Genomic DNA, 108,767 nt, shown 5'->3' on the forward strand with positions numbered 1-108,767 from the left:
ACTCGGGCGCAGCCGGCAACACCCACGCACACCCGGGCACACTCTTGCACACCCGGGCACACTCTTGCACATACGGGCAAACTCTTTCACATCCGGGCGCACTCTTGCACGCCCGGGCACACTCGTGCACACCCGGGCACACTCACCTGCACTCGGTCACACTCGCACTCACTCCCTCTCCCACTCACTCACCCCGCCCCTCTGCAGTCCCGCCTTCCCCCGCACGAGGGCGCCCTTCACTCGCTGCCGCCCCGCCCTCGGCCCCGCCCTTCGGCCCCGCCCTCGGCCCCGCCCGGCCCCGCCCCGCCCGCCCGGCGGGCCCGGCGCGGGCGCTGCGTGCGGGCGGTGCGGGCGGTGCGCCCCGCTCCGCTCCCGCTCCGCTCCCGCTCTCGGCTCCGCTCCCGCTCCGCTCCGCCGGGGCCGCCGAGGCCGCGCCGCGCCCGGGACATGCGGCCGCCCCCGCCGGCGAGGAGGCGATGAGGCTCCGCAGCGGCACAGCGCTCACGCTGCTGCTCGGCTGCCTGTGCGCGCTGCTCTCGCTCTCCTGGTACGGCGCCTTCGGCGGGCACAAAGGTAAGGGGGGCTCGGCCGCCTCCGCGGGGACCCGGCCGCCGCCCCGCCGCCGGGGATGGGGCGTGGGGACTCCGCGAGTCGGCCCCGGCTGGACCCGGGGGTGCGTTGGGATCCAGCCCCGGTGAGCATCCTGCGGGAGCTGGGGGATCCCTGAGGGCAGGATCCTGCTGGAGCCCCGCGGGTGCGGACTCGGCGGGATCCTGTGCGCCCCTGGCCCCGCGGTACCCCCTGGTCCCCACGGGACCGTCACCTGTGGAACCCCGCGAGCGACTGCCCGTGCCCAGCTGGGCGGGAGGTGCCCCAGCCGGGGGTCTCTGCTCGTCCAGGGGTGCCCACGGACGGTCAGGGGGCTCTGGGGTGATGGGCGGGCTGTTGTCCAAGCCAAGCGCTTGGCTTGGCTTTGGTGATGTGCTTCTTTGCACCGCGTGTTTATGGCCAAAACCTTCATGGGCAATGGGAGGCAGGTGAGTTAAATCTGCGTGGTAGTGCCAGCAACTGCAGGGAGCTCTCAAATGCTGGGGATTCTTTGGGCAAACTGGTAAGGGGAGATTTGGGCATCTCTGCATGCGTCTCTTGTGGCTCGATGCTGAGTCTGGCAACTTCAGTGGATGTGGGACAGGTGTGACAGCTGTGGCTTCAGCACACGAGTATTGGTGCTGGCTTTGCACTGAGGAGGCAGCTGCAGAGCAGAGGTGCAGGGCCCTGTCCCGCCAAGGCTGCGGGGGAATCCTGTGCAGGTGTTACAGAGATGCTTGCTGCTGGTTTTTCCTGACAACACAATAGTTGCTTTTCTCCACCCAGTCTCTCACTCAAACAGTGCACTGGACTTAGTCTAGCCTGGAGGACAATTCTGACAGTCGCTTCTGAACTGTGTCTCTGTACTGTGCTTGAGTGTGTAACCTCCTACACCTGTGGTAGTTGCTCAGCTCTTCCAGTTCCTGCACTTTTAGAGGTCATTAAAGGTGTGTGGTCTGACCAGGCTGGCCTTGTCTCTCTCCTCCCATTGCTATGGAAGCATCTCTGCCTGCCACAGGTGAGAAGCAGCTTCTGCTGAGCAGAAGCTGGTGGATTTGCAGTCCTGTGGGACACCATGCACCATCACAAGGTGCAGTTTGCACATAGTTCAAGGCTGGCATCAGGGCTGGGGCAGCTCTTGGGGAAGGTTTTTTGGTTCTGGTGGGCAGGATGACATGAACCCACCCAGCCCCTTCCCTGGCAGCAGGCTCGAAGTGCCTGGGATTTTGTCCTGGCAACTGCAGGTGTCTGACAGGTGGCTGCTTGGCTTCCTCTGCCTCATTCATCACTGAAGGCTTTCCTATTGTGCTGCTAAGGTGATTTAAATCCCACCAGAGCTGCCTCCTGCAGAGGTTTGTGTGGTGGGCGTTTGCAATGCCGGGGTGCTGCTTCTGTACCAGTAGATTGCTTCGCTTCTGCTGGTGATATTTTTATCACCACTGGCCAAAACGTTTATTTATCACTGGCCAAAATGTTTGCATAGTCAGGTGTTGCTCTTGTGTGCTGCTTTCAGACAAGTGTACTAGACCACAGTAGTTGTGCAGGGGCAGAGGAATGCTCTGAGAACTGCCCTGTGGTTGCAGCTTCCTCTCATAAATAAAGCAAAAGCGGCGTGCAGTGCTGTGTGGGCTCCGAGCAGCCCCTCCTGCTTCCAGAAGCAGGGTGGCCAACCCCACCAGGCATTCTGTGCTGTCTGGGCTGTGTTGTGCTTTGACACACTTTTATTTTTTAACAAGCAGCTTTTCCCTGTGGCTCATGCAAGTGGCAGAGCAGCCCCCCGGGTACCCCTGTCCCTCTCTGGGATGTGCGTGTTCCTCTGGCAGCAACAGATTGTCAGCTGTGGTGGCCACAGCAGGTCAGGCCAGCACGGGGGGCTGTGTCAGCACAGCAGGTTTCCAGCTATTGTGGACATTTACCTATCAGGCCCTTCTTCAGTACAGAGCTGGAGAAGACCTTGAGAGGTCATTGAGTCCATCTCCTGCCCTCCGCAGCATCGCTGATAACCAACCCCTTCCTGACAGATGTTTGTCGTGTTTGTTCTTAAAAGCCTTCACTGACAGGGACTCCTAAGCTTCCCAGACAATCTGTTTGACATTTAGCAGCCCTCATATTAGGTTTTTCTTATGATTTGTACAGAAATGTCTTTTTCTTCAGTTTAGTTTCACGATTGCTCTTCTTTTTTTCCATCTGTTGGGAACAGGCAGAAAAGTTCCTTCTATCCTTCTTTGCAGCAGGCCAGTAGATATTTGGAAGTTGCTACCATTTCCCTTACTAATACAGATTAAACCACACTGGTTCCTTTGATCACTCTTTTTTAGGTCATTCTTGCTCTGCAGTTGCTCTTGTTATTCTCTTCTGGACCATCATCCTTGGTGAGGGGTGATGCTTAACCTGGGATAAAGGGCTGAAGTTGCTGCTGTGTTTTTGCTCAGAAGAGTCAGTGTTACTTCATATGTTTTACAAACAATGATCCTGTTTATACATCCCACAGTGTGTGCTTTTCACTTTTGCCATAGGTGACTCATGTTTATTTTTTCATCCTATCAACCCTTCAACTATTCCTCTCCAGATGTTGTCCTGCTTTTCATTCCTTATCTTGTGTTTGCCTGGCTAATTATTCTTACCAAATTGCATTACCTCACGCTTGTCCTTCTTGAACTGAGTCTTTTTTTTTTTTTCCAGACTGAACTTCTAAATTATCAGGATTGTTTTGAATTCTGATCTTGTCCTCCTCCATTCCAGCAGTCCCTCTCGTCTTGGTGTAGCCTTCCAGGGCAGTTAGCCTGTTTTCTCTGCCATCAGCCAAGTTGTGGATGCGGACACCAATTGGTGTTGGATCTGGGATGAGTTCCACTGGAAAATGCTTCAGTAGAGCCCCCCCAGTCAGTGCTCAAAGAGCAGTGCCCCGTTCACAGCTGGTCTTCCCAGCAGTGGTGGTCCCACCTTTGGGCAGCTCAGGCCAGTCCCTGCATCCCTGGCTGTGTTATGGGCATGTCCCATCAGACATTTCAGAGGTCTCTGAAATCTTTGTTTCTTCTCCCCTTCCTGCAAGTCCTGACACCCTGTCACAGGAAGAAATATGACAGATTTGATGTGATTTGTTCTTGATGAACAAAGGTTATCTCTTGCTGAAGTTCTCCTTGTCTTCTAAGCATTTCAAGTGAAGTTAAGCTGATTATTCTATAAATTCCTGCCTCCTTATTCCCATACCTGTATTTTTCAAAGATAGGCTTTGTGTTTGCCAGTTCTGTGACATCAGTCATGCCCTGTGAGTGACTGGAGACAATTCCCAGTGCTCCTGAATTGCTGATGTCGTTGAGTTCTGGGGAAGTCTGGCAAGGTGTCCGCGTTGCCTCTAGTGGGGAATAATATGATATTAAAATGTAAGGCATTGCAGAGTCTGCTTGTCTTCCCACTCTGTGTTGGGAGGACAAAACAATTAATTGAAAGAAAAAAAGCCAGAACAAACCATCTCTAGAGCTGCTTTTCCGAGACCAGCTCAGGGCTTGTTTACCTGCTAATGGTGTTGTGCTCTGCTGTGGTTATTAGTAAAGTTTTGACCTCATGGTCTGCAAAAACAGACGCTGCCTCTTTCCAATTATAAATGGGGTTTGAAATAGTCTGCTGGAGTGGGAAGAGAAGGGCAGCCTCAAATAGCACAGCCCCTCACCCAGGCAGCAGGTGTCCAGCATCACGCCCTGCTCGGAGGTGGGCCACGTGCTGTGCGTCATGGTGGTGGGTGTCTTGGCCAAAGTCTAATATTCTCTCTTTGCTGATTTTAGATTTCAGCATGGTTTCACTTCCCAAAACCTGCCATGCAGAAAGCTCTTTTGTAACCTGGTGTCAGATGTTGGACGTGTAGGGCTTAACTGTGGAGGATCAGGCTTCAGGAAGGTGCAGGCAGGTGCTGGTGCCCAAGGTGGGGACTCCAGGGACTCCGGACTGACTGAGGGATTAGTAAAACCAGCAAGGTCTCATGACTTTAGGTGAGTCACAAGTACTAATGGGATGAAGGCAAACAATTTAACCTACCAATTAAATTGATGTGGTTTTTTTTCATTTCCAGTGGTGAAAACTGTTCAGTTCTCATCCATAATGTTTGTTCTTATCCTGACTGACTGACCAGCCAAGGAGACTCCCATTGGAAAGGCTCTGTGTAGAGACTGGCATGATACCTCCTCAGTACGGCTGTGTTGTAGCTCAGGGCAGGCTCTGTACCCATGCTGCCTGTGCAGGTTTCCCCTGGCAAGTTTTTTCTCTGTCAACTTTTAATGATTTCTTGTTACTCACTGCCAGCCAGCTCCTGGCATCCATTGTAAACCCTCAAGTGCAGCCAACTCAGTACCTGTAGGTTTGCCTGCAAAGTGAGGTTGTTGTTTGCATGGTGGCTTCACACCCCTGAGATCAGTTGTGACTGTGGTATTTTGGATGCTCACCTTGTGGGAGCTGTTTTTCCTGTGGATGTTGTGGAAGTGCTTCAGAACACATGCAGAGCTCCTTGAAGGACTCACCACACACATCCTGGCTGGGTGTCTTGGTGCAGGTCTGAGCTCCCTTGGTCTGTGGGTGTGGTGAGGAGCAGGATGCTGGGTTTGGTGGCTGTGGGGCCCTGGCTGCAGCGTGGATGTTGCTCTGGAGCAGCAGGGAGGGCTCAGGCAGCAGCTCTGTAAGGAAATATCCCTCGTGCAGTGCCGTGCACGGCGGGATGCTCTGCTCACTGGGGATGTCCTTTGTGGGAAGCAAACTTTGTCCCAGAGGGATGTTCCTCTGAGGATGTTTACAAAGTCTTCTTCTATAGTGCATAAAAGCCATGAACACTAATCCTCTCTGGAAGCAGCAGAGTCAAAGCTCGATATTGTTAAATATGAGCCGTGTCCTGCGGCATGCGGGGTTCCCGCTGCTTTTTCATTTCTGTTGCCTGCACCAGCTTGACTTCAGGTTTTTGTAGTTTCTTTGAGGTCTTGGGCACTGCCTGCAGCGAAATGGATACGAGTGAAAGCCCTGGTTTGAGCTGGGATCACTTCACAGCAGTCCTTGCAAACGTTTCCCAGCAGGAGAGACGCCAGCAGGAGACCCTGCAAGTGCTTTTGAGGGCTGAGGAGGTGCAGGCAGGGACATGGCTAGGGAGCCATGGAGCTTGGAAATCTGTCATTGAAATGCATGGTGAATAAAAAGGTGTGCAGGAGCATTTCTGAGAGACTTAACACGGCCTGGGTGGTGCTCAGCAGACATTGTGTGAAATTGGTGGCTGGAATGCAGCAGCATTTGTAAAATTACCTCACCTGTGACTTGAACAAATTCATCCCAAAAGTGAGAGGCACTGTGCAATCTGTTGAAATGCATTTATTAAAAGAAGTTGTTCATTGTCTGGAGTCACCTGTATATCTGTTTTGATTTTTTGCAGTTTTTTAAAGGCCTTTAAACAGGGCTCTTTGCCTGTATTGTGTGTGCAGTTGCTGTGTCCCATTGCTGCTCCCACACCTAGAGCTGTGGGTGTGTGATGCAGTTGAAGTTACAAAGGCTCTCTCCTAACCTGTGCTCTCCAGCATAGACTTGGATTCATGTCCTTGCTGTGCTGTGTCCCTCCCAGTCTTGGAACAATCGACTGCCTGGTTTCATGCCTCAGTTGCCATCTGCTCTCTGGGGACAGTGGCATCTCTTGTCACAGGGCTTTGGAGGACACTGCCACGCTTCTGTGACAGCAGGGTCTGTGTCAGTGCACAGGAGAGGAGTCGTCAGAGGAGGTTAACACACACCCCCCAATTACATCAAGTACTTCTCTTGGTTTACTTCTTTAGCAGAACAAAACTCATTTGCGATTCCCTTTGATTCATCTAAAACAAATCATTGATTTGTACTTATATCCTGAATGTTCATTGATTATTCACTTAGTGTTTAATGTAAAACACATCTGAAGCTGGCTAGTTTAAGTGAAGCTGCCACTCATCTCCAGAAAGCCTTGAAGACACTAAGTGCTGGAGAAATTGCTTTAGCAAGGCTGCTGCAGGTAGGCTTGGATTATCCATGGTTCCCCCTGTTCACAAAACTCAAACCAGTCACCAAAGGACCAATTTTTCTGTTTGTGGTATAAAGAAACACAAACAAATATCCCTACTGGAGTGCCTGGCTCATCCACAGCCACAAGGACTTTGAAGGAAGCCCTTGAGGCTGAGCCACCTTCCTCAAAATACTTGGAGATGATGCTTAATGTTCTAGGTGAAGATTTTCCATGTCATTATTGTGCCAATTCTAATGTTCAAGTTTTCTTTTTCGTGAGAGAGAGATCAAGAGGTTGGGAGATTGGGTGGCTGAAGAGGGCTGCTGTGGTGGCAGAACTCACTGGGCAAATTAAAGGATTGTGGAAAGTATTAAAATAATCAAAGGGCTTCAGCGGAGGCGGGCAGGTTAGCATTGTTAGGAGGAGAGGCTTTTCAGGGAGGGCTGATCAAGTGTCTGCTTAGCAGCTTCCTGATACAGGCAGAGGATTGTTGTCTTTGATGGAGGGGAAAAAAAAATTTCTGCCTTTTCCATTTGAATTGCAGCATAGGGGGCTTTTTATTCAGCAGTGCCCTTCTTGGGTTTATTTTCGAGCTTATGTCAGGCTTCCCTTTCAAAGCGGGAAAGTCTGGGAGTGGCAGATTCCTGTATTAAATAATCTCTTTCTGCATTATTTGTGTCACTGGCCAATTCTCCTTCTGTTTTTGTCCCGGTGTCAAGTCACATTTGAGTCTCCAGGATCAGTGCATTAGCATGGATGCATCTCTGATGCACAGAGACAGCTCTGTAACTCTGTCTTCTCTCCTGCCTGCCCCAGCCTTGCCAGTGTTTAAATATTCTATCCCTCCTGTGTTACATACAGGATAAATGCTTACCTAAAGGTTAATCTGTATTTTGAAGTGACTAGACATGCACACAAAATTGTCTTTGATGCAAGATATTTTAATTTCTGCTTATATTAAAGTGGACAGCAGTAGTGTTAAAATGTAAATCATTAGGCTTTAAAGAAGCTCCTGGGCAAAAATTAATCTCCACCTGACTTTTATGTTCATGATGAGTTTTGTTGCTTTGCAGTGTCCATTTACTTGTGGCTATAATTGTCACTTGGTGGTTTAGGAGTTGTTGGTAGTGGGATGGATGCTGAACTGTGGGAAGAGCAAGGTGTTGGCTTATGTTAGTGCTGCTCTCTGGTCCATACCTGTTCATCAGTGACTTTTTAGACCATCCTGACCACATTTTCAAGTCTGCCTTAAAGCACTTAGGTTTTTCTTCTCTCCCTGCAATGGCAAGAGCTTTCTGGGAGGTTCAACATGGAGACCTTTTTTTGTCACTCACTGCTTGTACTTATGTGGCAGCACATCCTCTGTGCATTGTCAGCGTTCTGAGGAGTGTCATGGCTTAGGGAGGAGGCCCGTGGTACCAAAAGGCTGTGTAGCCTTTAGAAGCTCTTCTAAATAATCAAAGAAACACTTCCAGTTCTGAGAAATTAGCTCCTTGAAGATCTCTGTATATATATTTGGAAATTGAAAACATGTAGTGGTTTAGTCAAAGTGTAGTAGTGAGGCCAGCCCTGCCAGTACCAAGAACTTCATACAGAACCTGGAGAAGATTTCTGAGGGAGAACTAAATTTCTTTATTCCTCCCCAAAAGACAGGAGAGCAGAGCTGCTGCACAGTGTCTCCAAGGTGCGTCCCCACGTGAAAAACAACAGCAGTGTTTGTCTGTGTCCTTTGCTGGGTGAATGGATGAATCTGGTGGTGGCTGAGCTCTCTCAGACTCAACCACAGATAAGTACCTGTCAAATGAATTATTCAGTTAATGCTGGCAGAAGTGTTGGGGTGGTCTCCCCTCCCTTTGCTCTGTGCCCAGACTGTGATCTTTTATTTCTATTTGATCTTGCCTTTCATGTTTTAACTATTCCTTTTTCATGCCATCTCTCATTGCACTCTCTGGAGCCGGCTTTGATATCATTTCTCTTTGTCTTCTATTTCCCTCAGTTTCCTCCCTTTCTTCTTCCTTTGATATTGTAGAAAATGACCAGGATGGAGATCTTCCCATGTCTTCCCTCTCTTAATCCTGAGCAGTTCAAGTTCCCCACTTTTTGAAGAACTTTACCAGGTACTTACCTGATAGCGTGGCTTCGTTAACACCAAGCAATGATTTTGGGTAGAAGCTGGTTTAGACTGCCTGGGAAGAAGATGGTGCTGGTCCTTGTACTGAGTTTCAGGGGCTGTTCTGAGTCCTTCTAGATCCCTGGAGTGGTGGTGAGGCCAGGCACAGCCCCCAGGACAAGCCATCCTGACCCCAGAGTGAGGATGTGCCATGGGGATGTTTCCACAGGTGTCACACGTGGGGTGGCTGGTGCTGATGGGCAGCAGGAGCTCATCCTGCACTTCACATACAGAGTTTCAGCTAAATTGAAGGAAAAGTAAAAATTGTGTTTAAAAGGAGATTAATTTGCTAACTTTGAGGAGCGAGAAGTATTTAGGAAAAAAACTGGAAATGCAAATTCTGGCTGAGCACAAGATTTGTCATTTGATGGCTGAAATTCTCCACTTTGTTGTGCCAGTGAATCCACATTAAACATGTATTTTCCCTGAGCTAAAGAGCTGACCTGGGTGGGGGAGGTAAGTACTCAGAGTGGTGGATGAGCATAATTAGGACATGGATTGTGGGTTGGCTCAGTATAGATCAGTTTGTGTTTCGTTAATGTCTGGTTCCACCCTGTCTGTCTGTTTTATTGGATTAATTTATTAGTTTCTGAAAGTGTCTCTCCAGTGAGCTAAAATATCTATTTACTGTAAGTATTTGGTTACTATGAAAAAGTGTATTTGGCATGTGTTTGGCAAATATTAAGTACTTTCTTCTGTTTCTTTTGCAATTTAATCTTCTATTTATCTTGGGTATTGATTTCTGAAGGCCTTGGTAATTATTTGCTGATCTTGAAAACAATGATTTTAGAGGCTCGAATTACTTGTGTAATATTAATCATTACCTTGGTGTGTTTGCTTTAAAGGATGGGGTCCCTTTGACAGCTCCAGGGTGGACATTTACTGTCTGAAACGATGCTGCCATCTTAAAATAACAAAATCATTACTGGTGTTTTGTTCCCAAAACTAAACAGATACTTGCAGAGATGCAAACCTGGCAGTTGCAGTCAGCTCATTAATTCGCTGCTCCTCTTGATGAAAGGAGTGGCCAGATTCTAAAGTCAAATAAAAATATGGTTTATTCAGTTTCCAAATTAATTTTGTGGTGTGTTGGTCCCAGCTCTGGTGCAGGGCTGGTGGGACAAGGGGCAGCCCCACTCTGGTGTAGTGGAGCTCTGCTGGGGGGGAGAGAGGCCACACTCCAAAGGGTCTCACACTTGCAAGTGAATGTGGTGCCATACAGAGGCACATCTTGCTTTGGGGGAAGGTGAGAAATTGAAAAGTCTCTGCTGGGAGCTGAGTAATTGGCACCTGCTATTATTGTGTCCCTCCTCCCCCTTTTAATAACTTGTTTATAGAGATACCTCTCCTACAGATCTCATTACACAGCCATAAAGCACGATTCTTTAAAAAATACATGCATTCCTATTCATATCAGGTCTGAATACCTACCCCATTCACGTTCCTTAAGGAAAGGGGTGGTTTTTGTGGTATCCAGGCATCTTTCCTCACTGCTGCTCAGAGTCACAGCTGCCCATGAGGAGACGAGCTGCGTCCTTGCCATACCTGGATGGAGATGTAATTCTTCCATTAATACAAAACCTGGCAGGCAGTTAGAGTGGCTGGGAGGGGAATTTTGTCTTCTTGTTATTTTAGGCCTTGGAGCAAGGGGCTGTGTTGGCTGTTTGAGTGACGTTGGCCTGATCTCCAGCAGAGCTTGCACAGTGACACAGATTGCTGGAGAGCACGAGAGGCGACGTTTGGCATGCGCCCCTGGGATCTCCAGTGCACTGAATCCCTCTTCCTGCTCATGCATCAAGTGATATGTTTAATTGGTTTTAACAGTTTCATCCTTGTTCTTTTATTAGTGGATCGTGGTGCAAAAGGAAGCTGGGAGCGTTTTTGGATCCTGTCCTGGGTAATTTGATGAGTAAGTCTTGCTGAGCTTCATCTCTCTGCAGGTGCAGTGATGCATCTCCTGCAGGGGATGCAACGGGAAGAACGTCTCCCACTCCTCCTCCCAAACACATATGTGGGGAAAGAAGAGGAGGAGAGGGCAAAATCATGTCCATGGCAATTATTTTCTGATTCTTTTCATCACCCTATAGAACAAGAATGATAAGGGGAGCCTCAGAAAAGAGGCCATTCCAGCAAGCCCTGGCAGGGATGTAATCTCTTTTCTTCATACTGAGGTATAAAGATAATTCCAATCGGGTTTGAAACAGCGGATGGCAAATAATTCTTGAGCAATCCGCTTATGGTGTTCCAGGATGCGAATGAAAACCACTAATGGGATAAAGAAGGATCTAGATAATTATCTCCACTGCATTAAATCCCATCCTTTCAGGAGAATACTCTTGTGTGGACACCGATTTCATGTGTATCAAATGCTAAAGCTGACTAGACATTTTCAGAAGCTGGTTGATTCCAACACAGCCTTCCTCTCTTGGTGATCATCTATCTTTTATCTACCTGGTTGGTCATAATAAATCTGATTTCTGGTCTCTGCTGCCCTGTTTCCTTTTTTCCCCCTCCCTGCAGCAGGTTAAAGCTCCATTCTCTCCAGGGCAGATTTGAAACCCCCTTCATCTTTTTCTCCTTTCATTTGGTCTGCTGTTTTGAGAGACTTCCTGGGGGATTTTTCCCTGTTTTACAGATGGTAATGCTGTTGCTTTAAGTCCGACAGAAGAGCTGCATGTAACATTTAGGTGTGTGAGATATATTTTAAATTGATCCATTTCCCCCCCCCTCAAGAACTCTGCCTTGCAGTGTAGGGGATGGCACTGTGCTGCAAAACAAATCCAGTTGTACAGTCAGCTAATGACGCTCTTTTGGTGGGCTCTTTGTGTTTGAATCTAATGGACACCCCATGCATGGAATGGAGGATGGCAGAAAGAGAAAGGAACAGTTTTGTAGTGACTGAGACCATGGCATTAAATGGGGTTGGCTCAGTTAACAGCGTTCAAAGCTTTGTGTTACAGAAACTGTTCTCTGAGACCCCATGGTCAGAGGAAAGGGTGACACAAACGTACCTCTAATAATGCAGGTGACAGAAAAGCACCTCTAGGAAGTGGCTGATTCTTCATTATCCCCCAGCAGCTTAGGCAACTGCATTTTCCAGCTGTCAGAGAGCCATTTCTCTCCAGCCTCACTTCAAGTGCTCCCCAATGAACTGAGGCATGTCTGAGCTGGCTGCAGCCTCTCTTGGTGAGCCAGGCTGTGTCCCACAATGGGAGCAATCTGGAGGCTCTCAGCTGAAGACGGCTGCCCACGAGCTGTCCTCCAGCTGGAAGAGGAGGATTGGCAGTTGGCACCATTCCTTTGCACTCCAGAGGACAGATGCTGTTCGTGGCTCTTTTGTCAGGGAAAGAGTCCCATCATTCATTTGGAGAGTGCCCAAATGCAGCTTCTCAGTAGCAGACCCTCTGAAACCACAAGGTTCCCATCTTTACTAGCTGGCATGGCAGCCTTGTTAAGGCTCAGTTGTCTTTTAAAGTACAGAAGGGCTTCCTGTTCTTAGTGAGAAGCCAGAGAAGAAATTCTGTCCTGTCCAAGGTGGTCTTGGGTTTCCAATCTCCTTCATGTGGCAGAGAGAGGTTACAGGGCCAGTTTTGTGCTGAAATCCAAGGGGTTTGTGTGTCTCTTTTTGCTGTGAACTGTAAGTTGCTCTTGATACCAGAATTGCTGTTCAAACCACTGTGAGCTGTCACTTGCCTGTCCCAACTGGAGGATATCCTTAGAGTCTCATGAAGCTTAGCCCTTCCATACCAGGCTTGAATTTGGGACAGGTAGGCTGCACAAGGGTGTGATGTGCAGCTGGGCACACACTTGCCAAGCAGGTGTGTAGAGAAAAGGATATGTAGGATCCTTGCAGCCTCTGGAAGGCTCTTTAGGAAATAAGTCATGTTTAAAAATTGTGGTCATTTTTTGTTTTGGTGGCATGCTTCTTGAACAGCAGCTCCTAAATTTAAATGCTCACACAGAAGAGTCAGTATCAAGGTTTCTTCATCTTCTGATCAGAGTTGTGTGCCCTGTGGCTTTAGGAAGAGGGCTGAACTTAACCGTGATGCCTGGTGCAGGCTTTTGTCTAAAAATACTGACATTCTGCAAGAGGAGTCTGGCAAGGTCCAATAGCTGATGCCTTAAAATCAATTGATTGCTGTTTAAAATAAGATATCCATCCTACACTCCCGTGACTTGCACAGAGATCTTGATGAGCATTTTTACCTGGGTCGTGCTATCACTGCACACCCTTCAGATGAACCACTCATTAAGAAATCTCATTACTTGCTCCGTTAAAGGTGTCTGGTTAGCTGAGTTGCTAATTGAAGTGTCCTTTCTTCAACCCAGTGTTGTGATGGAGCTGTTCCTGGGGCTGTTATGCCAAGTGTTACCTCCACAAAGCATTATAAATGATCTCCTGCCATCTCCTGCTTGGGTGAGCACTACCCAGAGAGAGACTGTGGGTTTTTCCGGATGTCTGCACAGCTCTCAAGTGACTTGCACGATGCACACACACAGAAAGGCAGATATTTCATGTCTCTTTGGAAATCTGTCAAGACAGTGGCAGATCACTTAGCCTGGGTTGTGCTGTCTGTTCATAACTTCTAAAATGCAGGTCAAGGAATATTGCTGTAATAGTTAAAGGTCAGGTAAAATTACAGCCTTTAGCCCTTTGTAGCAGCTGTGGTCATCAAAGGAGGTGTTTTCCTCCTGGGAGTGAAACCTTCAGCACTTTTCTGTTGTTCCAGAGTGCTGGTTAGTTGTTCTGCAAGCCTGCAAGCCAAAGGTGGCCATTTCTGCAGGTACCCCTGATGGTGCTCAGAGGCCCCAGCTGAGACCAGGATCCTCTCTAGTGTGCCCTGGATGTCCTGGCTGCTCTGGGAACCCTCTCAGAGAGCTTCACCATGAAAGGCTTGTCCAGAAGGAGTGGGTCCCTGTGGGTGAGGTGCTTGTCAGTGGCAGAATTTGAAATCCACATTGACTCATCAGCATTGTTTGGTTACCAAGGTCACTGCTGTGATGGGATGTACATGGGGATCATTTGCATCAGACTTCAGGATTTCATGGAGAGGAGGAAAGGGAAGATGACAAGAGAGCTTGTAGGTGGGTAGAATTCAGATCACTGCCAGCCAGTGCAGAAAAGGTCAAGAAATTCTTTTAGTCTGCTGGTGTGTGGTGCAGCGCACCAGCAAGGAGGTGTGGGTTTGGTACATGCACTCGTGTTTGGTTTGGCTTCAGGAGAAGTCCTTATCTCTCCTCCTGCTGCCTGCTCCTTTGGAGCTGCCCTCCTTCCTTCTGCTCTGCCTACATTTCTTGCTGTGATTTCAATTATTTATACCATTTCTCTTCCCCTTAAACTGCTCCACTGGCTGTGCACTATGGAAGCAGCTGTCGCTCCCCAAGCCTGTTCTGCTGATGTGTGAAGAGCTGATCCCTGAGCACACAACTCGTTAAGAGCATTTCAGGGCTCTTCAGTGTGGGCAACTATGTGGATGTAAAATTGCAATTGGATCTCACCTTACAGAAGGTTTTAAGTGCTGCTGGTGAAGTAATGATCTACTTCTTGATGTCGAATAGCAGGAAGGAGCTGCTCAGGGTAACAAGGGGAGAGGAGGAAGAGTTTGCAGAGGACTATGTCCCCTTCTGATGGAAATGAAGCAGCTTAAAACTAGAGGTTATTCTTCTCTTGCTTCCACCACCAGTGTGCATTCAGCAGAACCTCATTAAAATAATTTAATTTCTTTTTGACACAGGCTGATGTCACAGAGGTGACAGGGAGGCACAACCTCACCTGGCTGGTCTGGATCCAGAGCTGAGGCTGAGAGAGCAAATTCAGCCATTCAATTTAGTCCTCCCTGATTTTTACCTCTGCAGCATTAAGCTTGGAGAATGAGCAGAAAATGTTTAAATCCCTTTCTTCATTGCTGCCATGTTCAAACTGAATTAAATCTTATCCAAAGGCAGCCTGTGCTGTAGGAAACATCTGCCATGGTCCAAATTATGTTTTGAGGTCAGAATTAAAATGTATGTAACTGTTGAGCAGTGAGTAATGAATACTCAAATCCTGCTCTTTGCCAACAGTTGTTTTGCAAGATGTGATTTGTACACATGCTTTGTACCTGTGCAGGTACTTGAATGTGTTATTAGAATAGGAACCAGCACAATGTGTCACAGAAAAGAATGGTTATAAGGTGAAGTGACTTGCTAGAAATTTAAATAATTTTTTATTTCAAACTTGCATTTATTTATTTGACTTCTACAAATGTAGCTTCTGGAGTGTAATTGATGTAAGGATGCAATTGTATTCACAGCACATGTGTGTCAGGGACAATATTTATGTGCAATGTCTGCTCCGTGAAATATCTGTTCTCTCCTCTTGGCTCCTGCATCCGATACGTAGACATGAGCTCTCAGGGAAAGTACAAACAATTTTTAGAGCTGTTCTAGATATAGTCCTCAAGGAATATTTTGATTGTGTAACTGAAAGAGCTTTTGAAAAGATAGACCAAATCTCAACTAGAGAATGGCCAGAGAGAGGTTGATGCCTCACTGTATTTGATTGGCTTTCAGTCTGCTGATGAAGAAAAACTAAAGCTTCCACTTCTAAGCACATCTGAGGACTGAGACTCTTGGGGTGTGTTTGAGTGCATGGCTTTCTTTGGGTAGACACCATTCAAGTTTGAAAAACCACTCAAGTTCCTTAAATTGTGTCCTGTCTTTCAGTGGGAATTGCAGAGATAATTTCAAAGTAAACTGAGGAGAGACTGACACAAATGAGTGAGGCAGAAGTTTGGGCAGGTGTGCTCAGTCATACTTGTGGTGCACAGTGCCCAGCGTTGGTACCACGTGTTTCAGAGGTTGCTTACGTGGTCCTGCCAGATTGCCAGTGGATGAATGGATGTCTCTGTTCAGAGTGAGGGCTCCTGGGGCCCCACAGCAGTAGGGTGAGGGTGGAGAGGTGAGAGTAGAAGTCACCTGACTCCTGGAAGGGAAGTGGATTGATGAAAAGCAAATCCCTCTACAAGGCTGGCTGGGTGTCATTCAGCCCATTCCACAGGCGGGCAGTCAGAGCACAGGAGAGGTTCCCAACCTGCTGGGTGCATAAATCCCTTTGGAACCTCCCTCTGAGCATCCTTCCTGCAGCCCTTCAAACACAAAAGCCATGTCTGCAGAAGGATGGGTTTGCATTTCTCTTGCTACTGGAGGAATGGCATTTATTGGGTTTTTCTGGGAGATCTACCCTTGTTCTGGGCTGTGAAGTCTGTGGGACTCAGGGCAGGAACCTCGAGGTGTGCCAGAAGGAGACACAGAGAGCATCCTCTCTGCAGCATCTCACCCTGCTCAGCCCTGTGTTCTCCAGCAAGGCTCCAGTGCCAGACAAAATGCACATCTGGGGAGGCAGCTGGTGCCAAAGCTGCTCGAGGAGAGCAGCATTAGTGTGCTCAGAGCTTGGGTGGATTGATGGTGCTGCCGTGGAAACCCAGGGCCAGGGGACAGGGGTGGAAGGTCACACCACAGGCTGCTGTCGGCGCAGAAGAATGAAGGAGATTTTTATGTTTTGTGGCGCCTCTTTTCCTACTTTGGAAAAAGCTTTTATTTTATGTGTCTGTGTAAATGCTTTATAACCCGAGTGCTGTGAGTACTTTGAGTAATTGCTTAAAAATTGATGGTGAATTTTGACCATGTATAGACAGTGCCTTCGAGTTCCGAGGATTCTTCTCTCAGATTGTGATGCATCTTTTTACTGCATTTAAATGAGTTATTTTATATAAATTCTGAGTGCTGGCAGGCTTACAACAACTGGGGTTTTTTTAAAGCTTGTTTTTTCTAAGGGACTAAAACAATGTCCTTCTTCCCAACAGCTTTCAAAATCTTAGTCTCACTTCAGCCCAGTTAGGCCATGGTAGGGAAACCCCAGAGGTGATCTAAAGTCCTCTGGGTATTTTGAAGGTAGCCAGGAGGGCAGAAGAGAATCTCTTGATGGTTCTGTCAGGCGTGGGTAAAGCTGTATAGAAAGTGTTACCCTCATAGCCCGAGGAACAAGCAGTTCTTTAATCAAAGCTTTTGGTTGAGTACAGGATGCCCAGATGTTGGGTTCTCCCAAGGGATGGGGTGTGTTGGGGTGGCTGTACCAGCAACATTCTCTGTGCCTGGTCAGCAGCTCAGCCCATCCCTCATTAAGTCCTGCCAATGCTGAAAATAAACAAGACCAAGTTTTTTGTGCTTTCTCACACTTCTAACAAGAGTTAGAAGTAATCACAGAAAGAAAATATTTGGGAGGGGGGGAAGGGGAGCAGCTTTAATGGGCCTGTCTATTTCAGTATTCCTACCTATGGCCAGAGCCTCATTCTCTAATTTTTGTTGCTCTGGCTGCTTTGTTTTTCCTTCATTGCAATCAAGATAATGCAGTACCATAGTGCACTAAGAATTCCAGCTATTCAATTACCTTTCAGAAGTTGACTTAATTGGCTCTTTAAGTGATAGCTCTCTATTGTGTGCAATCAGCACCACTCAAGGAGGGAGCAGGAAGAGAAGGACTTTTTTTCTAATCAATAAACAGAGGTCTTTGAAATAATGCTGCTTGCAATTTGTATCACTGGTTAAATTACAATGAAGATGATCATCTGCACCTTCCTGGAGGAGCCTGGCTCTAGCAGAGTAATAAAGCTTTGCTATCCACAAACATGGTTATTTTACCCTGTGTTTTAAAGTTAATCCAGTATTCTCCCCTTGAACTTTTATTTCCCCCCCCCAAGTATGAAAGAAAACCAAAACCAAGCTGCTTCAGAGCCTGGCACAGATGGTTTAGGAAAGTCTAATATGGAATGACTAATCATTTGGTTTGCACCTCATAAAGTATGCAAATGAATGTGATACCTGATGATAAATAATTCAAAGTTGAGATGCAAGGCAAGGGGAGATTATAGAAGGAATAAGATATATGTAAACCGACCTTAAGAAAAATAAGCAATCTCAAAAGCTTAATCTCATCTTCCAAGCTGGCCCGTAGAAACAGCTGCCTCTTGGTGCAGGTTTTCTTCCAATTCCTGAATCCAGGGGATTTTAGGCCAGCAGAATTTCCAGTTTGTAGTCAGAGTTTGGCCAAAACTACAAATCTAAGGAGCTGCTCCCCTTGCACAGCTCTGTTGCACTTCAGGTCATCACTGATCCTGGTTTAGGCAGCAGGAAAGCTTTGCCAAGCAGACCAGATTTCTTTTAAATATATGGTTTCTGGTTTATTTTTTGTAGTTATTGGGTTAAAAGTGTCTGCTTCATAGTTTCATTACAGCTGAAATTACTAGTCATAATTAACTATTTAGTCATAATTTAAAATATTTTGAATCCAGAAAGGTCTTCATGAGATTGCAAGAGGCACAAGACTGGAAGTAACACTCAGACCCCTGCTGCCACCACTGCCCAGGGTAATTCCAGCTCCCATTCCCTAATCCACCCTTCCCATGGGGTAGGTGAGAATTGCAGATGCAGACCTGTATGGAACCACAGATTTTAATGATAAAGCACCCAGCACACTCCTGGGTGGGGTGCAGGCCTCTCTGCCCTCCCTTTTCAACACCTCCTATAGGGAATTTCATTTGCTTTGTGGGATGTCCTTTGCAGGGATTGGCTTGCTCAGACCAAGCTGGGATTTGATTAAAGATGCTTCTTCCTCAGCTCCCTGCCCCATCCTGGTAAGAGATGGATAATCACCCTTCAGTGCAATGATCCTGCAGCAGGAGGGAAGGTGCTGCTGATCCAGAGTTACAATCCCGCACCAGAGAGCAGCTTTAAGATCATTTCACGTGCCAGCTTTGTAGGAGTTTTCACTAAACTGTGGAGGTAGCTTGATTTTGCCCTTTGATCAGCCAGAAACAGCGATGCTACAGTGCCCTGCTCCAGCTCCGCTCTTGGCAGCATTCCTGAAATTGCCAGCAGCCCTGTCCTGGCCGGTGCCAGGCGCCCTCGTGCCCGGCCGCCCCGACAAGGCCGCGCTTGTTCCCAGGCTCGGTGCGGCCCTGCCTCGCTGGGGCAGTGGGGCTGGGGGGTCACTTTGTGATGACAGTCATTACACAGCCCTGCAGTTCCACCCTGCAAGTGTTTCACTGGTGATCCCAAGGGTTGGTCCCATCCTGACTTTGTGCCCTGGTGCAGGAGAGTGTGTGGCCTCTGTTACCAGATGGAGTAACTTGATTTGCTCGTAATTCTGTCTGTGTTGAGTCAAGCAATATAGGCCAAGGAGGGAAAGGAAGCAAATTTTTTGTTGCAAATTTACTCTGTGGCTCCTTCAGCTTCTGGGAGGGGCTGTTATGATAAAGTCTGATATATTTTCACATCTGCCTACGAAAAATGTAGGATTTATCTTTCAAATGAAATTTGCTCTGCTGCGCTGCCAGCAGGGTTTTTTTGAGTAGCTATTTTTGTGGAATATAACCCGAGAATTTGTATTGGCTTAACACTTAAAATGTAGCCAAGGGAAGATGGAATATTCATCTTTATTGTATTTGTTTCTCCTGTAATGAGACGTTACTGTCTGTCGTAAAGGAAGTGGTTCTCCAGCCCAGGGAGCATGCCCAGTGATTTTCTGTTTGCTCCATTAGCTCGTGTGCAGACCTCCCGATTTTTTATGTGCATGTGCTTTTCTACTTGTTTAATCCTGCCAACTGCTCTTCTGGTTGGAAATCCATTTCTATAATGCTGGGTATTACACAAATTTGTTGAAGCTCTTAATGCAGATAACAGGGAAGGGGGGTGAGCCTGCTTTGCCCGGTCAGCCTGAGTCAACTTTCTCCTTCCCATCAGTCACGCAGTGCCTGCTTTTGCTGCAGCTCACTGAGGGCACAAAATGCACGCAGCAAAGAAAAATAAAGTTTAAGGAACAGCTAGAGTGCTGTAAATGTCGCTTGGATTTTGATTTACGAAGTCCAAGCACAGCACAAATTGGATGGCTCGCTGTGCCCTGTGGAAATCTCTTTGTCTGCCTTTTTTTGAAATATTTCCATAACTAGTAATCATGGCATTGTAGCAGAGAGCCCTTCTATAAAGAGCTTTTTGGTCACTGCTGCTGTTTACTGTGACTCTGTACTGCGTGTTAATTGCAGCTCCTCATTCACGGGAATGTTCATCAGGAATTGCAGAGTGGATGCCAGCAGTGATGCTCTGGATTTTGGGGTTCTTGTGTGCATGATGCTTTGGGGGACCAGAGCTGGAGCAGTGAGAGGCATCCTCCCTCTGTGTGTGATTTGCAGTGTTTGTGGAGCTGTTTGCAGCAGGACTGAGCACATCCCTGCCTGTTGTACTGTTCTGGTTGTTGTAATCTGTTGAATTCATCCATGGCACTTTGCCTGGTGGAGAGTGGTGGGAATGTTGTCAGCAGTGGCAGAGAAGGATGCCAGGCTGCTTTTTTGTTTTATTATTTGTAGTAAAGCCATACAAAGTCCGTCCAGAGCCTCATGACAATGGTTTGAGTGGCTGTCAAGCATGCATGTACTTTTTGTTTCAGCAATGGAGCAGGCAACCTTCTCAAAGTTTAATGTGAGTTTATATCCTGGTATTAACTTCTGACTTAACTACCCAGTTCTATTAAAAATAAAAGGAGTAAAGTCATTCTGGCACACTTTGGTAGCTACAGCATTTGGAAACTCTTCAGCTTCTCTCTCTTCTCTTTCCTGATTTCTTCCCAAGAATAGTCTCAACACTTTCATTTTTAGGACTTTGCCCTAATAATTACATCTGCAAAGATCCGCTGGGATGGGTTATCCCACAAGCAGGATTATGCCCTTAAATGGAAAATAAGCCACCACAACAGCCAGAGTTTGGGAAAAAAATACTATTGTGGGAAAACAAGGTTGCTAAATGTGTTATTCCATGTTGTGTAGCTGCACAGTCAGGAAATGCTTGTTTGTGCAGAGAGGAAATGCTCATGTCTTCTAAATGCTTCTTGCATTCCTTTTTAATTGTTGTTATAGTAGGAAAACACGGCTCTAATAAAATACCAATTTACTATCCCCTCTGTAAAGGGACAGGAGGTGTGAGAAATTGGAGGGAGTCAGGGAGGCCAGTCTTGCTTTATGAACTCTTTATTTGCTGGCTTCTGCTCCTCCCTTTCCCCCCCAAGCCCAGGGGGGTGCAGCTCCTCTCCAGGCTGCCTGTCCAGCTCTGCAGCCCGGCTGCCTCTTGGCCAAAGATTTGGGCTAAATAATCCAATTAAGCTTTGCAGCTTATATAACTCTCTTGGCTTGAGGCAGCAGCCGGACTGACGGGAGAGAGGCACATCTGGAAATCGTGTTCTAAACACGCTGCCACGGCCCAGCCAGAATGCTTTGGACAAATTTGCTCATACGCACAAGATGTCCTTTGAGCAGCAAGATGAGTGTGCACGGGCTCCTTGCTGAAGAAGTTGAAGTAAATGCTCCTATCCATAAATTGTTTCCCTGGCTGGGAATCTTAAGTGGCTTTTTTCCTTCCTCTCCCTTCTCCTTTGGAAGATCATCCAGCTTTTCCTTTTCAGCTCCAGAGGATCAGCCCTGTAGTACACTGATCATAAATAACACATATGTTTTTTTTATTTCAAAGGTGGGAAGGACCTCCAGCATTATTTAGTCTGACTTCTTATCTGCTACTCATCATAGGAGTTGCTTTTTATTTCATCTGAAATACAGCTTGGTGTATAACTGGAACACAGCTCTGAAGACACAAGTATTTTTTCTGAGAATTCATTATAACCCTGGTAATTTATCCTAATGCTTAATGACAGTATTAAAACATGGGCATTTTATGTCAGCTTGAAGGTTGAGGAGAAAATAGAATTCAGCCATTCTGTATTTCAAGCAGCATGCCCAATACAAGCTAAGGAAAAAAAAAACCCAGTGCATGTTTTGGCACTCTTGGATGTCTCTTCTTTTGCTGGCATCCATTACTGTCAGTAGGGAAGTTATGGGCATTAACAGCAGGATGCATTTTCCTTCATGTGCAGTGATATGTGCTTATAGCTTCGTTTTATAGTCTGCTGTCTAACCTTAAAGAATTTATTTGTCAGGTGTGCAGGGCTGGCTTAGCACTCACATCCTGCCTGTTTCTGGGTGCTTGGATGGCTGCTTGTCCAACACCTTCCAAATCTGTGCTGTGCTGGGGAAGGATTTTAGAAACATCACCTCCCTGAAATCTAATATGAAACACACACACAGACACACACACACACATGGAGATCCTGGGCTTGTCCTCAGTAAAACATGCCCAGGAAATTGGCTGCAGTGTGTGCACTGGCCAGGCTGCCAACGAGCTGTGCCAGAGCTGCAGAGGTACTGGGGGTGGTTTGGCAGAGGATGTGTTTTGGTCCCAAGAGGGGACATTGCTGGGGCACAGCAGTGCTGAGGCAGCTCTCTGTGGCATCCTGACCCCACTGTGGCTTTTGAAGTGGTTTAGCCACTTCTGGGTGGTGCACAAGGATATGTACCTTGGCAAAACCCTCCAAGCCAGGGGGTGGTGCAGAGCACTGGGTGGCTCTGCTGGGGCTGCTCCACTCTGCAGCAATGTAGGGCTAATATGATATTTCTTCCAGTGTATGGATTTATAAGGCTGTCAGAATGCCCCTGCTCTCACCAGGCTTATAGGATTGTCTTTGTAATCATGAATACCTACATGCAAAGTTGTGATGATATCGTTTACACATTTTGGGGTTTTCCATGGTCATAAAACTAAATGATGAGTTCCCCAAAAGAGGCAGTGTGTTGAACCACTCCTCCCAGCCCATGCCAGCTCTGGAGCTCCCCCATCTCCACTGCTCCCTCAGCCATGGGTTTGCTGGCAATGATAACACAGCTGTGCTGCCACACTTCCACATTGCTGCTGTATCTGACTGCCCGCGCTTGATGTTTTATTCCTAAAGAAGAAAGAAATTGGATTAGATTTTTCTCAGCCGTGCACAGCGGTGATCCTGGGTAACAAAGCTGATCCGTGTGCAGGAAGCTTTGGGAAGCTGGGTGTGAGGATAGGTTATTAACTGGGGACTCACCCAGGGTGATTTGCTTGATGGATTTACCAGCAAGGCATTCCAGGAGGTGCTGAGCAGCCTCCATGGCCCTTGAGAGACCCTTTTGAGTGCATCAGGGGTACCTAAAGCACCTCAGTACAGAAATTACCTCCCTGGACACACTCCAATAAACCTCTTTGTAGAGAGGGAACAAGGCTGGGATGTTGCTCTCCATGGTGGTGCTGCAGGTACCACCAGGGCAGGTTCTGTGTGGGTTTTCACTGCTGTTTTCCCTGTGCCTGCTGAGCCTGGCTCCCCCTTGGTGAGATTTTCCTGAGTTTTGACCTCCTGGCACCCCTGGCACAGGCAGATTGCAGCGGGTCAGCCCCTGCAGTCCCTCCTGGTGTAGCTTGCTGTGATTTCTGCACTTTAACTCCTTCAGTACCAACTGTGGCTTTGCTCAGCTGTGCTTAGGGTGATTCTTGTGCAAAATCCCTCTCCCTCCTGTGCCTTTGCTGGGCAGCCACGGCCTCTCCAGCCCTCTGTGCCCTCTCTTGTCTTTCCCTCACACCTCCTTGGGCTGGCAGCCTGATCGATGTCATTTTTGACCTGCTGCTGGGAGGATGTGCGGCTGCACTGCTGCTTTCTGGGCTGCATGAAATACAACTGTTTCATCATGGAAAACTCTCCCTGTGGGCTCTCAGCGCTGTTTGCTGGGCTCAGCTTCTGGCAGCCCATCTTGTATTCTCTTGCAGCACCTAAACATGTCAAATTTCTGTAACAAAGTTTCCCTCGGCCAGGAAGGTCTGGAAAACTGATCCACAGCAGCCCATGGCAATTCGGTAACCTCATATGTGGCACCAGTGAGGGTAACGGTGTGTGAAATACTGAAAAGCCAAATCCATGATAGATAGACATGTTCAAAGGGAATGTGAGGTGTGAACAGCGTGCCTTTGCTCACAGGGAGTGTGAAGTATCTTCTGCCAGGACTCAGCAGCACTTTAAGAATAGTTGTGAAATTAAGCATAAATACCATGGTCCTGTGGTCCAGGCTCCTGGAATCACACCTATTTTTGGAGGTGGTGAGCAGCAGGCTGTAAGGCTCAGTCCACTGCCTTTAAGCCTTTAGATAAACCTGACATTGCAAGAAAGCAAAACCTCCAGGGATGTGGTTTCACAGACATTTAAACTGTTCTCTTTTCGGGCTGTTGTCCAAAAGGGCATCCTGGTTCCCCTGTGCTTCCTGTGTATCACTGGCTCGGTCAGCAGGATGATCTGACCCAAAATCAAGCCTGCAGCAAGGATGTTAAATTTTCCATCTGGATGAGGCCATGGGACTGTGGGGCTGACTGAGTTTTGGTGCCCTCTGAGGAGGTTCAGGGAGCTCCCTGTGCATTTTGGCACTCCTGGCTCACAGAAAGCCACTTGTGACACCTTGCCTGGAGCTTGGCACAAGGGAGACGGAGATGCCAGTAACATTTCAGAGCAGCAGCTTGTTGAGAAGCTTTCAGGCATCATTTAATAAGCAACCAAAGGTCTTAGCAGTAGGACACCCGTGTAGTCAGCATCCTCCTCCCCTCCAGCTGTTTATTTTCTACCCTTGAAATGTCCTGCAACCCCCACCTTGTGCTGTGCCATCACCAGCATCTGTGTTGCCTCTGAGCAGAGCTGATCTGCTGGAATAATGCTGCTGCTGCTGCTGCTGGCACGGGCTGGCAGGCAGCTCTGCAGCTGGGCTCTTGTGGGGTGTGGAACCAAGGCTGCCTGCTTCTGGGTTAGTCCCTGCACTTTGAAACAGTGAAAAGTTAATTTACTTCAGGCTACTATTGGGGGGATTCTGTCTTTGTACTTCCAGTGATGTTTGCTGCAAGGGGAAGAAATAAGGGTGGGTTTTATGCATTCTAAAACAGCTGGTCTGGCTTTGTGGGAGAGGGTGTCGACATTATTTGATAACCCTCTCTCATGTTTTCATGGCTGGTGAATGACAAAAGGGAGAAATGACTCTTCCCACCCTTTTAGTGATATGTTTTTCTTCCCAGGAACTATCCTAGCATATAAAATGAAACAAGAGCCCTCAGATAGCATCAATAGCTATAGCTGGCCTAAGTGTGCTATTTTATGGCAATGTCTTGTTTTTTCTCTGGAGAAAAGAAAATGTACCCCATTAAGTGCTCATGTTACAAGTCTGCACCCCAGGGGATAAATATTTCAAATATTAATGCTGAGTAATTTTTAAAAGGTTCTGCATGCATTTTATTTTGAGCATTCTGCAAATTATTTAAGACTACTAAAACAAAATGCAATTTAGATCAGCTCATCCTGTGATCAGTATGTGGTGATTTTAAAATCTGCTCTACCCAACAGCACAGTTGTGCAGCTGATCAGGCGTTGGTACAGTTGGGAAATTGGAATCTGGTGGTAGCTGTGGATCTGCAGGTAGACAAGATGTACAATTTACATAAACAGCGGAGTGAGGGGAGTGCTCTCAATATCCTTTCACTCCAATACAGTCACATGCATTGCAAATGAGTTACTCTTTTGGAAAAAGAGCTCAAACCTGACTTGCATTGAAGTTCTCAGCTATTAACATCAGCGGAGCCAGGGACTCCAGCCAGAACTTCTGTGATTTCCTTGATATCCCTCTTAGTACATCGCTCTAACTTTTCCATATGTGTTCTCTGATTTATAACACAGCAATACTTTATTTCACTGTTGTAAAATTTTTTCATACACTCAGCCCTGCCAAAAGCTTCATATGTTATTGATTAAACAAATTCCCACTGTTCCAGGATCTCGGCTGCTCTGAGTCTGGTGGTAACTTTAGTGGAATGATGAGTGCACTGGTCGATTGTACAGGAGGTGGGGAGATACAAGGCACCAGCACTTACTGCTGCTGATCAATAAACTCACCTTCAATTCGCAAAGTGGAGCTGCTTTTTCCACCGGTCAGTGCCACATCTCTCCTGAGATGGGCTGAGCTTGTCCATCAGCTGCAGAGTGCTGGTGGCTCAGGGTCATTTGTGGGGGAGATAATGATGATGTTTGATTTTAGTAATGTTGGGAGAAGGATTAACAAGAGCTTCATTTCGACTCCTTCACAGGCAATTACCAACAGCTGCTGCTAGAGAAGGGGTGTGATGATTAACACAGTGACCTTTGCAAGGATTGACTTCCCTTCTTGGAGGGATTCCTTTTGGATGGACTTGTGAGCCATTAGCACTAAGCACAGAGCAGGATCCGTGGGGGCTATGGGTTTTTGTGGAACAAGGTCTCTGTTTCACTATTAACTTAATTAGGTTCTAATAGAAAGGGTTTTCCTGTTGGACTGTGAGGCGTTTGCTCTGCTTCAGGGTTTTCTGCTTCTGTAAAGCTCCAGAGCTGGAGACATGGTCCTGCAGCTCCAGCCATCAGCTGTTCCTTTGGGGTTGTTTTGGTTCATGAGATTTTACTCACTGGCTTTGCTGCTTGTTGTGAGAATGAGGTGAAAGGGAGAGAAATGCAGTTCTGAGGGTTTGGTGAGGGCCAAGCAAATCCGATTTGTGCTTTTCCTGCATTGTGATGGTTCACAGCTCAGCATGACAAGTGACAAGTGGCATGGCCCATGGCATGGTAAGTGCCCAGAGCCGTGCCTGGGCCCCAGGGATGCACAGAGGAGGCTGCTGCAGGTTCCTGCATGTTCATGTTCAGAGCAGGAGAACAACACCCTCTCCTCTGCCAGGCTGTTCCTGCTGCCCTTTGGTGCATCCGAGAGCATTTTTCATGCCCGTGCCATGTAAGGAAAGTGCATCAGTCAAATGCATCTCCTTTTAATCCAAACACTGGTTTGCTTGGTAGGATTGACCACATGTACAAGCTCCCAGCTTTTCCCATTCCCCTTTTCCCCCCTTCCTTTCCACCCCTTGCCCAGGTTTGGCTGTGTAATGTCCTCACTTAAAAATCCTGTCGAGCTGCAATTATTTCGAGGTTTAATGACTCATGATTTCTATAATGTTTTATTTTGTTCACTTTCAGCATGTTTTTATTCCCCAGTCAAATAAAGGCTATTAAAAAACTCACCAAGTACAAAGCCTTCACTTTCCATTTGAGAGAAAAATGCTTCGAAAGCTGTATTGGTGCTGCACAGGTAAATAATTAGATTGCTAATGAATTAGCTTTGCTTTGAAGACAAAAGCTTCAGTGCTCCTAATTAGGTTGTGAGGAGAGACATAGAAATGCATGATCTTTCTCCCAAGGAAAAGGGGAGAAAAGGGGGTTTCCAACCCAGCTGAGACCAGGGACCACTGGTGGGACAGTGTTTTACCTGACCTTGGCCTCAGCACCTTCCAGCTCTTTGATATTGTTTAAATTCCTCAGTGAATTCAGAGAAATAATACACTTTGTCTGTGCAACACATTTCCTTTTCAGTTTCAAATTAATATTTGAATGGAATGGTTACTTAGTGCTGTGTTTTGAAACAGGGAGAGTGGAAGCCTGTGGTATATTTTCATTATATCACTCTATTATTTATACTTTCCATCATAAGCCCTATTACCATGCCTATCCTAAGATGAATTATGTCATGTATTTTTCTTTCCTCACAGAGCAGGATTTTTTCCCCAGGCCTTTGATCATTCTTATCACCCTCTCAAAAGCCCCTTTTAAGTCTGTATTAATACTCTTTTTCAGATGAGGTGAAAACTATTGTGGGATTAGGCAGCATCATTTTAATAATGTTATAATCTTCATACTATTATTCCCCATCCTGTTCACTAACCACACTAACATCTTGTTTGCCTCCCTCCCTATCCCCCCTTTTTTCCCTGGATTGCTGCAGATTGGGCTGCAGACACCAATGCTGTGGTTTCCTCCCTAGTTAATATTGCTAATTAAGAACCATGTGAAAAATACCTTGATTCTCCCCCAGTTAAAGTGCATGTATCAATTTTGGTGTCACATTTGGTTGACTTCTCCTGATGATTTGCTCCTTTTCTGGCTTTGATGAGCTTATCTCCATGTCCACTCTGTATTTGGCTACTTCACAGATTCATCTTCTTCCCCAGATCCTCACTAAATCTATTAGCTAGTGAATTTAATACAAATCCTTATGGCTTCCTCTGGATAGTTAACCTTTTGTTATGATGAAAATTCACTGTTTAATCCCATCTTTTTTCTCTTTAGATCAATGGCAGCATTTGCCCTCTTCCCCTTTTCTCCTTAGCTTTTTTGCAGCAAAATGAATTGCCATCTGATTTCTTCATCTCATAAATCCCTTGAATGGGTTGATAAAACCCCAGGACAAATCAGAAGGACTGGTTCCTTTGTCAGAAGCTGATGGTGGTTTATACCTGCGGGGAATTTCCTGTCCTGCCAGTGCTTTTGTTTGGCAGGTGAAGCCCAGGGGATTCAGGAGCCCTTTGTATCCTTCCCTGTGATTCACCCACAGAGCAGCGCTGCAGGAGGAGATCCCAAACCTGCTCTGCAGGTACCCAGGAGCAGTCTGACAGCTTCTGCTGCCTCCTCTGCCCTGATCCAAGGCATTTTAGGCAGAAGTGGTGGGCATTGCTGTTTACATTCCTAATTTCTGAGTTTCTACATCTGTGCTTTGGTGTCTGCATCCCCCCTGGGGAGCCTTTGGATTTGGGCACAAGCACCCCTGTGACTTGCTCTCCTCCTTGGAATGGGGAATTGGAATGCTCACCATCTGTGTTGTGTTTCAGCATCCCCATAATGGGAAATCTACTCCTCTCCATCTCTGAAAACTTACAACTTAGGGCTTTAGAAGCAAAACAAAAAGCTTATTTTTTGAAATATCTGTGTGCATGTTGTCTGAACTGACTCTCCAATGCAAACAGTAGCTCATACTTTGCAATAACAAGGCACAGGGGATATGAATTTTCCTCTCTCCTTCTGATGACGTATGTGCTGAGACAACATTAAACTCCAGCAAGATGTGCACCAGAAATATGATCAACACCTACTGCTGCAAAAAGAAATAGTGACTTAAAGGTGCCTGTGTTCCCTGGGGAGGGACCGTCGGTGGAGAGATGCATTGCATTTCTGTCTCATTACTCGGAGCTGCTGAAGGTTGAAATGCTGTTAAATATACCACAGGCTCTTATTAAATGGCCATATTAAAGAAAACAACACCAGACTGGAGCTGGGGAAAGCTCTTGCTTTATTTGAGGATCATTTTTTCAGACAGGCTGACTTTTAATAAGCCTCTTGCCCTGGCTGATGAGTTCTCTCAGCGTGAGTCTGATGCCGTGGGATGCTCAGACCCAGCAGCCAACCCAGGGGCAGCACAGGAGCCCTCCACTGACTGTGGTGGGTCTTTCCTGCTGCCATCACCCACCTGGGCAGCCAGTGCCTTTAGCTGGGTGTGGAGGGTGGGTACTGGTTTTTCTGAGATGCTCCAGAACAGCTCTGCATCCACTCAGGACAGTTCTTGAGCTCAGGCTCCAAGTTGGAGCATAGTGGTGGCACTGAGGGGTGCATTGGGGTGGTGGGGGCATCAAAATACATTATTCAGCCCCAGTTCAGGATACATGCTGTAGGTACTGACTGAACTGTAAGAAAGAGTAAATAAAGGGCAGAGGGTGAACACAAGGAACTAAACCTTAGCTGGTTTTTGACAGCTGTTTTGACCACCATTGCCCATTATGCTCCATCCCTGGCAGTGTCTGAGGCCAGGTTGGATGGGCCTTGGAGCAGCCTGGTCTAGTGGAAAGAGTCCCTGTCCATGGCAGGGGAGTGGGATGAGATGAGCTTTAAAGTTCCTTCCAACCCAAACCATTCCATGGCTCTGCTGACTGGGCCTCCCTGTAAGTGCCAGTGCCAGCAGCACCTAACCCAGCCCATTGCTCTGAGCTGGGAACCCCACATGCCACCCCTCTCCTTCCCTGGTCCCTGTCCTGCCTGGAGCTCTTCACACCTGTAGCTATTTTCCCAATAATCATCAGCTTTCTAGTGGTACTAAAGATTCTACTTTCCATGTTACTTTTTGGCTTGGTGGTAACCCCAAATTACAGCATAATGTAATTTTATAAACTTGAAAAAGCTTCTTTAAAAACTCTTTTTGCTTTAAATTTTTTTTTCTTTAAAAAATGATGTAAAAACTTTATAATTAAGAATCTTGGGATGTACCTATAATCAGCAGCTAGAAAATGTCTGCTTTGGCTGAGTATCCAGGTGGTTTGGGACACAGTGGAGAATTAAATGTCGCATAATGTTTACTGAATAGAGCATCCGTGTTTGCTGTGTGGTGATGGCACTGCTGAAACACACTTTCTGTGCAGATGAATCAGCCCCCAACAGGGTAATTGCAACTGCTGGAACCTTTTGGGAGCCCCCTCTGCCAGATACCACCCACTCCCCAAACTCTACCCTTGGCAGTGTTTGAATTGTTGCTCAGTGTGTCTTGGTGCTTAGCTCCTTAATGCAAATCAGGTTCTCAGTGGCTGCATACATCCCATTCTGCCAAAATATTTATGATTTTAAAAGATGATTCTGAAACTGGGAGCAGTGACCTGCTGGCTCACAGAAGGGAAGGTGATGTGTCTCAGCTTTCTCATCTCTCAGGAGCACTGTTCGTGTTTCTTTAGATCTGAAGGAAAAGACCTCAATCATCATCCTGCCTTTGGTGGGGGGGTGAGGAGGGGCTGATATTTGGGGATTTTGGATGCTAAACTATCCTTTCTTACTGCTGCTTAGGAGTCCTTTGCAGGGGATTTTGAGGGACAATTTGGGATTTGTTTATGGTGAGTCTCCAGAGCTGGTTTCTGCTTTTTAAAGCTAGATAAGCACAGGGCAATATTTTGCTTTTAATGATATAAATAGGTTATTGTGGAGTTGCTGCAATCTCTGTGTACCTGTGTGGAAAGTGCCTCACACCTGTGTGCTGCACCAGCCACCAGATTTCCATGTAAAGCAGGACTGCTCCTTTTGTGCCTCTCACAGGCAGAATTTAATTCACCGACACGGCACAGTAACTCCTTCTATCCATTTTAATGGTCCAGTGAAATTCTGTTAGCAAAAGACCTAATGAATGTTGCGATTCAATCAGGGCAATCTAGAGTGTAATGCGTGGAGCCGTGCCAGCATTATATAAATCATTAAACATCAAAACGTTAAAAAAAATAAAATAAAATTCCCTAATCATCAGCTAACTCCAGGAGCTGCTGGGAATGGCTGGGGTTGGAGGCAGCTGGGGCCAGCATGGGTGCCTGGCTGGGGTGGGACAGTGGCTCACCAGCCTGGTTCCTGTTCTTGCCTGTTGGCATTTTTGGGTACACAGATGCTCCAGCATGGAGAGGGTTGTTTGTGGGCTCTGCAGTCCCCCCAGGCCCTTGCAAGTCCTAGAGGGGGAAGCATTTATTTCTTAAAGGGGTGCTTTAAATAAAATGAGGGAAAACAGTCATTACAGAGACATTTTCTGTAGGCAGATGAATTTTCTGCTCCAGCTTCATTTACATTGTAAGGGAACTGCACTTCTTCTTGCTCTTTTGGCTTTGGGAGTTCGTGCAGCAGCGGTCAAAAGGTGCAGTTATGCTCTAGAAGCCAAGATTTTGTAGAGATAAACAGTTTAGAGGTTTGAGGGTTGTTTTTAGTTTTTAAACCAAGTCTCTTGAAAGTCTTCCTAATGAGAAGCAGGTCCAGCTAGCAAAGACTGTGTGTTTGCTTTTGAAAAGATTGAAATGGAGGGAAATCTCTGGCGTTAGCCGTGAGTCCACTCTGCTGGGAGAGGTTATCAGCAGAGAACAAAACCAAAAGTAATTGGAACTGAAATATGGACGTGCTTAAAATGCACTGCAGACTCTCTGGGAGGTTGGAGTGTGATTGGAAAGACGAATGCAAAATACAGAATTATAACATTCTTGACTCTGTGTGATAGTATGTATGTGTGTCTGTGTGTGTGTATATGGATGACTGTGTGAGATTTCAGGGTGGGGGTTTTATTGGCACTGGTCTGATTTTATTTCTGTCTTCTGGTTTAGGATCAGATTATTTTGCTTTCACAGAAACTGAAAATGGATGTGGATGCAGTTGTCCCAGCCCTCACCTCTCCTAGCAAACATAGTTTGCACTTTAGCATCACTTGAATAAGAATGAAGACACAGAATTCTCCAAAATGGAGAAATACTTTTTATTGAGAGGTTGCTGTCTTAGGTGGGTAAATCCTTTGGGGAGGCTGCAGGAGCTCAACTCTGTGGACACCCACAGGCTCCTGGGGAGCAGCCCATAAGCCCCTCCAGCCTGTGCCCATCCCTTGCATGGTGCTGCATCCCAGCTGCTGAGCAGTCACAGGATGTTCTGGCCTGGAAGGCACTCACTAAGATCATCAAGTGCAACTCCTGAAGGGCCTGTTCAAGCCATCCCTGCCTTTTGCTTCCCCAGTGGTTTGTGCTCAGCAAACCCAGCCCAGGTTCCTCATCTAAATCACAAAGCCTGGCAGCTGTGTCCGGGCACAGCCGTGCAGGAGAGGGGTGTGGGGAGACATTGGTCAGTGAGTGACGCTCAGCTGGACACTCCTGTGGCCACTGTCCCTCAGCCTGGGGCTGCTCCCCCGCCAGGATCCCCTCTGAGAGCTCTGCACTGGGCATGGCATGGACAGATGGTGGCTGGCACTCAGCTGTGCCCAGCACTGCCTCCCTGCCCTGCTGAGCACTGGCTTGTATGAGGATGCCTGATTCCCACTTGGAGCCTCACAGCCAGCCTGCTTCTAAAAACAGATTGTGAGAAACCATTGTGTGCAGATATGGGCCCTGGCAAGGTGAGAAATGAGTTCTTTGCTCATGTGTGCTGCAAGTTTGAGAGGGTTTTGGTCTCCCAGGACAGTCCTGCAGCCTGTCACCTAAGACTGACTTTCTTTCTTAAACCAGTATATTTTAAGCCCAAAGCAATGTGTTATCTCTCAAGAAAAAATAAGCTAAATATTTATTTTTTTTAGATATAGCTAGGAGTTTTTGTCCTGCAGTGCTTGAGTCTAGGGATATTTTAAGAGCTCTGTTATCTTGTGCTGGGAGGGAATACAATAAATATGTAGATAGGGAGTGCTGCTGGTTTGAAAGGTATGTAAAGGGTCTGTGCTGAACTGACACTAGCTGAAAAATTTGTTCAGCCTAATTAGCAGCAAATCACTTCTGTGTCCAACCTTGCTTGTGGAGATGGGAGCCAATCCCCCCCTCTTTATCCTCTGCTGCCCTTCGTGGGTTGTCAGAGCCCTCCCTGGCTCAGAGGTGAAGGTTTTTGTGAGGACACAGATCTGCAGCCACATGTCATTGCAGGCCAACAAGTGCAAAATTACTGGAAATTCATGGGAAACTGTACACCCATCTCAGGCTTTGTCTAGGATTGTTCAGGCTGTCATCAGAACCAGTCACGATCGATCAGCTTTTAAATTTAATGAAATTTTAATTAAAGAATGGAAAGCCTACGAAGACATCATATGACAAGAGAGCTGGAAGCAAATACAATTTAACTTCCAACCATTAACCAGAAAAGCAGCAAATGGTTGACTGCACATCACCATTGCAGTCTAAGGAAAGTACAGCTCTTGGCTTCGGCGGGCAGGTCATTAGTGACTGAATAATCAGTGACATTTCCCTTCTAAATCTGACACAAATGAAGTGCAGTGCTCTGGAAAAAGCCATTAAGTGCAAAGCCTCGCCTTTACTCTGCTCCAGGTATTGCAGAACAAGATCTAATGGCAGCCTTTAGCTGTGATTTGGCTTTGATAGCATCCACAGGATAGGAACCCCCAGGATGCCAAGAGCCAAATGCTTCCAGCCTTGCATGAGCCATCATGTTGTGCAAAAACAGAAAGTGAGACTTGTTCTTTGCTGGTGTTCCCAGATGCAGCCAGTAAAAGATACAATAGGAAAACCTATAATGTGGAATATTGGGAAGCTGAATGAAGCTGTATTCTTATGTCTGAGAGGCAGCAGCAGGTAAAGGTCTCACTGATCGTGGGAGGAGTTTTTAGAGCCTGACATCCTCCTGAGAATTCCTGTGGCAGCTCTCAAAGCTGGGTGTTAACTTGTTTTTCTGCATATTTGAAAATGTTTTTTCGAGGGGAGTGGAAAGCGAGCAGCACCGCACAGGAAAAAGGAAGGACTGGTCTTGTTTATGTCTCTGCCTTGAATTTCTCTGAATAACGTGTTGTCAGATGGACCAGTCATCAAATGGGTGTAACTTCCTCTGCTCCCTCCCCGTGTGCCATGGCTTTGAAAATAATGTCAAAAGGTTAATAGGAGCCAGACTGCCTTGGGGGGGTCCCTTGTGCTGAAGGAGTGAGTGTTTAAGAAGGTTTTTCTTGGGGGAAAGACTGAATAGGGGAAACTTTTTCTAGGCAAAAGCATTACCAGTACCTGGACTGGGAAGCACTGTTGTCTTGGAAACTCTGCACTGAAGCTGGATATGTCTGATTTTCAAAATTCCTTTTACTTTTTCTTCATGGAACCCGAAATAGAAGATTTTTTTATGCAGTCAATGTATCTTTTTCAATTGCTTTGATGTATATTTAGCCCTGTGTTGTGAAGTTCCAGTGCAGTATTTTTTGATCATTAACTCTCCTAGTCGTGTTTGGGTTAAGAGTCTACTATTCAGTGGATAAATCTGCTTTGGGTATAGTCTTGTGAGTTATAATCTTACTGAAAACAAATGAATAACCACAGATAAAAGTGTATTTTTAATGAGTAGTTTCATTAATAATGGGAAAAAATGTCCCGGGAAGGTTCATTAGTGGCTCACTGATTCCACTCCCAGCTGTTGTATAGTTAGTTCTGACTGAAAGCTCTTGATAGTTTTATTGCTCTGTTTACAGATCATGGGATAAGATGTTGTTTCAAAACAAAAAGCTCTGTTACCCTAGCAGAAGGGGTTTTTTATACATTTATGATGCATCCTAAAGGTGTGTGCCCAAACACTTGAATTCATATAAGCATCCAGGCAGTTGTTGCTATGTGATTTTCTTTATCCTGATGTGTTTTGGAGAGGTTAGAGTCCCGAAATCTCTTTTGGCTGTTAAAATTTGGGGTTCTCTTCCAAATCTGGAGGAGGTGCTGTCTGCACCCTTGTCTCACTGCAGGGCAGCATAACCCCTTACCAACATCTCTCTTTCCATCACTAGGGCTGGTTGTATTTGTGTGTCCAAAGAACGGAAAACAAGCTAGGGAAGGTTCAACCTGTAGAAAAAGATAGATTGGATATTAGGAAAAAATCCTTCAAGTGAAACCAGCCAATCATTCACACAAGGTGCCCAGGAAAGTGGTGGAATCACCATCCCTGAAGAGATGTAAAAGATGTGTAGATGTGGCACTTGGGAACGTGGTTTAGTGGTGGTCGTGGCATTGCTGGGTTAATGGTTGGACTCAATGATCTTAGAGGTTTTTTCCAGCCCAAACTGTTCTATGATTCTATTTCTACATGACCCAGAAACCCAAGCTGAAAGAGGAAAAATGGAAGTAGCTTTATTATTGAAGTTCTGAACTTAAACTCCCCTCCCTGTGACCCTGTTGCCAATGGGTGCATGCTGGATCACAGCTCCCTAAATCCATAATTTAAGGACTGAGGAGGCAAGGGAGGTATGAGTGAAATCCTTCTGAGCACAGAGGACTGAGCTTCTCCCTCTTCCCCATCCTCAGGTGACGTTGTGGACATCTACCAGCGAGAGTTCCTGGCGCTCAGGGACCGGCTGCACACGGCCGAGCAGGAGAGCCTGAAGCGCTCCAAGGAGCTCAACCTGGTCCTGGAGGAGATCAAGAGAGCCCTGTCGGAGAAGCAGGCCCTGAGGGACATAAACCGGACCTGGAGCAGCTTATCTGGTGAATAAACAGGCCTTGAGCATCTGGGGCTGTGTTGGAGCTGTTTCTGATGAGGAGGTAGAGAGGTGTGTGTGTGCGCAGGGCTGCGGACAGGACCTGCTCTTCTCTCCCCCAGCACGAGCAAATTGTGGAGTTCAAAGAGACTTGGGAGCTCTTAAACTCCTGTTTAATTAGAGGTGCATAAGCATCATTAAACACGGATTTGCCTCTGCCGAGGATATTTGCCAATTTGCTTGCTTACAAGCTTTTTTTTCTCCCTTGCAAGTCATACACTCTGTTTCCTATGGCTGTATTCAACCCATATGGAAAATGGGTATCCAAAGAGAGGGGGGAGGAAGGAGTTAGGCTGGCTGAGCACCCCTCACCAATTTATTTGTTCTTTTGTTTTTTTTTTAAGTTGCTCGGTTGAAGAAAATTGGATCTCAACAGAAAGATCTGATTTGACCTTCATTTTATCTTCATTCTCCCCTCTCCTTCCCAAATATTTTGGGACTTCTTTAAGGCCCTCCTGGCTTCTGCTGAACTTTAATTGGGTTTGTGGTAGCATGTTAAAGGTTGGCCTGATTTTTTATAACCCAGCAGTAGTCTCGGGTGGCCAGGCTGCTGTAAAAAGGCTTTTTGCCTTGCAGTCTCTTCCTACTACCATGCCTTGCAATTGATTCCCTTTTCCTTTTTAAGACGAAACCAAGTTAAAACTGTGGAATATCACCAACAAGAATGTGCTGCACCTTCCCACCATCTTCCATCATTTGCCACATTTGCTGTCAAAGGAGAACAGTCTGCAGCCAGCCGTGCATGTGGGACAGGGGCGCACTGGAGGTAAATGGGAATTAGTGCTGCTTCTGGTGCTCTTCCTCACCTTGGTGCCTGTCCCTCCCCTTTCCTCCGGGCCTGCCTGTGGCATAGAAACCAGCAGGACTGGAGGAAGGGCTGCATGCATCATGCAAGCTTCCTTGGTTATGGTGACATGTGGGGTGGGTGAGCCATGTCACGCCTGCAAGTCTACAGGGGAGTGCTGTCTGTGCTCTTGACTGGCCCTAAAATGTTCTTGATGCTTCTGCCAGGTGTTGTTTGCTGCTTTCCATATCCAGAGTGCTCTAGACTTTGCCTGGAAGGGCTTCAGATGAAAGCATAGTTTGTAGGGTGCTTCATGGAGACTGTAATCAAACTAAGGAGACAAATCCCATTGGTAGCAGGACTTTGGTTACTTCATGATTCCCCCTGCTCCCAAATCCCAACCCAACGCCAAACGCCTGAGTTGCACCTGCTAAACTGGAGTGCTTTTGGCCATGGGAGGGGTTTGGAGAGCAAGAGGTGGTCTTCAAGTTGCTGTTCACAAGTTGAAAAGGCCCCTGGGAGGGGGAGGGATTTGTGGTGTTTCCTTAGAGATCATTCTTTCAGGGACAAAAAGCAGAGCTTATCTGAGTGCCCGTGGCTGCCCTGCCAGCCCAGCACGATGGGTGCTGCTGGCACTGGGCTGAGGACAGGAGTGTGGGAGCCCTGCATAGCCCGGGAACCCACCAACCTGCTGCTCACTGCTGGTTTTTAATGGCAGAGCCTGGCACTGACCAGGTGACTGTCATGGGAGCAGAGCAAAGTGTCCACCACAGCCCCTTCTCTAAAATCTCTCCGTGGCCCTGGACAGTGTCCGTCGTGATGGGAATCCCCAGCGTGAAGCGGGAGGTGCATTCCTACCTCACCGACACCCTCAACTCCCTCATCTCAGAGCTCACTCAGCAGGAGAAGGAGGATTCTGTCATCGTTGTCCTCATTGCTGAGGTAAGACACAGCTTTGCCAGTTTGCCCCCTTTCCCTGCCCCCATCCCACTGTCTGTCAGGCTTTGTGCCAAACAGGGTGCTGCCCACCCGGACACCAGCTCTGCCACTTGCTGAGTAGATAAGCCTGGCCTTGGGCTGCCATCCAGTGGGATTGGCAGGTGTGTCTTGCCCAAAATGAGATGCTGGTTGGGCCAGAGAGGATCAGGATGTGAACAGGCAAACATGTCCTGTTAGCAGCTACAGGTGTGACACAGCTCACCTAAACCATGATGCCTCCTGCAGGGCAATTGAATGGATATCCACAAAATGAGCTGGAGCAGCCCCATGAGCAGGAGAGCTCTCAGACCTGCTCCTGCAGCAGCTCTGTTTCTTCACATACCTGTAACACATTAACACAGCACTAAACCCCTCTTGAAACCCAAGAGCTGGTAATTTGGGGTTGAGACTGATATGCCTCTTGGTATTGGTGCCTGGAGCCCGGAGTCAGTTGCTGAATCCAAGGGCTAAAAAGCCTTGATACATTAATCCACAAGAGCTGCTTTTATCTATGGGTTTAGGTGGTTATTTTTCTCCATGGCTTTCCTCTCAGGATTATTTTCTTGAGCCTGAAGTGCATTTGTCTTAATTTCCAGAAATCCAGTGAGAAAGATAAACCTCAGTAGCCTGTTACTGGGAGCGGAACAAAGATGAATGTCTGGGTTTGCTGCCTGTTTGCCCATAATTTGACATTTTGAGTAGCATTTGGCCTTCAGGGCTCTGGCTGGTATTTTATACAGAGAGAAGGTGTGCACAGATGGGTGCAGCCCAAGGGCCCAGGACAGAGTTTGGTCCTGGCTGTCATTTGTCTCCCTTGGAGCCAGGACAAGTTTGGTGACTGTGTTTGCAGTGGGTAAATTGAAGCCTGAGAGGTTTTGAGACCCAGACCAGCTCCTGTTTTGTACTACAGTAATGCTACTTTATTTGACTTAAAAACAAGGTGCCTGCTGTGATGGCAGCTCCTGATTTTCGATTCAGTTGTTGCAGATTCCTTTGGCCAAGTTTGGTCTTGGAGCTGCACAACATCCTTCTGTGGAAGTGTCTGCCACTGCTGTGCCTGCTCTGCCTCTTCCCAAAGTGTTTCTCCATGTACCTTCACTTGAAAGAGCTCCTTGGGATAAAGAGTGAATAGAGGAGAGGGTGGAACCTGAAGCAAATGCTGAGTAATTTGGAGACTCAGCACGAGTGCAGCAACTGAGTGTCCTTTCTGAGACAGGGACTTCTCATTCCCAAGTGTCACTGCTGGCCACTGCAGGTGTCACCCACAGTGGCTGGGCTGCCTGGGGAAGCAGGGGCTTCCTTGGCTGCCTGAGGGGAGCCCTGGGGTGAGATGGCTGGCTTGGCTGTCACCAACCCACTGCTTCAGACACTTGGAGTGGAGCTGCATGGTTCCTGCCAAGGCCAGGAGCATCTTTCCTGCTTTTGTTTTTCCTATTGCTGTTTTCTTGGCACGCTGAGGTAAGACATCAGTCCAGCACTAGGACTCCAAGCCCTGTGTAGGAAAGGGACCTTTTCCTCTCGAGAAAACCCTCCCTTGTCTGTGTGCCAGCACAGAAGTGCTGTGCTCAGCCTGTGACACACATCCCGGTGTCTCATTCTCACCTCGCCCGGCAGCAGCTGCTCCCGACTTCTGTAGTGCTGCCCTGGCAGATCCCCCCAGGACGTGCAGCCTCATGGTCCCTATTGCTGCTCAAACCAGTGCCACCACCAGCAAAAGGAACAGATTCTGCTCCTGGGTCCCTGCCCTTTGTTCAGGGGTTTTGTTTCCCTGTCATTGTGCAGATGGTTTCTGTCCAGTGCCTGTCCCTGTACCTCACCCGCAGACAGGAGCGAGCAGCTCTGGCCACCTTTGTCTCCCAAATGTTGTGGGTTGCCACACTGATTGTGGGAACAAACTGGGGCTTTAGGGAGAAAAGCGTCAAAATTAACCTGAAATGAAAAAGTTTTAAATAGACCCCTCTTTTTAACCAAAGGGTACAGAGGATTCTCTGCAAAGAATATTCTCTTGGATGCAAGCCAGCGTGTGTAGGGAAAAAATAAATAACCCAGAGGTTAAAACTTGTGCAAACACTTGGTGCTGGCAGGGACAGAAGTGCCAGGAGAGCACATGGGAAAGATGTGCAGGGTCTTGTGTCCTTTGGGATGGATTTTGGTGTGTGATGCCTTTGGTTAACACTGACCACAGAGGAGGGCTCCTGGGAGCCTGCCAGCGTGAGAGCAGTAAAGCTGGATAAAAGGAGACATGAAGGTGAATAAAGATGATGCAGATGTGCTGACAGTACCCTGGGATGTGTTGAAGAAGATTTCTGAGCCGTGGGGGACACAGGCTGAGGCTGAGGGGTCTAACACTGCTTTTCTTTTGTTTTCAGACGGATCCGCAGTACACAGCCGGAGTGGCAGAAAATATCAAAAACTTGTAAGCACTTCCAAGTATCTTCAGTGTACAGCCTGTGCCTGCAGCAAGGCCAGGGAACGGCTTCGTTAAGGAGAAACACACTTTTCTGCTTCCCTTTTGTATTTTTTTGTTGTTGCTTGGGGTTGTTTCCTCTTTTTAGACTTTGTGCTGTCTTTGCTAATGCTGCTTCCACTTTCTGCTTGTTCTGAAATGCATCCCGTATGTAGCTTCCAGGAGGCTGCTTTGTGCTCGAAGTATTTAACACACATGGTCATTTCGCTCTGTTTTGCTCCTTCTGCCCTGGGGCATTGTGAGGAGATGGATTGTTTAGATTTACAGCTATCCTGGCAGTTTTTCAGAGTCTGCTGCAGCCCTGTACTTGCTCTGTGCAGTCTGGGCAGTATAGTAAGCACACACGAATGCTCCTGCCTTATTTTGCTTTAAAATCCGTGATCCATCTTTCTTCCCACTCCAGCCTGTTTGTTTTCCCCTTGTTCCAGGCTCTAGTTACATTTGTCTCTGGTGCTGGCTGCTATTTATGTCCTGCAGCCTCAGTGGCTTTTGCAGCTTGGGCTGTGGCTGTTTGAGCAGAAGCTGGTGATGGATTATTAACAGTTATTAACAATTATTAACCGTGAGCCGCTCCAGGCGCTCACGGCCCCAGAGCTGGGAGGCAAAGGGAGAGAAGAGGTGGCGGGGAAGGGGCGGTGACTCCGGTCCGGCTCCTGCGGCCGCTCCTTGCCAAGGGATCGCAGCGGCCGCACGGAGGAGAAGGGAAAGGGCAGCGAGCGCATCCCGGCAGCGCCCCTCGTCCCCGAGCCAATGGTGGCAGCACGGGGGCTGGGACCTGCCCTGTGCTCCCGGGCACTGGCAGAGCAGCTGGAGCAGAGCCCTCCATCTTGCAGTGCGGGAGCTGGCAGGGCTCCCCTCCTGAGCCTGCGGGCAGCGGGACGCGCTCGCCGCGGGATAATGGGCTGATTGTCCGATGGCTCCTGATGAAATTACCGGGCGCTGCTGCGGAGAGTGCCTCTGCCTACAAGTCCTGAAACTTTAATTGGCTTAATGACTTGATTTCTCATCATCCCCCTCTCCAGTGCCTCCTGCCCCTCCCCGAGCCACTGAAATTATTTTTCTTCCTAATAGAATTGAGGTGGTGTGGGGCCAGGGCAGGCTGGGCTTCTCTCGCAGGAGGGAGGAAGCTGCTGCTGCTTTGCTGCAATGTTTTGTCAGCTCAGTGAGAAGCTGCTCTTTCACTGCTGCCTGGAGAAGGGACGATTTGAAAATGTTAGCTGAAAGACCTGCCGGTCCCAAGGAAGGAATAAGGAAGGGAAAAAGGAGTGAGAAGTTTTTGGCGGCGTCGCTGCTTTGTCTCCCTTTGCCCCATCTCCCGTCCTCCAGGCTCTGCACAAAGGAAATCAGCCTTGCACCAAATGTTCTCGAAAAGGCAGGGTAAAAATAACTGGTTTTCCTGCTTATCTCTCACAGTTAGAGCAGTCCCGGGGTATTGCTTGCAAGGCTGATGTAGGTGCCTGCTTCTCAGATGGGTGACATTATTTTCTGTTGGAGTTCAACTCTTTAAAGGTTTCTTAGCCACATTATAAGAAAAGTAGATGCTGATTTTATCAGCATAAGAAAGCTAGGTAGACTTCCTGCTGGCTCTCTGAACTACAGCACAGCAGTGTTTTAAGGAACTTAGCAGAAATGTATAGCACAACCTCGTCAAAATTAATTTTAATTACTGATGCATTTGGAAAATCTCTAAATGCCTGTAGTGCCAAGTCCTTTCTTTGCTGAACCAGTTTGGAGGTCATTTAATCCTGTAAAGAGTACATGGTGCTCAGGGCTGGTCTTTAAAGCTGACCTGTGTGTGTGTGTGCAGGAGGGAGGAGGATGCTGGTGGGGAGCATATGCACATGGGGCTATTAGAGACTGTGGGAGGTAGAAGACAACTTAAAAAGTCCATGCCAAGCCCCTGCTGATGTCTTCTGATGAGGCCTGAAAGTGCACTAGACACCAGGGAAGTTATACCTGTGTTTTTTGTTTGGTTCTGTGGCTCAGTGTTTACCCAGTGATTTGGTCTAAGAAATGTTGTGTCAGACATGGGGTATTTGTTTACTGCTGCTTCTCTCCCTCAGATTCCCGAAGGAAATACACTCAGGTCTCCTGGAGGTAATTTCCCCATCTCCACATTTCTATCCTGATTTCTCCCACCTGCGGGAATCCTTTGGAGACCCCAAGGAAAGAGTCAGGTAAGAATGAGTGACCTTACAAACAATCAAGCCCTGAATTAAGGAACTGTAGCAAGTTCCTCTCTGACTCCAGCAGGGAAAGCTCTTCTGCAGGGCCAGACAAGGACTTTAAACTTGAATTATCCAAGATCTGGAAGGACACAATTTGGTGACAGGGGGATGAACTGGCACCAGCTTTGCCAGGCTTGGCAAAAGCCTTGTGGTGTTTCCATCACGAAGTGAGGAGCTCATTTTAACCCAAATTATCTTCATTTCAGAAGTCCTTGAGATTTCCAGTGACTCTTAGCTGACCAGGGACCAAAGGGAGAGGCCATTCCCAGGGCTGTGCCACCTTCCCATCTCCAGCCCAGCCTGGGCAGGCTCCTGGAGCAGCCACCATCCCAGCAGAGACTGATGCTCCCATTGTCTTTGTCTTTGCAGGTGGAGGACAAAGCAGAACCTGGACTACTGCTTTTTAATGATGTATGCCCAGTCCAAAGGCATTTATTATGTGCAGGTGGGTTTGGTGCTGGTGCTGGAGGGAAGATGGATGTACCTGTGAGTTCACTGTACTGGCTTGTACCAGCTGAGAGAGAGCAAAGAGCATATCCAATTCTGTGATGCAGCAGAGTGGGAGAAGGTTTTAACCACATAGGTTCAAAAGCTGGGTTTTTAAAATACTTTTAGACTTGGAAATCTCCCTCTAAGGAAAGGCAGAAGTCCTTGTTTCTATTACCTGTTAGACTGAGTGAAAAGAAAGTGCTTGGAGCACCTTCCAGAATAAACTGTGTCTGTGCCAAAGCTTTCCTCTGGTCTATGGTGTGATTGCTCTGCATAGAGAGAGGTTCCTGGGACCTGGATGGGACATTGGCACTGTGCCCTTTTGTCTTGCAGCTGGAGGATGACATTGTGGCCAAACCAAACTATCTCAGCACGATGAAGAATTTTGCCTTGCAGCAGCCCTCTGAAGAGTGGATGATCCTGGAGTTCTCTCAGCTGGGGTTTATTGGTAACGTCCTCCCCCACTCACCCCAGTCCTATCAGGCACAAGGCACAAGAGCCTGCTTGCTCTTGCCAGCACTGCATTCTTGGCCCAAGAAATTGTCCCCACAAGATGGTAAAATACTTGGACTTGATCCCCTCCTATTTTTGCAGTGACCCTTGTGTTTGCACAGGGGAGAAAGATCCTCACAGCTGGTACTGCTGATGCTCACTTTAAGTAAAAATAAACCTGGTGAGTGGCCCAGCCAACAGCCAAACAGCTTAGATAGGGCCAGTAGCTTTTAGGCTGGATGGGATCTGGATTTGCCTAAGAGTGTGCAAAAGGAAGTTTGCATCAGCCCAGAACTATTTTGGGAACAGCAGTACATGGTTGCAGTAGCAGCTTGATCTGTTATTTTGGATACTGGTTTGATTGGCTTAAAACTTGTAGTTCTCAGGGCAGGAAATGGTCTGTCCTGCAGCTGGCTGCATTTTTCATCCTTGTTTCTCTTTACTGAATGGGAGAGTTTTAGACCTTTTGATACTGTTGTGACCTGTGAGACTCTAATGCTTTCTAATTCTGCAACAAATATTAAATCCGGAACTGTATTAGCAATGTCAGCAGTGCTGGTACATAAACAGGAGCCACGTGTTGTTTCCTTTACACAGATAGACACAGCTAACCCCCACAGCCCAGTCTCCCATTTTTTACTTTCCCAGCTCTGATTCTAGACCATTTCATACCATAGCTCCTCTCTCTCTCTTTGTGCTCTAGGAAAAATGTTCAAGTCTCTGGATCTGAGCTTAATTGTGGAGTTCATCCTGATGTTCTATAAGGACAAACCCATTGACTGGCTGCTGGATCACATCCTCTGGGTGAAAGTCTGCAACCCTGAGAAAGATGCAGTACGTAAACAGCCTCTGTTGAAGGGAAATGTTCTGTTGTGTGTGGGCAAATGTACACTTGGCTGTGCCTCCAGAGGATCTTTTCTGTGAGCTCTGGTGCTAACTGACTTTGCACCGAGCCCTGCCATCCCTGTGGAGCGTGCTGCAGGGTGTCCTTGTGGATTGTGAAACTGGAGACCTGGGAGTTCAGGCTTTTGTAGCTGCAGCTGCCAGGAAAGGCATCATTTCTGCATCTAAGCACTAATAGGGTATTCCTCCTGCAGCCCTCGAGGACAGGAGTCATTCCCCATCCTTCTGTGTTGTTTTGCATTCTGTGCTTCTCTCCCTGAAGCTGTTTCCCACTCGCTGACTGCAACCCCAGAGTGACCCTTTGACTCTGGATCCCTGGGCTGTACCTGCCTGGAGCACACAGGGAGACTGCCCAGAGAGCTCACCCCAGACAAACCCTCCTCGCACAGTCTGCCAGAATGAAGGCAGATCACACAAAGCTCTTGTCAGGGTTTCCAGGAGGGTGCAGAGAGGTGAAATGGGCTCTGCTTTTGTGGCTGCCATTCCTTTTGCAGAGCCAAAAGCCCCTGTGCCCTGTGGAGATTGTGTTTGAACTCCAGCAGCAAGGGGCTAAAGCGAGTGGGAAGGGCAGAGGAGGAGTGTCTGTGGCAGCAGATGTAAGATGAGCTCAGCACCAGATACTCTCCTGTCTTCTCTCTGAACATACTGTATTTACAAATGCTTGCTTGCCCTCCTCCCCAGTAGAGAACAAGCAGCAGAGTTGCTGTGCAGAGCTCAGTCAGTGGCTTAGAACAAACTTCATGGTGACAACCATGTTGTGGTGATAAATGCCAGAGCAAGTGGGAATTAGTATTGTATTTATGTGCTGGGGGGATGGACCATCCTCAGAGCTCTGCAGAACTGGGGCAAGGGTGTGGTTTAATTTGGCCTGATCCCTGGCACAGGACATGGCATTGGCTCCAGTGCCCCTTGTGCAGCAGGACCAGTCTCAGATGATGTCCCCTGAATCCTCCTGGCAGTTCAGGCCATGTGCTCGGCTGGGACAGAGTACTCCCCAGGACTGACTGACAGCCCCACAGTATGCACAGCTGTGGGTAAAGCTGGATGGGTGGGATGCTGGGATGGAGCTGGGAATGATGCTGCTCTCTGTGCCCCCACCTTCAAAATCCTCAGCTTGAGCACTGATTAAATGCAGATCCTGCTGCGCTGGATCATCTTCTCCTTAACTCATCTGTGCTCATCTTTTCCTACCTGATGGAACCAAGGTTTGCTCAGGGGAAATCGCAAACCTCTTAAACATGTTGCCTTTTTAAAAATTAACCTACTTTCCATGTGGATTTCTGGCTCCTTTCCCCCACTGTTTGCATGATTAACTCTGCACAGCGCCCTTTCAAACATGACTTTCTCTTGTAAATCCCACTGTGCAAAATCAAATTGGTAGCGGGGAGGATTTGTCTTTTTGATTGAAAGTTTGTTTGACCTGAGCTTTTGGTAAGTGCTTTGCCTGCTCTGGGCATATTCTGCTCTTTCTTTTTTAACTAATTTTAGATTTACCTGGGGTAGACCTGTGTGAAAGGATGACCTTCTTACCACCAACTGAGCTGTTCCTCCTCCTGGCTTGTCCGTGACAAGGCTGCTTTCAGGAAACGTTTCTTTAGGAGTGCAGGAAAAGGGGAGAAGGATAAATCAGGAGATGCTGTAGCTGCCTCCATTCCCCTTCCTCCTCCTCTCCCCATCCAGAGTGAGCTAGCCATGATGGAGTTGCATCCACAGTTGCTGGCAGTGAGTAGGTCTGTCCCATTAGCATGGCTAGTTTTAATTTTCTAATGTAACGTGAGCTGGATTAGGGGATTATCTCTTTTGCAGCTCGCAGGGGTCATGCCTGGAATTTCCCAGCTCCTGGCCCGTGGTGGGGCCTGGTGTGGCACCCAGTCTGTTCCAGGCAGCCACTGCCAGGTGGGAGGCTGCAAGAGCATATGGCATTAGGGATGTGCATGCATTTCTTTTCTTGGAAAAAGCCAAAGTTGGAGAACAAATACCCTCTCCATACAGCTTTTAACCTGTATTTTTGTCCTGCTCCCCCAAACTGAGAGAAATGAGCTATTTTAAAATGTGAGTTCTCATCTCCCCACGCTCTCAAGTGATTTTCCTTTTTGTCCTGTATTCCCTCTCCATCGTCTCTCTCCCTCTACTCCATGGTAAATCACTGCCAGGATCACAGTTGCATCTCCAAGTTTATTTATGTGGTGGATAGGCGTGAAACAGCCCAGCAGCTCTCACGATGGCACGTGCTGTACATCTGCTCACAACTCCTGCCAGCAAACTGGGAACTGCCCATCCAGAGAGAGCCCACACTTGGTACCTGTTCACTCTGAGTCATCCCAGGATTGTTGTACCTTCAGACATCAGGGATTCCAAGCTCTGAGCTGTAGGAAAAAGGCTTTCCCAATAAGCCAGGGGGCAAAGGAAACTCAGTTCTCTGGCTGTTCCTCCCTGACAGCACAGAGGGGATTTGCTGACGCTGTGCTTGGCAAGCAGAAATTTGGCATTTAAACCTGGACCCTGCCCAGCAGAGCCTGGGGGTTGAGGGGCTCAGAGTCACAGTCTGGTTTCTCCAGAGCGTGGTTAAAAGCCCTCTTGCCAGATTAGAGCCTAAATACCACAGAAGGGCATAGAGATGGAGGACTTGTCTGTCACTCCTTGTGCCCTTGTCCATGGCTCTGTGGGCCCCAGTGGCCTGCAGAGGTTGGAGCCTGGGGCACTGTCTCGTTTCAGAAACACTGCGACAGGCAGAAGGCAAACCTGAGGATCCGCTTCAAGCCCTCGCTCTTCCAGCACGTGGGAACCCACTCCTCCTTGGCTGGGAAGATACAGAAGCTGAAGGTGGGTACCAGCTCTCTGTCCAAGGTGGCCTGGCCTGCAGACGCCCAGGAACTGGCTGCTTTTGGGTGGGGACATCTGTGACAGCAGCTGGTGGCAGCTGGATTTCTGTGACGTGGTTGTGTTTTATTCTGAATTACAGTGAGCTCAGGCAGCTGCTGCTCCTCAGAATGGCAGTGACATGCACCAAGAGTCACTGCAAGATTATAAGCCTTGGTACCAGTCCTGGCCACCCACCCTGAGTGCCAGGCCATGGTCCAGGCAAGTGACTTCGAAGAATAGACTAAAAAACCTTAGAGAGATGGCTCCTGGGTTGGTCTGACTTCCTTCTCACTCCACTTCATATTCCTGGGATTTGGTGATAGGCAAATTAAAACTCACTGTATAAGAGCTGGAATTGGTGAGGTGTATTTAAACATGAACAAAATGCAGCTTCCCACAAGTACAAGTGCAGAATCCATGGACAGACATCCCTGGGCTGTGCTGTCTGTGTGATCCCCAGGGAAATGGATGGTATAATCCAGTTTGTATCACAGTGCAGTGCTGTCAGGCCATGTAATCCAGTCATTTTATGCTATTGTCAGCCTCCCAGCTGCTTTCTCCTCAAGTGTAGAGACTGTTTCCAGAGCTCCTGGGGCATGGACAGGCATTCAGGGACATTTGGACATTGAAAGGCTCCATGGTGTGCTGGATCAGAGCACAGAGCAGGAGTGTTTCTCTGAGCTGCCTCTCCTGAAGGAGTGTCTGGGTTCCAGTCACACATTCCCCTGCCTGGTGCCTTGCCAAAATTACTTCCATCTTTCATCCTTTCACAAAATTTTAATTTGCAGTGCCTTGTAGCTGGGGCCCTGGTACCTCACGGGCCAGAGCAGCTCCTGGCCCTTCTCTGCCCTTTTACTTTGTGCCCTTTCAAGGACAAGGACTTTGGAAAACATGCACTGCGGAAAGAGCATGTCAACCCTCCTGCTGAGGTGAGCACCAGCCTGAAAACCTACCAGCACTTCACCCTGGAGAAGGCTTACCTGCGGGAGGACTTCTTCTGGGCCTTCACTCCCACTGCCGGCGACTTCATCCGCTTCAGATTCTTCAAACCACTCCGAATTGAAAGGCCAGTGCTCGAGGGGTCAGCGGGCTGTGGGGGCAGCCCAGAGCATATGGAGACGCTTGGCTTTGGCTCTTCTGGCAATTTAAATCAAATTTCTTGCCTGTCTCCTGCTTGGCTGCCCAGGAGGAGGGAGCAGTGCTCTTCCAGGGGAGGATAATTTGACCCTTTCTCAGTGGGGCCACCTTTGCCAGAGCCCTTTGCTTTCCTGCACTGGTGAGCAGTCCATGGTTTAGCTGATCTGGCACAGAAGGTGTCCTGCCAAATCGTGCTGTGGGCTCTTTGGGAAGGTGCCTGTTAGGCTGAGCTGTTTGATGATTCAGGTGGGGTGAAAGCCATCGTGTGCCCCCTGGCTCAGTGTGCCTTTCTGTGGGTTTGGTCCCTGTCACAGGTTCTTCTTCCGCAGCGGGAACATCGAGCACCCAGAAGACAAACTCTTCAACACAACCGTGGAGGTGCTGCCGTTTGATGTAAGTGTTTGATTGAGATTTGAGGTGAGGGTGGAGTGGGAAGCAAAAGAGCTTTGAGAGGAGGGAACTGCTTAAAGCCATCAGGAAAATCTTTACGAGATTCAAGTGCCTCTTACAGGTGCTGGCAGGGAGCCAGAGGGTCATGCCTGGTGTGATGCCACCTCGGGAGCTGGGTGCTTTGCTGAGCACGGCTGTGTGAGCCATCCCTGCCTGGGGATGCTCCAGTGGGTGGGATGAAGCCAGAATGGTGCAGTGGAAAGAGCAGCGTGAGGACTGCAAATGTCCTCTTGTTTTGGGCATGTGTCTCAGGGTGCCAGGTGTGGGATGAGATGCCAGAGTTTGCTGGCAAGGGCAGCTCTGGGATTGCTGCTTTTCCTTGGGGCTTTTGGGTGACTCTTGCCTCTGGTCTTGCAAAAAATTCCTCTTCTTCTGCAGAGTCTACAGTCAGATAAGGAAGCCTTGCAGGAGGGAAGAGGCACAGCTGTCAAATACCGCAGGACAGCGGATGGCTACGTCCAGATAGGTACAGGGGGAGTGGGGTGGGAAAGTGCCTGCTGGCTTTGATAACACAGCCCATGTCCTCACCTGCATGTCAGTCAAGAACCTTAGAGCTGTTTGCTCAGCAGAGAGTAAATTCTGCTTGCCAGGAGCCGAGATTTATCATTGTCTCCTCTCCTCCACTGCCCTTGCTCTCAGGCCAGGTTGTCCCCTTCAGATTATTTTCAGTCCTGCATTTCTGCCAGTCCTGCTCAGAGCCAGGACCAAATGATGCTGATTATTTGTTTGATTACCTTGGGGTTAAAAACCTCCACCATGGGCAGTTTTGCCATCTCTGTACTCACACCACTTGCAGGTCAGACCTCGTCTCTTGCCACCTGAGCTTGTTTTAGTGCTTGCCCTGCCCTTGGACAAGAACAAGCAATTGCAGCCTCCTGAGAGCTGCCAGTGCGTGATAGCCCTGGTGTCCCTGCTAAGATTTCATGTTTTTTTTTAATAGACAAATAAGAGAAAAATTTCCTGACACATGCAGTGTTTTGCCATTTTCTCATTCCTCTGCATGCCGGCTGGTTTCTCCCAGTTGCATTTTCAAAAAAAAATAATCAAAACCAAAAAGCATGTCAGGCCTCTCTGTCCCCTTTTGCACAGCAATGATATGTTATTTGATATATATGATATTTGCAGATACTCCCAATACATTTTGTTTTGTTTACCTGATTTGTGTTCTCCAAAGTGTGGCATTTTGCACTGTATTCCATCCACACTGCTGGTTTTTAGCCCGTTTGGTGTTGGGTGCTGCAGGCAGGAGCTGCTGGGGCTGTTGGTGGTGCCCTGGGGGAGAGGGGAGGTGGAGGGGCAATGCCAGAGCACCATCCCTGTGGCAGCCACGTGCTCTCCCCACCAGGCTCGTTCTCCAAGGGCGTCGCAGAGGGTGAGGTGGACCCATCCTTTGGGCCCCTGGAGGCCATCAGGCTGTCCATCCAGACCGACTCCCCGGTGTGGATCATCCTGAGCGAGGTAAGCCGAGCTCCCCCAGCACCTCCCCAGCCCTGCTGCTCATCACTCTGATCCCATCCCGCTCTTCTTTCAGATTTTTATCAAAAAAGCAGAGTGAAACAGGCATGGGGCAGAACGGAACCCTCGTGGATCCCTGGTCCTGCTCCCTCCCTCCCGCTCCCTCCTCCCCGCGGCGCCTCGCCCGGACCAGGACAGTGCAGGGCCGGCAGAGCTGCTGCTGCTGTGCATCCCCAGCGGGGCCAGGACGGGCATTGACTCCTCCTGAGGAGGAGCAGAAAGCAGAACCCAACCCCCTGTGCAGAGGGGGGGCTTTGCTCCGCTCCCTCGGGGTGCTGCTGCTGCTCGGACACACGGACACGGGACAGTTTGGGGTCGGGATGAGCTTTAGCCAGCGTGGGGACAAAGAGCACCTTCAGCCCCAGACAGGGCTCAAACCTTTGGCTGTGTTTGGGGACAGAGCAGGTCACGCTGAGTCCTGCCAGCTGACCCCACTGGCACGCTGGGATGGAGGCGGCAGGGCCCGAGGTCTGCCTTGCCCTCTCCCAGGCAGCAGTCCTGGCCACGGCTGAGGATTAAGTGAGGGCAAAGACTGACCCTCCTTCAGCAGAGGAGGAACGAATCCAAAGGGGTTGGAGCTATGATTATGGCAGGGAAAACAAAAAAATAAAATATGCCACACTGTGCCTGCCAGCATTGAACACAGCCCCTTAACTCACAGTGAAGTCTCCAGTGTCTTCATGCCTTGAGATTGAGTGCAGAAACTGTCTTTTAAATAACTAATTCAGTTATTGATTGATGTGGGTTTTTTGGGGACGGAAAAAAAAAAAAAAAGCAGAGGTAGCCCAGTTCAAAAATAGTAGGGATTAGTGTAAATCCCAATGTCCTTTCAGCTATACACTGGAATGCATTATACTACTTTAATGTTCTGTATTTTTTATTATTGGATACATTTGATTTTTCAAGTACATCTCTCTATATAAATATATAAAACAACGTGCACTGTAATAAAAGCTAAATTTAAACCTTTGGTGCAGTAGTGAGAGTCACTTGCAGCAGGGCTGCTTTAGGCACCTGTGAACCCCAAGTTCACAGTGGAGGGTGGAATCTAGGGAGGGCAAAGTCCTTTTGCAGAGTTGGTGATAAGTGAAGCTGGGTTAAAGTAAAGGTCATTTAATCAATGCCAAACAGACTTTAGTACTAGGCTAGGGTCAGGCTTTTCTCCCAATATTTGGATGTGGTTTTAGGCAAGCTTACCCATCATTTAATCACAGCAGCTTTTCCTATGAAACCCAGTCCCCAACTCTGATGTTCTCACACCAGTGTCTGAGTGCCTTTGACAATCACAGGTGATTTCTAGTGAGAAAAAGAATTTATTTTTTATATCCATGGTGTGATTCTTCAACATAGATCATTACAGCAGTAAGGAGGAGAGACGACAGCATGTGGGTCAATCTGTGCTCCATGAGGCAGAGCCAAAGGCATTTTAGAGCAGACAGTGCTACAAAGCCCAGCAGTGAAGCTCCTCAGCAGGGGCAGGGGCTGGAAAGCATTTGCTTTCTAGAAGGGAAATTATCTCTGAAGAGCAGAGGAGTGCCAGCATCCATCTCCTTTCTGCAGGGAATGCAGAGCCAGGGAAATATTCTCCCTCAGATGGTGCCACATGACTGGTTCCCCTGTGCTGGGGGCAAACAGTGGGTTTGGGGGAGCTGTGGCCCCTCTCACCAGGCTCCATGGAGCTGGAGAGGCCACACCAGTGCTGCCATCCATGTGGAGGATCTGGGCCTCAGGAAGTGTGCCAGGAGCCCAGCCAGTGCCAGCCCCAGCAGCCCCCAGAGCAGCCAGGCACTGGCATACAGTGGTCCCAACCTGGGGGGGAGAAAACACCATCAGGCACTGCCAGCCTGGCCAGGACACTGTGGCAGGGCTGTCCCCACCCCTCCTTTGGGACAGTCAGAGGTGACACAGCCACAAGCACTTGGGGCAGGAGGGGAGGAGGCGGAGGAGGTGACAATCTGCCTGCAGTCCCAGGCACAGGGAGGGAGCCTGTTCCAGGGCCAGCTCCTGCCCCCAGGCTCCCTGGGCAGGTTTGGGGTTTGCTGTGGTCCTGTCAAGTCCTTACCGTCCCTGTGCAGCCCCGGCGTAGCCCTGGAAGTACCTGAGGCGGGTGTAGAGGTAGAGCAGCCCACACACTGCAGTCACACCTGGGACAGGGACAGGGGAGCTGAGCTCTGCTGGGCTCAGGATCCCTGACACTGCATTCCAGCACAGCCCCCAGCAGATGGGGCATGACCAGAAAACCGAACACAGAGTGGTTTGGCTATAAACCATTGTGGTGGGAGTTTAAATGAGTTTTCTTCCTTCCCTTTTTGTCAGGGATGAACTTCTCTGCCCCACAGAGTTGCCCTGGGGCTGGGGTTGGCAGTGCTCCCTTATGTGGTTTCTCCTCACAACTAAATGGTTGCAGCAACCAAATCCCCTGAGCTCACTTGGTAGGGATGGACAGTGGATGAGTAAATGTTTGGGTTATGGTTTCTTGTTGTGACATAGCTCTGCCTCAGCTGCTGGCACCCTGGCACCCTGGGACAGCCTGACCTTGTCCAGGAGAAGCAGCACAAGGGGACAGCCAGGCTCCAGCAGAGGAGCAAGGGCTGCCAGAGCTTCCTCCTCCAGGCAGGAGTGGGCTCAGCTGCTCCCAGCTGGAGCTGAGGCACTTCTTGGTCAATCCAGCTAAAAGGGAAATTTGCTTTCCATGAACAAAAGCCTCACAGGCACAGAGAGAATGCCTGAGTCACAATGGGATTTAAATTGGGGCTGAGGTTTTTTGATTTGTTCACATGGTTTGGGTTGGAGTTCCCCCCCACATCCCTCTTACCTTGATGGAAGAAGATTCCAGCAACCCAGAGGAGGGAAATGAAGATTGGGAAGTACTCTGAGCAGTTTGCCCTGGTGAGAACCAGAGATGAGAGTTAAAACTGCCTCCTTGAACAGCAGAGCCTGGCTAGCCAAGGCTGGAGAAGGGAATTGGAAACTCACATTGGAGCAAACTAAAAGAGCTGATGAGAACCATCCCTGTGCTGTGGGAAAGGAGCCTTTTCTGTGATCAAGCACACCCAATATCTGTATTATAGAGAAAAAAGCAGCCAAACACCACACAGCATTCACCTCTCCTGCATTCACATGGCCCTGGAACGACAAGCTATGGCTGAGATGGAGATTTGTCTCTGCTGGACCCTCAAAGAGAACCATCCCAGAGAGCTGCTGGGGAGAGCCTTGTCAGTATTTAAGGAGCTTTCTCTTCCCCTTGGGTGAACACAGCCCAAATTTGGGTCACACAAGTCACACACCAAGAAGGAGCCTTCTCTCAGATAAAATTCAGCAGGAGGTGATCAGATCTACAGCCAGGTTTTCCTTCTTTTTCCTTTAGTGACAAACATACAGATTTTCTGCAAGAGTAGGAGCTGTGCTATTAAAGACATTGGTTTTGCTTCTCCCACATTTTACCATTCCCTAGGCAATTTAATCTTAATGTTGGCCAAAAATATACAAACCTTTGGAGAATGGAGCCAGACTGGGAGCTGGAAAAAGTCTGAAGAACCTTGTTCTGTAAATGCAGTTTGAGCCTCAGTGAGGGGAGGCTGCCAGGTTTCAAGTGAGTAATGCATCAATACCACTTTTTCCCATATATATTTTTTTCAATATATCAAATTATTCATTTGTATACTCCTCCACAAGGAAAAGAGAAGATAAACCCACAAAGAAGCAACATTTCAAGTCCAAACTCCCCGAGGTCACCTTCCCTACCACAGCCTATGGCATGACTTGGTTAACACACATTTAATAGTTAAGTATTTAATTAAAAGCCACATCAGCAGCTCCCCAGCTCGCAGAGGCTGATGTCTCCAGGCAGGCTGGCCCTCCATGGTCCCACAGAAGGACTGGAGCTGGTGTTTTTGTCACTCCACAAATGTTTCCTGTGTGCTGGCAGGGAATGCAGCTGCTTTGTTCGGGATTTAGTGCCGGGCTGGAATTACCCTTCACACCAGCTCCAGCCAATTCCTTTCAATGGCTCACAAAACAGAATGACTGAGATGAAAGATGGAATCTGGTGCTTGCTGGAAGCTGAAGGGATCTGTGAACGTTTCCAGTTTAGCTCCAGCATTGCTCTCTCCATAGGAACAGAGCAAAAAGAAACAGCCCTCAGCAGGGGCCCACGAGTGCTGATTCTCACAGTACAATGGCTTCTGAAAGGGAAAAAATTAAAATGCCCTTGTAGCTGGTTCTGCCAGCAAGGCCCTTTGCTTCAATTCAACAGCAAAACATTACAAGAAAATATCAGGTTATTAATAAAGCTTTGGCTGCTCTCACCATTTGGAGCCAATGGTAATATTAAATTTAATGATTCTAATTGTGAATGCTCTGCACCTCCTCCATACGGCCACTAATTTGTAATTTGGCTGCCTCACAATGCCAGAAGGAGAATTATCATGGATGGACAGAAACACCCCAGCCAAAGTGCTCCAAATCAAAACGCAGACCTTTGCACACAAAGCACTGAAAAATAATAATAACAGTAGCAGTAAGCAGAAAGGTGATGGAGGGAAACCAGTCTCTTCCAACAGTGACAACTGACTCAAGTCTTATCTAGACAAAGTCACCACAAAAAGTCAAAATCTTACTGAGCTCTGAAGGTCCGCTCAAATTCAGGGTGCCCTGTGGTTTCAGGAGGGGAAACCTTGTACTTCCGACGGGCGTAGATCACCTGCATTGCAAAATAGGCTGAAAACAGAACACAGGAGTGGTAACAGAGCAGCAGTGTTTATTTAGCCAAGTGTTACCTGGCTTGGAATCAAGCAAGTGGTTAGAATGAAAGAGCTGATATGATCTAGGTCCCCAGTCCAGGGCTGCCACACATGACTTGTAATAAATGTGCCATTTATTTCACTCTCATGCTTTAAATTCAGGTTTGGTTATCCCAGCTGAGTGCCAGTGCTGGATGACACTTTGCATCATCTCACACCCAGCAGAGCCCTCAGTGCTGCTCCCTGGCAGATCAAACACACAATAAAACCTTACCACATCCACACTGAGTCACAGAATTACCTCTTAATCTTGCACTTCGTGTTTAGGGTACTTGTGCACCCTCAGCCAGCCTGATGGGAATGATGTGCAACACTTTCTGCTATTCCCAGTGGGTGCAAAGTACAGCCCATGTCACAGAGCAGCATCCACACTGTCCAGCACTGTGACAGTCAATTAGAGATGCTCTTAATTATGGCAATAAAAGGAAATGGGGAAGAGGGTGATTATTTCTTGCTCTTCACTCCTGCAGGACAGCCCCAAGGCTGTCAAGGAGCAGAGGTGCTGCCCACGCCTGCTATCAGCCTGTGCCACATTCGAGCCAAGGCACTGACTCAGTGTCTGCTACATCAGTCCTTTGTACATTTGTAAAGGACATGGAAAGTCACTTCAAAACAATGAAAACTTGCTAACATGAAGATTTGGAGTGTTTCACTATTTATTGAAAGCTCCTACTCCCACAGGAAATTGCTGATGCTCTGTTTTATTTGGGTGCAATACTACACTGCTGCCTTTGTTGAAAACTCCTATTTTCATATAGGAGAAAACTAAATTATAAAAACAATTACTTTGGTGGCTGTGGTGGTGTCACTGAGACACTTGAGTGAGCAAAGTCCTCACATAGCAACATTTCCAGAGCATCCCAGAGACACAAGGAGCCAGGGTGCAAGGCCTGCCTTGGGGACTGTCCTATTGTAACAAAGATAAAAGCAGAACAGCAGGACAGAGAAGGGGAAGTAGGGACAGATGTTCCAAGATTAAAGACAAGACATGTGCCTGCAGAAAAGCATTAGAACATATGTAGAAGGGAATTAGAAATGTAAATAATCTGATGCTATGTGACTTGTGTATCACAAGGTTTTACTAACAAAAATACAGTCATTCCTTTCAGAACACATATAAGAACAATTAAGCATGTTCTAGTACCTTGCACAGACACCCAACCCTAAACAAGAGGTGCTGACAGAACAAAGTGGGGGGAACATTCTTGTTTCACCCTCTGATTCATTTGTAGCAGGTTGATGATGGGTGAGGGTGTCACCCTTCTGCAGAGGTCCAGCAGGATACAGTGTTCCCTCTGTGAATCCAGAGGGGTGTAACACACAACTGGAATTCAGCAGCTGCTGGAGAGCCCTGGGTACAAAATGAAACCAGGACCCATCCTGTTACCTCCCCTCCTCCCTGCTGCTCTCAGGGTTTCATCCCAATCTCCTCTCCAGAAATGGACTGAGCTGAAGTTACAGCATCATGAGCAGACCTGGCTTGTGGCATTAGCCCAACTGCACTGGGCAACGCTCTTCATCCTGCTTTGTGTCATCTGCACCTTTCCCAAGGTAGGATTCCTGTGACTGATGGGTGAGGTAAGAGTCATTCCACATCAAACCTCTCCATCAGCTCTGCACTTAGCACCTTGCTTCTACACAGGGCCTAATATTCAGATAAGTCCTACACAGATCCTTGACACTTAGGGATGGGTGACATACAAAACAACCATCCAAGAGGAGCAGGAGCCTTTTGGAGAATGGCTGGCTGTTCCCCAAACCCGGTGTAAGGGTGAAGAACCAGTTCACAAAAGCACTTCCCAGAATGAGGTGTTGAAAAAACCCACACTGCATGAGCCTTCTCAGCACAGACTCCTAGAGAAAAAGAGTTCAATCTACCCTGAAGAACCTTTCAAAGCATTGTTTCTTGTGATTCATGTCTTGAGGTTAATCACCTGTGTGGATTCCCACCTGGCTTAGGGGCTCAGCTCTCCCTGAACTTTGCTCTTCAGTGGAAATATTCTTCATTCTCTATTTGATTATGTACACAAACTTGTCAAACCATATCACAGTTGCTATCTGCCACATTTGAGTGAACCTGGCAAACAAGCCCTCTGGGGCCTGACAGTGACATTGCATAAGTTTTCTTTCCTTTGAAGCTGTAAAATAAGGGACTGGAGGAAAAAACTGGAGTAGAAAAATTTTGCTCTGTGGTACAATGTTCACCACAAGGCTGGGGCACACATCTACAGAGTGCTAAACTCAGGGTTTCACTAAACTGAGAATGACTAAATTAAAAAGGGGAAAGTTACTTGAAAGAACCCAGAAACTGCAGGCTCCCAGAAAATTCAAAAGGAAACATAAAAATCAACCAACCCTGTACCAAGGTCAGCCATTAAATTACATCTCCTGCTCCAGGACGTGATGGAGGAGTGTCTGTAGGGATAGCCCATCTCTGCGCTTCAGTGCTCCCCTGCTCAGAGTGAATCCCAGACCGCTAATTCACCGACAGAAAGTCCTTTCAAAACATGCAGAGAAAGCCACTGCGCAGCTCTGAACCCGTGACACGCAGATTTCATAGGACTAGGTGGAAAGGAAACACACAGTATTTTGCAATTTGCTCCTTGGCTTCCCACACAGAGATCATAAACCAGGATACTTCAGGTGATCGAACAGATAGGAGGGTGCCAATGCCAGCTATTTATCTGCTGGCTTCTCACCTGGCTTGTATGCCATCAAAGTAAAATGCTTCATGCTGCAACCTTTAAAAAGTACTTGAAATTCTCATTAAACAAAAATATTAGAGACAAAACTGCTATCTAGGGATTTGCTACTGAGGGTTTCCTAAAGGAAAGGAGCTGAGCAGCATTTCTGTAACTCAATTTCAAGTTTTCTTCATGTATTGTCTTTCCACACTAAACACTCGCTCCACCTCCACTTAGTTTAATAACAAAAAAATACATAGTACAAAAGTTTCTTCTGTTTGTAGTTGTATGTCTGTAAATTGAGTGAAAATTACTGAAAATTCAGCGTCTTGAGCTCTATTTTTAAAGTGGAATCTTTTGTTTTAAATAATGTTTATATTAGGAGATTTATCACCTGACAGCTAAAAGCACATGATGCTGCTCAGGGATTCACATCCATTTGTAAGCAAAGGTGTGATAGCTGTATGGTGAATTAATACAGTAATAACAAACCCCACAAACCTTTCCTTATGGAACAGTGAAGATTTTAATAAAATGGGGGCTCTGTCCCCATCCAAGGCAGGGGAGAGACTATCCTGAAGCTCAAGCGGGAGAAACTTTGCCCGAACAACCCACAAATAAACAAAGCTTGTTAACAATGCTGCTTCTTCTAAATGGTCTAAACACAATGCATCTATTTAAATTAGAAGTCACTGAGTTCCTTTGAAGAGCTGTCTATTTCTGACCAGAACTTGCATTAGTTTCCAAATTACTCTGCTCTCAGTGCATCTTGTCATCTGCTCTGTGCATTACGAACATGGATATTGTCACAGAGAAACAGCCATGTGCACGAGGCTCTTTCCTACATCCACACCAGGTCTGTCTGTACACTGACCTCCTCACCAGCACATTTACTAACCTGCCTTTATTTTGGCTACCTCCAGCCACTGCAAGTTACAAATTACCTGCTAAAATTCAATCACAAACTAGTTTACTTTAATAACATCACGTTGAAATTGCTTTAAGTCTAAAAGTTTACTTGCTGGCTTTGAGGATCATTTTAGTCCCTGCTAAATAGTGACTACCCTCAGGCATGACACATGCCATTAACAGCCAAAAATTTCTATCATTTTACCATGTTGGAAAACAGTGACATTCACTCCACAGATGCTCCAAGAAAAACACAGGAACCACATCCCACAAAGTTTAACATGATTAGCTGAATACTGGCATTGTACAAAGGACATTTACCTTGCTCCAGGACGCCCAGAACTGTGACTGTGGCCAGCAGGTCAATTTGATCTCTCATGCTGCTGACTGTGGAGCAAAGCCCAGCCTGATGTGCTGGGTACAGCTGTCCCAACACTCTCTCCCAGCACCACCCACTCCCACAGAGCTGCCTCTGAGCACAGGTGTTTCCTCCACCACACCTTAGCTCACCTTAACTCTCTCCACACCACGTGGTTTTCCAAAGCAGCCACCCACCAGAAAACGTCTATTCCATTCAGCCAATTGCCTTTTGCTGAACAATAGAGCAGGGAAGAATTTTACATGAGCAAACTGTCAAATTCTTCTAATTACATTTACAGACTTTATGCCATTATTGAATTAAATGCTGCCAGCAATGGAAAGATGATGGAATTCTTTCCAGCCCTTTTGTTGCTAGTTTTAATGAGCTCTGAAGCATCTCAATTATGTGCAAGGTTGTAAAAATTATTAACAAGCATTTACAAATTAATGACTTGACCTTCTGCTCTTATTTCAAGTAGTGGAGTTGACCACATGAAGGATTTGATACACTCCAGCTGGAATAACTTGATTCTGTTACCAGATTCTGTGATTTAACAGAACATTCAGATACTTTATCCTACTAATTACTACTCTTCAGTTTACCAAAGAGGAGTACAGTTCTTTTCTAGCACTCACTCACCCTTACTAGTTTTCTGAAGGTTTTAAGCAATACAAACCTTTCCCTGGGTAACATTCAAAATAAAAGTTCTAGTTCTGAAGGCAGCAGAGGATGTAGAAACATAGACCCTGAGAAATGTTACACTGACATCAGAGTCATAATTGTAAAATGCAAAATCTGAAAACCAGCAATGTTTTAGCCCTGAATGACTTTTCTCCCCACTTCACAAATGTAAAATTGGCATCAGTTCGAAAAGCTACCTTATGTTCTTGAGCAACTTTATATGGATGACTGCTCTGACTTTAAAATTTTTTAAATCAAAGAGGAGGAAGGTTTTCTCTTAATGCTGGTGGTTGAGCCATTGCATTTCTCTCTGTTGAGTCACACACACAAACCCTCACTACAGAATTTGTGCATGTACCAGACCTGCAGTTTCTCCCAAGAGCAACACAGCAAGATTTTTTTCTAGTTTGGCTCTTCATTGCTTCAAAACCCCATTGTGACAGCTCATCAAGCTGAAAATTCAGTTTATCAATCAAATATCCAATGTTACACTTTTTATATATAACCACCCATGTAGAATAACAAAACCACTCCCTCTCTCTAAAAAACTCATATGATGTGACTTCAGACCCTCCAAGGTACAGCAGACTCAGACTAAATACAACTAAAACCTAAAAGTTAACCTTACCTGAACCTATTGGTGACCAAAGATTTCATCTGTGGTGTCCAATGTAAAAGTCAGAGGGGAAATGCCACCAGGGTCTCCTTACAACATATTTCAACAAACAATGCAGGCTTGAGAAAACTTTCATTACAGATTTCCATTACTCCCAGGAAAAACACTGGCATCAAGAAAATAAAAATCAGTTTCTGAGTAAATGTTTGTGACAAGCTGCCACTGACTCCTTAAAATCTTTTGAAAACCACATATGTCATTTCAGTGGAGGATGGCTTAGCAAATTTCTGTTTCACTGAACAATAAAAAAAATGCAGCATTTCTAATGAGACAATAAAGCAAAAATTAATGTAACCTCATGGTTCCCCATGGCTGAAAGCAGCTGATTCTGGTACTGCTGCTGATTGTTACATTTGGCTCTTTATAAACTTCTGAAGTTACAGGTTTCCTCCTCTCCCAAACAGAACACAAAACTTGTAGAGTAGGAACACATGAAAAATACACTGTGGTAAGCCAGGGGCTGCAAACACATCTGCACAATGACACCAAAGCTTGCAGAATGACCACCAATGTCTGAAGCTGGGCAGGGGCTATGGGACTTTAGCAGCCTTCAGCCAAGACCTCCACACAACACACCCTGCTGCCAGAACTTTGTTCCTGGTTCAGAAACATCAGTTCCTGCTTGCAGCACGTGTCCCACATCTCAGCTGGATTCCTGTGTGTGCCATGTGCCTCCATCAGACAAGTCTTGAGGAAATCAGTTTGAACCTCTAAAGGCTGTTATTCTGAGGGAATTGGCATATTTTGGAACTCTACAATTTTGCACATGTGAGGTTGTTATTAACATCTTTTTCACTATTAACAACCACCTCTGCAGCTGAATTTCCCAGCTTAAGGCCTACAATGCATTCCAGAAAAAAAAAAAAAAAACACCAAAGCCCGGAAGCAGTGGGAGTAGCATAAAGCCTGATTTTCAAAGTTACATTTTCTAAGGCCCCTTTATCCAGTTCTGGCCTGTTTAAATGGACTTTCTGAAACCATAAGAACTGTTAAGACACAGCAGCAGAATTTTAGCCTTGGTAATAAACAGGCTGAGCAAAAACTGTATGTTGGGATGAAGGGAAGAAACCAGCTCACTAGGAATGACAATGCTGAACTCTGCTAGGCTCATGCAAATGTATAAAGTCACACCATGTATATTTAATACACTAGCAAAATATTTATTTTATAATGATAAAACAGAAGTGAAGGATTTCTTTTTGGTGTGCACCAGTAATTGTAGTAAAAGAATAAGGGGATTAATGGACTCTTTATACATTTCAATGACAAAAATTCATAAAGGTTAGCATCAAATTCAACTGTTCTCCATTTACAAGCATAAAACTTACCATAATACCCCCCAAACACATATATAAAGAATTATAGTTTTAAAATCTATAAAAAGTAAAAAATATACAGTCAGAAGATCTAACTCTTATTCAAATCTTTAATATAAAATTGTAAACATTTATTTACACAAAGGAAATGTGTATAACAAAATTTTGAGCACCCTTTTCAATTGGATCGTGGTTTTTGGAAGGCAGTGGATGTTGCACAGTGACACTCTCACCTTGCCTGCCCAACCAAAACCGCAGTTTATAAATAAAGCCATGGGCGGCCGGCTGGGTTCAGTTCAGGGGAGATTGGTTTTATTGCTCTGAAGCTGCAGCAAATGGAAAGCCCGAGTGCAGACACAGCCAGTGACACATTACAGGGCACCAGGGCAGAGCCCAGCCCTGCCCATGCACCCACATACATCAAAACCATATTTTCATTTCCATTGAACTGTTCCAACCTTGTTCGTGGCACCGTGTTCTGTGCACAGGGACAGCTTGGATCCTGTTCACCCACGGAGACCAATGGGCATTACAAGCCAGTTTGTCGAATCACACCTAATTTTACTCCAACAGTACCATGAAAAGGCCCTGTCATCAAACCCAGATACCTTCCTGAACAAACCCTCTGGTCAAGCAGAGCAATATCCACCTTAGCTTCCAGAAACAGTGGAGGAAAGAGCACACCTGCCTTTTCCTGGACATTTTGCTGGATTGCCTTTTTGGTAGTAACAATGCAAACAGCAGATGTTCTTTTCCTCCAATTAAGAAACCATAACTGGATGGATTGTATTTTAACTTATTCAGAATCAAGTCTGTGTGCAAAATCTACTGGAAAACAGAGCAGATTTCACCACAACCTAAACAGGGAGAAAGAAAAGCTGAATCCTATTACCCTGTTATTTCTGTTAAGTGTTTGTAAGGGGGAGAAAAAAACAGTGACATGGAAGGATGTCACTTGAAATTGAGGTCCCAAGCACCCCCGGCAGGTAGGGAAGGCACACTGGTGCAAAGTTAACCCTTAAAATTAAAAATACAGCAAACACTCCTTCCCCTGACATTGCTAGTTTATATCTATACTCTTCTAATGACACTTACCTTGGACCAGTTTTTGGTTTAACTTAACAGTAAACCAAGCTCACTAGCTCTTTTCTTAGATTGCCAGTATGAGAAAAGCTAGCATCAGTTATTTGCATCTCAACTACTTATTCCAGAAAATATCAGAAGTGTCAACAACCAAAGTCACCAACATCTTTATCTTCCCATCCAAGGACAATCTTTCTGTTATCTTTTCAAAAGCTCTATGAGGGATTAAGCCTGCTTCAGTGAAGTTTTATTCACTGTTCAAAGGTGGGATCCACTGATCAATGCACATCTTTCATCAACAGTTCAACATGATAAAATAGGAAATCTGATCAACAGAGCGGAATTCATCCACACTAGCTAAGTGTGCTGGACAAACCATGTTCCATGCATATTTGGAAAGGGTTAAAGTATTAGTGTTAAAAAAGCAGTTTTCAAAAGTGCAAATTGTCTCATAAAGGAGCTGCAGATACAGTAAAATATTTTCCTTCTTTGAAACCAATGATATCTTTACCTTCCCTTCACCCCCTCTGGAAAAAACCCTCTCTCACAATTCTGCAATGCAGAAAACTCCTGGTGAAGCCAGTCTGTGTTGAAGGAAATTGCTTTTAAATCACAATGCTGGGTTTGGTTAGAAAGTTTAGAGGAGTTTTCCAAGAAAGTGGATTTAGAAAGGGAAGAGGTATTTGTGCATTTAAAACAAAAGCTTTCAACTTTATTTTCATTTTAAAATAAACGTTAAGGCAAGGTGGTTTGTTGGTGGATAAAAGATTTTTTTGGTAGAGAGTAAGGACTTTGGAACACTGACTGTTCCCATGGTGGTTTTTGTCCTTTCTGGGACCAACCCCAACATATGGATAAGAGGTCTCCTTGGGCTGAGCTGAAGAACAGCATCTGCTTCAAGGGATATTAAAAAAGTAAATCCACCAGTCTATAGAAAGATTATCAAACTTGTAAGCCAGTATTAAAAAAAAAAAAACAAAGCATTTAAAGGGGGAGACTTCCACATCGGAGCAACCCTGATACAAGTATTCTCCCAGGCTGCCTGTGCTATTATTGCTAATAAGGACTTTCCACCTCCCAGCCAACTTCTTTTTTCCTCATTTTTATCCTGAAGTGACAAAGTCTTGTGCTCATTGCTAACTCTGGGGGATGAACTGTTCTCAAAGGTTAGTTTTACTTTTTACAACAAAGAAAACTAGATGAGCTGTCATGAAGCAAAGCCTTCATTTAAATACAACTACCTTTGGAAATAAGTTATGAAGAAACAGGTGCAAAGTAAATGGCTTTACAATTCATGTTAAACCTACTATAGTTTAAAAGTTCTCCCATAAGAAATTCCCCCTTTAAACACAGCAAGGTACAAGCCAAGAACTGTGCCTCTCTACAACAGAGTGCAAACTGCAGCTTAAAAGACTACAATCTATGAAGATGACTATCTAGACTAACTGGCCAGGTTTTAATACTTTTTCTCATCTATTACCAGCATCTAGAAATATTTACTGTGAAGTATCACTTGCTTACTGAGAGTACAGGCACATGCTTCAGCAATGGGGAAAAGAAACAATTCCAAACATTTTGCAAGCATACTCAGGTGCATACAGCCTCTTCTCAAACAAAAATCAGAAGTTTGATGGACAGTACTATAACAGCATGTCAAGCTATGAACAAAATTATTGCAAGTAATAGCTGCAGACTAAGCCCTAAACACAATTTGTGCAACTATTTGCGTTCTTTCTGCACTAGTTCTATGGAATTTTTGTTTTGTTTTAAATAATTAAAATATTTAGTCTTAGAACACTGCAAGTGAGATTTCTGGAAGGCTGGCCAGGACACAGCATTTTTTGACCTGTTCAAGTGTGCGACTCCTCAGAGACCGCAGCCAAAGCGCACTCCTCCTGCAGACCTGCTTGGTGCGCCGTGACCATGAGTCAACGCTCAGTGAGAAGCAGCTCCAGTCTTTTTCCCAACCATTTACCTCTAATGCCTGCAAGTCTCCTCAATGCCACAGGTTTTTTGGTCCAAGAGTTGTTTACATCTCATGAAATAATTAAAAAAAAGTAGAACCCCCGCCCCCATTTTAATGAGTTCCTAACAACTCATCCAAATCGTTCATCCACTCCTCTGAAGTCCTGTTTTTCAGCAAAGAGTCTATCAGATCTGTGTCACCAGTTAAGTTCTGAAGTCCATTACTGCCTGACTGGCCACTGTAGGCGAAAGGCAGCTCCTGACTGGTCGTCCTCACAGGGTACCCTTGGCTACAGTGAAGGTTTCCTCTGTTGGGAATTTGCTGATTTGGGTTCTGGTTGAAAGCATTCAGGTCTGGAACAGTCTGGTTGATGCCAGGCAGGACTTGCTGTGAGGGTACCTGCTGCTGCGCGGGCGCGTTTGTCCGCGGCTGCGCTCCCAAAGAGGACGACAGCATCTGCCCAGAGACGGCAGCGTTCATCGAGGTCATGGGCCTGCTGGTGCTTAGGCTTACCTGAGGCATTCCCTGGGCAAACTGCTGGTTGGACATCTTTAGATGTGTCTGCTGCATGTGGAAAGAGGAGTTGGCAGTAAATGGTCCTAAGCCACTGTTTGCTTGTGTCTGGTTGTTAATATTAGGGATACCTTGGTGTTGCCAAGATGGATTTTGAGCCCCCATAGCAGCTGGTACTCTTGCCATCTGTGGCTTAGACAAGGTTGCATTCAGTGCACCTTTATTGTGCTGCTGAGAAATATTTGAGTTTGGTAAGGTGTTCTGCCCGTAGGCAGCGGGAACGGCAGCGCCCTGGCCCAAGCTGCCCTGTCTCTGCATGGGGGTCTGTCCGTTGGCACTCGGGGCCGTGTGCTGGGAAACCATCTGGCTCATGCCAGGTGCCAGGTTGTACAACCCCCCACGCTGCATGTTCTGCATGCCGGGGTACTGAGACACCCCCCGCTCCTGCTGGCTGGAGCCCGACTGCAGTGGAGCAACAGGAGCGTGTCCAGGTCCCATCTGAATCATGTTCTGGCTCTGAGGAAACAGCCGAGGGCTGCCGGAGCTGGACTGTCCCAAATTACTGACCCCGGGCATGGCTGAAGATGACCCTGAAATACAAAGAAATATTTTGTTCATTAAATACCTCAGGTTCAACCAGAGCTGAGCCCGGCTTGCAGGCACAATAACCCACAAGAGAGATGCAGCTGCATTTGTATAAATTGACCTCTGCAAGCAACACACAGAGAGCAGGAGTTTAATTAAAGAGTGTCAACTGCGGCTCCAGTTAGCACCTCCACCTTGATCTCAAACACAGATATGCCAATGTCCTAAAAAAATCTGAATACCACTTCTAAGAGTTCAGCATCACTAATTTGAAAAAAATTATGACTTTAAAGGCAGGACTCTGATATTTCTTTGTGAACAAAGGTAAACACATATACTTTGAAGTGCATGCTCAATTTACTAAGCTGTTAAAAATACCTCTTACTGCACACACACACACACACACACACTGTCAGTCATTCCATGCATACACAAGAGTGCATGTCTTATCATACAACCATAGGGTTGCCAGTTCTGCATTTTCCCAATTCTAGGAATATCTTCTATTTATCTAAGATAGAAATATCTAATTCAGAAATTTTTGGTCAAGTATCTTTTGGATTTTCACAGTCAAGTATTCAGTATGTTAATACGCAGTGCTGACAGCCAAGCAAGGTGATTTGGAAAAATGTTTTCTCATCAAACCAAATACGATCCTTTGCTATTGCAAATTCTGAGTTCAAAATTTCTTCTTGTAGAAGAAGCAGCCCCCGATTTGAGGCAAAAAAAGCAGAAAAGCTCTGTAAAGTGTAGTGCTTGTAACACCCCCCACACTCCTTGCAGTCGACCAGGGGAAACCTTCCTACACCTATAATTTCTCTACTTTCAAAACTGAAAGTAAGCTGCAGAATTTTTTCATATTTTATGATAGCTGAGAAATACTGGATCTCCATTATTACTAACATTCTATCTGAGTAAAACCAGAATTATCAAGAATAAATTCAAATTATATTGAATTAATTATCAACAAAGTACATAATGAAAACATCAGTGTCGAGGGAATGATGGGTGTGGGAAGAGTCTTACTGTGACAATATTTACAGTGAAGAGACAGCACACATATCAGGATTTAAGATGCAAAAAATAGTTGCAATCATCATCACAAAGAAAAATATTTTTAATAGTACTGATGTTCATTATAGCAAAACCTACTCTATTTCTAACAGCTGCATGCCTATCTTTCTGTAGAAAGGTGGCAACATAAAAAATATTTCAGTGCAATAGTTGAAGGATGCTACTGATGCCTATGTTAGCACACAATCCTTTTGCATTGGCATTGAGTTTTTTCAGTTAAGTAACAAAACCCAATTGTAGCTGCACAGGCACAAACACTGACAGGGTGAGGGTATTACATTTCCATTTGCATCTTACCCCTCCAGTATTTATTTCTGCAGGAACATGGAGAGTGAGAAAACAAAATGAAGGGAAATTTAACAGAATTAATACACTACAGACATACTAAGCTGTTTCTCACACAAAAAAACCCACATAGGACACTTCACATATAATGAAGAGAATTTAAACTGCATTCCCTTTTAAATGTAGCAGGGATAAAAATGTTAAAGACTTTTAAACTCATCCTAGAGATGAGAGAAATAACACACCACTTATCTTTCTTTAATGAGGGCCTGTGATAGATACAGGCAGTAGTGATGTCAGCCTTCAGAAAAAAAACCCTCTGAATCTTAATATATCAAAGATAGAGATTTCCAACCTGCATAATGAAATAGAAGTACAAAAAAGGCCTGCAGAACAATGAAGGTAATTAAAAATTTTACTCATTTCCCAAACAACATTAAGAACAGAAGCTTAAGTTGTCCCAGATACCTGCGACCAGGGAAGCTGTTAATTTGCAACTGAATCAGAGTATAGGTCAAGAGCTTTTAAGGCACAGTGACATGTAATAAATTAATTAAAAGCTATCCAATCCAGGAAATTTGAAGACACCTTGTTTTTCACTGCTGGTATTTTTTCTGCTATTGTTGGAACTGCCATGTTTACTCACCTGTGAACTGTCCAACCTGCTGCTGGTAGGGGTTCTGTGCCTGATCCTGGTACTGGGGCGGCGGCCGCGTCAGGTGCCGCTGCAGCTGCTGCTCCTGCTGCTGCCGCTGCTTCTCCTGAAAAACGCCCCATGCAAGATATTTTAGACACAGATCCAGCTGTTTCCAAGGGCTATCTTGGAGAAAAACAAGTTGTCTGCATACTTTTATGCACAGCTGGTAATCAAAGGGGCTTCTGCAGCCCTACTGCACCACTTCAGAGTTTGTCACTTCAGAGTTTGTTCTCAAGGCTCAAACCCAGTCAGTTTAATCTGATGAGTGACAAGACCAGGATCTCAAAAACAACAGCATGTACTACAAGAGTTACTGCAGTGCATGTCTGAAGCCTTTCAGAGATGACAGTCTCCTAATCAGTAATGTAATCAACAGGCATTTTTAGCAACACTCTAAAGACAAAAAGAGCAGAAGTGCGTGTATTAAAAAAAACCACAATTACTTTTTTGGTCTTTATTTCCAAATCAATACATTTTAGACCTCTCTTTAAAATCAATAAAAGTTCAAGTCAGAAACATCAAAAAATGAACATGTAAATACTTTCTAGTCCTTGTCTGCAAATATGAAAAGATACACACAAATCCATATTATCATATATCACAGGTTTTCCTACAGGATTATGAAAAACTGCAAAACTAAGTCCATAATAGAAGTCTACAAGTTTTGCAACCATTGTTTCAAACCACTTTCTCAGCAATGCACTGATCAACTGAAACAAACCCTACTCATGATACAAAATAATTGTACCTCTTCAAAATAAAAGCAGATTCAACCCATACCTATTTTATGATCAAACCATTTGAAAAATAAACCAAGCAAATTTTCTATTAGGAAACTTTGGGGGAAAATGAAATTTAAACTCTTGAGGGGAATGCAGATGTAGTGTCAGTAGGCTCAGACTTTGACAGTGTTAACAGCCATCTGGGTGCTTTCACAATATGAAATGTATCAGGCACAGCATTTCTGTCTCTTCTTCCACAGATACCTTCAGCCAGACTGAAATTCTGACATAACTAAGTAGCGATACAATGCACAACTACTTAACCAAAAAGTTACATAGAGCAAAGCAGGGGACAGAAATTCTCCTCCAAAAGTATTGGGGTAAAGACACAAAGCACTAGCCTTTAGAGAAGAGACCGGTGCAATGTAACAAACAGCAGATACACATCAGTACCACCCCTCCCAAATGTCTCCAGCTGAGAAGCTGTTGAGACACGCACAGGAATGAAGAGGGCAGGCTGCTTGACAGAGGACCTGCTGCTTGTAGGACCAGTCAGACCTGAAAGAGGCTGACCACAGAAGCCAACAGGAGATGCCATAGCTCTGAAAAAAACCAAGAACTGTAGAACCTGGCCTGGAGAAGAAAATTAAAAAATACACATAAGGTTAAGTGAAAAGACAAATTTATAGTGGCAGGGAATGGCACTGGAGTTACCTGAGACTACAAGTTTCCTGCAAAGCAGACATCAGCAGATTCAGAAATCTTTTTGTAAAACTATATGCAGTATCATGTGTATCCAAAGGAACAAATATCAAATCAGAATGCTAACAAGACCTAGCTTGACTAGGCAGCACAAGGCCAGTAAATGTGGCAAATGCAATGTCTAAAGCTGTTCAGCTCCAAGGCAAAGCCACTCCTTATCTGGGACCAGAGTCTCAGTATCACTATAGAAAAATGGAAATTACCCAAGTTAACTGTAGTTACCACAAGTAGGACATGAATGAAGTATTTTCATAATATTGATATTTACTACAGCAACATGTGCTGGCAAAGCAGAAGCAAATATATAGGAAAATTATATTTTAATGCTATTTTTGAGATATGCTACTTATCACCTCCCCAGTGTTCAGAGAGGTCTGACACCTGTTCTGTCCATTATTGTCCTAAGGAAATGTACTGGGCCACAGCTCTAAGGGCTCTAACAAAGCTCTGACAAAGCTCTAACAATCACCATCCACCAGACATGCAAAAGCACAAACAAGAGGTCACACCCCATACTTCCTTTTTCCCACCTGCTCTCAAAGAATACCTGTTTGTTAACATTCTGGAGAGTAATGATTATTCATCTTTGATATTTTATATTAATATACAAGTCACCAAAGACTGACTGATTTATTAAAGCATTCTAAGCTTACAGATCACATAACTCATAGAGAAGATGTGATTTTATTGATGATTTGGGCATTTTCTTTCAGTCTTTAATAATATAATTCCCCCACAGTATTCCCTTAGTCCAAATTGTTTTAACCAAAATATCAAAAACATATCTTTACCAACACTCATACACTGCCAACCACATTTATATGTTTTATCTACACTGGCTTCAGAACTCAGGGGGTTTTTCTGTCCCCTCTATTGACATCTCAATTTCATCAGGATGTCTCCAGGTGATAAAAGAGCCATTGGCTAGGACTTGGCACAGCCATAGCTCCACAATCCTGCATATTCTACTACAACCTTCCCCATAAAAGGGGCTGTCATACATTTTCAGTTCAGAGGAGACTATAATTTCCTCCCTTCATAAAGCTTCTGATGGGCAGATGATTCAGTGAGACCTTAGAGCACTTTTCAGTACCTAAAGGAGGCTTATAAGAAGGCTGGAGGGGGAAGTTGTCTCAAAAGGGCATGAAGTGATAGAGCAAGGGGGAATCCAAGACCTCCATCTGAAGCAGGTTAGGTTCAGATTAGATATTAGGAAGAAATTATTTACTGTGAGTGTGGTGAGGCATTGGAACAGGCTGTGGCTGCCCCATCCCTGGAAATGTTTCAAGGCCAGGCTGGATGGAGCTTGGAGCAAGCTGGTCTAGTGGAAGGTGTCCCTGCCCTTGGCAGAGGAGCTAGAACTGAGATGATTTTTAAGGTCCTTCCCAACCAAACTATTCTCTGATTCTAAAACATCAAATGCTATTTCATGCACCTGAGCAAAGCAGTACAAATTAAAAAACAGAGAGCTGGCCCCTCTCACCTGTTCTGCCAGCAAATGCTGCTGCCTCTGTTCCATTAGGAATTGCTGCTTCTGTTGCTCCATGAGCAGATGCTTCTGTTGCTGCTCTCTCTGCTTCTGCTGGTCCATCAGCATTTGGTGTTGCTTCATCACTGCTGCTTGCTGCTGATAAGCTGAGCTGCTGTGGTTACCTGCCATGGTGACATTTGGAGCCTGGGCACCCACCCCAGGGCCTGGGACAGAAACAGGAACACGAGGAACAGCAGGAGCAGGGTTCTGATCCTGCAGAACACAGGAAAAGTAATAGAAGTTACAGAAATGCAGTAATTTCTTCACATCTATACAGCACCAGACACAGAACTGTCAGTTTGGAGTTAGGGTCAGAAGCCCCACAACATTTAGGAATAGAGGCTTTAACTCCAGTCTCAAAGTTCCTCCCAATTTCCAGCTCAAACAGGTCAGTATAGCTCTGTGTGCTTTTTTTCAGGCACTTACAAACTGCTCATCAAACACCCCAGCTTCTGTTTATTTTAGAAGCAGTTTTTCAAACACTACATTTGATATTTTTGTTATACAAAGCATTTATTGAAATCCTGCCTCTTCTGTCAACAGTTCATTCTGCAAGTGTTTATGTCTCTCATCCTAAAGCTGCTTTTTTTTTTTTAATATCAGAGAATTTACTATTTGCAGGTGAAGGGGAGAAGGCTTCCATTGGTCAAAATGATTCTTAAAGTATTTTTCCAGCAATCCAACCATCACCACACACTACAGACAAAAATACTACTAGAGATAAGTCTGATATTATTAGTTTTTTTTTAAGTCTGCATTTTTTGTCCTTTTTTTCTGAGACTGGAACATGGGATAAGCAAAAATAACATGGAACATTCAAAAGCCCTCCTAGTACCAGCAAATCCCTTTGAAATTTGACAGTTTTCATCATTTTAAAGCACAGTTCAGCCTCATCTCTAATTACACAAACAAATATTACATTTAATTTAAGCAATCAGCTAATGGGTTTGGCTGTTGGTTCTCACTCTGCAGTTTCATAAGGAATCACAAGCCAAATACAAGGAATGCTGCACTAAGTTGTTCTGTGTGCAAGCTTTTGAGAAATTCTCCCAAAGCTTTCATCAGTATTTCTGTTAGTTCAGTGCAAGTGTGGCAGTGTAGACACAAGGTCACCCTCACATTTTTCAGTGAGGGGGAGATGTGGCACACACAATCATCTCTACCCTTCTTCCATCAAAAGGCTGTTAGACTGTTACTTCTGCCAGCTTTCCAAGAGATCCTTTTTTTTTTTTTTTTTATGAAGCACACATTGATCTCAAATTTCTATTTGTACACTGGTGTGGTCTTTATCACAGACTAATCAGAGCTTTTTCACAGGTTTTCTGTTTTGTTGAGAGAACATATGACTTGAGTTGGATCTCAAACAGTTTTTGCTGGAGGAACTTTAATCAAATACCTTTTCTTTTCAACAAGCCCTCTTGTATGTGCATTGCAGGTACATGTTACAGAATCCAATGAGTCTAAACTTCCACCCACTACTACAGACATTTTCACCTGCAGCATACCTGTAGTAAGTTTTATACAAGGCAAAGGAGCACCATCTGGAATTTTCTGTTAAAAACCTGAAGCATATGCTTCAAGCAAACAAACATTGCCATTATTCATTCTTAATGATATATTTCTCTCCTATGCCATGCTTCCCCAATGCCCAGAGACTTCACCAATAAAAATCCATAGAACTGAAAGGCTCCACGGAACACCCAAGAAATCAGGAATGCAGCCCCCACTTCCACCTCTCTGCAAAAGTAGGTCTTTTAATAGTAAGCCAACTCTGACACAAGCAGGGACTAAAAACAAGGTAAAGAAATCAAAGCTTCTTTGAGAACACTGTGTAACACTACAGTTTTATACAAGTTATTTTAGTCAAAAGTTTACAAAGCATCTATTTATCTTTGTAAGTAGAAGCTTCTGTGAAGCACGACATAATTTGTTGCCCACAAAGTATATTAAGCTGGAAATCACACGTTACATGACCTAGAACCCAGTATTAAAAACTGTCCCCAGTGGAAAAAAGACCTCATGATTCTTGTTTAAGATTCTTGTATATAGGATATATAGGATTTTTCTCTTTAAAATCAATGGAAACATTTGAAACTATACCAAGGAATCTGCACTCCAGCCTTACCTACCCAAGACCCTTAAATCTGCTACAGAGCAAAGGTAACTCAGGACATTCACCTGACCATGTGGCAGTCGGTAGGTCATGTTTCCAGGCTTGGGTTTCAACAGGATCATCCCATTTTGGTCGTCACCTACATGGGACAGTGGTGGCTGCTGGCGCTGCTGGATGTATGCCAGCATGGGAGCCTTGTTCTGCCCAGGCACTGCCACCCCCTGCTCACACTCTGCTTTGTAATGGGAAAGAGGTTTGGTGTTCCCATAGTCCAGCATAGAGCTTTGACTGTTCACAGGGTTCTGGTTCAAGCTGTTTTGCTGATGACCCAAAATGTTCACGTGATAATTGCCTCCAGCTCTTGGTGAGCTTTTATTTCCCAAATTAGGCATCATGAGTTTCTGATTGTTGAAGTCTGGCTGATAAACTGATGGGCTAGTAGGATTTTCCATGGTATATGGGACAGCCAGTGGACTATGGGAAGGCCCAGGCTGCTGCCACGTTGACATCTGATTTGCTTGGTGGACCTGTGAAGCTTGTTGCTGGTTCTGCAACATCTGATCTCTCTTCTGCTTGGCAGCAATCTGCTGAAGTTGATGAGCAGAAGACATTTCTTTGGCACTTCCTGCACACTTCCCAGGTAACAACACAGGCCTCTGGATGTTCTGAGAGTGGTTTGATGCCTGCATCATGGGCTGATTAGGATTTTCAGTCATTGACTGACTGGAAGGCTGGAACATAGCCTGAGAACTAACAACCGTTGTAGAAGCGGCACTTACAGGTACAGAAGCAGCACCAATAAATGCTGAACCTGAAGAAGTTGGTCTAACCTGGGGAGATCCCAGCTGCTCTTGTTCAAAGGGTGCTGGGGAAAACTCAGTCTTTATGTTAATATCTTGTGGTAATGGAGTCTGTGCAGCTGAATTTGAAGAATCTGCATCTTTTTTGTCTTCAAAGTCATCATTAAAGAGATCCTTCATGTCTTCATCGGGCACTGATCTATTGAGCTCCTCAATAAGTTCCTTCCATTCTTGCTCATTTAGGTTAAGATCAGGCATCAGGTTATTCTGAGATATAGAACCCCCTGCTACAGGATTCATACAGGGAAGCTCATCTACAGGCTCCTGCTTCAGCTCTTTGTTCAAACTCAGAGGAAATGAATCATCAGCATCACCACCTCCATTCATCTGCAGGCTGGAATCTGGAAGACACTTCTTGCTGATGCCATCGAGCCCCATTGGATGCTTCCCATTAAGTTGTAAGGTATCACCAGTACCAGATTTCTTGTCAAGATGATGGAGTGGAGACACAGGGGGCATTCCATTGGAAGAACCACTCACTCCCAGACCATCCTCACGACGCAGTTTCTTGGACACAGAAAACACATCTGCATAGCCATTCTGCTGGTCTCCATTCTGAGGGGAAGCAGCACTATCAAGCTTTCTTTTCACAGTCTCATGGAGCTGCTGAAAAAGAAAAGGAATATTTTAGTTATGTAGTTTATGTTACATAAATCTGGATTTTTATTTCTTACCAGAACATTGTCTTGCTCTGAACAAAACATTTCAGAAAAAAAAATCAAAGATTGCATCTTTGTTTTGGTAACATTTTGTTTTACAAGTCAGCACATGAGATTACTTCCTCACTATAATCTCTCACAGAAATTTTTCAAAAAACATGTACTACTTTAAATAGACACCCCCTCCTTCAGACAAAACTAGAAGCTGCCAAGTACTCTGACAACAAAAAGTTGAAAAATGGCTGTGAACTGGAATATGTTATGATTTTTCCTATTCAAAAGGAGAAAAACATTAAATAATGTTAAGAATCAAATTTCAGATGAGAATAAAAACCTGTATTCTATTTGATCTATGTACACATACAGTCTAATTGTTCCATGAGACTCTTTCATAAGTCTCACATTTAAATATTTATAAAGCAGTCCCACACTTAAATATTTAGAAAAAACAAGTAATTCTCTTGTGATAATATATTTTAGAGAAGAACTGTGTATATAAATTTTGTACACAATCACACTTTTGGCACTGAAGCAAAACCAATTTGTCACTTAGCGACCATTGCTTCACACTTGTGGAAAATGCAATTCAGAGTTCAGCCAGTTCTATCACAGCAGAGCAAGTTCATTCCTTTTCTCTTTTCTCCTGAAGTATTTGCCAGCTGCTCTGACCACCAGAGCCCCAAGCAGCTCCACAGTTGGCCTCTCCCAGATGGTGAAGGCACAGATTCTCTTTCTCGTGGTGCCACCTAGAAGCGACCAGCGGCTACAGCAGCAGCTTCACAGCCAGAGCCTGAGCACCTTTGTTCAACTTCTCCTTCTTGCCAGCATTCTTGCAAATAAAATGTTCTTTCTATTGACCTCAAAAGCATCTGAAAACAGAATTCCTGCACACATCAAAGGTGACTATAAACTTTTCCTTCCCTCAGGTGCATTCTGTAAAAAAATCTGAGCTTTGCTGGTGCTGGAACGCTCCACCAACGCAGACAAACCTGCAGGGCAGAGACGCTGCTCCAGCAGCGTGGGGAGCTGGGAGAGGGAGCTGCCATCAGCTCCCAGCCTGGGTCAGACACCCTGGGACATCTCAGCAGGACCCTCGACAGGAATCTCCACCAAGAGCCACCATCTGAGGTGTGGGGTCACTGAACAACAGCTCTCTCAGAGGACAGGAAAGCAGCTCATCAAACAAACCTCAAGACAAGTATAGTTCTTTTCATATTACCTGCAGGGCAGTCCACTAACCCCTGGGGAAAACTCATCCAGGGAAAAATGGGAAACCTCAAGATCTCAGCATTCAAGCAAGAGGCTGGATGTAGGGCCAGCATAAACTATCAGAAAAATTTTACACACTTGCCTGAGCAACAGCATTATTTGATTTACAGACAGAAGGACTGGTTCACAGTTAATTGTTCCTATTTTTTTTTAACCATCTACAGTGAGCTGATCTTTGGGGGCAAAGAAACTCCAGACCATCTGTTTAATTACTGCACAGGTAACAGCAAAAAACCCCCACTATTTGTTTAATGCTTGCATAGGTAACAGCAAAGCCTTATTTTTATCTGTGGGACAGACTCCAGCTTCCCTGGAGACTGTGATCTTCTAGATGGCTCATGGAAATAGCAGCAGAATAGCAAGATCAGCAGAAGACTGAGTAGGATGAGGTGAGGTGTACATCTGGAGAGGAGGCTGGAACTTGAAATCTCTTAATTTGAACATCAGGTCCTTAGCTTGGAGTAGCAGCTCCCTAGTGCATTTTTCAACTCAAAAGAATAACAGAAATTTACTTTTTTGTAAAAAGACACAACAACAGAGAGCAAAAAAACTCAACTCCATCACAACATTTGGCTTTCAGCGTTTCCCATTGTTTACTTCATACTCCCACCAGGAAAACTGAAGCTCAAGGTGGATGAGTAACTTGCCCAAGGTTATATGATGAGTCAAATTACTCAAAGTTTGGGAATGGGTCCTCCTTACTTCTAAATAGTTAGGGAAAAACCCCACTCACTCCCTGAAAACTTACATCAAAATATAACTTGGTTTTGTGAGCTACACTCACTGCAGTCTAGAAAGACACAGAGCCCTAATATCCAGCTCAGGAACTCTCAGATCTCTATGGATTTTAACAGTCATAACACACAGATATCTGATCCTTGGAGACATTTTGACTGTAAGTTGCTTGGGACAAAATCCTCCTTTCACCTAAAACTGTATTCCTTTGGAGAAAAAAGGGAGATTAAGTTCCTCCCCAGTTTGTCTGTGTCTATCCAAATAATCTGGTCTGAGGGGAAAAATAACAAACTGCATATGAGATACAAGTCAGACTGCAAGCTATCTACATATCAAGCTGCTCCAACAGAGTTCTCAAGGCAAGAAAAACCTGTTCTCTTCTGCCAAAACTCATGAAAAAACCAACCAACACATGGATGAAGTAAAGCATAGCTTGCTACTCGCTAAGAAACCCCCTTCAGCTTTAATGTTTTTGTTCACTACCATCCTGTAAGGCACAGTGTTCCTCCAGTATGCTGTCCATAATTTCCTCAGCAGAATCAATCAATTTTATTTGTAACACTAAGCCAATAATTTCCACTGTCACAAGATCAGATACAGAAGTGTCCTCTCATTTTCTCAGCCTATTCAATTTTCCAACAAAAGATGGAACTTTCTAGATCACTGTTATCTAGCTATGCCTAAAAATATTACCCCAAAAGCATTTATCTGAAGTATTTATACCAATATAGGACCAGTGCAAGGCAGGGGATGTGAGCTGGCCTCAGTCCATTGCCCAGGACAGCTCAGAGAGTTTGTGAAAGAGCCACTAAGGGGCCACAGGCTGCACCTCCTCCATCACCTGAGCTGCATTTTATTCATGCGAGCAGAACACACAGTCCTCAACTGGCCATAAACACTTCCTTGGCAGGAGCACACATGCTCAACTGTGCATTCCTCATGCACACAACACAAGCTGACAAAGCCCAGGTGGCATCCATGACAACAAAAGGTGTCCAACACAGCAGCCTCTGGCCATGGAACTCACACACTGACAAGGAGACAGGCCTGCAGTGCCAGAGATGGATTTGTGCCCAGGCAAATGACAAAGCTTCCAGCAGAAACAGAGAGCACACAAAGCATTTTGATAGATTCAATCTCTGTCTTAAACCCACCAGCTTTACCACAATGGTGCTCAGCCCTACTGTGGTCTCACTGCAGGGGCAAATTGACTGACTTCATAAAAGCTGTCCAAGAACTACAACAGAACCCAACAAGAAACCAGAAAAGCTTGAAAACTTAATCTATTGCTTGCCTATTAGCACTGGCAGAATTCAAAACTTCAGAGGCCAGGGCAGTGCTCTCTTACTGCCTTGGTGGGAAGGGGCATGAATCACTGATCAAAACAGTGGTACAAAGTTGTTCTGATTGGTTTTGTGGGGTTTTTTGTTTGTTTGTTTGGTGTTCACTATTTTGGTGTGGACTTAATACCTGAAACTACATTTAGATAATAATCTGAAACCAATGACATTGCAATGCATTAGAACTTAACAGGCATGGAAGTTTAGATTACATTATTTGTTTGAAAGCAAAAAATCCTTTACCATTCAGAACAGCTAAACTGAGGACAGTCAGCTAAAGTCCTTTTGCAAAATTCCAATACTTTTTTACACTTTGAGACCTAAACTGAAGGTGGCAGATACATATAAATAGATATACAAACTGTATGCAGGTTTCATTTAAAAACAAACAAACAAACCACCTCATGAACATGGCAGAAAAGAAACTTCTTAAAAATCTGGTAATCATACTGTGTCTCTCAGGCTCTGTAATGTTCTTATTTAGCTTTTTAAAGCATCTGTTACAGAGATTTAAATATTCTTACAGGATTTAGTAGAGTTTTAATCTTTTGTATTTCATTTCATATTAGTTTACCATTTCAATATCAGAATTAAGTCTACAAGAACTTGTCCTGATATACAAGCAAGAGAAACATAATGCTGGACCTTTTCAAAGAAGAAATGCTAGATTAGACTGCAAGCATAATAAAAAACTAGCTCCAATATGGCTCCTAGCATTCTGAACCAGAAGGGGAAACCAAATCAGCATACGTTCATTTTTCTGCCATGGGAGTGCCAGTATTGCAGCACAGATAAGCCCCCATGTACCAGAGTGCACAGTAGGTGCTCCACAGACACTGATTGTCCTCTCCTGCCTCACTAAGGACAAAGATGACAGCTCCTTAAGCTGGAATAACAATGCAAATACCAGACACTGCAGTGTATGAATTTTGGATAGAAAACATAACATTCTGACTACAGCCCACAGCAAGAACCCCCCCTTTACTGTGCATCTACCCTCAGCTTCCAAAGCTGCACTCCCTCTGCAAGGAGAGCATTTTATTACCCAATGTGTTCCTGCATTCCACTGTGCTTTCAGAACCAAACTGCTGGACTCTTTTTTAATTTTTACTTTAATTCCAGCAGACTTTTGTATTTGGGTGACTGCCTGCTGGAGTGAAGAAGGGCTGTGGATAGGCATGTCTATAAATATCCCAAGCCTGCATTAGTCACAAGGGGCAGCTTCTGCTACAGGAATTGTTCTGCTGAATCAAAAAAACTCCTGTGCCTTCAGCTGCAATGCCGGATCCTCCACCTCACTTGAACTTAAACAGCAGCAGCAGCTCAGTCACTCCCAGATCCTTACAACTTAGGAAACATCACTGCATATCTAACTAATCTGGCAAGGGAAATGTTTCAAACATAAAACAATACCTCACAGAAAATTAAAAGGAGACAAAGAAAAACCTGTCTGAGTTGTTGGGCAACAAACTATCAGACTTGTCAGCAAAAACAAACAATGGTGGCAAGACTACACTGCACCATGGCTATATATAAATAACATGTAAATAATTTGCTATCTTTGTGGTAAAACATAATTTCACAATTTAACACCCCTATACCACAGCTTACACAAAAATGAGGTCTTCTGAACTGTTAGAGTACCAGCCTGAGCTTTGTTAGAGGAACATCATTAACACTTGTCAGTACACTATGGACAATCTATTCCCTTTAATTTATTACTTTAGGTCTTTCAACCAACAAACACTGCATTGCCCTCCTTGGACTTCAATTTTATTTAAAACTGTTTACTTGGTGCCTTTGCTTAATTTAGTGTTTAACTAATATTAATGCAAAACATCTATCACTGCCAAATAAATGTTAAAAGTTGCTCTTCAGCTTTAACACAAAGCCTTCTCAAGACAGGCCACTGACTCGACTTCTGTGCTCATTCCAGAAATACTGTTTGTGGTTTTGTGGCAGTCCTAGACAAAGCAAGCTCTCTGCACAACAACTGCTCTCAGGTGGGGGAAAAAAACCCAGTAAGAAATAGGGAGCAGCTCTCCTTCCAAGACACCATATCATAAAACAAGGAGTGGAAATGAAAATCCAGATCTTTGCCATTCTCCTCATTCACATGTCAATGAAACAGCTTCTGTTCAGCTCAGCCATCCACTGCCTTTTTGTCTACCACAGAAATGTAAGGAAGCCAAACTCTCTCTTGCACAGAATTTAAACACCATTATTCGATGAACTTTCATCTATCAGAAGCTGGCAGAGAAAAAAATGTTCTAGGAGACAAGCCCCATCTCTTCCCAACTTCCCTGTTTCTCAAAAATGGAAGATTAACACTGCAAACACTATCCAAATATCAAGCATCTTCTACTTTGAACACAGCCCTAATAATGTCATGTTAAAGAACAGAAATGGGAAGAAGATGTCACCATTTGGATTTCCCATTAAATAATGGTCTGGAAGTTTTTAAGAAGTAGGAAGCTAGAAGGTTTTTCAACATTTTTCTCAAATGAAGGACAGGCCTACGTGATGCACAAATAATCCAAGGTATTTCTGTATCAATGCTGTATTCTCTCATAAGAAAACAAGGAAGAATCTATCCCTTACTTCTGCCTGTAAGCAAGATCCATCTAACTTCAGGATCTAAACCAGAGCAAAGAATAATGGAAGAGAAAATATCTGATTTTGTCCACGTGACAAATCATACAAGACTAAGGAGGAAGTGGTGGTGCCACCCTGTTCCCTGTGACTATTGTGGATTTACAGAAGGTGCTCAGCAGCACAGCACCTGGCAGTGCCCACACTGCCCACACCTGGGGCAATGCAGCTTCATGTCCTACTGCTACAAGACCTCAAAAAAGCCTTCACCTTTACATGAACTGCTCTCTCCTTCAGGGACCAAAATAAATGCTTCATTAACAGGCAACATAAAGTACCAATTTCCAAGAGCAGATTCATATGCAGCTTCACAGAAAAATCTGGACTGCTACAGCAGCAACAGCTGATATAATGCATGTTGCACTGAGCTAAGAGCATTCTTTGGAAAGGATGTGTCCAGGACGTTTTAAAAGACAGCTCTGGTGTTCATCCAAACTTTACTGAACACTGGAAATCAAGCCCATATCCTTCCCATTCAAAGCACATGCTTGGTCTTGATAATGGCAACACGATGGGTAGATGTAAAATACCAACCCAGAGAGGGACCTTCTGGGCCAGAGGAATTAAATCAGCAGCAGAGGTGCTGTTGTTGTTGTGTTTTTTTCCAAGACTTGAATTACTAAGCAAACCAACTTTATACCCCAGTAACGAGGTGATGAATCAGCAGCTGCAATTAAGCTCACAGTCATGGATGCTAGGAAGGAAACAGCAGGCCAGCCCGGGGAAGAGTCATTCATCCACTAAACCCCTCTTCTGTTGTGTAAATTGGCCACTGGCAGCAGCTTCCTGTACAAGGGCTTCCCCCACGATGTGCAGTGCACTTCAGAACCGACTGCTGTTGAGAGCCCTCATTATAATGGATGCTAATTAGATCAAATCCACATCCAAAGTGATTGAAGAGAAACAACACCAATGAATTAGAGACATCTTTCTTTCAGAAGATCAATATGAAGTCGTGTGGTGGCAGTTTAAGCAACAGGATTTGACATGCTAAAGAGCCCTGAGTGTAATGAAAATACACATTATTAAGGGGTAGAGCCCCATATGCAAAAAGCCCAAGAGCCCAGCAGGAAATAAACAGAACCTCCACCAAGGTTTTAGATAATAAAAACCAAGTTTGAGTCATTTTTGTTTTCACAAAAGTTTACATTCAAGATTAGTCTACTAAACAACAGCTAACTGTAAAGTTTTGTAGAATCAGTGTCAGGAATGCACAAGGTTTCCTCTCTTCCTCAAGTACCCTTCTGTAGCAGCCCTCTGAAGTGCTCTAACTGTGTCACAAGGACCTCAGTCTTCTCAACAGTCAGCAAGTCCTCGAGTCTCATAGGTGTTTTAGCAAGAACAGAAACAATTCAGTCAAGTAACACTTTCAGTTCATCTTGTAAATACTACAAACTGCAGCCTAGTGCTGGTCACAGTAAAGATGACATAGATAAACCCCCTTCAGTATTTCACATTATGTCCTGAACACTCAAGCATACATAAAAGCTCTATTGTGATTCTATTTTAAAAACAGTAAATGAGGTCCAAGACACAGAGAAGTACATCCTCCTTCCTTTCTAATACAATCAAATACACAGAGCACCCTAAAAATATTATTTATTCTATTTATTAACCTGGGAATATCTTTGTTTAACCCAGCATCCCCTTTTAAAGACACTCAGAGTGCTACTGAATCATTTTCATGCAGGCCACCATTTAAAAATACCTGATTTTAAGGCAGACAGGTATTAGGACACGCAGCCTTTAAGAGGTTATCCTACTAACCTACATTACTGACACATTAGCACACAGCAGTATATTTAAAGGGCCCAGAATAAGTTAAGCAATAGCTATCTTGATATAGAAACAGGGCTATGTGAATATGTCCCGACAACCAGAAATGCTAGAGAAGCCAGAGAAACATTAAGATTTTGAGCTAAGCCAGTTTTTAATGGGTGGAGTGGGATTCTCATAGTGTTCACACCCACTAGAGTGAGCGGCAAACAAGCAGCTGCCTTTCCACTGAAATTCTTTCCAATATGAACCAGAATTAACAGACACATTGTCTTAAAACTCCCCCCCTCCAGTAAGAAGCATATCCTTATCAAATGACTCCACAAAACCCGGACACCCCAAACTGAAAACTTAAGCAAACAAAAATCCAAAGGCACCGCAGTATTAAAACCTCTCTGACAGTTTCTGCAGGGGCATTTTAGGTGAATTAGCCAGAAATATGATTCACAAAATACTCTGAATGATTTAAGCATCACAGAAATCCTGCCTCTACCCCTACCCCATCATGCCACAGTTTTTCTACACTCTTCCAGCGTGCAGAGGTGACGAGCGCAAACAAAACAGCCCTTATCGTTTGCGAAGTTGTAACACAGCAGAGAGGGCACTCGGCAGAGCTGCCCCAAGCCCAGCCCTCGCTCCGCAGGCCACCACAGCAGCAGCAAGAGCTCCTTTTCCTTCCCCCATCCCGCTCCAGACGAGAGGTGCCGGTGCCAGCCGGGCACGACCGCCGGTCCCTCCCCGGCCCCAGCAGCCGGCCCCGGGGGCGCTTACCGCGATCAGGGCGCTGCTGCGGCCGTGCTGCTGCTCTCCGCTCGCCGCCTCGCCGTCCAGCCCGTTGGCTCCGCTCCTCTCGGCGCTCCCCGCGGCGGCGGCGGGCGGAGGGGGCGCGGGCGGCGGCGGCGCCGGGGGCGGCTGCCGGTGTTTGCCGGCCCGCTTGGCCTTGGCCTGCAGGCAGCGCTGGTGCAGGGCGAAGGTTTGCTGGCGCTCCAGCTCCAGGCGCTCCGGGGACACGGCCTGGTAGCGGGACTCGCAGGCGCTGTGGTGCCGCCGGCAGAGCTCGATGCGCCGGCGGAGCCGCTCCATCACCGCGCTGTGCCGCGGCACCACGAACTCCGCCATGGGGCAGGGGGGCAGCACCATGGGCCGGGCGGCGAAGGGGCGGCCGCCGCCGCTCACCGGCTCCTCGCTCCGGCGCCCGCCATGGCGGGGCCTCCGCCGCCCCTCCCGCCGGCCTTACCTGCGCTCCCCGCCGGGATCGTCCCGGGTCTTTCCCCCCGCCCGGCCCGGCGCCCGCTCCTCTCTCCCCCGCCCCACTTCCTCCTTCTGCCCCGAGCCCGGCGCCGCTCCGCTACCCCGCTCTCCCTCAGCCCTGCCCGCCTCTCGGGGCCCGGCGGAGCCCGCCGCGCTCCCTCCGCCGCCGCCCTCAGGCGCGGGCCGGCCCGGACCCCCGGCCCCCCATTGTTGTCCGCGCCGCCGCCATCTTGAAATTGTTTTTCCCCTCCAGAGCCGAGTTGAGAATAAATGGGCGGAGCTTCCTGGGTGGGGGGCACGTCACGGCGCGCGGCGCGTCACGAGCCGTGACCGACGCCCCTCCCAGCCAATAGGAGGGCGCGGAGGCGCGAATTAAGCAGCGGAGGCGAGCTGGGGGCGGCGCTCGGCGCGGTTTAAAGGAACAGGTATGGAGGGGCGGAGCGTCGACGGCCCGGCCAATCAAGAGGCGGGAGGCGGGGCCGCGGGTGATTGACAGGGAGGGGCGGGCAGGAGCCCGGCCGCTGGAGCGGAGCCCGGCCCGGCCCGGCCCCGTGGCCCGGGCACCGCTGCGGAACCCGCTCGGCCCCGCAGTGACAAAAACCGCGAGACACGGGTCACCGCACCCTCACCCTGCTGAGGGCTGAGCCAGCTTTGCTAATTAGACAAACAAAGCCAACCAGATTTAAGTTTCTTTATTGATTAGTTTTTACATTTTTGTTTTCAAGTTGCTTCTACAAGTACCTGTTTGAAATGGACATGAAATCACAGTAGTTGTGTCCAGCAACACTAAAAAAAAAAACAAAAAAAACACTAAAAGAAACCAAAACAAAAACCCAATCAACCAAAAACCCCTTTCACAAACCACGAGGCAAGAGGGGTATTAACCATCAGTTTGAGTTGAGCAGAGCAGTCACAAGCCCCACATCTGTACCCTCCTCAGCGGAGGAGCTGAGTTTGTGAGGGACGAGTAAGGAAGGGGTAAGAAAAAACCATGGCCATGTACAAGCAGTCATTACTTGCAAGAAACCCTCCTCAGGTACAGGAGTCAATCTCAAAACCAGACATTCAGAGCAGAGCAGAGGCCACAGCCTCAAGCTGTGACAATCGAGTACTGAGGGAGGCAGCGAGGGGAGATCACAGCCAGGGATGCTGCTGGCTGGGGTTAGTGGGTTAGATGCACCCTGACCTAGCACTGCCCCTACCAACCACTGGCTCCAGCAGGAAAGCTGCTCTCTGCACTTCTGCCTTGTGTGTCAGAGCCCAGGGCTTTTGTTTTGATTCACCATTTCAGCCCAACACTCCCCCCTTGTCAGATACAGCACCTCAAGCTCAGCATCCTTGTCCAGAGCTGCCACCCTTGGCTGCACAGGCACAAAAGGCCCAAATACACCTTCCAGGATCTGTAACAGTTCCAAACACAGCTCACAGGTTACAGCCAGGTGGAGTTTCACAACTCTAAAAAACACAGCTATGCTTTATGTATATTGATAAGCAGGTAGCTGTATTTTTCATCCAAGACTTTAAAAATTAGAGCAATTCTAAGGTCAAACTGAGGCACCCAAGCCAGAAAACAGGATAAAAAGTAACTTGTCTATCCATTTTGGAAAGTCTTCATTTATTGTAGTGATTATTTAAAGCATACACTATGGTATCAAAAAAAGCCATAACATGCAGACAGGACTTTTTCAGGAGAATTAGCAGAAGCAAATGTAGATTTACAATTAGCTTTAATATAATGCTATTTAAAAGCTGATAGCAGATCTCAAGTTCACTTTTGATGCTTTGAAAGAACATGTATGCACAGGGATTGTTTGGGAGTTTAAGGCAATTTGCATATTAAGATAAAAAACCATTAGATTAATTAATTTTTATGTTGTGCTCAAAACATTAGCTGAATTGAAACCATTTACATATACTTCATCTCAAAGGACTGAGAGTCATAAATAGCAGCTGCTCCTTGATAAAAATACAGTCCTGAGAACAAGCTAGTAGCAATGCTTAAGCTATGACATCTTCCATGTCAGAGTATAAGCTATTTTTGCAATAAGGAGCAGTATTGACCAGGTGTTCAACAGGCAAAGGCATTCTAAACATGCAATAGCTCCCAACAGAAGTCTGAAATTACTTCCAGTATCTTGCTTACAATAGTTTATTTGTACACTGCAGAGAGATCAAGAAATCCTGCTATGCATTTGTGATCACTAATATTTCAAACACAACAACCAAGGGATACAACATAAGGACAGGCAGCAAAAGGTGTTTTACAAAAAAAAAAAAAAACAAAAAACCAAAAAAAAACCCAAACCCAAAACAAGAGTCTTTTAGTAATTGGTTAGATTGTTTGCAAGGTAATTGGAACACTTTCCCCCACAACCCCTGGGAACTATTCCACACACTATACCTATCATATGACCAAACAACACTGGAGTGTTTAAGTTCAGTGCAAGAAGAATAATTTCATGACATTTAATTTCATTCTAAACAAAGGCAAAAGTTTATCTACATAGACATCCAAATGCAAACATATTTGGTACAGTGTAATGAATTACATCCATCTCACCCTCAGAGGTAATGCTCTTGTAGTGCTCACCTGCATTCCACAAAAAAAAGGTGTTTGAAACAGTGTAGTATGGTAGACTCAACACTTAAAAAAATTTATTCAGCTGGAATTGGAATTTCCTAACATTCACAATATAATTTAGAATGCACTTGTTACATGAAGAGCAGATAAAAGGACTTAAAACAGTTTCACATACCAGTTAGGAGATTCCACATGCTCCTTCCCCACCTACAATACTGACATCTTGGTTGTGGTTTTTTTCTTTTACAAATACTCACTTTAATTTGTCTACCTGCCTACCTCCCCCATTTCTACAGCAGACATACAGTGACAACAGTGAGAGGATATGGGACACTGTCCTACTCAGTGTTTGGACCCTGGAAAGGAGCAGGCCTAGCTATGAAATCGAGTTTGACAATGAGCTGAACGTGAAGTGCTTCGGCAGCTGAGGCAGAGCTGCCCTCAGGAAGAGCTGTATCGTCACAGAGAGGAAAACACCGGTGGCTGAACAGAGAGCAAAGGGGGAAGTAGCCTAACCACACCTCCCCAGCAACCCTCATCTTTACAAAAAGAGTTCAAGAACAAATAAACTTGGTTGTCTGCAAACTCTGCAGGATTAAATGCCACATTAAGATGACCCACTCCAAATCCTAGATTGTTTGTCAACATTTAACAGGGCTTTAGCCATGCACAGTATGCATATATTTTCTAGACTGCCTAACCCCTTCCTTCCACCCCTTCTTCCTCTTTCCCCTCCCCCCAAAAGAATGAAGTTGATTGATTAGAGAGTTTCACTACTGGTTTCCCCATATATCTCCCCCCAGCTGTCTTTTCTTTTGAGGGCATGGGTGTTGTCAAATGCATTGACAACTTTTCTTCAAACAATTACCAAATTTTCGGGGTATAAAGACATTGGTGCATTTAGGAATTTACATATTTGTAAAAAAAACTAGTTACAAAACTGCATTTTTATCACCTAGCACTTTCAAGATTCATTGTTATATTTCACTAATTAATATATTAAATTAAGCCAAGGTTTGAGACTGGAAAAATTCTACCAATCTACTTAAGAACAGAAAAGAATATTTAAAACCAAAAATGAAAAGGTTAGTTATGTTACATTCCAAAATCCACAGCCCATTATATTAAATGCTTTCTTTCTACAGGAATGATGCTCTTTAAAACAGATGATTGCAAATATTTTACTGCTAGACACTCCATTACATTGGATCATGTGACCGGAACCTGTGGATGGTGAAATCTTGAGGTTTGTCCAAGTTTCAATGTAAGGTGTCCAAGGTCCTCTCCCAGAACCATGTTTGAAAACAACAACAAAAAAAAAGAAATCACAGATCAAGTTCTTATGACTTTTTTCAATCTTTCCTTGGCTTTCTGTTTCTGGGTGATCTATTCACAGTTTCCTCCTCCTGCAAGAAATAATTTGTGTAAACATCAATAAAACAAAATCTAAATATACCCTTCATAACTATTTTGAGAAAATCTATGAAAAATAATCCACTTTCACTTTTACATTAGAATTCAGTTTTGGAAAGGATCTACTGCTTAAAGTACTTTGTAGCAAACAGGCAAGTTATTTGTTTTCAGTGGATGTACATTTGTTGGGAGCGCTCAACAGCTTCTGCTGCTGGGAGAATCCCTTAACTCCAAGCAACACTCCACCCATTTTTGAGTCATTGTGCCAGTGTAGAGCACTCAAGGTCACATCCTGACTGCAATTGAAGCTGAGTAAGTCTTTTGCCTCAAGAAGCTGCCTTCCAACAGTCCCACTCCCCTCTCAAGGCAGGGTCTACAGCAGTGCCTTTAGCAGGGTGCCCAAGCGTGCTCAAGTCAGCCACAGCAATTCCTATTCTTCAGGGAGATTAAGTTTTCTAAAGTTCTGAACTGGGAGGGAGGGTCACATGAGCCAGGTTAACTTTTAACACTGCAGTAAGGCCTGTTCTACACAACCTAGGAAAGAAAATGCATAAGTTTCCTTCAAAGATTAGGCACTCTTACCTCTGATGCAGGTTTCCTGTCTTCCTCCTCCTCCTCTTCTTCTTCCTCTTGACTAGCACTTCCTAGATCAGCATCACTTTTCTGCTTCTCTTCAAGGGAAAATGGAAAAAAAAATTAAAATTACAAAAAAAAACCCCAAAACATTCTCCTTCCTGACTTATCTTCAGTTCACCATTGGCTTTATTTCTTATCTGCCAATCCTGTTGGTTTATTCTATCAGGGAGAATACCACTCAGATTACCTAGTTTACCTACCAAGCTTTTCGTCATTTGCATCCTCCTCTTCCTCCTCCTCTTCTTTTTCTCCTTTATCTTTTTCTTCTTCTTTCTCATCATCCACCACATCAGGCTGAGGAGCATCAGTCTTCTTGTATTCTGCAGCACTTGGCTGCTTCTGAAAGGCAATGACAAACCCAGGCAATTATTTGTGACATTCAGGCACATTTTACTGAACATCCTTTTAAACCTGAGGCTAATTATCAGAGGAAATGCATTTACCTTTCCAGAACAGCAGAAAAGGACAACAAGGAACACTGGCAAAGCCACAGTGAGGATGTAGACTACCCAAAGCCAGGGACGCTCTTCAGCAGCTGCCATCATCTGGCCCACAACACCAGGCTGTAAGACCAAAAGCACTGTCAAATTCCACCTCATACAGCAAGCTAGCAGCTCAATTTAAGCTACAACATTTTCAAATAGGCTTTTTTGCAACTTTAAACATTGTATTTCAGACCTTAAAAAAAAAAAAGAAAAAAAAAATCAAGCTAACCTGCACAAGTACTTTTCCCATAGCTTATAAATGAGAATTGGGCTAAACAGTCCAAATATCAGAGCAAAATCTCAGAAGAGAGCAGTGAGTGCTCTCAGTTACTTATAGCAACCATTAACACACTGTAATTATTAATTGAGGCTCCCACCTGGTTTAGCAAAACCCTCAGCCTTAGCACATACAGGTTATATTGACAAAGGCTGAGAGAGAGAACAGCAGAGGTGCTTCTACTGTTCCACTCCACAGCACACAATTAAACCTTCCTCTCTCACCTCTGCAGCACCATCAGCTGCTTTTTTCAGTCCCCATCCATCACTGGCCCAATCATCAGCCACAGCTCTCTCAGTACAGATAATAAAGTTGTCAAAAAAGATGTCGGATGTCATGGACCATAACTCAAGCCCCACAGCACTGACAGGAGTCATCTTGAAAGGCTCCAAGTCTTCAAAAAAGTCTGGGTTTGGGATCTTTCTAGGTTTCCATATACCCTAGAAAAGACAAAACACTTTCAGCCTCATCTACTAGAAGACAAATTTTCGTTTTCAGTCCATTATGAATGGAGAGATGTAACAATCCATTGCACTTAATTACAACATCTACAGGTGCAACTCATCAGTCTTTGGGAATCAATACAAAGAAGTAATGCCTGGTAAGAAAGCACTTTGTCCACTTGAAACACAGAAAAATAGTGACTGCACTTGAACTTCTAATTACATCTGCTGAATCTGAATCATTCTGTTTTTTGTGAGAGGGATGCTTTATTGGCCACCAGCTTAAGCAATGAAAACACAAACCTGATAGTTCACGTTATCAATCATAGGAGGCTTCCATTTGCCTTTGTAGTTTGGATTGTCAATCATTGGGCGCTGCCAGGTACCACAGCCAGGAGCTGTCTCACATTTAGGATTTGCAATCTGAGGTGCCTCCCATTCACCATCCATATCTTCATCCCTGAAAAGGCAAACTCAGTTTTGAAGTCCACCCCTTGCCTTCATACAGAATATGACTCAGACAATGTCTGATTTCTGGGAAAATCTAAATTCCTATCACTAAATGAAGACACTGAAACTTTGCATGGCATAGGTCTGTAGATAAATATACTGCAGAAGGAACAAGGATTTCAAAGACTGTGAAGCACAGAAGATCAACAAAAGCCAGTCCCTGACCGCAGCCTCCCCCAGTGCCCCTTCCAAGTAGGTTCTACTTCAAGGTAAACATCCCTGCCCTGTTCTGCTTACAGTCACAGAAGAGTTGAAAAACGCAGAGGTGAATGCTGAACATGAGTCCTCAGACCACTGCCTTCTACTTTTGGAGAAAAACAGCCTGAACAGCAACTTCATCAGCAAGCAATAATGAACTGCAAATGTCAGTACCAAAGTCATGAAATAATTGCTGCCATTTGCAAGAGGTAGCAAACTTACCAATCTTCAGGTTTCTCAGCATCAGGGTCTGCTACATATTCTGGCTCATCATCCAGCCAGCCCTCTGGTTTCACAGCATTTTCATCTGCGATCTTTGCAGGAGCATCCTCATCCCTTGAGGGCAGAGCATTATGTGTTAGCACAGACAACACAAGTTCTTAAGCCCAAGGCACAATTCTACAGACTTTGAACCAGCCCACTGCTCTAGACAGCCAGCCACCTTCCCTTCTGTCAGGGTGACTTCATGATTTCAGAAAGGAATTGCCTTGCAATCCTAACACATGTGCCTCATGGCATATCAAGGTACCAATAGCAAAGTACTACTACTAATTTTGATCAAGACAAAATTATGGGGCTAAGGATTCCCTCAATTCCACCCTTCCAACACCCCTTACCAGTCATCTGGTTTAACAGCATCTGGGTCTGGGATTTTTGGTCTCTCATCCCAGTCCTCAGGCTTCTGGTCATTTGGGTCCTCAATCTCTCGGGGTGGATTCACAGGAGGTGACATATCATTCAGCAAATTCCCACTGTTGACAACTGTTTGATCAACCAGTATCTCAAAACTATTGTCAGGATTCAAGACTGTAAGGAAAAAAAGTTGATGTAGTCATTGCATGTACTACACAAAGCATGAGTCATAAAGCATCACTGTACAACCCAAGCTACCACCTACCCATCAACTGCTTTAAAGAACTGCTAAGAACCTTTGTCCTTACACCAAAGTACAACAACTGATGATGCACCACATCTCACTCTGTGAGAAGGCAGACTCCTGGCAGAAGTCCTACGTGTGTTAAAAGCATGGAGCTTTGTAAAGTGTTTTAGCAGTTACCACAACAAGTTGACTTTGGCACAGGAAGTATTGCTTTAGTAGTAAGAATGTATATACTCACATTCTACTCCAGACTAAGACCTTCTACTACTGACTTAGAGGATTTTAATCTCACTTCTTTATCTACTGCTGTCTCTGTAGTAGGAAAAGACAGAGACACTCCTAAGTACTTCCTGAAAGATTTTGATGATAGCTAATATACTAGACACTATTTCAAGAACTCCTGACTTTGTCCGGTACATGGACGCAGAAAAAAATACAAACAAAACCAAAACAAACTATGATGTCTCCACAGCTAAAGCTTAGCTTACCCCATGTTACCCAGAGGCAGCATTCAGGCAGTGTATACACGCTGATAATTATTACAAACATACTTAGTTCAAGTTACTTACAACTGCCCTGAAATTCAGTTTGTCCTTTAAGTATTACATTGCATGACCTTTCTTACATGAATCAAGAGTTCCTGGAAGGATGAAATCAACCTTTGCACAGACAGTCAGTTTTTGTATTTAAAGCTTTCAAGCAGTTTTTAGTTGTATGGTGCATTGGGACAAATATTCACCTGTTCATCTGGCTCACTTTGAGCTTCTGGTGAAGAAGATGTAGTAATTATTAATATGCATAGTCAGCAGTCACCATACCTAGAGTATAAAGATGAGTCTTCTTATCAGTAAAGTAAGTCTTCAGATCTGCGTCTGGGCGCTTTGCGTGCTTTTCCTCGTATTTGCCAGTCTTTGGGTTTTTGTGCCGGAAGATGAAGTGCAATTTATAGTCCTCTCCACATTTGTCAGGGCCAAACATTATTGTATATGGAGTTTTGTCATGGAACTGATCCTATAAAACAACACAATAACTCCCTGCATTATCTTGAAATACAACTTCAGTCACTGTCTGGCATAAGAATTCTCAATTCATTAAAAACTATTCTGCAATGTGAATATCAAACCCATGAAGTCTCCATATTAAAGCTTATGTTCCTCATATAAGCCTCCAGAAAAAATAATGTGCTAAGAACTATCCCAGCTACTTAATTTTGCACCTTTGAGCTCCACTTTCCACGCGGAAAACACCAGCTACTCAGGTGTTATCCAAAATATTAGTGTGACACCCACAATGTTTAAGTATATCTCTACATTGCAACAAAGTATTTTAAACGTTATTAATTACAAGTATCAGCTACTGGCAGTAATGAAAGGCTAGCAAGGCCACTGAGTTCCTTTCACACCAAGTGATAAGCAGCACTAAAAGTGAAGCCAAGCTGCATTTAGTGTACACTTATGAACTGGGGTATGCCTCAATCTATGCTCTAACTGGATATAATCATCACTGAGCTCTGCAAGTCCATTTGTTCTTGCTAATGTTATCTGAAAATTCAATGGACATATGAAACCGATCAGGCAGCCAAGCTGTGTTCTGGGTGTTTGTGGTTGTTTTGGAGATTTTTTAATAGTTTGGAAACTGTATTAATAATACAACTCCAATGAGACTGCACAAAAAAAGAAGGATGGATAACAAGTCATAAAAGGAAAATGGCTAAAGTAAACCCATAGGCTAGAATAGCCCACACAAGGTTACCCAGCAGTTCAGCTTTGTCTGAACAGGCTAAACCACTTCAGTGAGAGGACAAAATGCAGCCCTTGGGCCTTAGGAGCTGGCCACTCTACTAAGCACCTCCTTTTTCATTCTAGAACCCAGGGAAATCTGAAGTACTGCAGAGTTTGGCAAAGGTCTACAACTGCTCAGCTATTAGGGAACTTCAGTTTCCACTCAAGAGGCCGTCACATTTCAGTACTTATCCTCTCCAGCTGAAAGCACTGGGAAAATGCTGAGTGCAAAGTACTTGGGCAATCAGGCCCCACCGCCTTCACTAAAAAGGTTTCTTCAGAAAGAAGCAAAGTGAAAAAACTTCAAGTTCTTTCCCAGCTAATACCCAAAAGTAGGAGCATTACTCACCAGGTTCAGCTCAGGGGTTTTTGAAAGCAATTTCACATAGGCCCCACCACACTCTATTCCATTTTGGAAGTTTACTTCATACCTAATTTTAGTTTTGGATAGAAGAGGGGAGAGCACATGTTATACATGAGAAAAAATTATTTTTGCAATACACAATTACAATTTTGTCAGTACAAATTAACAGTAACACTGTTTTGTTGTTGTTTGCTTTAAATCATTTATCCAGTGAATATTAAAGATACCATCATATAGATACATAGAAAAAAGGACTAAGAAAATATTCACAAGAGCCTGAGAAACAGTTTAAAAATTGAAGATTTATAAGAATTAACCTGACAGAAGAGATTAAAGAAATTGAGTGCTGGCCTAAACAATAATGACCTAGAAGTAGAGAGGAAGAAGAAAAAGCTTTCCAGTATATGACACTTCAACAGGGATTGAGGCAAACCAATTATTTTCCCAACAACTACTACAGTAGGCAGACAACTTAGTTTGCAGGACTCAAAGCAAAAACAATTGGATTTTAGGAGAAGCCCCTTTAGGGTTATAAGCATACAACAGTATTTAGGGATGCCAAGGAGTCTGAAAAAGGCAAAACATCTCTGTCAGGAATAAGCTAAGTATGCTTGATCCTCTCACAATGCCAGCAGCTGGAGTGAATGACCACTGGGCTTTATTTTTAGCCTAGTATTTTGAGCCAAAACTAAACAGTGCAAAGCAAAGTGACCAATTCATTATCTTGTGCAAATACAAATCAATTTACTCTTTGTTTAAAATTGATAACATCACTAATAGTGCACAACTCAACTGTTCTCACTGAATTATGTTTTTCCCCTGACTTGTTAGTCTCAGATACATGCAAGGAGATTCTTCTGCAATAGTTGTGACCTATGTAAGGTGTTCATCTTCCATGGCATGGCAAACGAACTAAGACACAGGAAGGAGGAAACAAATGCATCTTTACCCCTCTGTCCACTTCTCCTCAGAAACAGGGGGCAGTTTACTGTAGAAGAAAGTGCCCTGACCTACTTACAGGCCAGCACTCTTTCAAAAGGACAAGGACTTCCACAATTAGCAGTACAAAAGTCAGTTGCCTGACCTTGTTACCACAATTAAATCAAGTCAACTGAAGCCACAAGACAGGTTACCAAGACTCGTTTGCAGAGACTTCCAGCCTTCAGAAGGACCCATGCTGTCAGTAACTCCCCACTTTGGGAAGCTGGGTTACTATTTTACTCTTACTCAAAACACTGTAATAATATGTTACAACATCTGGTGTCATCTAGACCCCCAGTCAACAAAAGCTCAGTTATGGAATTAACCTCAGCTTGCTATCATGTGACCCTGGGATCAACAGAACATCAAATTATTCTTTACTTACTGTATAATAAGGGGTTTGGAATCAAACACAAATGGCTTGGAAAGTTTGGAGGAAATTGCATGATGCTTGGCTCGGGTCACCATTACCAGCCCTTTGTCTCCTGGAAGCTTCGTTTCCTTCATGTCTTGGACTTCCCATTTACCTGGGGAGGAAATTGATCAAACACTCATTTATCTCAACATTTCTGAATGGATATTTTCTTTAAATTAGAACTACATTTTATATTATTAGCCAAGTATATCAACATCCCTCTCATTTTCTTCAGTGAATATAATTTTAGCTGAGAAACAGAAAAGACAGACTTGCACCTCTTTTTCATACATGACAAACAGCATCAGAAACATTTATCATTCAAAACCTGGGTTGGACTCACCATCATATTTGGCAATCTCATCATCTGTATCATCTTTCTTGGCTCTGGAAAGGACCCATCTAGAAGACAGACACTCAATGGTTAGAAAACTGTAAAAATCACACACTAAAAAATCCTGCCCTTAAGATAAGGTAGCCCTTGCTGTCTCATGACTACACCCCAGAATCTTGATCCCCTGAAGAGTTCTGTTTCCAAGCCCACAAACTTTTCTATGTTTGCTACTTCCCAGCCCAAGGTAGGACCATGGCCTCATGAGCAAGTACCTCACTCCTGTAAAAAAAACCAAAACAGAAGTAGCACCTTACCATCCTCACATCACCCCAGGAAAGTAAAAAAGCCACATGTAATGGCCTCACCTCCCCTTTATTACCAGAACTTAAGGAAATATGGTTTAACCCAGCATCTGAACACCTAGCCTCAAAAAGTCATTACTGTAAGCCCAACTGAACAGGGGCCCTTTAATTTAGTTTTGAATAATACAAGTTCTTGTATTATTCATAGTTCTTGTATTATATTCCCTCCTTGCAGGGAGGGTTTCATTGCCTTTCACCAACATTTTACACTATTTGCTGTACCAAATCATCCTTCAGATTATACTCACCCCTCCAGAGTTCCTTTATCAAAAGATTCCACAAAATACACTTCACCAGTTGGGACAGGGGGCCTGTAAGTAACCTATTGGAAAAGGGAGGCATTTATGCACCTTTCAGGACACATCCTTTATTCTACAGAAATACAGGCATGTAAAGCTCACACTCCCTCCTACATTCAAGTACAGCTCACCTGGACATTCTTGAAGCATAAACACAGAAATTACATAAATATTGCTGCCTGTGCCAAGCTGTTGTGCTCTTGTCTGCAACAAAACCTCAAGTATATACCTAACTGGAAATTTTAGCAATGACTCCTGATACTCAGATGTATCCTTGAAATCCGTGATGTAAGTCTTCTGGAAGAACATGAGGGACATGAAAACAGGAACAAAGCAGCCAATCTTAATTCTAAGCCCTACTCCTAGATAACATCTTTTATAACATTACAACAGGCTAAGAAAATAAAGACAACTCTGATCAGACTCCCATTAACCAAAACCCAAGCACTAATTCAATTGTTAAAAGGAATTCTATGTCAAACCTTTGGAGCTGGAGGAGCACTGCTTGTTTCAGACTTTGATTCTTCTACATCCTCAATACCATCATCCAAATCATCCTCAATATCAACTACATCATCAGCATCATTGTCTTCATCTGTATCATGTGCCTGGAGAGCAAGGATCCCGAGGGCCAGCAGGGTCACACACAGCAGCCATTTCAGCTCCATGTTCTGAATAAACAGGACAAGCAAAGTGGTGAAGCCAGCACTGCACACAGAGCCACACGAGGCTTCTCAGTACAAATCAGAGCATCCAAGGCAACAGGTGAAGTGCAAACTTCTCTCTCCAGCTCTGTTATTTACAGCATCTGCATGAGACAGCTCTAAAAGCTGGGAAAGAACACAACACAAAGCTAAGTATTTAATATCAAACAGATATTAACTCAGTGGAGAACCACATGTACACGTTCTGCAGATCATGCAGAAGTGTCATAATTTTGCTCTTACACTGTCACAGCCCACAAGCAGGACAGCAGACACACACATGCCACCATAACATATGTGGCTGTAAAAGCCTAAAAAGAAAAACTATTTCATGCTTATGAAGGACTTTAAATACACCATGCAGGAACTCAAGCTTCCATTCAGTCCAGAAATTGGAATAAAATTTTCTATTTTATTCAAAAATAGTAATTTTTCAGAGTACTCAATCTTCATATCCTGCTCAATATATTTTTTATCCTTTTAAATGCAGAGCTCTAGTGTTTTCAATAATCAAACCCCTTCCCCAGGTTTTATTGTAGAATTACTGCCAACAGTCATTGCTACTACTGGCAGATGCCTACAAGCAGTTGAAGCTCCTGGAAACTTCCACTTGATTCAATTCCCTTCTCTCAATTTCTAATTTAACAAGATGACCAAGGAAAGAGTAGCTGTTAACTGGAGCCTTACAGAATTAAAATACCACACCTAAACAAATTCATAAAGTGCTCAGCACATTGTCACACCTACAACAGGATAGATAATGGCAAGCTGTAGATTAAAATACCTTGTAAGTAAAATGGGTTTCAATTTGACTTTCCTCCTAGAAAAGCGACAAGATCACTGCCTCTTTAGGTTGATACAGAAGGCAACATTCCCAGAACCCTGCTCAGTTTTATCTGCACAAAACCCTCACAACAACAACCTGTGCCTTGCTCATCTTTTTTCCTTTGAATCCCACTCCAAATTTTCCTCCAAAAACCAGAGGTATAACTGAGACTGAACTTTTTTTGAAAAGAAGCATAAAACCAAACAAACATCCCCTCCCTCCTTCCCTTACATTCCTACCTCGCACTGCAGCCCTGCAGACTTTCAAACACAACTCAAGCAGAGTTAACAGTGCCTGTAGGGGTTTGAGATCATGCTAGGAAACAAACTTTCAACTTTCCAATGCACGTTTAGGCAACTTAAAGAGTTCACACTCTCAACAGCTTATCAGCATTATCCAATTTTCCAAGACTACGCTGCATACTAGATCTACCATTCTTAGATTATTCTTTAACTTACTGCTAATGACAGAGAGGATTTAAAAACTTTATACCTGTGGTTTTAGAACTACAACAAAATTGTATTTTAAAGACTTGAGCTGAGGTCATGCCCAGCTTGTCACTACAGGAACATGCAATTGCAGCCAGTTTTCCAACAATAGTGATGGCCTTGAGGATTATGGTCCAAATACTGGATCTCCCCCTCTGGGGGAGCAGAGACCTCCCCCACTCGGTTCAGGCAACTGCACCCAAACACCTCTGAGCCAAAAAGGACAATCATTCCAGAAGGAATAGCTGACAAAAACTTCCAAGGGCTGTTATATATGAGCAAAGCTTGTTTGCTTAATGCACAGTGTACAGCCAAAACTGAAAATAGTTTCAGACCTCAAAACAGCTCTTATTAGTGTGAGAGCCACAACACAAAACCAAGGACTGAAAAGGGTCAAGCAGACATCAGTACCCTTGGAGCTGCAAATTCTTCTTGCACAGATAATGTGTTCTTTGAATAAACTCATATCCAGCAGCATAAGAGCAATACAGAAACAAGAGCCTGAAGCTTCATCTTTAAAAGTGATCTTTAGAACTCTGGATGTGCCCCGTGTGACTGAAGCAACCATGGATGAAATGGCACAAAAACATCATTCCATGGAAAGGGTTTCATTTTGTCTTACCTTACCAATAGGGCCTCACTAAATATTTTTAAAATAGAACTAAATTCAGGAAGATAATACAGTTTTATAACTGCTTTCAAATAATACTATGCAGATAAAATGAGCATGTCATGATTTGGAAAGTGATATGACAAAGTTAATCTTAAAAATATACCAAAGTTAAAAATGAGCCAATTCTCTCCTTTCCTAAAAGTAAGGACTTTCTGCACCCCTCCTCCCAACCTGGTGCAAAGGGTATTAACAGTTTAGCATGGAAGTAATCCTTTAAGTAATCTCACCAGTAGCCAACCAGCACGAAAGTTTTGATGAAGGAATTAAATCATCCCCCACAACTTTCCTGCCAGTACTGACTCCATATGTAATAATTACCTACTCCACAATCCCACCTCAACTACAACCCTTTGAAATTATTTGTCAGCAGCAAATGGACTTTGGTAAATACTCAGACCCAAGTGGCAAAGGCACGTGGCCTCAGAAATTCTTCAGTCAAAGCATCTTAGTGAAAGCAGACAATTCTGCCAGGGCCCACACAGCATGGCAGAATGCTGCTGCATGTGGGTGCTCCTGACACAGCCACAGGTATCCACCCTGCTACACTGAGCATCTAATGCTCTGTCTGAACTGCAGGCCTTGCTGAACCTCATTTCAAGGAAGAAGTATTTCACTGTCAGCTTACCAAGGAAGCTTCATCACCCCTCACCAAAAAAAAAAAAGAAAGCTAAAAAGTCTGAAGAGAAGCTAATCCAGTTTCATGTCCTTACCTCTTTACAATCATTGGCAAGCAGTTGCACAAGTTTATATCCCTGCAGAAAGCTGCTTAGGACATTTCCTACCCATTAAATCAGTCCTAAATTCAACATAAGCTACCATTCATATACCTTGAGTACAGGCTGATAGCTTCTTCTGCAACCTGCCAGTTATCATGCCAAATTCCTTATTCTGTTTAACCTGAAACAATACAAAAAACTGGCTTAATTATAGGAAAAAAAAAAAGGCACTATGTTCTCAGAAGAGCAATTTAAGTGAGGCACACAATTTCGATATTTAAAAAGCTATTTCTATCCATAATGGATGTACTGCTACAGGAAAAAATTTCAAATTCACTTTACACAATCCTTAGGGACACAACATAAACACAATTATGCCCTAGTAAATTAGGTTACTCCTAAATAGAAGAGGAAGGGAGGGGATAGAGATACAACTCAGGTTTTACACAAAACAGGCATAAATCAATTTTTCAGTAGAACTTTAAGTTGCTGGCAACTAGAGGTGTTCAGTTGGCCACTTCATAGTCTAACCTTCAGACACTCTCACCTACTCTATTATGATCTGACTTCTTCCTTAAATTTCCAAGCAATTTCCATCCTTGGCCATTTTTTACTCTGCCTGCACCTCCCTTCTTCAGGTTAAACTGTGCAGCATTTCTGCAGGTTGGTGCATTTCTGATCATGCAATTGCCAAAAGCCATTAACAAAGGAACACTTTCATAACAGGTGAGAGCTTCTGAGGTCTCCATTCTACTTCAGCATAACCATCCCTTTCACCATAACAACGTTTCAAGGCAGAGATAACTCCATGTACTTTTTTTTCTTCAGTCACTTACAGACATTGGCACACCACTGAGGTTGAAGGGGAAGCTACTGCAATCCCAGAGTTTGAGACTGTCAGTGCTACAGATGACTTGTTCTCTCTGCACACACCCATGGCCAGCTTCTACCCCAGAAAACTTCCGAGCTGACATTTGAGCACCTGGGAGCCAAAAGGCTGAAACATTTCACCCCAGTATTTGTAAGATCTATAGCAGAGTGCTGGAAAGAGTCTCCTCAAACACCTGCACTACAGACTTTTCACAAAGTAAAATCAAAACTAAATTGGAGTGAAATTCAGAAACAGATTCAGGATCTTACCCCAAAAGCACAACTCCTACCATGTAGGACTAAGTGATTGCTACCTTTGGAGTTCAAGGCTTTCAAGAGAGTCATGTATCTTCAAAGATTAATTTTTACTTACAATTCCCCTTTTTCTGGGCATAAAGGAAAAAGTTCTTCTTTATTACTGGTACAACACTGGAAGCACTCATACAACAGACAGTTGTCACTATTCTCCCTAACATACATGATCCCTGGAAGAGAGTGAAATTGCCCATAGGAAGGATCTTCAAGCCCTCTGTTATCACTCTCCCAGAACATACTGTTTAGTAACTTCCCTGTCAGGTCAAACAGAGCCTGCAAAACCAGTTTAATCATCTCCTTGGTTACTAATCTATTTCAGTGGTTCATCAAGCCAGTTCTTAATACAGAATATTTCAGAATGCGTAACTACATTTGAATGGCTACTGGCTATCTGGTTTACTACTCGCTCTTTTAAAAAATAATTCAAGAGTCAGACTAAATAGATCCTATGAAAACAAGACACTACAAACAACACCTATGCAATTTAACTGGATGAGCATCAGTGGTTTCTCTTCCAGCAGTACCTGAAGTCTCAGCTGAGTGACTCAAGCAAAGTCAGAACAAATCCCGCTAGCAAAGTCCTGTGCTCCCAGCACTGGGTTCCAGTGTGGCATTCACAGCAGAAGCACACCAGTGAAAACAAGCACAAGGCCTCATGCAAGGCAAGAATTGGGGAAGAAAAATTTAAAGTCAACATAAAGATGATTCATCACAACACAAAAATAATTGCAAGGAGAAAGAACAGAAAGGCTGAGACACAGATATACATTTTCCCTCTCAAATGAGAGTTCTGTGGTTTTGAGCAAAGGCTCAGTTACCCCACTTGGCATTTCCTAGAGTCAGAACTACTGAAGAGCAGAGGAAATCTCTTCTGCATCTCACAATCCCTCTGCCTTGCACATCCTGCCTCCCGTGCGGTGCCAGGGTAACTGTTTACACAGGCTCATGATGAACCAGCCGCTGGTTTAAGATGGCTCCAAGTCCTTCTGTTATTTTAACCCTGAATCAATACCCCAGGCCAACCCAGCAGCAACAGCAAAAAGAGATGTAGCAGTACCAGTGTAAGTAAGTAGCCATGGATAGAGGAACTAAAGCTGTTGGCAGCAGAGCCAGCTCAATACCACAGTTTCAAGTGCAGGTCTGCGACCTGCACCTGCCTGATCTTTAGGCAGATTTAGGGGATGGACACCATGGTGAAGCTGAAAACTGTGGCCAAATATTGTAATTTCAACAGCCAGTACAGTGCCTCAGCACCCCTCTAAAGGGGATATAATAAAATTATGTTCATGTATATACAACAACTCATAATGCAGACAACACTCTTTCCTCTGAAATACTGTTTGTCAGCTGGACAGCTTCCAGTATTGTGAAGGTTCTGCCTTAAACATCATAACTCAAAGAACAGCAGACAAGGCTCAAGAAAACCACTTTACTAACAAGAGAAGAGAGGCAAGAACTCTCCACACTCTCCATGGTGGTGGTTTACCTTCCTACACCCCCCTTTTTTTTTTCCCTTCAGTAAGGAGTGGCTGGGATATATTTCTACATGAGGAAGAAGTCTCTTGGAAAGGATTAGCCAAACCTCTCTTGGGGATCCCCACAAAAAAGCTGCCTCCTGTTTGGGTTGTAGAGAGCACAAACCAGGCAAGGGATTAGGTGTGAAAAGGGACAGCAACAAAGCTTGCTTTTAATAGGCATTTCAAATATGCCAGTTTCTAAAAATAATGTACAACAGTGCAGATCCAGTACAGAAGCAAAAAGCAGATACTGTTTGTCAGCACAGATATCCTTCCTGCAGAACTGCAAGTCCTTGGAGGGTAAGACAGAACCATGAGGCTTTTTGACCTCATAAAACAGATGGGCTGCTGGGAAAATTATATTAGTGGGGGCAGATCTGGAGGGACCCCAAGATCTTTGAGACCATCACACCTAGAAATCAATTCAAGTTTGCCCTGCTACAGAACTGATTCCAGCAAGAACAGGCTGCCACCATGATTACTACCAGAAGCAGAAACTCAAAGGCCAGAAAAAGAAGTAAAAGATGGAGTTAAGGACAAGTCTCAGTGCATTCTCTGTAAAGGATTTATTCATTTATTCAGGGGGAAGTGCTACAGCACACCAAATGAGAGGGTAAACTGATGGAATTTCAAAACTTTCTTACTATTTTACACTAGATTCCCTCCTAGGAGTGCAGTTGCTCCCAAAAAGATACACAAGTATCTTCTTCATAATGTTTTTTTAAACTAGAAATACTACAAGTTAATACAAACACAAAGTTTTACTCGGACCTTTTCCCAATTTAATTGTTTTGCATCAGCCCATCAAATACAGCTAAATTAAGAATAAAGTGGTCTTTGAAGTCAGGAACCTCAGTGTGAACGTAGAGTAATATATACACCAACCTATATTTAACCATTATTTTATCTGCATTAGCTCATACATTATTATAGTTCTGCTATCTCTTTGCAGTACTTTAGCAACAACCAAAATCACAACGTGCAAGACTGCCCCATAAAACCCATGTGATAACCATGCTTACTTGACAACGTGAAGTCAACACACTACATTTAGAAATACACTACGTGCCTAGAGACCAGTATTCAGACATCTAACATACTCTAAATAAGTTCCAGAAAGAGTTTTCCAAGATGATCTGCAGAAGCTCTGCAGCATTAATTATGTCAACATTGATCATCTTGAGGTCTGGACCTTTACCATTACTACTGCCATTAATACATGTCCATTTCCCCTCACAACCAAATCACCTGCAGCATTTCTCTTTCCGTAGCCTAGAAAGTTCTGAATCAGAAACTTGAATGTGAAAGTTCACACTTCAGAATCAGTACAGATAAGAAAGCAGTGTACTGTACATGCTTTAATTCAAAGGTGTGGGGGCTTTTGTATTTTAAAAGCACACAACACAATCTTCAGCCAGAAATGAGAAATGAGATCTCATTTATACACTATTTTAAAGACACCCAATGCGAACGATATTTGGGGGTCAAAAATCAAAGCAGGCATTTCGATTCCTTTAAATTCTCAGGTCTTCCTGCTGCAGATTCCTCGCCTGCACTTCACCTGTTGTGACTCCAGCTCCGCGCCATGAGCTCCCCCCTTCCAGAGGCTTCTCCTTCCCCTCGCACAGCCCCAGCCAGGCCCGCGCCGTGCTCTGCACCCACCCCCGACCGCCCTTTGCGGGGCTTCACGGGGAGCACGTTCCAGATTATTTCCGACATGGAACACGTAGCCAGATAAACCTAAACCCTCCCGGTCCCACCACGCGGCCCCGGCGCCCGGAGCGGCGCTCCCAGAACTTACCAGAAGAGCCGCCGCTCCCCCCAGGCCGCTCCGAGCCCTGCGGGTGCCGGGCGGGTGCCGGGCGGGACCCGGCGCCGCCGCCGCAGCCCCGCGCCCGCCCCCGGCCTCAGGGGCCTCCCCGGGCCGTCCCTCCCGCCCCGACTCCGGGGATCCCCGCCTCCTCCCACCCCCGGCATGGGGCCGGGACCACGCACGGGCCGCCCAGCCCCCAGGGCCCAGCAGCGCCCCGCCGCACGCCCCACGACAGGCCGGGCTCCCCCACCGCCTCACGCCGCGGGCGGGTCCGTTCCCCGCTCCCCCGCCCCGATGTTCCGGAGCCGCAGCGGCTGTGAGGGAGGCCACGGACGGACAGACGGACGGACAGACGGACGGACGGACGGACACACTCACCCTCCGCCGCCCCGGCCACCGCCGCCGGGCTCCCCTCACCTCCGTCACGTGCCCGCGCGCCCGCCGCCGCCCGCCTATCTGCCGCGCGCCAGCCCCACCCCCGCCTCACGGCGCTCAGCCTCTGCCATTGGCGCACAGCGCGCGCGTCCGCCCGCCCAGCCATCAGATTTGCGCTCTGGTTGGCTGATATAACCGCCGATCAACATACGGCCCGCCTCTAAACACGCCCCCAACGGCGCTGCCCTTCGTGGAGCGCTGTCATTGGTCGGCGGGGTTGCAGGAAGTGCCAGCTGATTGGCTGGTTGCGGGCAGGCCGTTGGGATGTGGGCGGGGTCCCATCGGGTGTCGGTCCAGGGGCGCTGCGGAGGCTGCCGGGGCTTTGCGGGCGGCAGGGGGCGGCAGGGGGCGGCAGGGGGCGGGGCCAGCCCCTCACGCCCTCCCCGCGCCCCCCCCATCCCCTCACGCCCCTCACCCTCCGGCTCATAAAATAACGCTGTATTAAACAGCAGAGCCATCTTTTTGTCTTCTCGTTCCTTAGAAAGGGTGTTCAGATTTTCTTGCCTATTCAGTGTATCCCGTGGTTCTTTTCCTCAATTACAAGCCGAGGGTTTAATAAAATAGTGAACAGTGACACAGACTCCCGCGTGTTCAGAACATGGCAGCGCTGCTCAGCAGCTGCTTGCCCAAAGGCTTTGTGCAATTCCAGAACCTTTAACCTGTGCTCTATTTTGAAAATGAAAGTACCGTAGTTTTGTAGAGGTGAAATACAGTGTAAATGTTGAATGTTTGTACATCGAATCATTAAAGAAACACAGGGAAATACAGAAAAAGTATCCTTGGTGGGCCAATGGGACAGACAGGCCGAAGGTGATGCTGGGTTTGATGGGACCATGAGAATGAGGTCAAGATTAAACTTGAGGAGTCTCCATGTCCTGCCACACTCACAGCGATGTGGGAGGGCAGGGAACACAATTCCATGGTGAGGAAAACAGCCTCTGGTAGCCTGGAAATTACAGCACCTTTGAGTTATGTCTGAGCTGCACCTGCTGAGAGCAGCTCCATAGAAAGCTGTGTCTGAACCACCCAGCTCAAAGCGAGCTCCTATGTGGTCTGTGGGCTGCAGCATATTCCAGGAGATAGGAGGTGTTCTCTAGGAATAACAAATCCAATATTACTAGAGAAAAGTAAGAAAGAAAAGGGTGGTGGTTTTTTTCCTTTGTAAACATAAATCTGTTTTGAGTTGATGCAATGAGTCAGCAGTATAAGTTTCCCCACAGAGAAAATTCCACCGTGTTAGGACAAAGCAAGCAGGGCCCCAGCATTCAGAAATAAGGCTCAGCATAAATGAAATCAGCAAATCCCTGCTTGCACTGAAGTTTGGAATCAAACACATTTTTCCAGAAAGACACCAAACTGGCTCCTAAACTGCTCTGTTGAGCTATACCCAGACAGAGCAGAAGATGCAGACAGGCAGGGGAACAGTCACAAACAGGGCAGCACAGGAGATATCGAATACTTAAAGAAGAACCTAAAAACACAATGGAAAAATACCTTAAAGAGTAACAAAGCAGTATATTTTAGCAAATGCCCTCCTCAATCTAGGCAAACCCCTTTTTCCACCAAATATCTTTCAAGCCCTTCTTTTGAAACAGGCTATTAACTGCAACATGACTGCAGGACAGCATAATACTCCTGCTGAAATCACAGAAACACCAGGAAGTCAAATATACACACACATACACATGTGATTCCCCTTTCTCTCCCACCCTTTCCCAAAAAAGAAAACATTCTTTCCTTTTACAACCTGCTGAATCATGGCACAGGCAGGCAGCCCCGGAGCTGGCTCCTGCCTATGCTGCTTTGTCATCGAGGAGAACAGAGCACTGTAAGTTACAAAAAAAAAAAAAAAAAATCTGCTAAAAGCATATCCTATGTGGGGATTTTTGAGATGTTTGAACTTAGATAAAAGAAATACAGAATGAGCATGTGAGAGAGATAATCCAGAAAGAAAGCAAAAGGGATGAGTAAAGGAAACAGAAGAAACATGCACAGAGATTTAACTGCTTTGGCAGCTGAGAACGTGGTATTTTTAGACTGCAGAGTGCCAGGGCAGGGAAGATGAAAGAAAGAGAATGGCAGATACCACATGGCAAACATTACATTGTCAAGGAAAAACATTTTGGTGTGTTCAGGCTTTATTGCAGCAGATTTGCTTTGTCCCACTGACAAACACTCAGGAAGGGTGTTGCTCTCTGACTTTGGCAGTGCAGTTGGAAAGGCAGAATTCAGGCAGTGTGGTGAGTCTGGCAGAGCCTGAACATGCACACCTCAGAGGTGAGAGGCAACAGTCTATTAGTGCACTGGAACTTTGAGTAATTCCATTTCAGGGAACTTTCTTGTCCTGAGTGTTATCAGACAGAAACCTCGTGTGCTTTCCACTGGTATTTTCATCATTCCCTCTAACTTAATCCCCAAAGTGTTCCTCCTTCCTTAATCCCTTCGGGGCATTGCCACATTGCTGGAGTTCTCCTTCCATTTCAAGCACTAGTAGTACATAATTTCAAACTCATGTCCTCTGGAAAACTGGCAAGAAGTGAGTGGAAAATCCAGCAGGTCAGCGTGACAGGAGGGACACCACACTGGCAGAGAGCAGGCAATCAAGGCAGACAACCAGTGAGAGGACACTGACTTTTGCTCTTTCAAACTTTGAACTGCAGGAGGGAAGGCAAGCTCAGATCACTGTATAGAGCAATGTCCATGTGCCCTGGAATGCTTTCCATGGAAAACACATTTTGTTACAAAGACATCTCTGGAGACAATGCTTGAGAGAAGGATGGGAAAAGATGCGTGAACGTTATCACAACAGGGGGAGGATAATCATCTTAAAGGGAAATAATGAAGTCCTGCCATTTTCAGAGCTAATAAACATGAATGTAAAAAGTGTTAGAAATTAATTGTAATAAGATGAAGCAGATAAATAGAAGAAAAAATGAACAGAGAAGTAGTAACAGAACACTCACAGATGGATGGAAAGAGACAGGCAGACACAGTACTGTGGTGGAAGAAGACAATCTATCCACCTGATACCATTTCACAAGCTGGGAAGTGTCCCTGAGAACAGGAACTTTACAGACAACTTCTGGGACCCAGAAATTCAGAGTCACCCAAGACAAGACAGTAGGTGCAGGTTAGTCTGGACATAATCCTGATGATTGTACACACCTTTCCTGGCTCCCATAAGCATTGCACCAGTTTGCTGGGCACCATTTTGCTTTCACTGTGCCCCTTTCTGCCAGTTCTTTCATGGGCCTGGTGTAGGTTTGCTTGAGAGGGGCCCTCCTACATCCTCAGAATTGAGCCCTCCCTGAGGGTCTCACACTGGAGGCATTTGTATCCAAGCATGGTTGCAACATGTGGACAGGAGTTACTCCCTCACCAGGGAAATGCAGGTTACCCTTTGGATTTAAACACAACTGGAGACTTGCCAGCAACAGCAAGAGGCTGCCAACACCTTGGTGTCCTGAGGGCATCAGCAATGCCCAAAACCTTTTGCAAAGAAGAAAATGCTCGACTAGGATTACCCAGGAGCCCCCCACCCACATCCCCCACTTGCCCTTTGGCTTCAGGGGACAAGAACTCTTCCAGCCCTGCACAAGAAGCCTGGCATCTGGGGCTGGATACAGCCCTGGGTGAACTGACCTGGCCTCAGCACAGTGCTCCTCCTCAGCTCTATGCTTTCCCCACCACCTCCTCTTAAAAAACAAGCAAAATCATGGCAGAGTTGCTGCATTCCTGACATGCCATGTAAACAGCACAAGGCCACCACCTGGAACCCCTGGCCCATCCTAATCCCAGTTTACTGAAGTCAATAAACAAGGAATTAGCAGCACTTAACTCAGTAACCTCTCCAGACTGGCCACTCTCCCACTTGCAATCAGCAGCTGCTGGAGCTGAAGAGGCTGGATAACAGAAAACATAGACTTCAGCCATTTGATGGGTCTTTGTGTCTAAGAAACCCTCACCACTCTCTTTCAAGGAAGACAGAAACCCAGATGTGTTCAGTACCCTGCACGTTGTCTTTTGATCCCTATTTTTTATACTTCCCTACTGTTTTCACTTAAATCCTGCATGTGGTTTTACACTGAGCCTCTTTCTATTACCAGTGTGCCACCCTCCATGTGGCTTCCTCCTGCGTGCTCGTGTGGCTGTTCTGTGGCTGGTGTTGGGTGCCTGCCCCAGCTGAAAGCAAATCAAGTAAAAGAGACGTGGTTGATCTCTGCTGGATTAGCAGAATTGGCTTTTTCAGGAGCAGCACAGACAACTTGAGAAACTGAACCTCTAACATTCAGTGCAACTGCTGATGAAGGCAGGTTGGTGCTGAAATACTCCACTGCCAGAATGGCCCAGGTGGGACATATGTCCTATTCAGTTGTCCCTGCTATGGAGCATCATCTTCTGGTGGATGGCCCCCATGGAAAACTGAGACAACCTAATAAATTGCAATCAAGAGCCCTGTAAGTTAAAGAGCTCTGTAATGTACAGGAGGGACTTGCTTCTGAGAAACAACTTCCCTAAGGAAAACCTCTTCCCAGGAACAGCTCCTTCCCCATCATGTACGAGATGTACGGAGGAGCAAGTGCCCACAGGGAGGGTCACGGTCACGGCACAGCTGCTCTGTGGCCACGGTGGCTGCAACCAGCCAGCAAGGATTTCACTGCATCCCTAATAACCACTGGGTTGGAGCTGCAGGGTAGAGGGAGTTTGCACGTTTTGCTCCCTCTTCAAAAACAACATGAGGCGGGGTCCACATCTATGCTCACCGCAGGAGGGTTTCAGCAGATGGGAGGGCAAGGCAAGTCTGATGCATATCTATTTTCCAAAGAATATCATAAGAAAATTGCTTTCTCTCTACACTGTAGTCCCTGTGTTTTCCTAAGGACAGCGAAGGGAAGTGTAGCAAGGCAGGTTACAGTCAGCCGAGGGAGAAGCTCCTTCTGCTGTTTCTGCCTGGAGCAGGTCCTGCAAACAGCAGCTGTTTCCAGCCGCAGCTCCCCGCTGCCTTCTGGTGGCAAAAATGCATTATGGATCTCTCTCGGGGCCCGGGATTCTCCTCCCAAGCCGGCGCCAAGGCACTTGCACAGAGCGTGCGGTTTGGGGCCCCGTCTCACGCCCTTCCTGGCCTCGCCTGCCCTCCCGTCCCTGCAGAGCCGTACTGAAGTTCCGCCTCCTTTCTGCAGAAAAAGGCTCCATTCTGTGCCAGGAAGGAAGGGGATAAACAAACCCTGTGTTTTGAAGGCTCCAACTCTGCCTCCAGAAATGAAACATGTCTCCAAGGCTTCTCTCC

The 108,767-nt window shown here is 45.4% G+C and overlaps 4 protein-coding genes across 4 annotated transcripts; 1 reads left to right on the forward strand and 3 right to left on the reverse strand.

Moving 5' to 3' along the window:
- Window positions 1–431: 431 nt before the first annotated feature.
- On the forward strand, window positions 432–50,827 carry MGAT4B (alpha-1,3-mannosyl-glycoprotein 4-beta-N-acetylglucosaminyltransferase B). The gene is made up of 15 exons (XM_058034698.1): window positions 432–573; window positions 35,325–35,504; window positions 36,183–36,323; window positions 37,150–37,283; window positions 39,689–39,735; window positions 41,850–41,963; window positions 42,384–42,459; window positions 42,837–42,951; window positions 43,699–43,829; window positions 46,614–46,721; window positions 47,633–47,826; window positions 48,212–48,290; window positions 48,726–48,813; window positions 49,693–49,805; window positions 49,879–50,827. Exons 1-15 carry the CDS (start codon window positions 477–479, stop codon window positions 49,900–49,902), a joined length of 1,641 nt encoding a protein of 546 aa, XP_057890681.1. The 5' UTR covers window positions 432–476; the 3' UTR covers window positions 49,903–50,827.
- Window positions 50,828–51,523: 696 nt separating this feature from the next.
- On the reverse strand, window positions 51,524–58,636 carry LOC131089934 (leukotriene C4 synthase-like). Its single transcript, XM_058034951.1, has 5 exons — window positions 58,579–58,636; window positions 54,482–54,581; window positions 52,678–52,748; window positions 51,925–52,006; window positions 51,524–51,671 (listed from the first exon to the last, which is right to left on the reverse strand). Exons 1-5 carry the CDS (start codon window positions 58,634–58,636, stop codon window positions 51,524–51,526), a joined length of 459 nt encoding a protein of 152 aa, XP_057890934.1.
- Window positions 58,637–61,126: 2,490 nt separating this feature from the next.
- On the reverse strand, window positions 61,127–83,063 carry MAML1 (mastermind like transcriptional coactivator 1). The gene is made up of 5 exons (XM_058034948.1): window positions 82,685–83,063; window positions 72,688–74,088; window positions 70,462–70,722; window positions 67,444–67,558; window positions 61,127–65,443 (listed from the first exon to the last, which is right to left on the reverse strand). Exons 1-5 carry the CDS (start codon window positions 83,051–83,053, stop codon window positions 64,452–64,454), a joined length of 3,138 nt encoding a protein of 1,045 aa, XP_057890931.1. The 5' UTR covers window positions 83,054–83,063; the 3' UTR covers window positions 61,127–64,451.
- Window positions 83,064–83,840: 777 nt separating this feature from the next.
- Window positions 83,841–103,490, reverse strand: CANX (calnexin). The gene is made up of 15 exons (XM_058034773.1): window positions 103,424–103,490; window positions 95,606–95,794; window positions 95,073–95,146; window positions 94,472–94,530; window positions 94,099–94,240; window positions 92,718–92,799; window positions 91,406–91,598; window positions 90,325–90,514; window positions 89,930–90,043; window positions 89,303–89,459; window positions 88,781–88,996; window positions 88,238–88,357; window positions 87,995–88,133; window positions 87,741–87,829; window positions 83,841–87,151 (listed from the first exon to the last, which is right to left on the reverse strand). The coding sequence occupies exons 2-15, from the start codon at window positions 95,789–95,791 to the stop codon at window positions 87,098–87,100; spliced, it is 1,815 nt and encodes a 604-aa protein (XP_057890756.1). The 5' UTR covers window positions 95,792–95,794; window positions 103,424–103,490; the 3' UTR covers window positions 83,841–87,097.
- Window positions 103,491–108,767: the final 5,277 nt, after the last annotated feature.

The sequence above is a fragment of the Melospiza georgiana genome, chromosome 15 (genome assembly GCF_028018845.1).
Source record: "Melospiza georgiana isolate bMelGeo1 chromosome 15, bMelGeo1.pri, whole genome shotgun sequence".
In the NCBI taxonomy this organism is placed as follows: Eukaryota; Metazoa; Chordata; class Aves; order Passeriformes; family Passerellidae; genus Melospiza; species Melospiza georgiana.

Bases quoted from the DNA above. Each gene is read 5' to 3' on its own strand.
- MGAT4B (XM_058034698.1), top strand. From the start codon at position 477: ATGAGGCTCCGCAGCGGCACAGCGCTCACGCTGCTGCTCGGCTGCCTG. The intron at 48,291-48,725 runs GTAAGTGTTTGA...CTTCTTCTGCAG, and splicing joins TGGAGGTGCTGCCGTTTGAT to AGTCTACAGTCAGATAAGGA. The intron at 48,814-49,692 runs GTACAGGGGGAG...TCTCCCCACCAG, and splicing joins GGATGGCTACGTCCAGATAG to GCTCGTTCTCCAAGGGCGTC.
- LOC131089934 (XM_058034951.1), bottom strand. From the start codon at position 58,636: ATGAGAGATCAAATTGACCTGCTGGCCACAGTCACAGTTCTGGGCGTC. The intron at 54,582-58,578 runs GTAAATGTCCTT...TTCTGTTTTCAG, and splicing joins TCTGGGCGTCCTGGAGCAAG to CCTATTTTGCAATGCAGGTG. The intron at 52,007-52,677 runs GTAAGAGGGATG...TCCCTGTCCCAG, and splicing joins TGGAATCTTCTTCCATCAAG to GTGTGACTGCAGTGTGTGGG.
- MAML1 (XM_058034948.1), bottom strand. From the start codon at position 83,053: ATGGTGCTGCCCCCCTGCCCCATGGCGGAGTTCGTGGTGCCGCGGCAC. The intron at 74,089-82,684 runs GTAAGCGCCCCC...TTTCTTTTTCAG, and splicing joins GCAGCAGCGCCCTGATCGCG to CAGCTCCATGAGACTGTGAA. The intron at 65,444-67,443 runs GTGAGTAAACAT...TTTGTATTTCAG, and splicing joins GCAGGTTGGACAGTTCACAG to GGTCATCTTCAGCCATGCCC.
- CANX (XM_058034773.1), bottom strand. From the start codon at position 95,791: ATGGAGCTGAAATGGCTGCTGTGTGTGACCCTGCTGGCCCTCGGGATC. The intron at 94,531-95,072 runs GTGAGTATAATC...TCTGTCTTCTAG, and splicing joins GATAAAGGAACTCTGGAGGG to ATGGGTCCTTTCCAGAGCCA. The intron at 88,997-89,302 runs GTTTGTGTTTTC...TGTCTTTTCTAG, and splicing joins TTGATAACGTGAACTATCAG to GGTATATGGAAACCTAGAAA.